The 115928-nt window shown below is 36.3% G+C and overlaps 3 protein-coding genes, 1 long non-coding RNA gene and 2 other non-coding genes across 7 annotated transcripts; 2 read left to right on the forward strand and 4 right to left on the reverse strand.

Annotated features, from left to right (window-relative positions):
* Positions 1–6308: 6308 nt before the first annotated feature.
* SRP54 (signal recognition particle 54) lies at positions 6309–46302 on the reverse strand. 2 transcript variants are annotated; one of them, XM_045568706.1, is made up of 16 exons: positions 46027–46302; positions 37479–37589; positions 34993–35084; positions 33641–33725; positions 29848–29952; positions 29010–29076; positions 28872–28929; positions 25644–25794; positions 23772–23920; positions 23351–23451; positions 22736–22822; positions 18544–18617; positions 18225–18333; positions 10992–11162; positions 7770–7865; positions 6309–6824 (listed from the first exon to the last, which is right to left on the reverse strand). In XM_045568706.1, exons 2-16 carry the CDS (start codon positions 37554–37556, stop codon positions 6733–6735), a joined length of 1515 nt encoding a protein of 504 aa, XP_045424662.1. In that variant the 5' UTR covers positions 37557–37589; positions 46027–46302; the 3' UTR covers positions 6309–6732. The 2 variants fall into 2 exon arrangements, with proteins under 2 accessions (XP_045424662.1, XP_045424671.1); XM_045568715.1 differs by lacking the exon at positions 46027–46302 and adding an exon at positions 41863–41959.
* LOC123631271 lies at positions 27797–27861 on the forward strand. Its single transcript, XR_006733113.1, has one exon. It is a non-coding gene; the product is annotated as a U7 small nuclear RNA (small nuclear RNA).
* A 262-nt stretch (positions 46303–46564) lies between the features above and the next one.
* On the forward strand, positions 46565–74024 carry LOC123650200. The gene is made up of 8 exons (XM_045568769.1): positions 46565–46821; positions 57365–57486; positions 59412–59550; positions 61891–62012; positions 63753–63863; positions 68032–68138; positions 72405–72495; positions 73907–74024. The coding sequence occupies exons 1-8, from the start codon at positions 46725–46727 to the stop codon at positions 74021–74023; spliced, it is 906 nt and encodes a 301-aa protein (XP_045424725.1). The 5' UTR covers positions 46565–46724; the 3' UTR covers position 74024.
* Positions 74025–75413: 1389 nt separating this feature from the next.
* Positions 75414–90141, reverse strand: LOC123640448. The gene is made up of 3 exons (XR_006735980.1): positions 90102–90141; positions 86290–86392; positions 75414–75445 (listed from the first exon to the last, which is right to left on the reverse strand). It is a non-coding gene; the product is annotated as an uncharacterized LOC123640448 (long non-coding RNA).
* Positions 78861–79049, reverse strand: LOC123631002. The gene has a single exon (XR_006732909.1). It is a non-coding gene; the product is annotated as a U2 spliceosomal RNA (small nuclear RNA).
* Positions 90142–103670: 13529 nt separating the features above from the next.
* Positions 103671–104194, reverse strand: LOC123640454 (mitochondrial import inner membrane translocase subunit Tim8 A-like). Its single transcript, XM_045555068.1, is given in 2 exon segments — positions 103671–104071; positions 104073–104194. Coding segments are annotated over 2 exon segments (282 nt in total). The 5' UTR covers positions 104111–104194; the 3' UTR covers positions 103671–103827.
* Between the last annotated feature and the right edge of the window lie 11734 nt (positions 104195–115928).

Below are 115928 nucleotides of genomic sequence, written 5' to 3' on the forward strand. Positions count from 1 at the left end.
AGTCCAAAACAGCAAAACCAAACTCTGTAATAAATTGAAAACAAAAATAAAGAGCCAATTGTTAAAGACTTCATGAATTGGCCTTCATAAACAAGAGTTCTACATTATATGTATTAAAAATGTCTTCCCTCTTACTGGCAAGAAAGGCGATCAACAATCTTTATTATTAAAAATTTGTGGAATGTTTATAAGTGCATGATTTCATTTTCCAAATTGGCAGTTAAACATAAAATTAAAATTTTCACTGCTGAAGCAGAATGTATTTTTATGGTTTACAAGTATATTTCTCAGTTTACTGAAAATTCAAACTGCAAGTTATATTCCAACATGAAATGGAAATATTTCCTAAAAAGATATTTTTAACACAAATATGCAATTGAAGAACAGTTTATTACAAATCAACAACTCAAAGCAACATAAAGGCACAGAAATACTAATGGTTTTATTTTGGGCATTTGCATTTTTGTCATTATTTCCAAACTGTTACAGCTCTACTAAAAGTAGGCAACAAAGCAACATGTCAAACTTTTCCTTTTTCACTTCTCTGACAAAAAGTAAATTCAAGTATTATTATAACTTATATTCTTGAAAACATAATTGTGGTCTAAATTCAATCACTTAATGGAGCATATAGGGCTAAAAAGGAAAATTTAGATCTACCCATTTCTGTGTAAGGCTGGGAAAATAAATCTGAATAAAATTTGATAACCAGGAATGTTCATCAAATAAACCAGACATGGCTATGGTTTTAACATAGCTCTGTGTGCGTGTTGTATAGATATACATAGAGAGAGGGAGAGAGAGAATATTTTTCAGGTTATCCTATCCCGCAAATAGAATACATTTTCATCAAAAATGATACACAAGAAAAAAGGTGATAAAAATAAAAATGTATTTAGGTTGATTCTAAGCATAAAGATTTTATATAAGAAATTATTAAATAACAATAGTGGCTTCACTTATGGAGCCTAATATGCCAGGTACTGTGCTAAGGGCTTTCCTCATATTAACTCTTCTTCCTCACAACAACTCAGAGGTACTACTATAGTTACTGACATTTTATAGATGAGGAAACAAAGGCTCAGCGAGATTAAATCATTTACTCGAGGGCATAGCTGGTAAGCAGCAGAATCAGGATTCAAACCCAGGCAGTCTGATTCCAGAACCTACACTCTTAGCCACTCTGCCCCTTTGAGGATGAAAATGTCAAAAACAGACCATTAAATCTTCAAAGGCAGGAAATTTCTAGACCAAAGGAGAGTGTGATATTTAGAAAGATCTAGATGGAAATGAGTAAAGTACGTTTATTTTCTGAAGTCGTTAGTAAGCTTGAAGGCCCTATATGTAAGAAGCCGATGAAAATACAAAGTAAACCTTTTAATTTGATGTTATGTAAACATACTTGGTTTGTTAATTGAAATTTGGTCAGGTATGGGTCGGGGGTGTGGTGAGAATACACTATTGATATTCAGCTACCAGAATTTTCTATATGGTATTGGTCATAAAATACTAGCTTTCTTTGCACACTCAGTAATCTCAATGTTGGAGAGTAGTGTAATCCTTTAAAAAATTATGTTATTAATCTTTAAGATCACAATTAAGATCATGCCTCTCAGGGAAAGATCTTTTTTTTTAATACAGTAAAAAGGAAATTGCAGAAAATCAAGGGACATGCATCACCTAAAGGGCTTCACACTCCTATTTCCTGTCAAATGGCCTGTTAAGAAACATGCAGCTATTTCTTGTACCATTTCTGCCAGAATTGAGATTATGAACCCCTTAATTGATTTCCCAAGGTCAGAAAGTATGGGCCAATGACCATATCCAATAACAATTCCTACCTTTTTGGGGGAGGGAGGTCACTAAGGAGCAAGTTTCTCTATTTATAAAAACATAAAAAGCAAGCAAACATGATTCCTGAAATATGCAAATATGCATACATTATATGTTCTCACCTGATGCAGATAAGGGACTTCTCTCCGGAAAGAGGCTCACAAAACTTTAGCATATTTTGCTTAAGAAAAATGGATCACAGTCACAGACCCTTCCCCTGAGTAGGAAAAGCTTATATGCAGCAGTGTCAGAGGAGCTTCAGGCCCAGGTAGGGCAATTTCTTAGTGTCAGGATCATCTGAATTATCCATCTTACAAGTAAGTACTACTGAGCAATTTCTTGGCTGTTTTTCCATTTATGATCCAACGTGGTACCAAGAAATGCATTGTTTTAGACTAATGAGAAAACCCTTTTAAGCCAAGTGAAGCTAAAAGGTATAACATGCTCTTCAAATGATGATTTCAAATGAAGAGAGAGAAAAGTAATAAGGGAACTGCAAAAAGTAGCATATGCATGCCAAACTCAAAAGAACTTGTGTGGCAGTCAGCACCACATTAATAAAAGAAGTGCCATAATTACCAGCTTACAAGGTATATTTTTACTTTAAAAGAATCAAAAAATTACCTTGTACTCAACATGCCCATATTACAGGTAAGAGGTTAATACAAGACCTTAAGAGCTTAACTACTCAACACTGAACACAAATAGTTACTTAGTGCTCCTGGCAAAGTGTGGGGAAAAACTATCATAGCAAATTTCACAACACGTCTATGAACTACTTTACAAAAATCACAAGCCACAGGCTACAAAACTGATCTATAGGTAAAGTTTAAATTAATCTCCTAGTATTTGATATGTAATTTCATCATTCTGGTAACTTAGGACTCAAAAGCAAAAAAGGCATTAGGTTCAAGCTGCATGCAAGACTAATGTTTAGAACATGGTCACTGGGATTTGGAGCAGAATTTTGAAGGTAGTGACTCAATTTCTAATCCAATGAATGCCAGTGATAAAGAGAATCTCCAGATTTGAGCTGTGATGATGGCTTTCTGGTTTTGGATATGATTATTTACTGGGTTCTACTAAAAACCATTTCTATGTTTTGAGGAAGATCAATAATTATTTATATTTAATTATTTAACCATGATTCTCACTGACATAGTCATTTTCATTAGAGCTCATTCAAATTCTTTGGTTGCTTTCTCTATTTAAATAGTAAAATACTTTGTTTTACTGTATACAAGCATCAAGTTGAAATTCCTTCACACTTTTAAATACTTTGTTCCATTTTTCACTAAAATATTTTCTTATATGCTTTTGTGTACTAGAGCTACCTGTAAAAGAAATTCATTCAAATTTATTTTATATTATGGTTTACTTTTTAGACCTCCTAAATTCACTGAAACATTAATATATTAATTTTACTTTTACATTAATATGCATGACACAACTTTAGCTCTAGTAAATTTCCTGGTTTTGTTGCCACTAGTTTGTCAGTACTCATGTATAACACTATATTTCTTTTTAGTTACGTGACACTATATTTCTATTCAAGGTTAGTACAATGTTACTGGATATCAGAACTGAGGACTTCCTTTCACACTGTAATATATTTATTTGAACAAAATAATAGTCTGTGTAACACATTTATTACATAGTAAAAAGCACTTTTTTCCCAAAAATTCCTCCATAAAACTGCAATGCATTATGCATATAAACAGCATTATATTTTGTATGCCAGCAAATATGGTACTTTGAGAACTTTGACATTGACCACATTTACATTGTTAATTTGCCCTTCCTTGGTTTTGTAGTTTGTTGATATTTAATTTCTACATTTGTTGTTTTATAATTATATAAGCACTGTAAGCTTAAAGAACCTATACTTAGTTTTATGTTTGTATATATTTAAGTAACAATAAAAGTCAGGAAAAATTTAATGTGGTATCACAGTGATATGATAGCTAGCTAGAAGGGTTGGGAAATCATCAGATATCAAAAAGCTAAGAAATCGACTTTTTATTTTTTTAAGACAGGGTCTTACTCTGCCTTCCAGGATAGAGTGCAGTGGCTTGATCATAGCTCACTGCAACCTCAAATTCCTGGGCTCAAGTGATCCTCCTGCCTCAGCCTCCCAAGTAGCTGGGACTACAGGTGCATGCCACCATGCCTGGCTTGGTGGGTCTTGCTCTTGCTCAGGCTAGTCTTAAAATCCTGGCCTCAAATGATCCTCCTGCGGCCTCCCAAAGTCCTGGGATTACAGGTGTGAGTCACCACACCCAGCCATGAAATCAGAATTTTTTTTTAATATGAAGGGGGGAAGTCAACAGGGGGTTCAATTTCCTTTTTGGTTTTTGGATTTTTTTTTTTTTTTTTGAGACAGAGTCTCACTCTGTCACCTTGGGTAGAGTGCAGTGGAGACATCATAGTTCACTGCAGTCTCAAATTCCTGGCCTCAAGTGATCCTCCTGCTTCAGCCTCCGGAGTAGCTGGGACTACAGGGCTGAGCCACCACACCCAGCTAATTTTTTCTATTTTTAGTTGCCTGGCTAATTTCTTTTTTCTATTTTTAGTAAAGATGGGGTCTCACTATTGCTCAGGCTGATCTTGAACTCCTGACCTCAAGTGATCCTCCCGCCTCGACCTCCCAGAGCGCTAGGATTACAGGCGTGAGCCACTACACCCGGCCAGACACAATAATATTTAACACTATGACTGAAGCCATAGGTTTATTATGGCCAAAGGTCTCATTTTCCTTTTTTGGTCAAAATGCAAAATTGATACCCCGAGAACAAAAATCACAAAAATGTGTACCCACAAAAGGTAGTATACATCAGTTTAATTACAAACTACTTTGGAGAACAATATTTTCTCTATCGTCAAATTTCTGTTGCTGGACCCTTGCTATAACATTTCCACAGAACACAAGATACATCATTTTTACATGGTATACAATGTTCTAGAGGGTTATTCTTGCCTTTAGCTGGTGAAAAAACTATTGGGATATAAAATCTTTGCCCAGGTAAACATGAAAATCAGTTACATTCTTTATGTAATTATTTTTTAAAGATACTTTGGCTTATAAGACCTTTTTTAAACACTTCAGTCATAAAAAATGAATACCATAAAAACTAGCCATTTTTTTCACTCTCTCCTACTACTACAAATCAATCCTTTGCTGAAGATCAGTTCATCCTAATTCAAAATATAGTTACACCATACCTATTATCTTCATGTCAAAAATGAATAGGAATAATAATTATTCTATAATAGTATTTTCAATTCCATAATTTATTTTTTTAATTTTTTTTCCTTATTATTTTTTTTTTGAGACAGAGTCTCACTCTATTGCCTGGGCTAGAGTGAGTGCCGTGGCGTCAGCCTAGCTCACAGCAACCTCAAACTCCTGGGCTCGAGCAATCCTCCTGCCTCAGCCTCCCGAGTAGCTAGGACTACAGGCATGTGCCACCATGCCCGGCTAATTTTTTCTATATGTATTTTTAGCTGTCCATATAATTTCTTTCTATTTTTAGTAGAGACAGGGTCTCACTCTTGCTCAGGCTGGTCTCGAACTCCTGAGCTCAAATGATTCGCCCACCTCGGCCTCCCAGAGTGCTAGGATTACAGGTGTGAGCCACCGCGCCTGGCCTCCATAATTTATTTAAAAGCAATTGTTGTAAATGAACTTTGCAGCAATCCAAGATAGCCAATAACCAGATAGGTCACTCTGTCACTCAGGCTATAGCACAGTGGTGCAATTACATAGTTCACTATAACCTCAAACTCCTGGGCTCAAGGAATCCTCCTGCCTCAGGCTCCAGAATAGCTAGGACTACAGGTGTATGCCACCATGCCAGAGTAATTTTTAAATTTTTCATAGAGATGGGGTCTCGCTATGTTGTCCAGGCTGGTCTTGAACTCCTGACCTCAAGCAATCCTCTCACCTCTGCCTCCCAAAGTACTGGGATTACAGGCAATGTGCCACCATGCCTGGTCATCTCATTATTTTTAATATATAATAGTGACAGCCTAATATATGCAATTAAATTTTCCCATTAGGAGATCTACACATTAGCTATTATCATCAAAGCATATCAATTTCTTCAAGCTGATTTTTGGTATGTAAGAAACATAACAAAAGTGACTTTAAAAATAACCAAAGATTGCCAATAAGGCTTCAAAATAGGTAAAAAATGCAAGTTATATACAAAACATTATATGCTGTGACTGTAACCAAATTCTGAATTTCGATTTAAATGGCAGAGCTAAGATTTTCTATGGCAAAATTTTGTTAATTATTCTAAGTTAAACAAAAGTTCCTAATACTCATGGTTAAGTTACTCTACCATATTTCCCACTAAAGGTATATTTCCAGGCATAGTTTTAAATTACATGTATCTATCTATTGGCTTTTCTGTTGATTTTTTTATATGATACACTGATCATTTTAAACCATAAAGAGAGTTAACAACCCCTTAACTTATAACCATTTTGAAGTTTATTTTACAGCAATTTTATTGAGACATCATGTAACTACTGACCAGGACTGTTTACAAATGTAATGCTTGGCCTTTGAGACAATTAAAAACTTTTCAGTACTAAAATTTTACATCATGATTTGTTTAACTTAAGAAGTGTTATGATGGTGAAAACAGAAGAAAATCTAAAGCAAAAATATAATGATTTCCACAAAAACCATATATTCCTCCCTTATATTAAAGGGAGGGCGGGAAGAAGGAAGGAAGAGAAAAGAAGGGGGAAAAGGGATGAGAAGAAAAAGAAGGGCAAGATAGGTGAGAAAAATACTTTTTTTTCCCCAATTTGCAAAAAAGGAGGGAAACTCTGAGGTCTCAGCAAATAATGTAATCAACTGAGTCAGTTTATATTAAGGCATCTTCTTTACATATTATTGAATCCCATCATGCCTTTCATATTGCCAGCAGCACCCTGTTGAAACTGCCTCATCATTGACTGAAGTCCTGCCATACCACCTAGAGTGAAAGTAGAGTTAAAAACAGATAATTATTATGCAGAATTTGAAAGACATTACTTTTGCCTAGTAAGTACTTTGACTTCGGAAAAATACTAGGTTACAATTTAGTCATCAGCCTTAAAGAACATACCAACTAAAAATTTGTATTATCATCAGTATCCTCATCTATAAAAGAGAATGAACCACCTACCTCATTGACTTATTGTAAGGAATAAATGAAAAAAAAAAGATACATGAAAAGATCTTAGAATAGGACCTGTCAAACACTCAATAAATTTAAACAAAAACTTTTTTTTTGGCAAGTCCAAAAGGGTCTTACTGTAACTAGTTAAGTTACATAAAAAGAAATCAATGGGGGGGGTGTATTACATCAGACTTATAGAAAGCAAAGAGTTTCCCATTTATTGAACATCTACTATATGCCCAGAATTTTACTAAATGCTTTCTATATATTAGCTCACTTAGCTGTGACAATTTCATGATAACATATTATCTGTGATTTTACAGAAGGGGAAAGTGAGGTTTAGAAAGTTTAAGGGACTTTTCCGAGGTTACATAGTAAAAGTGGAACTGAGGTTCAAAATCCTTACATAATTTCAAAATCCCATCAATTAAAAATATCCAGGTTCCAGAAATAGGGCAAAAGATCACTAGAACAAACATAAGCAAAAGATCATTAAATAGTTTACTCAAAAATCACACAGGTAAACCACTTCATCATTCTCGTGAACACACACACAAAATCACAGGTGACAGTAGAGGAGTGAATAAAATCTCAGCTACTATAATGCTATTACAACCATTAAACTTAGGATTCAGATGACCATTTCCCTCAAATCACACATCTTTATTTTCTTAATATCACAACAGAAGGCTCGTCATTGAAACTCAATCCTTACAGATTAAACTGTCTATTAGCAAATAGCAACAATTTGGTATTTACCCATGTGATGAAGAACTCTAGGATCCATCATTTTGGCCATTTGTTGATTCAGTTTTGCCATCTGTGACTGGCTCACATTCTTAGACATGTCACCACCTGAAAAAAAAAAAAGATTTAAAGTCCATATAGGAAGTAATATAATCCAGGTATAATAGAAAGTTTGATCAATTCAGTAACCACAAAGAAAAAAAAATCACATAATCTTACCACTCTAATACAATTATTTCTATTTCTACATATTCCCTTCTAATCTTTATCTCTATTACATATATTTTTTTGAAGAACAAGTGAAATTCTACGTAAAGGAACATTTAAAAAACTTTCTTGAGGCTACAATTTTTGCTAATACTTTTAGCTATACCTGTGAATAAGCCACCATTAGCAATATTAGCCTAGTGGTTCCTAATAGTAAGCTACAATGATTGCTTAATAGTGACATAGGGGAATGCTGAACAAAAAGCTGACTTTATAGATATGAGTTAGTTAGGAAAAAGATTGGATAGATTTTAAATGAATATGAAAAGAGAACCTGAAGACTTATATTTATCTAGGATGTTTTTAAAAAATAATGAAAAGCTTCAGAGAATAGAAAGACAAATAATGCAGCTTCATTTTTCAAGGAATTTCCACCCACTAATTCAAAACTCCACAGTAAAAAGAGCAGCCAATGAAAGAGAGCTGAACTCTGGACCAGAACAGGTAAAAGCATCCTTTAGAGAACAGCTGTATTCTTAAGAGACAAGAAACAAAAGAGATCATCACAGCAACAATGAATAAGTAGAATTGCTTCAACAAAACTATTTATTTCAAAGGAGCTTAAACTATGGTACTTCCCAGGAGCATTTAATAAAAATGAAAATCAAAGCTATTGTTGATTTTCTGATCACAGCTGGTTAATCTGAATAAATTATATGAAATAAGGATGAATCGAAGAGAAGATATGTTTTTATGATAAAATGTGATGAAGTCTGTGAAAAAATCATAATAAATCTGTGGAAGATAAAAATTCCATGTTCACTGGTGATCTATCCTAAGAGTTTGTTTTTCAGGACTTAAAATATTAAGGGTTTGGTGTGACAAAGATGCATGCATATCCACTGGTCACTTCATCTTAGTTGTTTGTTTACTAAAGAATGATTGCATAGATAATATCTAAATGATGGATCTGTTCTATCAAGAATAGTCAGGGTCACTTTGGAAAGATGCTAAACTGACATAATGTGTTTTTATCTGAATAGCATGGAATGTTGGGAATTACAGCCAAATTTAAACATGTTTATCTAACTTTTCTCCCTTGTCACAAAAGAGAAAACAGGACATAGCAAGCAGGGAAAATAAGGAAAGTTTTCAAAGACACAAGGTAATTAAAAACATCTATATAGGCCTGGCACAGTGGCTCACGCCTGTACTCCCAGCTACTCAGGAGGCTGAGGCAGTAGGATTGCTTGAGCCCAGGAGTTTTAAGTTGCTATGAGCTAGGCTGATGCCACGGCACTCTAGCCCAGGCGACAGAGTAAGACTCTGTCTCAAAAAAACAAATAACAAAAAAAAAAATCTGTCATCTGTATATACTCATTCTTTTCAGAGTTACTCATCTTTGGAGCTTGCCTAATCAATATTTTTTGAAATAATATATTCATTTTAATAGTTGTTTATAATATAGAACAAAATTAAAAAGAGGACTAGAACAGTTGATCAACTCTTTGGAAAATCCTATCTTTTTATCTTACAAAATACACAGCAAATTAAATTCTAGTTGGAATAAAGAATCAAATAAAAAATAAAACCAAAAATGAATAGAAAAAATAAGTACTGTGGTATCAACATGAGGAAGGCTTTCATGAGCATAAAAGAAATCAAAGGAAAAGACAGATAAGCTTAGCTACATTAAAAATGAAACTTCTGTTCATTATAAAATGTAAATAAATAACAAATGAAAAACTGGAGAAAAAATATTTGTAGACATAAACCAAGAATTTTAAAGAGTTATTACAAAGAAATAAGGGAAAACATGGAATGACCGGTCAAGGAACATGAAGAGGTAATTCAGAAAGGAAATTCAAACTAGTTAATGTACAAAGAAATGTTAAACTTAAGTAGAAATCTAAAAACACTGAAAAAATACTTAACCATTAAATTGGGAATATTTCAAAATTATTCATCATATGTTATATCTGTGATCAAAACAAAATTCCTGGTCTCATGGAACTGCACAGAAATTGCCAGAAATAGATGAAATCAGACTAAGTGTCTGATAAAGAGGCATTACAGCTGGGTACAGTGGCTCACACCTATAATTCTAACACTCTGGGAGGCCAAGGCTTGAGGTCAGGAGTTCAAGACCAGCCTGAGCAAGAGCAAGACCCTGTCTCTAAAAAATTATAAAAATAAAAATAGGCCGGGCGCGGTGGCTCACGCCTGTAATCCTAGCTCTGGGAGGCCGAGGCGGGTGGATCGCTCGAGGTCAGGAGTTCGAGACCAGCCTGAGCAAGAGTGAGACCCCGTCTCTACTAAAAATAGAAAGAAATTATCTGGCCAACTAAAAATATATATACAAAAAAATTAGCCGGGCATGGTGGCTCATGCCTGTAGTCCCAGCTACTCGGGAGGCTGAGGCAGTAGGATCGCTTAAGCCCAGGAGTCTGAGGTTGCTGTGAGCTAGGCTGATGCCACGGCACTCACTCTAGCCCGGGCAACAAAGTGAGACTCTGTCTCAAAAAAATAAAAAAAATAAAAAAAAAAATAAAAATAAAAAGAGGCATTACATTAAACAAAAATACATGCGTGGAACAGGTGGTTAGTGGTTAAAAATTATATTTTGAAGAATAATTGACAACATGGAAAAATATTCATGATGTGTCAGAAGAAAACAGTTATATCAACTGTTATTTGAAATGGGATCCACTGGATTCCCCAGAGAGTAAAGGTAATACGGTTTTTTCTTATATTCTCTAAATTTTCTGTAATATGTATTATATGTTCATAAAAATAAAATAATTAAATTTGCTTTTTAAAAATATTAATGTTTATTTCCTTGAATCTGAAGACAGATAAATCACAGATCACATTACAAATCCTAAAAGTACTTGAATATAATATGAAATTCAGTAGTGAATTTCAGTGGTGAAGTTAAGTACTGGCAGTACTCCCTGACCTTAATATTTAGTTTCTCAACTTCTTTCTTTTCAGTCTGTTAACTAATAATGAGCATATTTTTCTTACCTTTGAAAAGTCCTTTGATACCTCCCATCTTTTTTACCATCTGTGCAAACTTGGTATATTGTGTCAAAAGTTCTTGAACATCTCTCGTTGACACACCTGATCCTCTTGCTACTCTTTGGATTCTTCCTGGTTGCTTACTGAAAACCTTGGCACCATCCGTACTGTCCAGTTCTGCAGGCAAGGATCAATTACTTTCACTTACATATAATTATCATTCATCTTGAAAGCAGTAATGTGCAAATGGGCAATATATAACTTCACAGAGCTTAGCAGATAGGTTTCTTAAAGAGATAACTCATTTTTCTTTTTATATTATAAAATATCTTACATACAGAAAAACAAATATAATAAATGGTGAAACTATTAAATACCACCCAAATTTAACAAATGTTATCATTTTCCATGTTTGCCTTTGATTTTTAAAAATTAAACATAGGGGCCAGGCACAGTGGTTCATGCTTATAATCCTAGCACTTTGGGATGCTGAGGTGGGAGGATCACTTGAGCTCAGGAGTTCACGACCAGCCTGGGCAACATAGTGAGACCCTGTCTCTACAAAAAATAGAAAAATTAGCTGGGCATAGTGGCATGTGCATCTGTAGTCCTAGGGAGGGTGAGGTGGAAGGATTGCTCGAACCCAGGATTTTGAAGCTACAGTGAGCTATGGTTGCACCACTGCACTCCAGCAACCTGGGTGACAGAGTAAGACCCTGTCTCTAAATAAATAAATATTAAACATGGAATATATTCAAAAGAATACTTATAGTATTTATAAGCTATAAAAACAAACACATTTACTTTCCCTACAGTTTAAGTAAAATAAAATATTCTGAGAACCTTTGAAACCCCATGTCTACTATTCCCATATCCCATATGTCCACCCTTTCCATGACCTCCAAACACTAAAGATATATGGTATATTTCAAAAAACAACAAAAATGCTCACCTTAAACTCTACCCTAAATAACTATTAATCTTTAATTCACAAATATAGGTTATATAAACAAGCAGGAGGTAGATTCTATCTATAATCAACAGAACAATTATTATATTTCCTATAGTTAAGCAATTACTACTACTAGTATTTCAGTCCTCTCTGTAGCATATAAAGAACAAGTTCATTCCCTCCAGTGTTGTGATCACTCTTAGAATATGAGGTATATTTCTTCTGGCTTCAGTTGCATGCAATCTCAGGAATGGGATAGACTTTAGTCAAAGGTCTGTTATATCTGTATTCTCTCTATATCACCCAATAAATGGTTATCTAGCCTTAGACTTAATATCTCCAGGAAAGATGACCCACTATCTAAAATAAGGCAGTCTATGCCATTCTGTTATACCTGTAATTATGGAAAATCTTTTCACATATTAAATTGAAATATGTTTGCATGGAACTTCCATTCTTGTTCCATATTCCATTGTGTATACATCTTCTTGTCAGGCATAAAAAATAAGGCTTTCAAATACTTAAGAGCAACCATGTCTCTTGTGAATTTTCTCTAGGTGACAAATATCCAACTGTGTTCCTCTTATAACATGGTTTAGAACCCCATTGCCCCCTAATTTCCTAATACATCTTCTAATTTGTCTATACCCTCTAAGTATATTGTCCAGAAGTGAACTGAAATTCAGATGAAGTATGATTACCAATGTAATATAAAGATACGATCTCATAATAAACTTAGTCAGCTAAAACCTCTAAATCCATTTCATAGATGCAGCCTTTAAGCTATTATCTTCATTATAAAATATTTAGGAAGTATGTATCATATTACTTCCAAGAGCTCAAATTAAATGAGAGAAAGAAGGTAAACTAATAACAACACATCATGGCAAGGAATATGACAGATAGCAGAAAGGGACTTAATTTAAAGAAGAAAGGAAGTCAGGAAAGGCTCTTAGCTGGTGGTCTCCCTTTAACCGGGTAGTCCTGAACCCATAGTCCTTAACTATGAGTTAAGCAAAGACAAAGGAGCAAGAGACATTCTAGGAAACAAAACATGGATTCCTAGAATAAATAAAATAAGTTTTGTATAGAAGGAACTAAGCATAAATGAGAGCTAAGAGGCTACAAAGGGAGGTAAGGACAAGATCATGACAACTTATATGCCAGGCTTAGGAGTTTGGAATTCATCATGAAGACAATAAAAAGCCACTGAAAGATTCTGACCCCAGGATTATTATTCTGAGAAAGACCATTGTGGTGGCATTGAGGAAGACAGATCAAACAGAACAGGGAAGATATGAGAAATATTTAGGAAGTAGGACTCACTAAATCTAAGGTGAGGTTAAGGTTTCTACATTCCAGTTTAGCTGGTAAAATACTGACACATGTAGGCTGTGATAAATTAAGTATGTATGTATATTGTAATACCTAGAGTAACCACTAAGAAAACTATTAAAGAAGATATACACAAAAACACTATAGGTAAATTAAAATGGAAAACTAATAACGTTCAAGTAACTCACAGGAAAAGTGGAAAAGGAAACAAAAGAAAGATCAGCGAGAACAAACAGAAACAAATTTTTAACATGACAGAACTAAATCCTAACCTGTCAATAATGTACCAGTTAAAAGACAGATTATCAAAATGAATTTAAAAAAATAACCCAACTATATGCTGTCAACATGACAAAATCTTACTTGGGTTACTATGAAAGCCTGGAGGCTCAGGAAAGAGACAGAGAACTACAAAAAATAAACAATAAATCAGGTAGTAGATATACTACGTATATGGTTGAATTATTCAAAGAAAATGAACAGAATGATAAACACTGGCTGAGAACAGAACCCTGTAGCACATATTCTATTTAAGAGGTGGGCTGAGAAGCCAACCAGTGAAGGAGACTGAGCAGGAGTAAACAGAAAGGTAAGGTTAAAAGTAGGAAGATGGAATAATGGAAACCAAGAAAAAAGGTGATTGACAACATCAAATATTATAAAGATTAAGAAAAAGACTGGAGAGTATCAACTGGAGAAGATCAGTAGGAAGTTATTGAAGGCCTTTGTGTCATCTGCTTCAGAGTAATGTTGGGGACAGAGGTCAGATTTCAGTGGTTTGAGAAGAATATAAGTGGTTCTTTTAAGAAGCCTGACTAAAAAGAGATACAGAGTAAAAGCTAGAGAGAAAGGTAAGGACAAGAAAATGTAAACTTAAGAATGTTCATATGCTAATGAAGAAAAAAAATCAGTAGATAGAGACTGAAGCTACAGGAAAGAATTTTATTGATAGAGGTCCTTGAAAAAGTATGAAGAGGATACAAATGGTTTGTGCTTGTCACAATCTGACAGGTAAATTAGTCAAAGGTTGAGGGAATTCAACCCCAAATTTTCTTTGTAAATGAGGTCAGAGGTCAAGTTGGAAAAGTGGTAGAGTAGAATGTCTCAAAAAGGGCAATAAATGTTCAACATACCTACTGGGTGGAATGAGAAGGGGTGCTAAAAAACTAAGGGGAAAAAAAAAGGGAACATGGGACAAGAAATGCTAATAGGCTGAAAACCAGGTAAAAGACCTGAAATACACGACTTAGTAATAATACAGACATACCAAATTTCCTTGTGCATCACAGATACTGTGTTTTTTACAAATTGAAGGTTTGTGGCAAGCTTTTGTCATGCAAGTCTATCAGCATTAATTTTCTAACAGCATGTGCTCACTTTGTGTCTCTGTGTTACATTTCAGTAATTCTCATAGTTTTTCAAACTTTTCTGTGATTATTATATCTGTTATGGTGATCTGTGATTACTAACCTTTGATGTTACTACTGTAATTGTTTTGGGGCACCATGAACCCTGCCCATATAAGACAACAAATGTAGTTGATAAATGTGTTCTGACTGCTCCACCGACAAGCCGTTCCCCCTTCTTTCTCTCTCTTCCTCCCTTGATGGCCATTCCCCCTTCTCTTTCTCTCTTCCCCCCTTGGGTCTCCCTATTCCTTGAGCTATGACAATATTGACATTAGGCCAATTAATAACCCTACAATGGCCTCTAAGCGTTCAAGTGAAAGGAAGAGTCACACATCCCTCACTTTAAATCTTTCTATGAATGATTAAGCTTACTGAGGAAGGTATATCAAAAGCCAAGATAGGGAGAAAGCTAGGCCTCTTGCACCAGTTAGCCAAGTTATGAATGCATAGGAAAAGTTCTTGAAGGAAATTAAAAATGCCTCTCTAATGAACACACAAATGATAAGAAAATGAAACAACCTTATGGCTGGTATGGAGAAAGTTTTAGTGGTCTCGATAGGAGATCAAATCACCCACATTCCCTTAAGGCAAAGCATAATCCAGTGCAAGGTCTGAACTTTCTTCAATTCTATGAAGGCTGAGAGAGGTGAGGAAGCTGCAGAAGAAAAGTTAGAAGCTAGGAGAGGTTGGTTCATGAGGTTTAAGGAAAGATGCCATCTCCATGACATAAAAGTGCAAGGTGAAGCAGCAAGTGTGATGGAGAAGCTGCAGTATATTATCCAGAAGACCTAGCTAATACCATCGATGAAGGTGGCTATACTAAACAACAGATTTTCAATGGAGACAAAAGAGCTTTCTAGTGGAAGAACACGTCATCTTAGAGTTTCATAGTCACAGAGAAATCAATGCCTGGCTTCAAAGCTTCAAAGGACAGGCTGACTTTCTTGTCAGTGACCAATGCAGGTGGTCACTTTAGGTTGAAGCCAATGCTCACTTACCTTTCCAAAAATCCCACAGCCCTTAAGAATTATCCGAAATTTACTCTGCCCGTGCTCTATCAATAGAACAACAGACAGCACAGCTGTTTACAGCATGGTTTACTGAATATTTTAAGCCAACTGTTGAGATGTACACTCAGAAAAAGAGATCCCTTTCAAAATATTACTGCTCATTAACAATGCACCTCATCAACCAAGAGCTCTGATAGAGACATACAAGGAGATTAATGTTTTCATGCCTGCTAACACAACATCCATTCTGCAGCCCATTGATCAAGGAGTAATTTCAACTTTCAAGTCATCTTTATTTAAGAAATACAGTTTAGGCCAGGTGTGGTGGCTCACGCCTGTAAGCAATCCTAGCACTCTGGGAGGCCGAGGTGGAAGGATCGCTCAAGGTCAGGAGTTCAAGACCAGCCTGAGCAAGAGTGAGACCCCGTCTCTACTAAAAATAGAAAAAAAATTAGCCGTACAACTAAAAATATATAGTAAAAAAATTAGCCAGGCATGGTGGTGCATGCCTGTAGTCCTAGCTACTTGAGGGGCTGGGGCAGAAGGATCACTTGAGCCTGGGAGTTTGAGCTTGCTGTGAGCTAGGCTGATGCCACGGCACTCACTCTAGCCCAGGCAACAGAGCAAGACTCTGTCTCAAAAAAATAAAAAAAGAAAAAAGAAATACATTTTATAACATTATATCTGCCACAGACAGTGATTCCTCTGACGGATCTGGGCAAAATCCAATGAAAACCTTCCAGAGTCTATGGTCATACCACACTCAACGGGCCTGATCTCATCTGATCTCCAAAGCTAAGCAAGGTTGGGCCTAGTTGGTAATTGGATGGGAGACCCACCTGGGAATTCCAGGTGTTATAGGCTGAATAAAAATGTTTTTTAAGGCTGGGCGTGGTGGCTCACGCCTGTAATCCTAGCACTCTGGGAGGCCGAGGAGGGTGGATCGCTCGAGGTCAGGAGTTCGAGACCAGCCTGAGCAAGAGCGAGACCCCCGTCTCTACTAAAAATAGAAAAGAAATTATCTGGCCAACTAAAAATCTATATAGAAAAAATTAGCCGGGCATGGTAGTGCATGCCTGCAGTCCCAGCTACTGGGGAGGCTGAGGCAGGAGGATCGCTTAAGCCCAGGAGTTTGAGGTTGCTGTGAGCGAGGCTGACGCCACGGCACTCACTCTAGCCCGGGCAACACAGCAAGACACTGTCTCAAAAAAAAAAAAAAAAATGTTTTTAAAACCATCAGGAAAGGATTCACCATTCTAGGTGCCATTAAGAACATTTGTAATTTACAGGGGAAAGTCAAAATATCAACATTAACAGAAATTTGGAAGAGTTTATTCCAACCCTCATGGACGATCTGGAGGGGTTGAAGATTTCAGGGGAGGAAGTAACTGCAGATGTGGTGGAATCAGGAAGAGAACTAGAATTAGAAGTGGAGCCTGACTGCAGAAGAGTCCCTCAGAAGTGGAGCCTGAAGATGTGACTGAACCTCATGATAAAACCTGATGAGAAGTTGCTTCTTAAAGATGGACAAAGAAAATAGTTTCTGGAAATAGAATCTATTCCTGGTGAAGATATTGTGAAATTGCTGAACTGACAACAAAGGATTTAGCATATTACATAAACAATTGATAAAGCAGCAGTAGGATTTGAGAGAATTGACTCCAATTTTGAAAGAAGTTCTACCGTGGGTAAAATGCTATCAAACAGTGTCACATGCTCCAGAGAACTCTTTTGTGAAAGGAAGAGTCAATTGATGTTGCAAACTTCATTGCCTTACTTTAAGAAATTGCCACAGCCACCCTAACCTTCAGCAACCACCACCCTGAACAGTCAGTAGCCATCTACATCGAGGCAAGACCCTCCACCAGCAAAAAAGATTTGACTCACTGAAAGCTCAGATGTATTTTTAGCCATATTTTTTAATTAAGGTATGCACATTGTTTTTTTAAGCATAATGCTACTGCACACTTAACAAACTATAGGATATATATTGTAAATATATATTTCTAGTTTACATACAGTAGAAAATAAAAATTGTGTGACTCGCTTTATTATGATATTCCCTTTCTTGCAGTGGTCTGGAATAAAACCCACAATATCTTTGACATATGCTTGTATAGGATTACAGAGACAGGGCAGTAATCCAATGTATAATATGTTACAGTTTCCCAATGTATGTTAGCATATTAAAGCTCTGAAGACTTTCAATAAATAAACGTATTTAACTTTTTAAATCTGTGTATTCCCACAAATCTGACTACAGATTTCCCCTTTTATTTCTGTCCACATCATGAGTAGTGTTCTTCCCTTGTAAATCATTTAGAGAAACACTGTACTAGACATTTCTCTCAATGATGAAGTCAATCCAGTAATCATAACCCTTTGAATAAGTGCTTTCAAGCTGCTACACATTTACCTAAAAATAATTTTTCCATCTAAATTTTCCCCATCTTGTCCACAGAACAAAGTGAAACTCTCACCTTGCTGTTATTCAAAACATTGTCCCCTGACTTCAAATAATCTATCATCTTACCTTGATCATTCATACTATCCATTATTGTCATTAATTTCTTTAGCCTTGCCATTGACTCCTGTTCATTTCCTTTGCTCATAAAATCTGTTCCAAAACCAGGGATCATGCCCTAAAACAGATTTAAACATTAAGTCAATAATAGCTGAAGATTAATTGTTCAGAATGTTCCCATTTAGCTACCGGCTTTAATACTGACACTAAGTCTTAAAATATCTATTTTTGCCCAAATATTAAAAATAACTAAAACAAGTGTATACGTTCTTAGAAATTTTAATGAAAAACAAAAGAAGGTATAAAGAAACTTTTAAGGATAACTAACCAAGATCTGACTGAAGGGGCCCATTTTCATGATATTTTGAAATTGTTCATACATGTCTCGCAATGTAAACTGACCTGAAAAACAATTATAAATGATTCAAATATTTTAGAGAATGTACATTTCCATTCAATAAAATTAATCTTTTCCTTAATCATGAATTCATCTTGAAGCACACTTATAAAATATCCAATTAACCAATATTCACTACTAAGTGCAATGACAGAATGAGTGCTGTGAAGAATATCCAGACATGTAGACAGATCCTATTCTAGAGAAGTTTATATTCTATCAGAGAAGACAGACATATACAAATACACAAGAAACCTGAAAACAAAGCACACAAACTATACCCACTAGGATGACTAAAATTAAGAAGACTGACAATACCAAAAATTAAAGAGAATGTAGAGCAAGTAGAACTTCCATATATTGCTGGTAAGAATGTAAAACAGCAAAAACACTTTAGTAGATTTGGAGTTTTTTAAACAGCTTAGCTGTCCATGAACAGGAAAATGGATAGAATGTAGATAAAATACTACTCAACAATAAAAAGAACAAATGATAAATACATACAACTATATGAATCAATATCAAAAATACTATGCTTAGTCAAACAAACAGATTGAAAGAAAAAGGACATACTCTAAGATTTCTATGATATGAAGCATTACTAGAAAGGGGAATGAGCAAACTTTCTAGAGTAATGGAAATGTTCTGTTTCTTGATGGGATGGAACGGAGTCTGGGCAACACTGCTACAAAAATTTAAAAATTAACTGGGTATGGTGGCCCACACCTGTAGTTCCAACTACTCAGGAGGCTGAGGCAGGAAGATCACTAGAGCCTAGGAGCTTGAGGTTGCAGTGAGCTACCATGACGACAATGCCACTGCACTTCAGCCTGGGAGACAGAGTGAGACCCCGCCTCAAAAAAAATAAATAAATAAAAGATGGAATGGTATCTTCAGGATGCCAGTGCATTTCATTGTACATAAATTAACCTCATTTTAAAAAGGGGTGGGGAACAAAGCAAAGGGGAAAGAGAAAAAAGAAGAGGTATTTGGTTTCAGGTATTCTGACTTTGAAATGGCAGTAAAATATTTTAAAAGAATTGTTACAGCAAGCAACTAGAAATGCAGAATTAAACAGTGGAAGAGAAGGCTAAGGCTGAAATATATATTTGGCCATTTATACGGAAGTCATAATTAAAGCTGTGATAATATAAGAAATCCACTGTCATGGAACTCAAGTGAGCTTAAAAATAAAAAAGACAGGCCGGGCGCGGTGGCTCACGCCTGTAATCCTAGCCCTCTGGGAGGCCGAGGCGGGTGGATCTCTCGAGGTCAGGAGTTCGAGACCAGCCTGAGCAAGAGCGAGACCCCGTCTCTACTAAAAATAGAAAGAAATTATCTGGCCAACTAAAAATATATATAGCAAAAAATTAGCCGGGCATGGTGGCACATGCCTGTAGTCCCAGCTACTTGGGAGCCTGAGGCAGTAGGATCACTTAAGCCCAGGAGTTTGAGGTTGCTGTGAGCGAGGCTGACGCCACGGCACTCACTCTAGCCCGGGCAACAAAGTGAGACTCTGTCTCAAAAAAAAAAAAAAAAAAAAAAGACAGATAACATTGTCAAATATTAGGAACCAATGAAGATGAGAAAGCTTACTACCTCTGGAAATTAGGAGACCCTTGGTGACCTCAGAAATGAGTAGAATATTAAGAGCAGAAAGAAAAAAAAAGCAGAGACATAAGGAGAGGTGGGAGTCAGAAAGAAGACAGACTAAGAATATACTACCCAGCTTTGTAGTAGCAATAGAAACAGTGCTAGGGTTATTCAAGATAGAGAAAGGCAGATGGAAAGAATCAAGCAATGAAGGATAAAACTCATTCATTCAATAAATATTTACTAAAGACCTACTATGTGCCAGACAGTGTGCTAGGTACTATGAACACAAAAGATGAAGAGCACAGATATGAACCCTACTTTTACCTCCAAGCACGGAAGACAGACATCAAATAATTATGATGAATAATATAACAATTAATTGTAGGATGTCACAGAAACATGTATCAGAGGGTTCCAATTTAGTCTAGGGATCAGGTAAAATGTCCCTGAAAAAGGGCATTTAAGGAGAGATCTGAAGTGTAAGAAGGAGTTAGCTACCCTGGCCAAGGAAGAGGATGGTAGAAATAGGAGGATGAGAGGATGTATCTATCCGGTAGAAGGACCAAAAAGGCAACAGCCCAGAGGTGAGAGACAACAATGTACATTAAAGAAACAGGCTGGTGCAGTGGCTCATGCCTGTAATCCCAGCAGTTTGGGAGGCCAAGGCAGGAAGATCACTTGAGGCCAGGCATTGAAGGTTGCAGTGAGCTATGATGATGCCACTGCACTCTGGCCCGGGCAACACAGTGAGACCATATCTAAAAAAAAAAAAAAAAAATTAAATTAAAAAATTAAAAAAAAAAATTGTTCAGCATGGCCAGCACATAGAATGCTAAGGACAGCAGTGCCAAAATATGGTGTGGAAGATGTGGGCTAGATGATAAAATCACTTAAAATATTCTAAGGGCAATGGGAAGCTTCTGAAGACTTTTAAGAAGGGCAGTAATGGGATCAGATTTGCAACTTTGAAAGAACATTTTGAGGCCAGGCAGTGTGTAGCTCACGCCTGTAATCCCAGCACTCTGGGAGGCTAAGGCGGGAGGATCGTTTGAAGCTCAGGAGTTCGAGACCAACCTGAGCAAGAGTGAGGCCCTGTTTCTACTAAAAAAATAGAAATTAGCTGGATGACTAAAAATATATACAAAAAATTAGCCAGGCATGGTGGCGCATGCCTGTAGTCCCAGCTACTTGGGAGGCTAAGGTAGTAGGGTTGCTTGAGCCCAGAAGTTTGAGGTTGCTGTGAGCTAGGCTGATGCCATTGGCACTTTAGCCCGGACAACAGAGTGAGACTCTGTCTCAAAAAAAAAAGAGCGAGCATTCCGGTTACAATATTTAAAAAAAAAAAATATGAAAGGGAAAGAGTCCAGAAGCTGAAAGATCTGTTAAAAGATTTACAGTAAGCAATCTAAGTAAGCAAGAGGTATACTTGCATAGTTGCAGGGAAGCTGAAGAGAAGGGAATAAAATGGAGATATTTAGCAGGTAGAATCACTAGGACTAATTGACCGATGCGGAAAGGGGTGGGCAGAGTGAGGAAGAAATAAGAATCAATAATGACAACCAAGTTTCTGATTCCGGCAACAAAACAAATGGTGTTAATATTCATTGATAACAGTTGGGTGGAAGGTTGGGATGGGAAGATAAGGATATGTTTAATTTGAGGTATCCAAGGAACATCTCAGAATAGTCTAACAAACATGCAGATATGAATATGAGTTTGAAGTTCCAGACAAAGAAGATGGCTTAGGAGGATCCCTGAAAAACACCAACATTTAAGAGAAAGATAAAGACACAAGTATCTGATGAGATGAGTGAGAAGGAGCAAAGGGAGAATAGTTGCCATGGGAATTAACAGAAAAGATCATTTTGAGAAAAATTGAAATGGTCAATAATAACATATACTGAGGGCTTATGATGTGTTGGACACTTTACATGTATAAGCTAACGTAATTTTCATGACCATATGAAGCAGTTAGTATTACCTACCTTTTACAGATGTAGAAATTGAGGCTAAGTAATATGAAAAAGTTACACAGCTAAAAAACAGATCAGATATACAAATACAAGTATGTTATATTTAAGAACCTGAGCTCTTAATCACAGTGACACTCTCTTTAGGAGTGTTCTTTCATGAGGAATGAAAAAAATGTTTGTATTTTTAATCTCACCCTTTTAAATTTCTTTTTACATATTTTATAAAATATATAAAATTTATATGAAAGCAAATAGGTTAAAAGGATATGTTCTAACTTACTTTTAACCTATTTTACATCAAGGAACCCAATGAAAGTCTTGATTTTAATCTTAAGATAATTTGGTTACGAGGAAAAAAATAAAAACACTTGATTCTGTAACTGCTCAGATATCTGACATTTAAAATGATTTGCATATAAATCATCTGAAATAATAAACATTTGAAGAATTGATGCTAATAATAGATATTATTTCAAACAAATTAATAGTAGCTTTATCAAAAAGAAATCAAGGGAAGACATCTGAGATCAAATGCTTTTTTGCCACTCATATACCATGTTTCAACTTCTCTATAAGTGCTTCATTGTCATCCAACTTCAACTCGTTGACTTTATCTATCAATCCTTCAATGTCACCCATACCTGTAAGACCCCAAAAAGAAAAATTAACAACTAATACTATATTCTGCTTTACGTTATACAAAACACATTCATACACATAATAAACTTGTCAAGTAGGCAGGTTAAGTATTCTTACTGCACTTTACAGATTAAAAAAACTGAAGCTATGGAGGTTAACCAGCAGCAAAGAAGTGACAAAGTACAGGGACTCCAGCCCAGGGCTTAACTCTAAATTCCATGCTCTCTAACTATACCACCTTCAGTCACCAAAGTTTTATTGCCATTACAACTGCTGTTACTACAACTATATATTTTTGTATTGTTCTCTAAAACTTTTCCAAAGAACTTTCCATCAGATATCTCATTTTACCATTCTAACAACAGAAAACAAATAACCATCAACTCTATTTTAGAGGTGAGGAAGACACGTCATAGAAAGAAATGATCTTCCTAAATTAGTTAGGGACAGCAGGATTAAAATCCCAATCTGTCCTAAAGATCCATACTATTTCTCAGAGGTTTTTTCTGGATCCCCACCACCATACATACCGAGAAGTTTGCTGATGAAAGGCTGTGTTTTGAAAGGTTCAAAGTCATCTATATGTTCCCCTGTACCAATGAAAATGATTGGACTTTTTGTGGCAGCAACTCTGCAAAGAAAAAGAAGATATAAAATAACCTAAAAAAATCCCCCACAAATTTCCAGCAGATCTGGAATTCAAAGGGAATCTACCTTCAAACCTCATCAAACAAAGGTACAAAGCTCAAGTGTCTTTTCACTAGTTAAAAGAGAACTATATCAGGGAGGCTCCAAAATTCTGCTTCTATTTAAACTTCTTTTATAAACCATTATTAGGTCCACTATTGGAATATATTTTAAATAATAAGTAAGAAAACCATAAACACACACACACACACACACACACACTCCCCATATAACCCCAAGACATAGGACATTAACGGTACTTACGCACTGAGTGCACCACCTCCTTTTGCATGACCATCAAGTTTTGTCACTATTACTGAGGCTACATCTACTTTATCTTTAAAAGCCTTAGCCTGGGCTTCACAAGCCTGACCAATGGAAGCATCCATCACATAAACAATGTTATCAGGTTGCTAGAAAGTTTAAATAGAAAAGATACATATTTTTACTGGTCTTAAGTAAATGTTATCATTAGAAACTATAAAACAACATTTACTATAAATAATTAATCAATGAATATTTGTTGAAGGAGTACTATGTATTATTAGGTACCATCCGGGTCCTGAAGACAAAGAGGTAAATTAAGAAAATCCTTGTCCTCATGAAACTTCTAGTCAGAAGAGACAAATAATAGGTAAATAAACATTTCAGATGTATGACAAATAAAATGGGATACAGAATATCAGTTTTGAAGTGTGGGAGGCATCTTTTGATAAGGTAGCCAGAGAAGGTCTCTCTGGACCTAACATTTGAGCTGAGGCCTGAATGAAGAAAAAAAATTATACAAGGATCTGAAAGAATGGCATTCTATGCAAAGGAATAGCAAAAGCAAATTAGAAAAAATATAAAGTAGAAGAATGTATACTGAAACCAAAATGCATAAAATAGACTGAGACTATTTCCCTTATATCTGCTCAACCTGGTGAAAATAACAGCATAACTAAAAAGAAACTTACTAGCATTAACTACCAACCAAAGAATTACTGCCAACACCTGAATAACTAAATATGGTTTCCTAATATTTGCTGCAAATAAGCTATAAACTGCTTCTTCTCCCTCAAGTTATTTCCATCACAATTTTAAAGAGATGATGATTAATATTTTTAAGTGCTTCATTTTGAAAAACTTCCAAAATTCACCTAAAGTATAATAAATGCAGGTCGGGCACGGTGGCTCATGCCTATAATCCTAGCACTCTGGGAGCCCGAGGCGGGAGGATTGCTCGAGGTCAGGAGTTTGAGACCAGCCTGAGCAAGAGTGAGACCCCATCTCTACTAAAAACAGAAAGAAATCATTTGGACAGCTAAAAAATATATAGAGAGAAAAAATTAGCTGGGCATGGTGGCGCATGCCTGTAGTCCCAGCTACTCAGGAGGCTGAGGCAGAAGGATCGCTTGAGCCCAGGAGTTTGAGGTTGTTATGAACTAGGCTGATGCCACGGCACTCTAGCCCGGGCAACAGAGCGAGACTCTGTCTCAAAATAAATAAATGCTTCCAACTGAATTTAATTCACAGAAAGGAAATTCAATAAATACTAAGGGTGAATTTTTAATTTTTTATGTTTTTTTTTTTTTTTTTTTGGGACAGTGTCTTGCTCTGTTGCCCAGGCTAGAGTATACTAGTGTCACCTTAGCCCGGTACATCCTCAAACTCCTGTGCTCAAGTGATACTCCTGCCTCAGCCTCCTGAGTAGCTAGCTAGGAATACAGGCACATACCACCATGCCCTGCTAATTTTTCTATTTTTTGTAGAGATGGGATCTCCTTATGTTGCTCAGGTTGGTCTCAAACTCCTGGCCTCAAGTGATCCTCTTGCCTTGGCCCCTGAAAGTGGTAGGATTGCAGGCGTAAGCCACCACACCTGGCCTGTGTTTTTCTTACATATACTAATAAGATAATTAAGTGAGAAAGGAAATTATTTTTTTGATACTTACTCATGAAAATTTCATATTTAAGGGAGACCAGAAATGACAAGAATAAGTCTTTACTACACAGATACAGGTGTCCCAAACAGAAATAAATTACTTGGAATCTACCTTACAGGAAAGGAGTAATTTATACTGATCATATACACAATTAGGTTTTGTAATTAAATTAAGCAAAGTCTAAAAATGGTGTTACATTCAAAGCTACTCACTATAGCATTAGCAACTTGAAGCATTTCTTCAAACAAAGAGTCTTCTTGTTTGTGGCGGCCACTTGTATCAACAATAATAATTTCAAAATTTTCATTTTTGAATTTCTCCACTCCTTCAGAAGCAATGATAACAGGATCCATTTCTGTATAGCTATTTAACATGGACAAATGATTTAACAACAACCACAATAGCAAAACTTCCAAATACTCTTTATTTGGATATTGTTAGTCTACCTTTATTCTGAAAAAGCCAAAATTTCACTATTTCAATTCAGAAGAATAAAATTTAATAAGTATTAAATATAAAAATCTACTTCTAGAGCAACACGAAGCATTATCCAATTTTCTAATTACAAAACTCTGTATGCTGCATGGCTTTTCTGAATGAAGGTGCTTCCCTCAAATTTTTTTTACATCTTCTTTAATAATTTAATAATTGAATTCATGTTAAATAGTGTTTCATACTTGCTTTTCCACTTAACACCCTTATGTAAACATTCTATAAAACCATTAAATATTCTTATAAAATATAACTTTTAGGTCATACAGCATTCCATCACGTGGCTACGCTATCATTTATTAAATAAATGCTCTATTATTGGACATTTAAGGCTTTTCTAATTTCCTGGTATTAAAAATATAGCCAATATAAATAGTACATAAATGTTTCTTTGAAACTGTTATAAGACACTCTTACAAGCTAAATGTGGATCAAATGGTATGCCATTTAAGGCTTTTGGCTTTTAAAAGAAAAATGTCCTCCATGAAAGTTTAATCTCATTCCTATTTTACTACATTTTCACAATCTCTGACAAAAATCTTTGTCAATGTGAAAATCAAGAAATGAGATCACATTTTAATTTCCATCCTTCTGATTAGTGGCAATATTTTATATAGATCAATAGTCAATTGAAAAGATATATAATGTTAAAAAAAAAAACCCATTTTTCCCCTAAATTAAGAACCAAAAAATCACACACAAATACACTTAATAAGAATATGTATTCTACTTAAATGAAGAAAATTACTATTTTAAAGGATATAAAACATTTTTAACAAAAAAGACATAGGTTCCTAAATGAAGCTACACAAATATATACTGAAGATGGCAATTCTCCCCTAAATTAATTGGTTTCAATGTAATTTCAATTAAAACCTTAGAGTTTTTTCTTTGGAACTTGATAAAAAATTCTAAAATTTATTTAGAAAAATAAGCAGATAAGAATAGGCAAGCAAATGTTGAAAAATATGACAGATTAGCATTATCATTTCAAAATATGATAAATATGCAATTAAAGTAAAATTTACAAATGTACAAAAAAAAATGATCAAAGATGTTCATAAGAGGGGATTGGTTAATTATATACATGCATACAGTGGAATAAATGATGTCATAAAAAAGAATTGCCTTAAACACTTTATTATCCATTCCAGAATTATCATGATCCTGTTTTTAAATGAACTCTACAGTGGTATATTTACATATAACAAAATGTACCATTTTAAGTGTTTATTTTGATGAGTTTTCATAAATTTACAATAACCACCACTACAAGTAATCAAGGTATAAAGCCCTGAAACATCCCATTTTAATTTAAAATAATCTATCTCTATATATGATATGTATGTTTCTGAATGTCCATTCATTTGCATAGACATTGAAAAACGCATGAATGAACACGCTCAGAACAGGCAAGTGGGAAGTAGAAAGTGTTAATATTGGTGCTTTCACTTTTTCTTTAAAAAAAAATTTTTTTATAGGCACACACCAATACACCTAGCTCTTCAAAATTTTTTATTAGAACTATTTTCTTTAAGAAGGGACAGATGATACTGTAACAAACAGTACTGTACGTACTGTCTAAAAAATGCTAATTGTTGATGTTAATATATATTTCAGATTTATAATTTAAACATTAAACATATAGTTCAAGCCCTTCTCCAATCCTATTTCCTTCCTCCTTCCCAGAGGTTTTTTACATTTCCATGAGTAAAGGAGAGATTATTTAAATGGCATTGAGAATTCTGGTTAAAAAGTAATGCTCCAGATTTGGCCAGTAATTCAAGTAATTATCAACTAAATCATGTTATTTGCAAATTGTGATACCTAAAAACATAACTTTATTATCACCTGACATTAAAAACTATATTAGAAATATTATTGCTCTTCCAGAATTTGTCCAGCAGGTTTTCCGGTTTTTATCAGAAACCAACCCCTCCCCACAACACACACAAAACTATATTAGAAATGGTTCTTATCCTAAAAAAATTCTATCATTACTCTTTAATCTATCTTTCAGAAATTATCATTTAAAAAATGACTGCAAGGAAAAAATTTAAATTAAGAACATATCATAGCCAAAGTTCACTAGTTTTTTTGGCTAGCCAAAAAGTATAAGCCCTAAATAAGAAGTCTCTCAAACAAGTCCTTCTAAATTCAAGCTAGACTCTCTTCTTTAAATTAATCATTCTAACATGTATGGACTACATAACTGAACAACAATGTATCAAGTCAGAGACAGCAATAATCAATCTCTGAGATAACTAGAGATTTTAAGCCATTTTAGGATGATTTGATGCAAACGTTTTTAAATGATATAATAAAGAAGCAGTATGGAATTCACCAATGTTGTGTGTATTTAAGCGTGGAATGCTTTAGACAAGTCTTAAAAGAAACAATAGGAATAGAAAGGCAGAAGGAAGTAGGAAAGCATGCCAGGCAGGATGATAAATACAAGCAGAGTCATGAACTGAACAATAGCCACTCTGATCTATTAGGCTGGATCAGAAAGGTCATGTAATAGTAATAAAAGATAAGTTATTAATTATACCCCCACTTTGTTTCATATATTATGTTAAAATGTAAGAAGACAGCATAAAAAGACAAGGCCAGCCTCGGTGGCTCATGCCTGTAATCCCAGCACTTTGGGAGGCCAAGGTGAGAGGATCACTTGAGGTCAGGAATTCGAGACCAGCCTGAGGAAAAACAAAACCCCATCTCTACAAAAAATAGAAAAATCAGCCAGCCATGGTGTCACACACCCATAGTGCCAGCTACTCAAGAGGCTGAGGCAGGAAGATCGCTTGAGCCCAGGAGTTTGAGGTTACAGTGGGCTATGATCAAGCCACTGCACTCCAACCTGGGCAACAGAGCAAGATCCTGTCTCAAAAAAAAAAAAAAAAGTCAGATAAGGCATATGAGTATCAAAATAAAAAACAGTAACCTACCTTCCATAAAATGGAATTCTTGCTTTGGTAGCATTCTGTTTTAGTTGGTCAAAAGCCCCTAGGAGATAAAGAGTAAATGAATCCTCAAACTTGAAAATAAAAATTATGGAAAGCAATTTTCAAATTTTGACACATTACCTGCTCTGAATGTGTCTGCACATATCAAACAGGTCTTCCAACCTTTCCTCTGGTAATAATATGCTAACTGGAAAAGGAAGATTAAAAAAATGTAATATCATAAAATATAATAAATTATGATACATATAGTGTCTTCTGTTTATCTTTATTATTTACATAAGGAGTAAAGTAAATCTGCTCATAATTTTCCTGAAACTAATATTAAAGACTTGTAAATACAGCAAATTTCCTAAAGAGTTTAAATTCTAATTTTCATACAGTAGCACTCAAAGGATATAAAATGATAATAGTCAAAAATGTTAACCAGTATTAATGTTAACTGAAAACAAACAATACCAAAACCCTCTTTAAAAAATCCTCTTTTTTTTAACCCCTAACATAGGTGGGGCTTATGGAAAAAAATCTGGTAACAATGTTGAGGCACCCAATTCTGGAGGAAGGGGTGGTATAATGAATTGAAAATTTGCATAAGGATATGCAAAATGAAGATCTATATTATGCTGGGTGGGAACCTGAAAAAGGAGTCTTGAGTCATACATAGGAGGTAAACTCCATATTCTCTGCTCCAAAAATCATACCCTGACATTCCTGAAGGAGAGGAATGGTCTTCTTTTTATAAAAGAAATTGCATAGTTAATATAAAAGTCTACCATTCCTACAAAAAGCAATCACAAGAGACTGTGAGATTTTTTCTTCTTATCTTACAAAAAACATAATAAACATATTAAGTAACACAAAGTTGTAAAGCAACAATACCATAAAGCCTGGCTTTAAAATAAAACTTGATTTATACAAACATATCTTCTATGTGAGTTTTTAGAAATTAAATTTAATTTACCTTTGAACATGTTGTTGTTTTACCACTCCCTTGCAATCCAACAAACATGATCACATTTTGTTTTCCTTTAGTGGGTGTCCATGCTTTAACTCCAGGGTCTACAAGCTACATACCAAAAATAAAAATAAAATCAGGTTAACATATGCTTACATTTAAAGCCCTTTCCCTACAACTTTTAAATTATAAAAATAATCTAAGGACATTTTCATATAAAATGAAGCCACCATATACTACCATTTCAATGCAACTCTACTATTCCCCTTTGTACACACAAAATGAAATTTTAAAATGTAAAATAATAGGTCTTTCTAAGACCAGACTGGGGGAAAGAAAAGAATATAAAATAATGCGTTGTAAAGTCGTAATCAAGCCTATACTCCCAAACCAATTCAGAAATAAGAATCTCAAAACATTTTTTAGAACAAGCTGGAGTCTAAAATAAAACGTGAGACCAAAGTTTGAGCCACAGGAATAATCTACATCAGCAATGTAGAAATATAACACAAAAATATATGTGCAGACCACATATGAACTTGAAAATTTCTAATAGTGACATTTAAAAATAAAAACAAGTGATACTAATTTTAATATTTTATTTAACTCAAAATATTACCATTTCAACATGTAATCTATATGAAAAATTAATGAGATATTTTATATTCCTTTTCCCATACTAAGTTTGCAAATCTGGTGTGTATTTCACACATAAAGGACATCTCAGTTTGGACTAGCCACAATACAAGTGCTCAAAAACCACATGGTTAGCAGCTACCATATTGGAGAGTGCTTATGTCCACGTTCAATTTGACAAATGTTTATATATGAGCAAAGTTACAAATTACACATCAAAGACTTTCCAGGTCAAATGTTAAATTCTCCAATGTCAAAGATCTACTGTACAGTTATTACATTTAGAGGGCTAGTAAAAAATATTCACCAATTTGATAATGACAATCAGTGGAAAATTAAGGTTCATATAGGAACAGTCCCCAAATTAACAAGCATTAGGCATTTTAAAAGTTCATTTAAAATAACAATTATGAGTCAGCTGTTTGGAGTTTGAAACATGTATCCATATGATAATAAATCCGTAATAGTTGTTAATGTCCTAGACTAGGGATTAGCAAACTTTGTGTGAATAAAGTTTCAATGTTACATGCCACACCCATTCATTTTACTACTTTTGTACCTCAATAGCAGAGCTGAGCAGTTGCAACAGAAACTATGTGGCCAACAAAGCCTAAACCTATTAAGAGAAAGTTTGCCAAGCCCATCCTAGACAATACCATAAAGGTCACATAATCCATATTATACCTGAATTTTAAGGAAAGCCATGCAACAGAGAAGAAAGGAAAACATTTTCTTCTACCTTTCCCAGGCACAGGCCTACCCTTAGGCAAACTTCTGAAATAGGCAAAATTTACCTGAAACATAAACCCACTCCCCTTCTTCCTAGATCCTTTCAGTATACTGATGCTGCCCTACATTCACCTCCATCTCTACATCTCATGGCAGAATCTCTCCGCTCTCTATGGACTCATTATTTGGAATATACATGTTTTACTGAACTATTATTTTATAAATCTATCTTCTTTCCACCCTCTATAATAGCAGTTTTCAACTTTTTTGTCTCAGGACTCCTTTATAATCATGGTCATTTGTAAAGGTTAGCTGCAATGTAGAATCTGAAACCACATAAGCTTTCATACTGTTACATTAAAATCTGTGATCCTATCTTGTAGTTTGAAGGGATCTTACTTATACTGGAGCATGATCTTGCAATATTCATTAGTTATTTAAAAATAATGGTTCACTGAATTATGCAGATCTCCCATTATTGACACATTTCACTGTACAACATCAAAAAAACTTTATTCATTAATATCAACACTAACCCTCATCAGAAAGTTTATACTTGAAAGCTCAAATTTTATCACTGGCCACAATACTGTCAGTTATTTTCCTTAAAGTGATAGGCTCGTTTCACTTACTTTGGAAAAAAATGTCTGCCAAATGCTTAAGTCTGAATAATCACAGATTATAAGTCTGTGGTTCATTCGTGTAAAAGTGGTGCTTTATGAAAGCAGCAGCTAGCTCAGCTTGCAATCAATCACACACGAGCTTTTCTCAAGACAACCATGAAAACTCTTCTGCATACTTCTCATTTCATTACACAGAATCTTAAAAGATGTGTGTACTCAAACATCAGGATTTAATGTAATTAATAATTTCTACTGCTGCATCAAGGACATTCTTAAGTGAAACTGGCATTTTTTTTTTTTTTTTACTACAAGTGTGTAGTAGTAAAGAATACAGTGACTACTAATAGTTTGGTGCCACTGCCTTGATTCATGCATTCACTATTGATTCACTATTACATTTGCACTATTAGTACAAACATCAACACAGTAATAAAGGCAAATAGTGTCTTACTATTATTATGAAAATAATTTTGCCCTTGCTTTGTTCCACTGCTCTAGACCTTAAGCTTCTGAGTATAAGGGCCATTCTTACGTCTGCTTGAATTTCAAGGAAAGCCACATAGCAGAGCACAATCACAGCTTACTGTAGCCTTGAACTCCTGGGCTCAAGAGATCCTTCCACCTCAGCCTCCCAAGTATCTAGAACTATAGGTGTGCACCCACACCTAGCTAATTTTTTTTTATTGTTTGTGGAGACAGGGATCTCTCTATGGTGCCCAGAGTAGTCTTGAACTTCTGGCCTCAAGCGACCCTCCTGCCTCAGCTTCCCAAAGTGCTGGGATTACAGGCATGATCCACCTTGAGCAGCCAATAAATGCTTCTTAATGAAGCACTTGATGTTCCAGAATTGCCTAAAGATACCAACCCCTAACAATAAAAATATCCACTCATCCTGTGCTGACCTCAGGTGCTAGACAAAAAGCAATCTGGAAATAATCTGAGGAATCCTAAACAAGGAGTTTGGAGATCAGATCTCAGTCTAACACTAACTAGCTGTTTCACTTTTCTCAACTGCAAATTGAAAAGTATGAACTGGAAAAATGCTCCAATCTCTTTTATGTCTGAATTTCTTTTTTCAAAACAGTAAATGAAAATATTCATACAATGTGGGAAAAAATAATTGCAGACTACTAGCAGGTATCCATTACTCTCAAAAAAAATTTTTAACAGCTTTTTTTTATTCCTACCACTGGACCCATATATATTTTTTAAAGCTTTAAGATAGATTTTCACTACAATTTGCATGACCACATCAGTAGTAACAGTTCTAAGGTGAGGCAGGACAACAGGCTATATTTACCCCTTGAAAATAAAACTTCACTAATTCAAAACTGCTCATAATCTAGGCAAAAGTTGGAATATTTGGTCTTTTCAAAGGGAATTCTTTACACATTGGACAGTGTAGAAAAGAATAATTTTGTACGAGAAAGTCAAGTGTGACTTTCCTGAACAACAGTAGGACCATCATTTGGTATTAATACTTGGTATTAAAAGAAGAAAACCTCAGCGAGACCCCTGCATCAATTAATCTGTCTGTAGTGAAGTTTACCTCTATGCATCTTGGCTCTGGCACTTTTTGTAGGAATAGTACTAGCCTTCATATCTGTACTCAGAATTCTATACTCAGTAAATCTATAATAAAAATAGGCCACTTTAGAAAATTTAATAATCCTTTAATTAATGTTTTAATATAGTGATTATTCCATAAAAATACATTTTAAAGGATTCTGAAATAATATTTGTTTGTAGTACTAGCATATTTTTATCCATCGAATCTAAAGAATCACAGTACAATCCTGATATTCTTTTACCTTCACAAGTTCTTTAAATACAGCATGCTGAATCATTTTTCTTTTGTTAAGACCAGATGCCATCTCTTCAAGATCAATAGCAGACCTTCATGACGGTAGTGATTGGGGTAAGGAGGAGAAAGTTCAGTTAAGACATTCTAAAAAAGAAGTTTCTGCTCCAAAGAATGTAAGAATATGCTATCATTCATAAGTCTTCCAATTCTAACAAGCACATAATTATTATAGATTCATGAGACTATACCATAAAGAATTTTACCATTAAATACCAGATGCAAGACTGAATAGTTTTTCAAGGCTTTTATTTTGAAAGTATAAATATTAATTTGTCCTAATATCACTGCAAAGTACTAGTTTTATTTTTCTTTTTTTTGGAGACAGAGTCTCGCTCCATTGCCCAGGCTAGAGTGCCATGGCATCAGCCTAGCTCACAGCAACCTCAAACTCCTGGGCTCAAGCAATCCTTCTGCCTCAGCCTCCAAGTAGCTGGGACTACAGGCATGTACAACCATGCCCAGCTAATTTTTTCTATATATTTTTAGTTGTCCAGCTAATGTCTTTCTATTTTTAGTAGAGACAGGGGTCTCACTCTTGCTCAGGCTGGTCTCGAAATCCTGACCTTGAGCTACCCTCCCGCCTTGGCCTTCCAGAGTGCTAGGATTACAAGCGTGGGCCACTGCGCCCAGCCTTATTTATTTTTCTTGCAGCTTATACATTTTATACATCTTTACAACTAATAGAAAACAGGACTACTTTCTCTAGTCGTAAATGCTTAAATGCTAGTAGTCCTATACTTATTCCCAGTTTAACAGTACAAAAAGGAGAGATGTCTTGACCATGATAAGGGCTGGGATTCAACTGAAGTACCTGTATTGTTCTATGTGTCCTGCCCAGTCACTGTCTCTTCCAATGAATATAATAACTGACACCACACACATTACTTCTTCATTCAAATATGGACAGAGAAGGAGAATAAAAGAGAATACAATTCTCCAATAATGAGGAGGCTGATTAATATCATCTTAAGACTGAAGACAATAAAATGGCACTAATCTGAATTGTTAAAAGACTTTTATATTAAAATACTACACAGTATGTAACTGAATCCATCCAAATAAAGGACTAGTAAAATAGAAAAAAAATCCATAATTAAATGAAAGCCACATGTAGTTTATTCTTTGAACCATCATTATGGCAATATACTAAACACACAGTATTCCAACATATGAGTTCTATACTTTTCCAGTACTGTAGAGTAGAAATGATTCAGGATATAGCAAATTTTCTGGTTAGCTCCTCAACCCAGTAAATTAAGCTTAGTTTTGCATGTTTATTACCTGATTAATTTAACTTACTTAACATTTTCTCTTAGTTGCTTCACTAGTTTAATATTAACATCTGCTTCCAATAATGCTGTACATACTTCTTTTAGCATAGCATTTAATACCTGAAAATAAATCAACAAAAATTTAAAGCACCCAGTGTATCATTTCAATGACAGAAAAACAATGATTGATCAGTTATCGTATACTACCACAGATTAGTAAAGATAAAATAATACTACATTATTTGGGGGGCAGCTTTGCAGTTAGCTTTGGTGAGATAATCTTAGTAAGTGTCCAGTCATTTTGTCAAAATACGACATCCCACTTAATTTTATATAAACAAGTATTAATTACTATAATTTTATTTCTATATTAAAGTAATAATAAACACAATATTCAATCCAAAGAAAATTACTATACAATAGTTGTTGCCATTGATGTTTTCTATGTCACTGAAGAGCTCCTATTGCTGATATTAGTACACAATGGTATATAGTAACAATATTTGCTTTTCTTAACTGGACAACCATATAGGAAAATGCTGACAGAAGAAAATTACCCAGTCTTACCATTTCTACTCAGAGCAGAGGAATAAAATTGGAAAGGAAGCTATCCTCTACTAATAACTATTATTACATGTTTGTTGAAGTGCAAGGCACTATGGCTAAAAGTAATAGATTACAAAGTCCTACGAAAAGATGAGGCTTTAGCTACTCAAGTTTGTAAATGCTTACAAACTACAATGTAAGCTCCATGAGGGAAGGAATTTTGGTCTATTTTGTTCACTGTTATATTTCTTGTGCCAGCAAAAATGTCTTCAAAAATGTAGGACCTCAAATACTTCTTGAATGAATTCTCTCCTCCAGCTGACTTCATATGCCCAACAGAGGCTTATCGGTTTTCTCTATCCCTCATTAAAAGTGTCTTATAAAACTGGAACTGATCTTTCATTAGAGGGATTCCTTCTTGTTAATTCGCTAGCATTACAGTATCAAAAACAGAGAAGCAACAAATTCAAGCGTCAGAGGTTACTCTACTTCTCACCAAAGCACTTCTCCACTAGTTTCCTTTTTCTCGACTATAAACACAAAGAACATAAGGGCTACACAACAGGGAAAACTGTTTGGAAAGTTGTTTTATTTATTCTGAAATAAAAGAGTACACAACGGTTTAAGTTATGATTTATTATTTAGTAAGAATTATTAGAAAAAACACTGGGTGAGGAATTAGAAAAAAAGATTCTAATCCTGGTTCTTCCCATAAATAAACACATGAAATTGATTTTCTGTTTCCATTAAATAAGAGGCTAGACTAGGTGATCTCTAAGACGGTCTCAAAATTATTTAATTCTATCAGCTTATTAAAGTGTTGAGATCAGACTCTATATTATAATTTTTTTCCCACCTCTAAGTTAGAAAGTTCATTTGATCCTAAAACCATTTTGTAAGGCAAATGCTATTTTCCCATTTATACATTAATGAATCTGTGGTTGATTTGCCCAAATTTATATCACACAGCTACTAATTAGCTAAAGTGGGACTCTAAACAACATCTTCTAATACCAAATTCAGTACTTTTTCCATTATTAATACAAAACATAAAATATACTTGTGAACTATAATCTTTTTCAATTAACAAGCCATTAAGATAAATGTGTGGGGAAAAAATGGGAGAAAGAAATAGCTTAAACTTAAAACAATATAGCCAAGAAGAAGAGTATTTCAGATATGATATAAAGAGTCAGCTTACAAAAATCCCCAAAACTAAACAAGGATTTCAATGAAAATGAATCAAAGTAGCCAAGATAAAATGCTAGCCTTACAAGAAGAATGCTAAGTAAAAGTCACAGAGAAAAGGTCAGATAGGCACATGCCTAGTCAAGAAGAAAGAAGCGAGATACTCAAGTTTTAGGTCTATGTCAAGAGAAAAACAAAAGTACATTTCCAGATTTAAGCCATTTTCAAAAGTTAAAATATATGTATCTTTACATGTAAGCTCAGGTCATTTTTGTTTTTTGGGTTTTTTTGGAGAATTCTTCATAGAAAGTTGAAGTAATAGTATGATAGTTGAATTCTCAATAAAAAACACTACTTATTGTATATGGCTTTAGGTTTTTACCTACAAGTATTAAATCTACACCAAAATAAACACAGGGATTACTAATAATCCATCTCCCCAATGCTAGTGATGATACATAATCACACATATTGCACAAATTTTTTTTTGAGACAGGGTCTTGTTCTGTTGCCCAGGCTGGGGTCTAGTGCCATGATCATAGCTCAATGCTGCCTTGAATTACTGGGCTCAAGCGATCCCCCTGCTTCAGCCTCCCAAGCAACTGGGGCTGCAGAAGAGCGTCAACATGCTGGCTAATTTTTTAATTTTTTGTAGAAACGGAGTCTTGCCATATTGCTCAGGCTGGTCTCGAACTCTTGGCCTCAAGCAATCCTCCTGCCTTGGCCTCCCAAAATGCTGGGATTAGAGGCATAGCCAGCCTCACATAATATTTTACATACCTCTTCATTGATAATGGTGGCATTGCTCAATGAGCGTAATGCTGATGTTATTTTTCTTCCAAGGTCTGCTAGAACCATCTTGAAGGCTTTAAGATGTACTTATAAAGAACTCTAGAAAGGAAAAAAATTAAATGAAAATGTTTGAAAACAATCAATTTCATTTCCCATGACTAAAGACTTCTAAAGAAGAGTAAAATTAACGTACTCTAGTGTTTAGATACAGTAATATCAGCTTCTATTGCCTCAACCTGTGCTTCAATAGAGTCATATCCAAAAGATGAAACTGCCACTTGGTTATGATGCCTATGAGGTTTGAACACCTAATTGGAATCTTGTATATGAACCAGCAAAAATTAATATGTCAAATAATATCCTTTAAGGAAATAATGACATGATCTCAAATTAAATGTGTTCTCTTTTTGTTACACTACTTACGAATGTGAATAACAAATGATGTATCATGTACCTTTCAAATGAAAAGAAAGATTTTTAAAAAGGTGAAATCTCCGGGAATATTGCCTAATTTACCACATTAAAGGACTCTGCAAACTATTTTGATTTTTGCTCATAAGTAAAAAAGAAAAGGTTTTAATTAATAAATCACTTAACTTTTCTAGTACAAAGAAAAGCAACTGTTGAGCCATTAACTATATTAACTATATAACAGGCACTGTGCTAAGTGATTCCACATACATTACTTCATTTTATTTTTCTAACCACCAAGGAAAGAGGTATATTACTACTTTTCCCATTTTAAAGCTGTTCCTGATTCCTCAACTCTAAAGATAACCCTAAAAACGCTTTCCAGCTCTACACAGCATACAGATAAACATGTAAGGATATAAGGACTTGTGGATGGTAAACAAGCAAATACAATTTGTAGTCCCTGACCTCAAGATGCTTATCTATTAGCTGGTAAGACAAGGCACACGAATGAACGGCAAAATAAATACTAAGAAAGAATTCTTCCTGCCTGGCTGTCTAGGAACTGGGACATCAGCTTTTTCCTGTCTTCAAACTGAAACATTGGTTCTTTCTGGGTCTCAAGTCTGCTAGCCTTCACATGGGAACTATACCATTGAGTCTCCTAGTTCTCAGGCCTTTGGATCCCAGCAGGATCTACACCAATGCATCTCCAGCTTGCCAAGTCATCCTGCAGATTTGGGACTTGTGAGCCTCCATAACTGCCTGAGCCAATTCCTTGTAATAAATATCTCTCTCTCTCTCTCTCTCTCTCTCTCTCTCTCACACACACACACACACACACACACACTTATACACATACCCTATTGGTTCTGTTTCTCTGGAGAACCCACTAATAATGGTAAAGAGATACTTCAAAGTTAGCAATGGCAGGTTATGGTTAACTGCCAATGATTAATCTACAAAATACAAAGGAGAAAAGGTAGACAGAATAAACTATATTGGAATGATTGAATATGAATTTGGTCCTGAAATATGGGTAGAATTTGGAGAAAAGGACAAAAGGGAATTTGAGGAAGATGAAATGGCATAAGAAATGGCAACATGGAAAAGCCTGGGACATACTCACGCCTTCCATGTGCACTGTACTTACAGATTACTGAACACTATCTGAGGGACAGTAAATGAGACATTCTGATCAGGACAGAGGGCTACATAGTTAGAAGAAAATATAAGTTTCAAAGGGCTCGGAAAACTAGGTTTAAAGAAATACCAATTGCCCAATATAAGTAATACTGGCAGAAAAGTTAATTGTTCAAAACAACTTTTTTGGTAACCCTTCTAAGCTAATCTACCAATTCAGTCAACCAAAATTATCCAGACTAGATCCCATCAATAGAGTACACAGGAGATTAAAAATAAGGGGAAAAGGATACAAAATAACTGACTCATCCAACAGAGAAAGAGTAGAGAGGTGAGGGAGTCAAAAGAGTAAGGAAGGAAAAATGCATTCTAGGACTTACCACTGGCAAAGAGACATAACAGGTTGAGCTATACATTAAACACTACGCTTCCATTCAAGTAAAATTTGCAATTCAGAACTTAAAAAAAATTACTACAAACACTTGATAAAATAAAAAAACTGTGCTTACCATAAGGTTTTTTTACAATTACATGGTTACTTAACCTGAAAGAGCAATGACTTTGGAAAAGATCCTGGACTTACTATTTCTTATCCCATACCCATTATACTAAATAATTATTAATACTTAAGTTAATATTATTTATGTAAGACATGAGATTCAGATGTTTCAGTTCATCTCCTTTACCACTGTGATACCACGAGTGATACCCTATTTGTGACACCACAATTAACTTTTCTAGTGATCATGTCATAAACAGATCATAATTCATTTTAAAGAGCTATAAATAAATCTAACTTCCCAGGTTAACTGGTTCTTTTAAATAAATTAAATTAAAAAATAAACTTCTGTGAGGTTTTCCAATACACTTTTCCTTATATATGTACTTATTGGCAGTGTATTTTAAAATATTTTTGCCTTAAATAAAAACCTGGACTTTAGTAGAAGAACAAGAACACCTAATAATATCTTTTTAATTAATAGTGTTTCCTCTGAAATTTCCAAGGATGTGTTTCTGAAAACTGCTAGAATTCTGCTTAAAATTTCAATGACATCCTATTGCACACAGAGGTAAAGTCCTCAGAATGGACCGCAAGGCACCACCAAATACATAAACGTGTATGCACAAGCACAGGCGCACACACACACACACACACACACACACACACAGGCGCGCGCACGCGCGCTCACACACACACACACACACACACACACACCTGTGCTACTGACCTTGCTGTTGCTGCTACTCATCTCCAGCTCAGTACCTTAGTATTAGCCAGCATGCATTTCCCCCAGTTGACAACATAGCTCTCTCCCTAAACTCCTTCAGATCATTGTCCAGATGCCATTTCTCAAAGAGGCCTCATTTAAAAATGCAAACCCTCTCCCTTTTATTTTTTCAATTGTTCTATTATCAGTTGACACATGACATACTTATCTGTAATCTATAATCTCCCTATTGAAAAGTAAGCTGCATGAAGGCAGGGATTTTTGTCTCTTTTGCTCTCTCCTGTGTGCTCATTGCTTCATCTATCCTCAGTCTTACACAGTAAACCTTTAATAAAATTGAACTTTATGAGTGAATGAAATGTTATATTTAAGACCATAGGGAAAATGCAAGACCAGGTAACCAAAGTCATGAAAAGTCTTATAAATATCCATTAAAGGCCACTAAAATAAGCCAATGAAGATAATATGATGAACCAAAAGATAATCAATGACATGGGTAACTGATATTGTACATTTAATATATTCATTTGCCAATACTTATTATAGCTTTCCAGAATTTCCCTACCATACATTTCCAAGACTTAAAAATTAACCTCACCTTGTTATAATATGTACACTAAAATGCAAAACACTTTTTTTGTGTTAATAGCTAACCCCTAAATCTCAAATTAATCTACAATTCAAGCACATTCATTCAAAATTCTCTTGGCTAACTAAAAAGATTTACAGAAATAAATCTGTATATGCTAGAATTTCACACACAAAACATCTCTATTCATATGGGGTTTCCAGAAAGGTAAGGGATTATGCCATAGTACTTCCAATAGTTTAACATCTATTATCTCATTCCACCCTCACAACAATTTTATTATATAAGCAGGTTAAGGAACAGAACAGCCACTCTCTACCAAAAGAGCAAAATGACTTCCCACAGTCCTTTGGCTACCCAGCCTTAAGTCCTAGAGTATAAACGATGCTTTAAATGATAGGGTTGAATACGTCAGCTGGGACAAATTTTTTTTCTTTTTTTTGAGACAGGGTCCAACTCTATAGCCAAAACTGGAGTGCAGTGGCATGATCATAGCAAATTGTAACTTCCAACTCCTGGGCTCAAGCAATCCTCTGACCTCAGCCTTCCAAGTAGCTGGAATTACAGGTATGCACTATCATGGCCAGCTAATTTTTTAACTTTTTGTAGAGATGGGGTCTCACTGTGTTGCCCAGGATGATCTCCAACTCCTGGTCTCAAGTGATTCTCCCATCTCAGCCTCCCAAAATGCTAGGATTACAGGCATAAGTCAACGTGCCTGGCTCCAGGGACAAATTTTGCTGCTATACTATAATAGAAGAAATCATATTTTGAAAGCAAAGATGCACATTGCTCTCTGTGGAAAAGTAATTGCAATGACCAGAAAGAACTGATAAGTACCACTGCAGTACAGTACAGTACATACAAAGACTGATCTTGGCCCAAGTCATAGGTTCTTCTAACTGGAGTGTGACCAGGAGTTGAATAATGAGTAATGGAAACAGGTTCAAGCTGAGGGTGCCCTAAGTAAGGCAAGCACAGGGCCAAGTATCATACTTACCTGCTGCAGTGTGAAGTACTGGAAAGAGCATGGGCTTTGAAGTCTGACAGACTTGGATTCAAATCCCAGCTCTGTTACATAGTGGCTGTGTTACTTTGGGTAAGTTACTTAATCTCTCTGAGCCTCACTTTCCTCACCTGCAAAATGGAGATAATACCATTACCCTGAAGGGCTATTGTGAGGATTCAATGAGACAATATGTAAAAAACTGCCGGCAATTTCCTAGCATATTAACTATTAACTTCCTTTCTTTCTTGAATGATACGAACTAGCTCTCCCTATATTATCTAGAATGTAAGTAAGCTGGAAATTTTCTGAACAACCCTACTAAATGCCCATCCCATCATCCTGGAAACAGCCCTGGAATCTTTAACATTTAGTGCCAATTACCTGGTTTTTATTCAGTAGCAGCTGCAGCATCCAAAGAGCCACCCTTCTCTACATAAACAATTATAAGTATTCCTGCCAGAACTTTCCCTGATCTGAGATTATACAAACAAACTCTAATGATTAGAGATTTCAAATCCTATTACAACAAAATCCCTACAAAAAGTTCTTCTAAGTCCTTGTCAATGACTAACTTTTTTAATCAATTAGACCTAAGAACTAAATACACAAATATATTATTTTTAGCAAATATCCTTAGAAAAATCACTTCTACATAGTACAATTGGCCCTCTGTATCTGTGGGTTCCACAACTGTGGATTGAACCAATCACAGATCAAAATATTCTGGAAAAAAAAATTGCATCTGTATTGAACATGTGCAGACTTTTTCTTGTCATTATTTGCTAAACAATACAGTATAACAACTATTTACATAGTATATAGAGTATAACAATATAGTATAACAACTATTCACATATTGTATTAAGCACTGTAAATAATCAAGAGATGCTTTAAAGTATACAGGAGGATGTACATAGGTTATATGCAAGAAACACAGGGACTTGAGTATCCACAGATTTTGGTATTTATGACAGGTCTTCTAGAATCAGTATCCTCAGAGAATACTGAGGGACAACTGTATACCTTTTTAGATACTAGTCAAAAGCTCATAATCAATATTTGCTTCCCTGACTATAATACTAAATATATATATTTTAAAAATTCTGCATCATGTATGTGTTCAAAGTCTAGGGCCACATAAAAGTAAATTTAGTTAACAGAATGGCCTATAGATATTGTATCTGATAAAATTATTATACTTAAATGACTAAATTTATGATGTTAATTATGACTTTCACATTTAGGACTTGTTTTTCATCCTTAATCTACTTAGTCTCCCAAAGAAATAATTCACCTTTATGTTTCTTGATCACAAGAGGATACATGTTCATGGTAAAAATTGAAACATTATAGAAATATTTTAGGTTGAAAATATGATTCCCCTAATCCTACCCACTCCCATCCCCTGGTAGCAAGAAATAATAATTTGATCTATATTCCATATAGATTTTATTTTCAAGGTATATTAATTTACGCAAGTTTCCACAAAAATTATGGTTTTGGGGGAGAGTAAAGAGGGGAGCAGAAATTAGGAAAATTCTTTTGTGAAATATGCTTGCTAATGCTAAAACAGGCTAAATGCAAAAGATTACAAAACTGCATATATTATCTAATCCATATTTTGTTAAACACAGTCTAAAAACAAATATCAAAAAAATAACATTAGAAATCAGAGAATTATAAATCAAAACCATAATGAGATATCACCTTATACCCACTAGGATACCTATAATCAAAAAGACAATAATAAATGTTGGCGAGGATGTAGAGAAATCAGAACCCTCATACGCCACTGGTGGGAATGTAAACGGTGCAGCCCTTTGGAAAACAAGTTTGGCAAATCCACAAAAAGTTAAACACAGAGTTACTATATGACCCAGCAATTCCACTTCTAGGTGTATAGCCAATAGAAAGGAAGGCATACATCCAAACAAAAACTTGTACATGACTGGGCATGGCTAACAACTGTAATCCTAGCACTCTGGGAGGCTGAAGTGGGAGGATCACTTGAGCTCAGGAGTTCAAGACTAGTCTGATAAAGAGGGAGATCCCATCTCTACTAAAAATAGAAAAAATTTGCCGGGCATGGTGGTACACGCCTGTAGTCCCAGCTACTCAGGAGGCTGCGATAGGACGATTGCTTGAGCCAGTAGTTTGAGGTTGCAGTGAGCTATGATGACGCCACTGCACTGTAGTCAGGGCAACAGAGCGAGACTTTGTCTCAAAAAAAAAAAAAAAAAAAAGTATACATGAATGGTCACAGCAGCATTATTCATAATAGCCAGAGTAGAAACAACCCAAATACCCCTCACTGACAAATGAATAAGTAAAATGTGGTATATCCATACAATGGGATAGCACTAGGCAAGAAAAAGAAATGAAGTACTGAACATATGCTACAACAGGGATGAATCTTGAAAGCATTATGCTAACTGTGGTCACAAAAGACCACATATTATGATTCTATTTATATGAAATTTTCAGACTAGGCAAATCTATAAAGACATAAAAGTGGATTAATAGTTGCTTAGGGCTCAGGAGATGGAGTAAAATGGGGAGTGATTATTAATGGGCATGGGGTTTCTTCATAGGGTAATCAAAATGTTCTAAAATTGATGATGGTGATAGTTGTACAACTCTGTAAATACACTAAAAACCTTTAATTTGTATACTTTAGGTAAACTATAATAATTATATTTTAATACATCCATTAATAATATATTAAAAATAACATTTGTAATCACTGGATGATAAATAACTAGTTAAACTTTTATTTTCTTATTTATACCTTTTTGTAATTTCCAAGTTTTTGGTAATGACTAAAAGTATTATTTTTTAAGTCAAGGGTAAAATTATTTTCCAAAGTGCTTCTTGGGAAAATTAGAGCACTATTAATCAACAGACTAGAGATTAAGATAGAGTTGCCACTTATATTCATTTAGTTATTCATTCATTAAACACCTACTATGTGCTCCAAAAATTGTCCCAGCATAAGAAAAATTCTAACTCCAAATCAATCAATTACACCACAGTTTAACACAGACAAGGCTCCCTTCTTAACTCCAGAATATAAATTATGCATCATACCATCAGACTCCTCTGCATTAATTTTGCACAGAAGGTTATGTTCAATTATATCAAACAGCAAGATGGGGGTCAGAGGAGCAAGCGGTTTGGAAGGAGGACTTGAGATGATTTTGCATAGTACTCTATATTAAGCTACAAAATATTAATTGACCATATCAAAAAATTGAGGGAAAGGGCTTTGAGGGAAATGTTTCCCTCCCCTTTGGCACCACCATTGCTACGTTCTGGGCTCTGTACCAAACATGTTACCCAATCTCCTTTCATCTTCATAATAAGCCTATCAGGTAGATGAGGAAACTGAGGCTAGATTGGAGCAGCAATTTCCTCAGGGTCACAAATCTCCTAAGGAGCACATTAACGCTTATCTGTGTTCCCATAGCTCTCTATGGCTCTTTATCCCTAACTAATGTTTCTCATTACTCATCCTGGTATAATGTATATTTATGTGTATTTCTCTCACTGTATTGTTAGTTTCTCAATGGCAAGATTAATGTCCTTCATTTCTGTACCTCCTACAGCCAAGAACGATTAAATATTTTGTTGAATTAAGCATAGTAAAGAATCAGGTGAGGATAGTTATCAAGAAAGCCAATAGCGGACAGTTTCAAAAAACGGGTTGTCAGTAGTGTCAAATGGTACAGAGTCATCAGTATATTTTAAATCATCACTGACATTGAACTGATGTTCCTTATTCATTTATTGAATACTACACGCAGGACATGTGTTAAGCACTATGAACACATAGAGGAAAAAATCTGGTATACGCCAAAAGGTTTTCGGGAAGTTCTTGTTCAGGAAAGCAAAACAAAGTGTCAGGCCTGCAACTGCCTACATCTTATTTGGCTCCGGTAAACGTGAAGACAACTTAAAAGGGTCACATCGCATCTTTTAACAAAACTTCTGATGGAAGACACGAGATAAAAGAGGGCCAAAGCACCTGAGTCCCGGTGACGATGGCCAGGGAAGTGAAGTGGCCAGGGAAGCCGGCTCTCTCTAGAGTCTCTCGCCCCCTAAGTAGAGCTGGGGCTGCCTCTCCATAATCTGGGGCGGGAAAAAGAAGACACTTACCGCAAAAGGCACCGCTAACACCGTGGCCCTAAAAGGGCCGGGGATTCCTTGACGAGGCCTCACGCCGTGGGAGGAAATCCAAGAAAGCTGGGAGCAGCTGACAGGTACGACCCCACAACCCGGCTTCCCGAACTATATAAACTAGGGTCCCAGCGTCCAGCACCGCCACGCCAACTCCCACCAGCTGGAAGACCGACGACTGCCACCGAACCTTCCACCCAATGAGGAAACGTCACCACTCAGTGTAGTCCAGCCTTTCATGAAGGGGATGCACTTCCGCTTCCGGGGCACACTGCTGCGTTCCGTCAGTGCTTCTCGTGTAAGGGTTTGGGGAGGAATTTGCTTGCTTCCACTGGCTTTGACTTTAATTTTCTACTGCTGAATAACTGCAGCGGCAAAGTTAGTGGTAAAATAGGAGGCTCTATAGCGCTGTGACCTTGGGAAAGAAGTCAGGCCTCTAGGAGCCACCTTAGGAAAATGTGACTACACTGAGCACTGCCAGCTAAAAGTGGAATGATGGGGGGGGGGTGGGATTGAAGGTAGGGATTCCCGGGCGCACGTGAGGCCTCCATGATGGGGCGGGACTTGGGGCTTTCGCAGCGAGAGGCGGTTCCGCCGAGGGTGGGGTTGCTGTTCGGGCCCGCCTCTGCTTGCGCGTGCGCAGTGCGAACCAGCCCGGCGCCGCTTGCTGTGGAAACATGGAATTTCGTTCCGCGCAGCAAGCAATACTACAACTTCTCGATAATGTAGCTCCGGCAGACTGCTCGGCGCTGCTCCAGTGGATGCGAACTACCCGTAAGCGACTAGAGGCAGGCGGTTGGGGCAAGGATATGCTGTGTGGGCGCTGGCCTGGGAACTTGGGCGGGGTGAGGCCAAAAGCCTTCCACGGGGTCGCTGTGCTGGTTTCTGCTCTCCAGTGGGGTGGATTGAGCGAGGCACGCCTCAGACCTCGGGCCTGAGTGCCGCTTGCGAGTGGGTGCGGGAAGAACGGGCCCCAGGTGGTTTAGGATTTTGTTGCAGACTTAAGTGGGACGACCCTGTAGTGCCTCCTTGTGCTTAACCCTTTTTCTGAAAGGGTTTTCTCCCCATTACTCCCACAAACTTGTACAGATCGATAGAATACTACCTGAAAAAGCACTTTGCAAGAGAGGTTTGAGGCTGTGAAATTGGAAGCTTTTACCATGCAGATAAAATCACCTGTAGCTAGTGCATTTATTTTCTTGATTGTAAAATGGACCATTTAATGACAGTATTTTTTGGGCGGGGGAGAAGGCGGGGGAAGACTTTGATTTTAAACTTAACGTAATTAATAATAGTAATAATAAAAAGCACAAGTTAGAATTGAGGAAGTGTGGTAATTAGAGCTAGTTACTGAAAAATGAGATAGATCTATTCTGGCAAAGTGAAGCCTGGTGAAAACACAAGAAAATAGGATATTCCTTGTTTGGTAGCTATACTAAACAATACTATGCCTCTATATCGCTAAATGTTGATTCTTACAGTTGTTTTCATCCAGACTCTCATGACCTGAAAGATCCTTGTTTGCTAATGACTCCCAGTTTTAGATTTTTAACCTTGACCTATTCCCAAAACTCTCTTTGTGATGTTGGAGTCAATTGGTAGATTTAGGTATTATAATAATAATTATTACACATTTTAGGAGTTGTTTTAGATAAAATGCTAAACTAAAATTAACTTGAACATCTGATACGTTTATCCTGGAAAGTATAGAAAATGAGGCATATAGCGTCATGTTTATGCACATATACAAGATTATTTCAAGATAGGAATTTACAAAATGTGCTGAGTCTCCTCTCACTTCATTTAAACCCTGTATTGCCTGTTTCATTCATCGTATTCTGTTTATATAAAACTACGAGTTTTCATTTTTTTCTCAATGTGAGAGCATTTATTCCGAAAGCACTGAATGCCTACAAAAGTGACACATACTGACTAGCTCTGGCAATTGTACAATTACCAAAACATCCTTGCCTTCAAGAAGATTTAAGTCTCGTGGAGCCATTTGCAATGTAAATCTCAAATTTTAGAGGCATCAATTAAGATTCCATTATTCAAAATCAGAAAGACTTGAAAGCATGTTTTGGATGAAAATTTTGTAAACAAGAAGAACCAATATCACTGGCTAAAGAATAGATTTTGACTTTTTGTTAAAGGTACAGAAGTGCCTCTCTAACTGACCCTGTAGTCAGGAAACTCAACCAATTTGTTAAACAACTTAGAAAACAACTTGAGTTTCTGAAGAATGCATATTAACATGAATATTTTAAGACGTGAGAGTGTCAGCTTAAAATGGAGTGTCTTTTTTTATGATCCTAAAAAAGTAGTGTATTAGTATACTTTTTTATTGTGGTAAAATATACAGAAAATAAAATTTACCATTTTAACCATATTTTAGTGTACAATTCAGTGGTATTAGTATTAAGTACATTCATTTTGTTGTATAACCATCACTGCCATCCATCTCCAGAACCTTTTCATCTTCCCAAACTGAAACTCTTAGTGTGCCTTTTTATGAAGTGGTCTAACAACGCAACAAAAGATTCCCCCAAACAACTGTTTTTCATTTTCCTAATTAGATTTCCTTTTTCGAGTGGGGGGAAAATTTTTTTTTTTTTTTTCATTTTAGGATTAAGTCCTTTAAAGAAAGAATACCTTACTTACTTGGGCGGGGTATGGTGGCTCATGCCTCTGTAATCCCAGCACTTTGGGAGGATAAGGCAGGACAATCACTTGAGACCAGTTTGAGCAACACAAGTGAGACACATCACTACAAAAAATTTAAAAGATTAGCCGTATGTGAGGGTGCACTCCACTATTCCTAGCTATTCAGGAGGCTAAGGCAGGAAGATTGCTTGAGCCCAGGAGTTTGAGGTTGCAGTGAATTATGATGATGCCACTGCACTCTATCCTAGGCAATAGAGCAAAACGCTGTCTAAAATAAATAAGTAGATTTCTTGTGTGACATTTGCTTAGAACTTTAATAATTATAACTTCTTGAATCTTTATACCATTTAATGGAATAGCAAGGACAACAATACATGTTCACTATGAGTTTGGTTTTGAATTTCATCGAGTTTATTAAAACTAGAAAACATCTAAATATTGTTAACAGGTAAAAATCACAGTAATTTTAAATAAAAGGAAGAATAAAATTCTTGGTCTCAAAGGGGTAGTGGGCTTATTACACCAATATTTGGGATCATTTAGGATCATGCTGGTGGAACCAAAAGCTTGGACCACGGCAGAGCCAAGCACATGTCAATGTCTATTACAAACTAAAGATGTAGAAGATACAAAGGTAGGAGCTTATATTTTTACCTTGGTACAGCTTAGGCCAAATGTCTAGGAAAGAGTAAGCACTAATATGGGAAGTCTGAGGAGCAAAGCAGGCAAAGATAAGCTCCCCTCCCCTGCAAAAGTAAAAAGCAGTTTAAAATACAGCAATAGCTCAGCTCATTTTTTCTGATCCTTTGGCAGATGATCTGTTCCCTGCTATTTCTGGATGTGTATAAAGTGGGTTTTGAGCTGGGCTCAGTAGCTTATGGGCTGGGGGATAGGGAGGGTTGCTTGAGGCCAGGAGTTCCAGAACAGCCTAGGCAACATACAAAGACCTGGCTCTGTAGTGTGTGCCTGTAATCCTAGTCAGGAGACTGAGGCAGGAGGATCGCTTGAGTCCAGGCATTTGAAGCTGCAGTGAGCTATGATCCTGCCTAGGCAACAGAGAGAGACCCTATCTCTAAAAAGATAAATAAAGTGGGCTTTTGATCTAGATTTTAAAGTGTGGGAATGTGGTTCCCAGCCCCCACGCCAGGTACCAGTCCGTGGCTTGCTAGGAACCAGGCCAGTATCAGCGCCCCCTGCCCACCCCGCCACCCCGAAAAATTGTCTTCCATGAAACCGATCTCTGGTGCCAGAAAGGTTGAGGACTGCTGGTGTAGGAGACTGACTGCAGTCCTTTAAGTGAAGGAAGCTGAGAGGCAGAACTACAACTGGGGTTGCCAATAGGCATATAAAAAAATATATTGGAGTAACAATCTATTAAAAACGTTATTCTGAAACTTTTCAATTTTTCCTGGATATGCCAATATAAATTAAGAAGTCAAACTAATAGCCCATAACATTTTCAATTAAGGATCAAGTTCCAAGGGAGAGAAAATTAGGGTTTGCTATAAGGAAATTAACAAAATCATCAAGAAAATATTTAAATGCTTAAAATAACAGTAGGTGACTAGAAACATGTAGAAGTTTCTCTTTATCCTTTATTTTAAATGTATCTTCATTGAGCAGAATTGAACATGTCACTGAGCAGCAACTACAGAGCCATTAGAAGTTCTTTGAAATTCTCACAAATGTAAAAAGGAGTCTTGGATCTAGTTATATTTGTCAGACAGCATACTGCTCCAATTCTATGTTGTATTAATATTAAGTAAGCATCCATGTAACTTAAAGATTTTATGATCTTTATTGAAACTATATGAATTTGTGAAAGTTATCAAGTATATGAAATATTAAAAATAGATTGTTTTTTCAAAAACAAAAAAGTATTATTTGTTAAAAATAAAATTTAAAAAAAATAGGGCTAGGCACAGTGGCTCACCCCTGTAATCTAAGCACTTTGGGAGGCAGAGGTGAGATCACTTGAGACCAGGAGTTGGAGACCAGCCTGAGCAACATAGCAAAACCCCATTTCTACGAAAAAAATTTTAAATTAGCTGGGCATGGTGGCACAAACTGGTAATCTCAGCTACTTGGGAGGCTGAGGTGGGAGGATTGCTTCAGCGTAGGAATTCGAGGTTACAATGAACTGTGATCACACCACTGCACTCCAGCCTGGGTAACAGAGCAAAACCCTGTCTCAAAAAAAAAAAAAAAAAGAGGAAGAAGAAAGAAAATAGGATGGTTAGACTCTGGTGATATGAAGGATTCACTGAAAAGTAAAAAAATAAAAAAACATTAAAAAATTGTAAGGAGGGGGAATAAAATGAAAATGTAGTTTAAGCAAGTTTAGTTTAAATAGGTGTGCAAGATATTTTATAGTGGGGAGAAGCTGATAATCAGGGAGCTAGTTAAGAGTTTGTAATGCCATTTGAAGCGTGAGGTGATGACTGGCTGTGAAGTAATTGAAGTGGGAATGAAGAGGAAATAGGATTCAAAAGAAAGAAAAAGAGGTGTGACTTAGTAACTGACTAGATATAAAAAGTGAAGTTTGACTCATAGACATCAGTTTTGGTGACTTTTCATTCCCCATATATTTAATTAAATATAAGTGGGAAATTTTAAAGTATTAGTTTTGCCCTTCAGAGAAGCTCTACTTTCTCCATTCCCTTTCCACCTACATATGTAATTTGAAACTATATGAATTTGTGAAAGTTATCAAGTATATGATATATTAAAAGTAGACTGTTTTTTCAAAAACAAAAAGTATTTGCTAATTAAAAATAAAATTAAATAGGGCTAGGCGCAGTGGCTCATGCCTGTAATCCAAGCACTTTAGAGAAGCTCTTCTTTCTCCATTCCCTTCCCACCTACCTATGTAATTTGAAAAAAATTTTACTGTCCTAAGGCAGCTGATTAGCACCTTCCTTTAATCCTTTTCCAAGCAACATACTGTTACCACACATTCTGAAATAGCTATTACACGAGTTAAAAGATATTCCGCCTTACTAGTAAATAAATAAATGCGAATTGTTAATAAAACAACCAAATTTGTCTTTGTGGTAATATTTAATGCTGTGAGGGCTTGATGAAACACATTCATTTCTGTTAGAGTAAACTGATGTAATCTTTGAGGAAAGAAATTTGCAAATATGTAGCAAAAACCTTTAAAATATTTAAGTACTTCCATTTGTAAGAATTCATAGTAAGGAAATAGAGATGCAAAGAAATGATGCATGCCAAAATGTTAGTTGCATTATTCCCAGTTTTCTAGTTTTTCATAGTTACAACTATATCTAACTCTCCAGGGATAGAAGTGAATGGTTAAATAGAGACTATATGCATGATGGGATATTACACAGCCTTAAAAAATAATAATGTTTTAATTTTAGTGACATAGAGTAAATGCTTATGAGAGACAGTTGGCCTTCCATATCCACAGGTTCCACATCGAAGAATTCAACCAACCGAGGATCAAAGTATTAGGGGAAAAAAATAAAGAATAATACAAATTTTTAAAAAACAATACAGCTTAACAACTACTTATGTAGCACTGACATTGTATTAGATATCACAAGTAATCTTGAGATGATTTAAAGTATCAGGAGGATATGTGTAGGTTATACGGAAATACTGTGCCGTTTTACATAAAGGACTTGAGCATCCACATATTTTGGTATCCATGGGTAGTCCTGGAACCAGTTCCCCCACAGATACCCAAAGACAACTATAACGTTAAAGTGAATTCCAGTTTTATACACTTGAGTAATATCCTATCATATGCCTTTCTGACCTGTTTTTATAACCATTATTGGGGAAAAAGTCTTGCTATTCTTTTCAGAAGTTAATTGCCTACCACACTACAGATAATAAAACTAATTTTAACCTTCTCAAGCTAAAAATTTCCCTCTTAAAGTCTGAAAATACCCATTAACAATTATGAATCAATGACATTTGAATAAGAAGACACTTAGAATAAAAACATTTAGGAAAACATGTAGATGGGTTTTTATATCTTACCAAAATGATTAAATTGGACATATTTTCTTACTGATTCATGAAATTGCCAACATTTTTAAAATGCAGCTTTGGAAAATGAGTTCATCAAACTTAACCTCACTGATCCTCAAATAGTAATTAACATTTATTGAAATGCTTGTTATGGCTGATAACGGTTTTAAGGCAACCTTCTAAATGTGATGTATAATAACTCATTTAATCATCAAAACAATCCTTTGAAAAGGGTTGTTATTTCCACTTTAGATGAGGCAACTGAGGCTCAGAAAGTTAGGTGACTCACCTAAATAAGTGGTAGGCCTAGGATTCTAATTCAGGCAGTCTGGCTCCAAAGTCCTCTCTTTCACTGCTATTAAGTTTGTTCTAGAGATAGAATTCCAAGGGACAAGGTCAAACCCAGCTAAATAAGTAAAGATAGTTTTAACTAAGAGTCAAGAATTAGAACCCGAGCCCAACTAAGAGAAATTATTTTAGGTGAGTGATTCTTAACCTTCATCTTATCAGTCTTAAGTAGGTTTGATAACATGAACTCTGGAGCCAGAAATGGGGAAATGTACTATTTTCTAGAGATGTTTTGGGGATCAAACGTGAATACATGTAGAGCATGTTGAACAGTGCCTTACATACAGTTAATAGATTAAAGATCTATTAACATTCTTCCTGGAAACTATATATATATATATATATATATATATATATATATATATATGTGTGTGTATATACCTGAACACACAAATTTAGGCCCTTTGTTGACCATATAAAGCCCATGTTTGGATCCTCTTAACTAGGATCAGAGTGAAGAATCCGTGTTGTAAATAAATCTTTTTTTACCCTTGAATATGTTTGAATCAGGGTTTGTTTTCCAGGGTAAGGGATGCCAATCTCATTTTTACCTGGTATTGAAGTAAAACAAATGCAGTCTTCGTTTATTAATGCTTTTTTTGATAATGGAGTAATTTAATACACAATTTCATAGTGTCTCTCATCTTGACCGGTGATACATTAATTGGGGGATTGACTGCTAAATAAACACATTTAATTAGGGGAGCAGGTGGAAATCCATTGTGATTGTTCAGAATTTGCAGTGTTTCCTGACTTTTATTTCTCCAGCTTCCTAGATCTTGACATGTGATTGTTTAAGACATTTAGGCCTCTATTACTACCACCACCCCTTCCAACTAGATTGATAACCAGTAGCAGTGGCAATTGGAGCCCTGGAATGCTGCAAAATGAAAACAGAAGAAAATAAGCTAAGGTAATCATGGATTAGAGAACTAGATTGCCAAACTGTGTTCAGTTCCAAAGCCACATTTAAAGGGGCTATTGAGCAAATCCAGGAGATAGCAACCAGATGGCAAAGGATATGGCTACCATATCATATGAAGAACCACAGTCAGAGCTAGGGAGAAGGGACTACTAAGGTAGTGATAAAAGAACTGTCACTAGCTGCCGCCTTTGCACTTTAGAGAGGCTGCCTGGCATAATAATTCAGAATTCAGATTTAGACAAGCTTTCAAGTCCCAACTCTTAACACTTTCTGGCTGGAATGACCTGAGGCAAGTAATTTAATCTTCTGAGCCCGGAGTCTTTGTTATAAAATAGAGATGATAATAGTGCCACCTATAGGGCTCTTAAAGTTAATGACAATGTAAAAAGCACTGCATAAGTCTAGCATGCCTTAAATGTTCACTCAGAAAATGTACAGCAATAAACATGATACCTCTCAGGCTGAAATTTTAAAAATGAGTTAATATTAGAGGGAGGCAGATTCTGGCTCAGTCTGAGGAAGAAACGCTGTCCCTGGATGTGTTAAAGTAAAAACTGAACAACTCTATATCATATATCAAAGATTTATACATAGTGTTCTGCCATTTGGTAAGAGGTCATTGTCTAAGTTCCCTTTCCACTCTAAGACTCTGGTTTTATAAGCCAAACTCATATGAAACCATGTTTTTTTATAACATGGTTGTTTATATTACAGAATTAATTCCAAGGAAGTTGGATCATAAAATATTTTAGTTCCATATAATGAGATTTTTTTATTGGATTCTTTAGTTATACCATTTACAAATTGAGAGAAGCACCGGTGTGAGTGATATGAGAATTAAATTTGAGTCATAGAAAGTTCCATACAGTGTTCTATCTATGGAGGGAAACTAAGCAGATTTAGGTATTAATTAGCACCTAGGAAAAATTATTAGATTTTAGGAATACAATGAAAAAGGCAGCCGGGCCAGTGGCTCACGCCTGTAATCCTAGCACTCTTGGAGGCCGAGGCGGGTGCATCGCTCGAGGTCAGGAGTTCGAGACCAGCCTGAGCAAGAACGAGACCCCGTCTCTACTAAAAACAGAAAGAAATTAGCTGGCCAACTAAAATATACATAGAAAAAATTAGCCAGGCATGGTGGCACATGCCTGTAGTCCCAGCTACTCGGGAGGCTGAGGCAGGAGGATCGCTTAAGCCCAGGAGTTTGAGGTTGCTGTGAGCTAGGCTGACGCCACGGCACTCACTCTAGCCTGGGCAACAAAGTGACACTGTCTCAAAAAAAAAAAAAGAAAAAGAAAAGAAAAAGGCCAGTTTAGGGGGTGAAATGGATAAAAAAATGCTATTTAAATTCTGCCTAAAATAATTTGGAGTGTATTGCTATAGTATTTTTGTTTCTCTGTAATTTATATTCTGCCTCCTAGGAATAATTTGAAGCAATAGCTTAGAGCATTATACTAGATATGTGAGGAAAGAAAAAAGAGCTAAAAAGCATTTGGACATCAAGTCAGAGAGGCAAATACAGGTATTAACTACTATGGCTCAAGGGAAAGTTATGCTGTAGGGACTCAGAGTGGTATTGTTGGGGTGGGGGAAGAGTACGTTGTTTATGGGCAGCAAACAGGTTTATGTCCTTGGGCAGCTGTTAGCCTGCTTTGCAACTTTTGGTAATTCATTTAACCTTAGAACACTCAGTTTCCTAATCAAGTAAATCTGAATCTGAAATGTAATCTTGCTTTGCTTCCTCACATGGATGTTGTAATAGTTAATTGACTTAGTTTCTACATGAAAGAACTTTGTAAGCTATAAAACATCATCCAAATTTTATTATATGAAAATAGCATTCTGAATAAACACAAAATTATTTTATGTTTAAGAAGGACATGATGAGTTGACCTTAAAACATCCAAAGATTTGGGGGACAGAGAATGTGGAGATGGATGACATTTTCTTTAGGATATCCTTGTTTTCCTTTTATGGCTATTTTTAAATTGTAAGAAAGACAATTTCCTTGGAGTCTTTTTACTCTAGCTAGAATTCAATGTAAAGTCTTTTAAGAGGAAGATAAAATATTTTTCCTACCCTACTATTCTTTTAGTAATCCTTGCCAGTCTACATCCTAGACAATAGCAGACTTCAAAAGTATTTTACTTCCAGATAAGTCACTTTCTATTTTAAATTGTATATGTATTGCTTAGAGATTATTATTATTATTATTATTTTTTTTTTTTGAGACAGGATCTTGCTCTGTTGCCCAGGCTAAAGTGCAGTGGTATCGTCACAGTTCACTACATCCTCCAATTCCTTGGCTGGAGCGATCCTCCTATTTCAGCCTCCCAAGTAGCTGGGACTATAGGCACATGCCACCACACCCAGCTAATTTTTCTATATTTTGAGACAGAGTCTCACTATGTGAGACTGGTCGCAAACTACTGGACTCAAGATCCCCCCCACCCCCACTTTGGCCTGCTAGGATTACAGGTGTGAGCCACCGCACCTGGCCAGAAATATTTTTTTAGAGCCCATTACCCACAGAAAATTTGAAACAACAGAACAATGAACACAACAACTTTTATACCCTCATCTAGATTCACCTACAATCTCTTACCATACCTTTTCTACCTTTATTGCAACACACACACACTTCTCTTTTGCCAGACCATCCAAAAGTAGGCCACAGCCATCGGAAATGTGCTATTTTAATTATTATTTTATCTGCTGCTCTAGTACAGCAGAACAACATGATTATTGTAGTTTATTGTATAATTGGTGCCAGATGTTAGGATGTTAGTGTTTATTATCTGAAGTCTTGGGTACATTTTACTGGAGTCAGGGACACCCAGATTAGGGTTATCTTTTTAATAATCCCTGAGTGATACCTCCTAAATTTTTAAGATCTGTGTGATCACAGAAGAAATATTTGACTAATTATTAGTTTAAAACCCTAAAAATCAATAGCAGTATTATTCTTGAATAAAAATAAAGTAGTTAAACACTACATAGTTTTAAACATATCTTTGCTTTTATATGATAAGCAGTTTGCAAAAAGGAAAAACTCAATTTTTTTTGGTGTGTACCTCTGTAATATTCTGAAATATTATTGCTTTTGTACAGTTTTTGAGTCAAAGTTATAAGTGTGCCCTTCACCCAGATAGTGTGCATTGTACCTGTTAGGTGTGAATTTACCCATCCTCTCTTCCCTGCTCCCAAAGAACTCAATATTTTAAGTAGAACTTGTATTAGGACTGGAATCTGTTATTGGTTAGGTTTATTACTTATTGTTATCATACAAATTGATGGTATCTGATGGAAAATATATCCATTGTATGGATACCATCAGTCTAGGTATGACTACAACTATAAGAGCTTTTTTTTTTCCAGGAGATTTTGATGAATTCACTCAAGATAATTATGACGTTATGTTGAAAAGCATAGCAGAAGACCTTCGGAATTGCTTACCTCTAGAAACCATGCTTTCTTCAGAACATCTAGCCCTTCAAAAAGTAAATACATTAAATTAATTTACTCTTAGTGCTACCTAAGGATTCTCTTATTCTTTTATTACCACACAGCCTTTCTAGTCTAATTAACCCTAACTTCAGTTTTAAATAGTTTTTCATTTACTGCTTCAACTATGTCCCCAATTCTTTTGAGTCCTTAACCCTTTGGCTACCTACTGCTATTCATTCAACACATATTTTTTGAAAGCATCCTGTTTGCCAGGCTCTCAAAAATAAAAAATGATCAATGCCCGACGGGGGCCAACGATACGATACGGTCCTGCCTACATCATTGTCCTGGTTTTCTCTTCCCTGTTCCACTTCCCTCACTCTTTTCAAGGAAGAAGCTCACCTTTTTGTTTCCTTCTCCTATATTTACATTGCACATTTTTTGCTTATTCTTCTATTCCTTTACTTTTAGAATTAGTTCTCGTTTTTCTTCTCCATACAACCCCCTCATTCAAGTTCCTTCAAATCCCAGTCCTTATGGGAGACGTATGCTATGAATATTGTTTTGTAAAGCAAAGCTAATAATAATCTGTTCTTTACCCACTAATCTGAAAACAGCGATCTTCCATGTGGTTTTCAGCCTATAAATACCTGCACAGAGAAATGAAATCCTGCACATTCTTTTTTCCCCCTATAGCTCCTTAGGCATAATCTGCACATTCTTAATAGTATTACTAGTGCTGTGCACATTGTGAACACCTAGCAAATCTTAGTAAACATCCAGCCATTCAGAGTAGATTCTCAATGGAAGAAAATGGTGAATAGTGTAGAAAGTGAAAGAAATATTTATAATATAGTTTGGAGGGGGGTTTTTCGTGGGTTTTTTTTTTTTTTTTTTTCTTTTTTTCTTTTTTGAGACAGGATCTTGCTCTCTCAGGCTGGGCTCAAGTGATTGTCCCACCTCAGCCTCCCAAGTACCTGGTACTATAGGCATGTGCCACCAAGCCCAGCTAATTTTTTGTTTGTTTGGAGAAGGGGTTTCACCATGTTGCCCAGGCTGGTCTCGAACACCTGGGTTCAAGCAAACCTCCTGCCGTGGCCTCCCAAAGTGTTGGGATTATAGGCATGAGCCACCACATCCTGCCTGGATATTATTAATAAAGCAGTCTTTATTGGTATATGATATACCACAATATATAAAATGAGGGAAAAAAGTATTCAGTTTCTGTATAATGGAACCACAATCTTTTAACAATTAAACTGTTTTTATCTTCTTCGGTTTCTTTCTGATCCTTGTAGATATCCATACCTGATTTTTACATACTTACAATATAGGTTTCTTTGTGTAAATGGATATATAATTTTTAGGTATCCAAATAGGATTCTTTATTATAGTTAAATAGAAAGAATCAGACACTTTTTTTTGTAGCCACTTGTTATTATATCTTGTACCACAAATTTTTTGTGGTACAAGATATACTATTTGTAAGCACTAAGTTTTAATAACTTTTATTATTTGAAAACTTCACTTTCTGGGCAAAGATTACTGGTTAAATATTTTGCTGGTAAGTCAGTGACATGTAAGACTCAGAAGACTTGGTATTACTTTCATCTTTTCCCTCTATTGTTAACTAGTGTAATTCTCTGAAGAAATCTCTCTGGGTATTAATTTCTTTGTCTGTAAAATATACTACTTAGGATGGACAAGATGATCTCTAATATTCCTTTCAACTAAAATATTACGTATTTCTCATAGCCACATTTTATATCGTTCCAGGTCAAATTAAAAGTTGCTAGTGTCTCAGAAATAAAATGAAAAAAGAACAGTTACTGACTTGAATATGTAAAACTTATCTTTCTGTGCCTTATTTTTGCTCTCAGAATTTTAGCATATGAACCACTGATGTTTTCCCTTATTTAGCCATAAAAAGAGACTTCTTTGTACTTTGTTTCTTTTGATGTTTTTCTCTCTCTACCAGATACAGCAGCAGCCAAATCCCACAGTTCACGTTGATGCATTCCTTTATGATGAGGACTTTATTGATACATTATGTGAGGAAGGAAAAATGAGCAGAAACTACTGTATGGTGTGTGGCTCACACCAGACAGCACCTTTAGGTAGGCACTCAAGCGAGCCAATCTGATGACTTATATGTGTACTTTTTCCTTACATGATTATGCGAATTTTCAACCAAGCCATTCGACGTTTTTTGAAACATCTGCAGCATGGCCTTTACCAAATATTGCAGTTAAGGAGACTAAGTAGAAATATTATCTAGAGAAGCTAGGCTACTTATTGTCCCCCAGGGGCACATCTACAAACTATTTTTCACATCCAAAAACTGTTTAATCAGAGGTAACTCTTCAGGTCCAGAAACTAATCAGAAGTGACTGAATACTTGACAAACAATTCATACTCTACATACTCAGCAGAGATTGATAATATTAACCCTACACTGATTTATTTACAATGAAAAATATAACTTCCAAAGGGGCTGAAATGTTCTTCCTATAAAAATATCTACTTGTGAAGTCATATAGTAATCAGATATTATTGGGTGGGCTTGCACTCAGAAGACAGAGATAGATAATCTTGAGAAAGAGTTTATTCAGGACATAATTTGACCCAGTGAAGCATCCTGATCCGTAACAGAGAACAACTCTAGTGACAGAATGTCTCCTGCATATCTGCCTCTCAGCTGCAGCACCTGTGTCCCAAACAGGAAACGAGACTGACTCCATTCTGCTAATATGTTAAGTCTTCTGTTAATACATTCTTTGTTCAAACTGGCTATGATTGTCTAGTCTGTTGCTTAAGGCATGCTTCTCCCTTGCTCACTTAGATTTAGAGTTACTGCATAGGGTGGGCTACCCATCCTGGTAAACAATAGAAGAAAAACTAAAAATGTGAATTATAACTCTAACTCTGTATGAAATAGATCTGATTTATAGAGATTCATAGAAGAGCTATATTTAACAAATAATAGTTAGAAGATTAGGATGCATCTGCCCATAAAAATCAGTGTTTTGGCCGGGTGCAGTGGCTCACGCCTATAATCCTAGCACTCTGGGAGGCCGAGGCGGGTGGATTGTTTGAGCTCAGGAGGTCAAGACCAGCCTGAGCAAGAGTGAGACCCCGTCTCTACTAAAAATAGAAAAAGAAATTATATGGACAGCTAAAAACATATGTATGTGTATATATATATATGTGTATATATATATATATATATATAGAAAAAATTAGCCGGGCATGGTGGTACATGCCTGTAGTCCCAGCCACTTGGGAGGCTGAGGCAGGAGGATTGCTCGAGCCCAGGAGTTTGAGGTTGCTGTGAGCTAGGCTGACACCACAGCACTCTAGCCCGGGCAACAGAGTGAGACTCTGTCTCAAAAAAAAAAAAAAATCAGTGTTTTAATGACTGGGCACCCAGGGCAGCCCAGATAACTACAGTGAATCTGAAACAACTATCACTGTGTGGGACTCTTCCTCCCACATGACATGGGGCATGTCTAGCTAAAAGACATTAATAGTGATTCTGTAGCCCAGAGAAGAAGCACTGGTATGGCAAAGAGAGTGGTGAGGATGAGGATCCTAGGAAGATAAGGATTACACTGGTCAAAGCCCACCTACCCCCAAAGAGTTACCTTTGAGACCTAATTACATCCTTTGTTCTCTTCCAAAGGATTGTCCTGCCTGCTTCCATTTCCTTGTCACCATCCATTGGTTGTGACCAAGGTTTCCCCTTCCTGCCCATTATATTATATAGAACATAATATAGTCTTTGGGTTACCTCCATATCAGGCGAAAACCGGACTCAGGCTATCCCAGATATTTCATGACAGAAACTGGGGTGAGAAGATAGACTAACAGGCTAGAAATGGTGGCAGTTAAGCTAAACAGAATACGAACAATTTATGAAGTTATGTTAATCTCCTTCCATACCACTCCTCTCTTGCACTCCAGACACATTCTAGGTTGGTCAGGGCAGTCATATCACACAACTCCAGAGACAGTCATTCGTTTGGTAGTCTACCATCAATGTAGCAGTATATGGTAGTTCTGAGGTTGATTCTGGGGTTAGGTGAGAAAGTCAGGAGATATGGAGGTTAGGAAGTCATCCCAGGCAGCAACAGGTAATATGGAGAAGAGCAAGGGAAAAACCCGGGACATCCCAAGCAAAAGCAAAAACAAATGAAGGCCTCAGGGATAGGGACAGTCATCTAAGTAGCTATTCCCTATAGGTCTTTTATATGGCAGAGACTTAATATTTGTTCTTTAATGCAGCTTGGAGTAGATGAATATAAAATTATTATACTAATTTTTTTAAATAACTTTCAGCTTTCATTGATTAGGAAAAAAACCATGAAATATACTTTATAGGTGAAAAAATTAGAAGTACAGAATATAATTGTTTATGCCCAAGGAAATTTGATGTTCACTGTGTTCTAATTTTCTAGCATTTATTTCACATTCCTTCTCCCTCATGGAATTGAAGTTCATTTATCATCATGTACTCCCTGATCTGTCCGGAAAGGTCTTGGTTGATGTTGGCTCCAGGCTCGGCACAGTCCTTTATGGGGTAAAGTTCAGCTTGTGGACATTCTCAACATTTGGAAAATACTTTCTTCTCCTGCTAGCAACAGCTTTGCCTGTCACCATGCAAGATTACAGCATAGCTTTATTTATTAAAGTAACAGAATAATAAGGCTAAAATAGTATAACATAGGCAGGCACCTAAGTTCCATTTGATGGTAATAACTGAATTTGGAATTTCAAAGACAAGCTGTCTGATTTATATTTTATTTTTATCTATACTAATTTGTCTCTGCAAGAAAAATGAAGGAATATCAACAAAACAGAAGCCTGTGACCTCTCATGACACTTCTGCTATTTGTGAGTCACTATTGCCTTCTAAGCCCTTCTGTTTTTGGTACCATACAAAATGGTATGCTGAGCTTTGATAAGAACTCTTATAAAACTGAGAAATTAACTTGACCTAGGAAATTGCTTCATGGCCATAAGCAAGTCACTTAACACCTCTGGGCCTCTAGTGCCTCATCTGTAAATGAACAAACTGATATCCAAGGACACATCTTGCTCCAATCATCTGTAATACAAAGTTTGAATGTTTGTTTCTAAAACATCACTTCAATGTGGCTTTTTTAAAAAAAATTCAAATTATGAGAATTTCTTATGTTCTTAAACAGTTTTATCCAAAAACTGAAATGTGGTTTCTGGTTGTCATTAGTAGACTTTTTAAAACATGTGGCCAACAGCAGTAGAGGCTCATGCCAGAAACAGGCACTATCAGTTCCCAGCGTCATTGTCTGCTTTAAACAGAAAAAGTTAACCCTTTAGTGCTTCATTTATTTTTCAGTGTTCAGACTTTTATTCTGTAATTAGGAAAGATAGCCATAATAGAAAATATACAATTTGTCAGATGGTTTTTATTTGGAGAACATTAGAGATTATGATCATTTACCATACCTTTGCCTACCCTAGTCAATTTTCTGATTTGTTTGAAAAGTATAAGACTGAAGTATTTGTGACTATGCAGATACGGTTGTCAGCATTGATAAATTTTAAAATATTGTCATTTTTCTCCATATTAGTCACTGATTCAGTCAATAAAATTTTTTTGAATGCCTACATATACGCTGTTGAACATATTCTAAAAATCCATGATGAGCTTTAGATATAAATTTGGTTTTCACATAAGTTGATATTAAATGATCTTCAGAAAATGACTTGATCTTTCCCTCCAAATTATTTTTTTGTTATTGTAAACAAAAATAGAAATATAACAATATGTAGTCAATTTTTGATTATCATTATTAACTAATTGGTTGATTGTCTTTGGCAGATTGCCACACACCAGGGTGACTTCCCTAACCCAAACCTCAGGCCATCTTCCCCTACTGTTAGACTGTGTATGATTTTCCATTACATTCCCCACAGGCTAACTCCTTTCTTGCCTTCCCCTGATGTAACTTCTCAAGAAATTACAGAAGTTGGATATTAAACAGAGAATCTCTATGTGATCACTTTTCTCATTTCCAACTTTGTTAAATGCCCAGTTTATCAGGAAAAATTTCTCTTTAAAAATATAACTGTTTTAAATAATGGGAATTAAACTACAATCAAGGCCTTGATCACTAAGAGTCTTTTAAGTTCTGGAAGTTGCAAGTTTTACATAAACTACAAGATGTTATTTGTCTTTTATTTTTACTTTATTGAATTATATTTTTTTAAGTTTGGCATTTTAAATTTCAAGTAGAAGTAAAAGTTAATTCATTTGTATCATATCTTCCTATTTTAGGGTTATTTTTACAGTTCAGCAATGCAGCTCTATGGAGTAGAATTGAATGGAGATTTTTGCCAGTTGCAGGAAATGATCATTAAAAAATACCAGTTCACTGACAGAATAAAGGTACCCTTTAAAATGTATTTTCTTGTTACTCATTATGTAACTTAACTTAACCAAATCTTTTACAGTGTTTTGAAATCTATTCCTGGTTGCCATTGTGTATAAACAGATTGAGTTGACTTAATATTTCAAAACATTAATAGAGATGAACTATTATAATTGTATCCTACTCATATTTGTCTTCTTCCCTAATTTTATTAGAAAGTAAATTGTTTTTAATTTTCTTCATATCAGCTATAGTTTTGATAGCAGCAGTTTTGAATTTCTAGAGGTTGGTTAGAAATGCATTTAAACTCTGAGTTTTGAAAGTAAGCACAAGGGCTAAGTAATGCTCACAGTTCTTTATCTTCCTTTTTCTAAGCTTTCAGGAGGTATTGTGGATGCATGCCACAGAATAGCAGTTCATAGGGAAATGATACCTTGGGTTAGGCTATGACAAAAGTTTTCTCTTTTTCCTAAATTTAAGGTAAAAAGTAACAAAAAAGGGGGAAAGAAATTTTTTTGGTTAATGCAGTAATCTTTATTATTTCACTAATGATCCTATACTTTTGAGGGCAATGCAGAGAAATACTGAGTATCTCTTGTGTTAAGGGCAATCTAATGTTGAAAGACATACCTCAGTAAGTTTAAGGATATAGTCTTTCCCTTTTTTATAGAAGGAAATTATTTCATTCTTTCCTCCTCCTCTCCTCCCTCTCTTGTTTCTTCTCTCTCTCTCTCTCATATTACAGAGGCAAATGATCACAGTAAATTCATTGTCCAATAATAAGTTCATGAGTTTTTCTCATTATACCATATGTAATGAATAATAACACACTGCTCTTACATATTAAGAATCACATAACAGGAATATCAATTTAATTGAAAATAGAGATTTTTAAATTATGAACTCTTAAGAATCATAGCTTATAAATGGATAACCAAATAATAATTTATTATTTTTTTTAAGAAGATGATGATAAAGGTATACAAAAATAAAGGTATACAAAATACATATTTATTTACATGTTTAAAGATTTTTACCCCTGGTATTTCAAAGGGAAATATACAGATACACACCCACCTACATACTTTCCTGGCTTATGGCTTCTGTGGCCATCAGCAACTCTGTGTTAAACAGATTTGTTTATACCATCTTGACTATTGGAAACCTTAACCGTTTCCTTCCTTGAAGCTATAAACAAATGGATTCGAAGGGCCCTAAAATCAACAGAAAGGGATTCTAGGATTATTTTTTATAGTACCGGTTGAAATCTGACTAGCCTCCAAGGCTCAATCTTTGCTTTTTTGTTTGTTTTTGTTGTTGTTTGGTCTTTTTAAACAAGGCTTTCCTCGGGAAGTCTGGAAATCCTTGGTTGCCTGCTCATACTTGAGAGTGAGAAGCAAAAAAGCTGATTGAAGTTCTGACCACCTGAGTGGGGACTGTTAACTGTGGACTTCACTATTGAGTGATCTTGTTGGGTAGTTAATTAGTTGGGAAATATGTAGTGCGGTATCTTAAGATCTTTCCTATTGGGCTGGTCTTATTGCCTGAGAAGACCTTTCCAATCACCTAGCTCAATGGCAGGCAACATCCTGGAAACTGAGTGGTAGAGGAAAGGGGTTGGGAAGGTGGGGGTTCTCAGCATCCTCTTTGCATGTTCCCTTAATTTCCTTGTTTTCAGAACATTACTCTTTCCTTCAACTAGGCATGGTATTCTCTGGTCCTCCTTTTTAACCCTCTCCAGAGAATATACCTCCGTTGTTTTGGTGGGGTTAGAGGAAAGTATATAAGGATCTAGGCTGCTTCCTAAACTAACTTTCAATGAAATCCCCTTATTTTTAGTATTTCTCCTACTCCTTCTGCTGGTACCACCAATTATGAGCCTTTTGGAGATTCTGTAGCATAAATCAGGTTTGAGTCTTAGCTTTCAATACTTCTAGCTTAGAAATCAATTTTCTCAGGTCTCCTAACTTCCTTATTACTTCCCCTTTTTTCCTAACTTACACATATTTATGTCTGTTGTTTCCTTTCCCATTCTCCCCATGCTTGTGTGTTTATACCTTCTTTTTTAAAAACCCTATACTGTCATAATAATGAGGTTTCGGTAATATACAAAAGTACATATATGTGTTTTATCCACTATCTTTATATGCAAGCAAGGTCCATACATTTAAATTCTTCTTTCTTCCCTTTCTTCTAGGGTAGAAGTTAATTTTCCCTTGTTTGTATCCCTGGTGTTGGCTTATTCTTTTGATGGCATTTATGTAATGTTAATTACCCTAGCTAATTCATCCCATTACTGGAATATAACATATTTGAGAGCAGGTATTATGTCTCAGTTCATCATCGTATATACCCCTGCACAGTATCTTGCACATAGGTGGTACCATTAAATATGGCTAAAGTGATTTTGGTTGTCTTGTGGCCTCTGCATTGTCAGCCTTCCATAGTTTTCTCAGAGCCATTCCTTAGGGTTTTTCTGGCACCTCCAGAGCACCTCTGTTGGCTGCTGTAATTCATTGATCCACCTGATTGTTTTTTACACTGTGTGGTGGTAAGGCATAGGGAGAAAAGAGTAAACAGAGATGGGAAAGAAAGAGGGAGAACTATGTGAGAGCCATGATGTATCAGTAGATTAATTTACATATCTATTTCATATCTAAGCTACATGTTTAGAAAGCTTAAAGTGACTGACTTTTTTCTTTATATTGAAAAATATGTCAAGGTTATATTTAGAGGCTCCAGGCCAACTTAATTTAAATTATTTTAGCATTTTAATTTTAAACAAAGAAAATCTTTTTTTAAAAATCAGATCTCACAACATTCTGAATATTATATATTTATAAGACCCAATGCTTATTTGAAAGAAATTATATGATACAAGGTGAACCTTTTTCTCCTCTTTTTAAAATAAAATTTGTTTTACTCTTGAGCAAATGTTTCTTCTTGGTGTCCTGCCTATTGTCTGCAGTATAAGTTAATTTTTTGAGGTATATGGTTTTTTGTTTTATTTTTTTGAGACAGAGTCTTGCTCTGTTGCCCAGGCTAAAGTGTAGTGGCATTATCATAGCTCACTGCAACCTCAAATTCCTCGGTTCAAGTGATGCTCCTGCATCAGCCTCCCTAGTAGCTGGGACTGTAGGCATGTGCCACCATGCCCAGCTAATTTCTTTTACTATTTTTTGTAGAGATGAGGTCTCACTATGTTGCTCAAGCTGGTCTCGAACTCTTGGCCTCAAGTAACCCTCCCACTGTGCTAAGATTACAGGCATAAGCCACTGCACATGGCTTTATATAGTTTTGTTTTCGTTTTTTTTTTTTTGAGACAGTCTCATTCTATTGCCCAGGCTAGAGTGCCGTGGTATCAGCCTAGCTCACAGCAACCTCAAACTCCTGGGCTCAAGCAATCCTCCTGCCTCAGCCTCCCAAGTAGCTGGGACTACAGGCATGCACCACCATGCCCAGCTAATTTTTTCTATATATATTTTTAGTTGTCCATATAATTTCTTTCAATTTTTAGTAGAGATGGGGTCTTGCTCTTGCTCAGGCTGGTCTCGAACTCCTGAGCTCAAACGATCCACCCACCTTGGCCTCCCAGAGTGCTAGGATTATAGGCATGAGCCACCGCACCCAGCCTATATAGTTTTTAAATAAATTGTTTTGTTTACTTTTTTGGATAGGTAATACATTCAAACTAAGTTTAGATGAAGACTTGGACAAGGCTGTTAACATATTATCATCTTATAATTTATAGCCTACTTTTATAATTATTATCTGGTCCCATTTGATTCTATGAATCAGGACAGATACTGTTCCGTTTTATTTATGAAGAAACTGACTACCTGAGAGTACAGACCTAGTGAGTGATAGAGCCAGAATTTGAACATAGGTCCTCTGACTCTTCCAACTAGTGTTATAGTGGAAAAAACTCTAAACTGAAAGTCAAAAGAACATAATTATGACTGGGTAAATAATTCGATCTAAAACAAGTGAATTTTCACAAGTTCATGGTTTTTACTAGATATTAAGTATCTCCTATAAGCAGTAGTATTATACTGTTCTTTCTCCCATTGTAAGAAGTATTAACTTTTCATATTGCTTCACAACATCAGTGAACCAATAGTTATTTCATATGTGTTTATATAATGTAGTATCCTTATTCTCTTATCTGAACTCATTTTTCTTCAGGTGCTTCATGAAGACATCTGTACCCAGGGTTTACTTCTGCAAAATGCTGATGTTGTTATCATGAATAATGTCTTTGAGTATTTTCTTAATGAGGCAGAACAGGCCAGGTATGTTATTTATTCAAGCAAAAAATGTATTATTAAAATATATCCAACAAGGTTTGAAAAGAAATTAGTAAACCAGAAATGTTTTCATATTAAACTTTTTAAGAACAACCTCAGCTGTGAGGAGATTATATTAATAAGGAAATGTGTTATACATAAAACAAAAATAAAAACAAACTTTCATTGCCTAACTTTGTAAAATGTTATATCTAATTTATGACAGATATGAAATTATTTAAGGACCCAAATATTTGCTTAGTAGTGAGGGATACAATAATATATCAATTCCCAGTAGGCCTTTATACTTATTCTTTTTTGCCTTAGTTTTCTTTTCTATCAAATAACAAAATACCATATTGCTATCCCATCACAAAATAATGGGAATTGACTAAAGCTTATAAACAAATATAAAACAAGATATAAGAATATTAACCTGGAACACAGTGATTAATTTCAAACTTTAAAAATGTTCTTAAGGTAGTAATAATAGGTTCCCAGATAGGTTGCTCTGATTAAAAAATTCCTATAGTCTGTAGTTTGAGGCGCTGATTTTTCTGGTCAGTTAGGCTTGCTGGTATCTTTGTTTTCATAATGGCATATATGTACTCAAAATGTAGGAAAGCTCCTTTCCATATGTATGAAAAGGAGTTACACTAATATGTTTGGATTAGTGCATCAGTAAGGTTTCCACTACAGAGAAATAAACATGCATATAATTATAGACCATAAGTAGTTAATACTGAGTGGAATCCTGAATGGCTAAACATCTTTATTCTGCCACCACTTTACTTTCTCTACTCTCTCTCTCTTTCACTCTCTCTCTCTCTCCCTCCCTTTCTTTCTCTCTCTTTCACAAATATACACACACACACACACACACACACACACACACATCCCCCCCTAATACTAATTACCACTAGGTTAAGGTCACTATAAAATTAACAATTTAAATAATTTAAAAAGAAGCTAGTTTAACAGAAAGTTAATCATGTAAGCAAAGCTCAGTGAGAATGGATGACGATTTTTGGTCATAGGCTAAAGACTAGCAGCACAACATGAGCAGAGTTGTTTCAATCATAGTGCCCTTTTTAAGCATAATTTCCAGTGGACAAAGTATGATTAGCTTTTTGCCTTTCTAAAATGACAAGTAGCCAAAACATTATGTAATTATTGGAGAATGAAATATTACTAGGTTTATGTTTTATATAAAGCTGAAAGAAAAAACCTCTTTAGAGATTCATTATATTAACAGAAAGATTTTGAATGCTGAACAATGATGACAGCTATTGGGAAACTTGATATGGGAAATACTACTTATTTGGGTTTTTTAAAAAACTTTCTTGGTACATTTATTCACAAACTCTACATGATTCACTGAATATAGGTATTAGCCATATGGTTTAATTCAATCACTTCTCCTAAATTAGTCTAGTACAATGAATTCTAAATATAGATAGGTTATAGCCTCTTGTGATTATCTTCATTGTGAATGATGGTATACAAAAGTAAATTTAGAAGATGTATTAATAGTAAAGCATTCTGATGTTGGAATCATTCTGACAAAACTGACCGTTTATCTATATTCGATTTTGTAGTAAGTGAAAGAGAATAGATGGTATAGCTATTTAACCTCCAAAATCTTATAGTCTTAATCAGAATCTGAAAACAAGTGGAATGATACTACTGTAGGAATTGGTGTATAAGAAAAAACTGAAATACATCACAATAGTAGAAAATGTGTACTCAGAAGGGCTCAGGCTTCAGAATTAAGTTAGATCTCATTAAAGGGTAGCACCCCAGAATTGTAAGTTTTAGTTTAAAAGGTACCTCTATATACTGTTTCAGTAGGTGAAACAGATACAACTACTACAGTGACGGTTTATCAGAAATAGCAAGTCTATATTGAACCATGCCAATATACTGGGCTTCTTCATTCTTATTAAATAAACTTAGAAAATATATCATTTTTAGGAACCACATCAAAATAACAGAACAGCCCTAGCCCAAACACAATGACATTTATTATTGAATGCTGCTACATGATTTTATATCTAGACCAAGAAAAAGAACATTTGGATCATTTTACCTAATAAGCTCCAGAACTTACTAGACCTAATAGCCATTGCTGTAACCAAAATAAATGGAAACTATATTACTGCCTGCCTGCCCCACCGCAAAGGTGCACATCCCGGTATTGCTTGATCATTGCTACCCTATGGTGTGGTGTACTATCAAGACTCATGCAAACTGTAGAAATCCAGTTCATGTCTACACAAAAGGTTAAACAGAACTGGTCAACAAACACTGCCCTCTGACACACACACGCACACAGCATTCCATCATGCTTTAAAGCTGACTAATCCCTTTAAACTTCTGAAGTGCCATGTTGTCCCGGAAGTCCTTCCATTGAATATTACTAACAGCCAAATTAAGTATGATTTCACTCTCAATATTATTTCAAAAGACCTAGTCTACTTATTACACTCTCTTATTGTTAGTGATTGTTTGGTTTCTGGCTTCCATGGACTTTGTTTCTCCATTACTCTTCCCACCCTTACTCCCAACTATCTCAGCCTTGTTCCAGTCTGTAGAACCAATTCTGACATACTTCATAAAGAATTTAAGGGGCTTTAACTGCTGATCCAGTTTTGTGTATCAGTTCTGAAAACTGAGTTTGGCCCTCTTCATAATACCTTGTAGTAACCTGAATCCCCATCTCGTTAATCCCCTTTGTACTATAACCTTACAATTTTGCCAATACCCCTCAGAAACTAGAGAATTTACCAATTTCCAGTAGGCTGTTGCAGTCCTATTTCCTACAGGCAAACATTTTTGCCCATCTGGATTTCTAGATATCACCTGTGCTACCTTTCTTTTGTTATCCTCATTTTTTACGAAACCTCATTTACCACATGTCTGGTAAAACCTAACATATAAGTATCACACATAAAATTTTCACTGCCCTAAAAATCTTCAGTGCTCTGCCTATTTATCCCTGCCTCTCCGTTCACCACTGGTCTTTTTTTTTTTTTTTTTTTATGAGACAGAGTGTCACTTTGTTGCCCTGGCTAGAATGAGTGCCGTGGCGGCAGCCTAGCTCACAGCAACCTCAAACTCCTGGGCTTAAGCGATCCTACTGCCTCAGCCTCCCCAGTAGCTGGGACTACAGGCATGCGCCACCATGCCCGGCTAATTTTTTCTATATATATTTTAGTTGGCCAGCTAATTTCTTTCTATTTTTAGTAGAGACAGGGTCTCGCTCTTGCTCAGGCTGGTCTCGAACTCCTGACCTCAAGTGATCCACCCGCCTCGGCCTCCCAGAGTGCTAGGATTACAGGCGTGAGCCACCGCGCCCGGCCACCACTGATCTTTTTAATGTCTCCATAGTTTTGCCTTTTCCAGAATGTCATATAGTTGGAAGCATACAATATACAGCCTTTTCAGATTGGCTTCTTTCACTTGGTAATAATATACATTTAAGTTTCCTCCATGTCTTTTCATGGCTTGATAGCTTATTTCTTTTTAGTGCTGATACTATTCCATTGTGTGGATATGTTACAGTTTATTTGTCCATTCCCCTATGTCTTGGTTGCTTCCACGTTTTGACAGTTATTAATAAAGCTGCTGGGCAGGGCGCAGTGGCTCACGCCTGTAATCCTAGCATTTGGGAGGCCGAGGCGGGTGGATTGTTTGAGTTCAGGGGTTTGAGACCAGCCTGAGCAAGAGCGAGACCCCGTCTCTACTAAAAATAGAAAGAAATTATCTGGACAACTAAAAATATATATAGAAAAAATTAGCCGGGCTGGGTGGTGCATGCCTGTAGTCCCAGCTACTCGGGAGGCTGAGGCAGGAGGATTGCTCGAGCCCAGGAGTTTGAGGTTGCTGTAAGCTAGGGTGATGCCACGGCACTCTAGCCAGGGCAAAAGAGCGAGACTCTGTCTCAAAAATAAATAAATAAATAAAGCTGCTGTAAACATCCATGTGTAGATGTTTGTGTGGACATGAATTTTCAGTAATTGAGTAAATACAAAGGAGTGCAATTGCTAGATTATATCATAAGAGTATGTTTAATTTTATAAGAAACCTCCAAACTGTTTGCCAAAGTGGCTGTACCATTTTGAATTCCCACTAGCAATTAATAAAAGTTCTTGTTGCTCCACATCCTTCCAAGCATTTGGTGTTGTCAGTGTACTATGTTTTGGCCATTCTAATAGGTGTGTAGTAATATCTCATTGTTGTTTTAATGTATCATTTTTTAATGTGTTGTAGAGCCTGGGAATACATTAGCCATAATGTAAGGAAGCAAGGTTCGTTGCTAGTGACAGTACCAAGTCTTAAAGATTCTCTCGCAGGGCTTCAGGTATGTGAGCCTCCTTTTCAACATTTTTATTGTCAAAACTTTCCCCCTGCTTTTTTCTGATAGCTATTATAATATTCTATAAATGTTCTATCTAAAAATAGTGACAGATGATAGGAAAAATAGCAGGACTTTATGCCTTAAGCACTGGTTTGTGATTTATTCGCTGGCCTCAAGAGCGCTAAGATTATAATCTTATCTTGATAAAGATTACTTTGCTTTTCCACCCAGTTTTTTCTAACTGTAAGGTTATAGTTTTAGGTTAACAAACACTATTGAAGGTTTCCAAGAGACTTAGAACACCTACATCATAACTTTGTCCCTCAGAACAAAAGGAACAGCTGTTCAAGGCTTCTAGAATCAAATGAGTAGACTGGAACCCGCATAGTATGTGCACTTTGGCTTCTAGGTCCATTTGAAATTTTGCACAGGCCACTTCTTTGTTCTCTAGATTCTCCATATAAAATTAGGCCAATATTTAATAATAAAAGTCAACCCAATAAATTGACTCTTATATGCAAGTTAATTAGTATTTGAAAAGCTCTGTGAGATCCCTATATGAAAGGTACTATTATATTTCTTAAACAGAATATTATCATTTTCTCTAGTCATGCTTTTCTTGCATATAAGCACTGCCAAATTTAACTACCAGTTTAGTTTCTCCCTTCAAAAAATTAAGCAATGATGCCAGGCATGGTGGCTCACACCTATAATCCCAGCACTTTGGGAGGCCTAGGCAAGAGAATTGCTTGAGGCCGGGAGTTGACCATACTGGGTGGTGATGTACACCTGTAGTCCCAGCTACTAAGGAGACTGAGGCAGGAGGATCACTTGAGCCTAGGATTTTGAGGTTGCAGTGAGCTATGATCGGGCTACTGCACTCCAGCATGGGTGACAGAGTGAGATCCTGTCTCTTAAAAAAAAAAACTAAACAATCATCAGTAAAACCTTTTTTAAAAAATTTTATTAACATCTAAATTATAAAAATAATTTATGCTTGTTACAACAAGGGAAATGATCCTGAGATATGTAAAGAAAAGGTGCTAATCTCCCCAGTTTCCCCCCTTCATTCCCTCTCTTTGAGATTTCTACCCCATGAGTAGTGTGACCCCACCATACTTTTCCATACTTGTGAAAACATATCTTTTAATATACATGGTCTCCAATTTGTATTATAACTTCTATATTCTTTCAAGTTCTAAAATCAGAGTACAGTAAGTTCCTAAATCCACGGATCTGTCATTTAGCATAACAAAAGAAGTAGTCATGTGGCACCGTATAGACTTCACCCTGTCCATTGTAATACATATCTGTTGTGTTCAATTATTATATCTTAGCCATGATTTCTTGAAATTCCAGAGAACAGAATCGTTCTACAATTTTCATCTGTGTTTATAATCTTTTTTTTTCCTAGACTAATATACAGTTATCCCCGTGGGTTGAAGAAGTACCACTGAACTACGATGTATATCCAGAAAAGGATATTGACAGAGAAGCTCTTGAACAAATTCATTTATATAAGATTCTCTAGCCTAAAATAGTCCTATCTCATCATAATGTTTTGTTGAGTGTATTATAAAATAATAAAAAAGAAATATAACCCCAATATCTGAATACATATTTTTCTGGATAGTCCCTTCTAGTCTTTATACATATGATTACATATTTGTAAACAGTTGTATATGTATATATACAACTTTGTTGTGCTTTGTGTGATAAAGTAATTAAAATATTTACCTGAAAATTTTTGGTTTTCCCCAGTTTCAATTATTCTGTTAAAAATATAAATGTGTCTATCTTTACTCACTAATATTCTGTATGACAGTCCAGATAGGACAAAATAAGGACTAGAAGTAGCTTCTATCATGACAGAAGGGTGGAGGGGAAGGGTAGATTACATTGTATCCCACTTATTATATCTCTATTCTGTAAAATTCTTTGTATTCGGCTTTATCTGAAGAGGCTAGCATAGGACTAAAATAAAAAATAATGCAGTTTCTACGAAAAGATAAAACTACAAAGATAGCCTTCAAAATATATAGAGAGATTATATCTAGATGGAGCAATTACTGATTATTTCTTTTTCTTTAATGTGCTTTTCTACATTTTCCACTTTTAAAAATAATAACTGTATTTCTTTTGAAACCAGGAAAAGCAGCTGGGCATGGTGGCTCACACCTGTAATCCCAGCACTCTGGGAGGCCAAGCCAGGAGGATCGCTTGAGGCCAGGAGTTCGAGATCAGCCTGGGCAGCATAATGAGATACCGTCTCTACAAAAAAAAATATTTTTTTTAAATTAGCCAGGTTTGGTAGCATGTACCTGTAGTCCCAGCTACTCAGGAGGCTGAGGCAGGAGGATTACTTCATCAGGCTGCCTCCAGCCTGGGCAATAGAGCAAGACCCTGCCTGTAAAAGGAAAAGCAAAACTTTTTTTTTAAAGAATGAAATGGAACATCAAAACTTGAACACTAAACTAGTTCAGTCATCTCATATTTAGTATTATATTTAAATTTTTTTAAAAAACTAAACTAACCCACATTTTGGAATTATAGTAACTTTTGGAGATCTATCTTTTGAAAGAGATTTATGTAATATACTTTCCATCATCACATGCTTATGAAAAAGAATTTTCAGTGGCAGTCAATTCTATCCTTTAAAAGGAAGTTATTGGTAAGTAGCTAAACAAAATGCTAAAAATAAAAAGTTTAGAACTCTATATTTACTATTGGTACTACTAAGTTTAATATTTAGGTTCTGCTATAATATTGAATATCAGAACAAATGCTGGAATTCCAATAATTTCTTGTTCACATACACATATTTATTCCTGCTAAAACATTCTTTGCTACTCACCCAAAAAGAAGACAAGCAGAGTTAAGAAGTCACTATCACTACTGTTGATAGTGACTTAGTAACAATTGTTGGATGTTTCCAGGAGGCTGTGCAGATTTTCTGAGATTTTGTAAAAGGATTAATAGAAAAGAGAAAAATATGTTAAAAATATTTTTAAATAGCTTGTTGCTGGTATTAATATGGTAATTTTATGCATAATTAAAGGTATTTAATGACTTAATATAATAATATTTAGGTACTTAATTTTCAAACACAATACTACCTGTAGGATATATTGAGAACATTGTATAAGATAAAGATAGTAATCATTCTTGAAAAAATGGGTTTATCAGCAATATGGTACATAAGTACTAATATATAGCACTCAGTGCTATGCCTATTCGTAGGAAGCAGTATATACCCTAAACTCTGAATCTCAATTGCCCTAGTGTTTATCTGACTGCCCCTAAAAAGCATGAACCTGGGGAGATGAATACCTTTTCTTGACGTATCTCTGGATCATTTCCCTTGTTATAACAAGCATAAATTACTTTTATAATTTAGATGATAAAAATTTCGTAAAAGGTGTTATTGATGATTGTTTCATTTTTTTTTTTTTTACTTCCCTAGACTTCTCCAGATGCTTTTAGCAATGCAGCCACTTTAGGCTGCAATCTATCCACTTGTAAAATAAATTAAATAATGTTTTCTGACCATGAGTTTCACAGGAATATTATGTACAAAAACTAATGATAGATAAAACACTCCTTGAAATACATGTATGGGCTGGACGCAGTGGCTCATGCCTAATCCCAGCATTTTGGGAGGCCAAAGTGGGAGGAGCACTTGAGCCCAAGAGATCTAGACCAGCCTGGGCAACATTGAGAGACCCTGTCTGTACAAAAAACAACAAAAAAAATTAGTCGGGGCCGGGCGCGGTGGCTCACGCCTGTAATCCTAGCCCTCTGGGAGGCCAAGGGGGGTGGATCGCTCGAGGTCAGGAGTTCGAGACCAGCCTGAGCGAGACCCCATCTCTACTAAAAATAGAAATAAATTATCTGGCCAACTAAAAATATATATATATAAAATTAGCCGGGCATGGTGGCCCATGCCTGTAGTCCCAGCTACCCGGGAGGCTGAGGCAGGAGGATCGCTTAAGCCCAGGAGTTTGAGGTTGCTGTGAGCTAGGCTGACGCCATAGCACTCACTCTAGCCCGGGCAACAAAGCGAGACTCTGTCTCAAAAAAAAAAAAAAATTAGTTGGGCATGCTGGTGTGTACCTGTAATCCCAGCTACTCGGGAGGCTGAGGTGGGAGGATCATTTGGGCCCAGGAGTTCAAGGCTACAGTGAGCTGTGATGACACCACTGTACTCTACCCCAGGGCAAAAAAAGAAATAGGATTTAATCCTGGCTCTGCCATTTACTAGCTGTACAACTTTTGGAAAATTTCTTACCTTCACTGAAACTCAGTTTACTCGTGTTAAACGGGGTTAATATCTCCTACATCATTGGGTTGTAGCAAAGAGGAAAAATGATAACGAGGTTATAGTTCAAATATTCTCACTTTTGAGTAAAAGAGAGATACAATATAGCTTTACTATTTTAATTGGTACTGCCCAATACTATGACTCTAATAAGCTAGGTGGAAGTTATGGATGTGATTTTTTTTTTTTACATTTTAAGTTACCTATACATATAGTTACCTCCTTTTTTAAAATTTACTAAATTGTTCATACATTGTAAAATAATACCCAAACTTTTCCGCCCTATTAATATCTGGTTGGAACACAAACTATTTCCAGCCCTTTGTAGCTCCAAGTTTTGTTCTGCTTGCTCTTTTCCAGTGATTCTTTCTCCAGCCTTGGTAGTTTTTCTCATGTGTATTTATTAATTATTATTCAACTGAAGACTCAAGGAGAACCCATTCAGAGCTCTTCTTTTGTTCAGCTTTCTCCTCTGATTTTTACCTTGCAAATTCTGATGGCTTTACCTCCCAGATCTTCATGCTGTTTCCTCAACTCAAAGAGATGGCCAAGCTCTGTATGGGTTCCTCTTCCAAGCTGTGCTGCAGCCTGGAAAATCTCCTACAGCCAGGGGCAATCATAGGACTCCCTTATTCGTTTCTTTGAGAAATCACTGTCCTGTACTGCCTACTATCTGATCTATGAAAACAATTATCTTACTTATTTTGTCCAGTTGTCTAATTAGCTTAGGTGGGAGGTTAATTCTGCTCCCTGTTATACCATTCCAAGTGGTAGTAGAATTCATACCATAAATTTTTTATTTCCTAATATTTTCTTAGTTAAATGGATAATCCAAAAATGTTGCATAAGTACATATTTTGCATTTAAATTTTTTGAATCATTTCACAAGGTAGGAGAAGCTTAAAAAGGAAAAAGGTCTAAAAGGAACTGAGAACTGAGAAAAGCAATCATGATACTTTGCCAAGACGTTGTACTAACTAATAATTAAGCAACTTAGGTAATACCTCAAAGGCTTTTAGAAAACGTGCAAAAAATTATTTTAATTGCTTATTATATCTCTGCTGTACAGCTTCAAGTCTTAAACAGACTCTAGGACTAGCAACATTTTGAAAACCCACGCTTCCACTGTAATTTTGCTCTTAAGCAAAATTTAAGAAATTTGCTTATAAGTGTGGGAGACATTGAGCATAAAGCTCAATTTTTAAGTGGCCAGTTGTTACTCTAATGAAGCCAAAAATAAGTAACATCATTTTCCAGCAGAAGTTGCAGAATGACAGAACAGAGAAGGAAACTCAGAAGAAATTATTTTTAAAGGAAAACTTTCAAAGTAAAAAAGTATATATATCTTCCCCAGGGAGTATTAAAAAAGAAAATCATCTCAGATGAGTTATCTCACATTTTCCAAACAGAAGAATAATTACCTTTGGGCCAACAGAAGGTGTGGAAAGTTTCAAACACAGTTCTCATAAAGAAGATACAACTGAAAAGGAGTTGTAACACAACAACGTCTGTGATAGGCTTATTAGACCCTGATCACCTAAGAGGTACTTACCAGCACTCCTGTCAAATAGATGAAATGAGCCCAGAAGGCTACCTCTGATCAAAAGAAAGGCGCGGCAGAAATCTATGTAAGGGTGCCAATGAGTGAGGATATGGTTATCATCCTCCACCAATCGCCTAACAACAAAGCATCTTCTGCTCCTTTTTGAGGCTAAGTGGGATGGTTAGCAAACAGAAAGGATGTGGTTTCCTAACACAGCGTAATAGTTTTTCCAAAATATTTTAACCCCATTAAATTTAAAAACATATACAAAAATCCCAACAATTATAATTTATCTGATCTTTAAAGGGGCTCTTGAGAACAGCAGATTTATCCCAATGTGGTATATTAAGAATAATCAAATATAGATGTTTCAATTAACAGTTTCTCTAAACTTTTGCATATTCCAAATTACTGTCTGAAATATCTGTAGCTACTATAACTTCTAAAAGTCACTGTGCTCTTAAAATTAAGCCAGTTATCTCAGATGCCAGAAAACTTTTGTGTGTATGTGTGTTTATAGTTCCTGGAGTTACTGCAGTACCAGGTTGATGCATGAAATGGACAGAACAGGCTCCTATTCTACCTCCCTGCTCCACACATCCACTTAATATATTGTCCTCCATTAGAAAACATATCATATTTAACTGATGAGAACAGATACTACATTTGATCTTAGTCAAAAGGCCAAGAAGCAAAGCTAAAATGTGTTTTGAACTTCACTCTCTTTACCTAGCCCACTTTGTGTTCTTTTATGAGTACTGGAGCTCAGGGAACCAGGAAAAGAAAAATGATGATAGATTTTCTGGCTCCTACTTTTGCTGTAAGTAATAAATTATCCTTTGTCTTGGACCAAGGAATCTCCTCTCTTCTGGCATCCATAAAACTGTGGCAGGCTAACCTACTAGTTTATATGTAGGGTAAAATCTTAAATCCTTTATAGTTCTTGACAGAAACCATTGTTAAAAATTGAGTGTATATTAGACTTTTATAACATGTCTAATGACCCCAGAGAAAAATATGCTATAAAAGTTGTCATTGACCCTTCTTATATTAAACAATTCTCTCTTAGAAAACCTTTTTTAATATATGCTATATACAGAAATATAGTCTTTTTGCAGATCTCTCATTTGAGGGCACAGACATCTATTAATACTTCCATCTTCTATATAACTATTCATAAAGATGATTACTGGAACAATTTTTACCTTCCTCAGATTAAGTAAGCTTTGTGCCTTCAGGCTTTCTATATAAATTCTATTTTCTAAGTTTTAATCCTGTGGTTAATTACTCCTCTGAATTTTTTCCTATTTCTTTCATTTCTTGAATTTAGAGCCCAGAATCTGATTCACTACTCTAATAAAGGATTGATTCCTATTTCATGGATTTTCAAGACATGCCACAGACTAATTAAGAGCAAATACTATGTCTTATTCTTCTCCAATGTCAGTAAGTTTCTAGAACATAGTAGGTACTCGATAAATTCTTATCAATTGGTATATCCCAGAATTGTTTTTGAACTGTAATTCACAGTACCAATTTGCTGATTCATGTTTAGTTTTTGCTTCACTATAAAACCTGTTTACAGAGTCAAAAACAGCCAGAAACTCTACAGTGAACAGCTATAAACCATGGAATGCTCTTTGTTTTTGTGGAAAGTATTTTTATTTCAATTAGCAGTCTTTCCATTCCTGACCACACATGCAGAAGGTAATCGCCATCAATAATGCCATATCTGCACACAAGTTATTCCCTTATAATGACTCTTTAGCTGAGTTAGCATTTTTACTTCTTGTTTTTCCTTCTTTCAAGAGTTACTGTGGTGGCTGCTTCTAAAATGGCTCCCAATAGCCGCACCTAGTTTTCACATCTTACGTAATTTCCTCCCCTTGTGCATGGGCTGGACCTAGTGACTTGTTTCTAATGAACAGAATATGGCAAAGTGATAGAATGTCATATCTGAAATTAGGTTACAAAAAACCGTGACTTCTATCTACCTCTCACTCTCTCTTACCCTTTCAGTTGCTAATTCTGATGAAGAAAACTGCCATGTTGTGAACTGCCCAATGGATAAGCCATGTGGCAAAAACCAGAAGGTAGCCTCTAGTCAACAGCCAGTGAGGAACTAAGCCAGTGAGGGGTGCCAGCATCCACCAGCACCTTCAATACAGCCTTGTGAGAAACACAGAGCCAAAAGATCCAACTAAGCTTTCCTAGTTTCCTTACTCATAGACTCTACAAGATTATAATTATTTGTTGCTTTAAGTCACTAAGTTTTGGGGTAATTTATTACACAGCAGTAGATAACTAATACAGATTGTTTGATAAATATTAACTTATACCTAACTCAAATTTTACTCAATGAAAGAAATTAATATGCATGTGTTTGAAAAGGCATATTTTTTACCAGCCAAAGTAGTTATTGCCCAGGAAAAAGTTGGGTACTTGCCAAGTGATTGTATCATAATTTCACTACTGAGTTTAGAAATTAATCTTAAAGAATTGTAGTTTCCAGTTACACATTTCCATTTAAAAACCATAAGATTCTATTTTTACAAGTCATAGGAACCTGTAGTAATAGAACAAATTATCAGAGCCTCAGGATTTGAATACATCTATCTGTTTAATTAAGCAGCCAGCATTTGTGAAAGATCAACAGACTATCAAGCTGACAAATCTCGTAAGTAGTTAATTTAAGAAATTATTCTTTTTATTTTTCTTAATTTTTTTTCTTATTTTTTCTGTACTTGACTATGGCTATTTAGCAATAAGAAATTATTGTTAAGTTGGTAAGTATTTAGATGTTTCTTTAGTTTTTTAAAATAATATATATGTTTTATATGGGTCTTTGATAGGTATGATACATTTCATAATAAAAACAAGGTGTAAAAATACCAGACAAGCTTTCTGCCTTGTTCTGATATTTTATACTTCGGTAAAAAGTTCAAATTTAGGCCGGGCGCAATGGCCACGCCTGTAATCCTAGCACTCTGAGAGGCCAAGGCGGGAGGATCGTTTGTGCTCAGGAGTCTGAGACCAGCCTGAGCAAGAGCAAGACCCTGTCTCTACTATAAATAGAAAGATATTAGCCAAACAACTAAAAATAGAAAAAATTAGCCGGGCATGGTGGCACGTTCCTGTAGTCCCAGCTACCCAGGAGGCTGAGGCAGGAGGATTGCTTGAGCCCAGGAGTTTGAGGTTGCTGTGAGCTAGGCTGATGCCACGGCACTCTAGCCTGGGCAACAGAGTAAGACTCTATCTCAAAAAAAAAAAAAAAAAAAGTTCAAGTTTAAAAGAACATATATGGCAGTCATCTGAAAAAAAGAGTACTTAGTAAGCTTCCATTAAACCTATCATACATGTTAATTAATTCCCCTAAAATTGTGTAGGTTACCTATTTACCAAAGATCAGTTTCTCAGGTCCTCCAGAGTTAATTAATCCCTTAGTTTTGGATGATAAAGGGTGAAAAACAAAAGTTAAAGAGAAGTCCACAAAACCAGAAAAAGAAAAGTCACCCCTGCAGTTGCCTCCTTTTTCATCCTGTGTAGACTTAAACACCTGCCCACTGAGTTGATGCCCTTTTTCAAATGTTTAATCAGACCCCAAGGGCAATCTTTAACCCTGGTATTACAAATTGCACTCTGCCCTAATTCGACTACCAGCATCATCCACTCACCTGGGCTGGCAATGTCTCACATTCCGCCCAGCAGCTGGTGTTTTTTGCCTGCCACTTGGTTTGACAAGCTAGATCCCATGTTTTCTGTGCTCCTTCTACTTATCCAAAGGAACACAGGCTCCTAGCTCCCCAGGTGTCCCTAATCTTGCCCGTGTGTCAGTTTTTCTGGCCAGTGAGGGAAAGGCCCAAAGAAAGCTTACTCTGTACTGAGTAGCTTTCATGACCAATATTCCTGACAAAACCTGAAAAACTCTCAGTGTAGCCTTGACAATGGGCTGGTTATCCATACATTTTAGTTGAATATTTTGCAAACCACACTCACAATGTCACATAACTATCCTGACGACTCTGACCTAAACTTAATGCTGTTCACGGAAAGCCTTTTCCTCACCTTACCTACCCATCCTGAGACACCACCGTCTGTCCCAATGTACACGTTCAATAGAAAACACCCATCCTGACTGAAGAGGGGTGAACACTGGCCCTTGGTTGGGTCGAGTTCATTGCTGGTCTGGTTTTGGTCTTCCCAGTATAGTCTCATAGAACATGTGGGGAAAGTCTCCACTGGCTTTTCCGTCTCCCTTCAGAAAAACAAACAAATTCCACTCTGCCTTTATTACTCATCTCTGAGGTTTAGCTATTATTATCTAATTATATCAGTTAATGAACTAGTAATACATGCTATCATTTTAAAGTTTGGAATTAAATTTGCACCTCTATTGACAAATCTGGTTTATTTTAGAACTGGATGTCTTCTAGAACTTTTGTTTATTGTGTTTTTGTAAATTCGAAGCCATTTTTTTACCTTTTTAAATTACCTGTTTTTTATTCATTCAGCAAGTATTTTTATACTTTTTACTAAATATTCAGAAATGTTCAGGACAGGAATGCAACAGTGAACAGGATAGACAAGCTCATAGTCTTCATGGAGTATACATTCTACGTGGGGGAGGAATGGGGAGTGGAGAGTGCTAGACAAGTAAAATTATCAACTGTACTTTTGTTTGACATAATATTTTTCAATAACACATGACCTATTATTATCAAGGGATTACTGTATGTGTCTATATATTACTATATATCTTCTAATATAGGTTCATAATAAAGTGACAATATACTCATGTTCTCTTTTCCAAGCATGTCTTAACAGGTTAAACCACACAACTATGGTATCCATAAATTACACAATTAACATCTTAAATAACAGCTTTGAAATTTCTCAGTGATAGACTTCACTGCACTAAAAATAGAGACATACATACTTAGTACCATGAGCATTAAAACCGGAAAGTTTTGGCGAGGCTTGGTGGCTCATACCTGTAATCCTAGCACTCTGGGAGGTGGAGGTAGGAGGACTGCTTGAACTCAGGAGTTCAAGACCAGCCTGAGTAAGTATAAGACTAAAAACAGAACAATTACGCAGGCGTCATGGTGTGTGCCTGCCTGTAGTTCCAGCTACTCGGGAGGCTGAGGCAAGAGGATCGCTTGAGCCCAGGAGTTTGAGATTGCAGTAAGCTATATGATGACATCACTGCACTCTACCCAGGGCGAAAGAACAAGATTCTGTCTCAAAAAGAAAGGAAAAAATAAATGTTTAAATACTTTGACTAAGCAGTTCAACTTCTAGAACTTAAGAAAATAACCTGATATTTGCAAAATGATTTAAATTCATGAGTGTGGTTTATTGGAAACCACCTAAAGGTCCAACAGCAGGAAATTGATTAAATATAGAGCATCCATATTCTGGAATTGACAATCAGGTATAGAAAAATATTTCAAGATGTGAGCAAATATTCACAATATATTGCTAGGTTAAAAAGTGATGTTACAAACTGTTACATACAATAAGTTCCCAATTATATATATGTATAAGTGTATATGGAAATGGAAATGTTAGCAAACGTTAGAAGGACATGCCACAATGTTAGCAATGATTGTCTCAGAGTAGATTTTTTTTCCTTCATTCTTTCTGCTTTTTGGTGTTTTTCAAACTTTTAAGAATAAAAGCTGATAAATCTCTTTGTCATCAAAGAAAAGAACAGTAATTTTTTTAAAAAGTCTTATTTTGCTAAAATCCCACCAATCCCATTTGGAATTAGACTCTACTGTCATTACTTTTTTTAAATTTTTAAATGTTAAAGTTTTTTCCGCTTCAGTAAGCTCGTCTATTCTGTCATTACTGTCTATTTATTGTTTATAACTTCTGATATATCAATCGTAAATGTCTGATGTTAATCATAGTTTCACAGTTATAGGATTATGAGCTTCCATTCATCTCAGTGTATCTCTCTATTTAACATGTCTTTACTGAATTAAATTGAATACATTTTTCCTTCTATTAGCCTCTCTGACAGAGTTGCAAGATGGAATTATGTGTAATGGGGACTTCAGGGGTATAGATTAATATTATGTAAATATTAATACAAAGCCACAGCCATGATACAATTCATTGCAAACCAACACCATGAAGATACAGTGCTGCAGGCCAGGAAGAGGTAGGGTAGAAAATGTTTCAGAAAGGAGTGGGGGCCAGACACCATGGCTCACACCTGTAATCCTAACACTCTGGAAGGCCAAAGCGGGAGGATTGCTTGAGGCCAGGAGTTCAAAACCAGCCTGAGCAAGAACGAGACCCTGTCTCTACAAAAAATAGAAAAAATTAGCCAGGCGTGGTGGCATGCACCTGTAGTCCCAATTACTCAGGAGGCTGAAGCAGGAGGATCGCTTGAGCCCAGGAGTTTGAGGTTGGAGGGAGCTGTGGTGACGCCACTGCACTCTAGCCTGGGCGACAGAGCAAGACTCTGTCTCAAAAAAAAAACCAAAAACCAAAAACCAAAAAACAAAACAAAAACAAAGAAGGGAGTGGGGACATTGGGAAGCTAACTGAACATGAAATTGGTAGAACTGATGATGCTGTACACTGACTCTAGAAGAAACATACTTGAGACAAGGGTCAAAGAAGCTCTTCCTACCTTATTTCCAAAAAAAAAAAAAAAAAAAATCCCAAGGCTCTGGGAAGCCTTTATTTCTTTTTCTTTCTTTTTTCCTTCCATTCTTTTTTCCTCCCTCCTCCTTCCTTTTTTTCTTCTTTTCTTATTTTTAAGTTTTCTTTTGATTGATTAATGGATTTGGGAGCAACTGTATAGTTAGAAAATTTTTTTCTTTCCCCCTAGGCCAAAGGTTTTGAGGTCTCAATCATAAGAATGATTGGGTACCTGCTCTCTGGGGGAGTGCAGCTCCAGAAAATCAAGGCCAAGGACAATGGCATATTCACCTGAGGTGGTGGTAAAGCTGGGATCCTACTACTGGAAAATAAAATATTAAAATGCCTTCATATGGAAGGAATTACTAAAAAGATAAGATACCCTGCCGGCTTAGGGAAGAACAAGAGTAGTGAGAATTACATGCACACAGAACACAGGGCTATGTTATCATCCACAGCCCCAGCAGAAAGAGCTGGTACACAACCAATAGTGTCAGACAACTCTGATAAAAAATGTAGACAGCTACAACTCTGGGTAGCCAGTGGGCTGGCAGTGATAGGGCCAGCTACTTCAGTTAAGGGAACATAAAACTGAAAGCTGTAAATTACATTTTTTCTATTCTGTGCTGTGCTTTCCAGCAAGTCACATGTTCATCAGATTCCTTTTTATTTAAAATCTGAATACTTTTTTCCCACCATACAGGTGCCTTTCAAAACATAGTTAACACTGTGCTGTGCTTTGGCTACTTTGGTTAAGAAGAATCCCAAATCAGCATTTTTAATCAACTGTAAGGACCAGATTGAGAAAGGTAGACTAATGTGTTCCAGTTGTCTTGCTCTTCGTTATGACCAAGCAGGAAGTTTTTGAGAAAACCTCCATCCACCTCTCAGGAAGTTTACGTCAAACTTAGTATTTACATCCTGTTGCATTTAGTCTTAATTTTTTTCTCAATTCTAGATACTATTTGAATTAACATGTTTGAGTAATCTGTTCTGAAATTATTTGTTTTTAATCTCAAAAGACTATGTATATCTATTTTAAGCGACAAGTGGAATATCTCCATGACGAATAATGATAAAAGTTAAAGATTTTTTTAGTATTAAATGCCTATAATTATAACTCTATTTATATCCCTATACACCATCCCTTATTCATTTGATCTCTCAAGTAGGTCCTTGTTAATTAATGTTGTGATTCATTAATTATGCAACTGGTATACTATAAACAAGCAAATAAAACCCTCAGTGGAGCATCCCGATGCTTCTCTCCAGGACTTACCATGTAATATTGAAGTGAAGGAGGTGACATGGTGCTGGTTCTGATTCTTCTAGCAACTGGCCGTATAACTTTGGCTAAGTCCCTTAACCTGAAGTTGTCTCACCTGAAAATGAGAGGAATGAATTAAATGATCTTTAGTGTATGCTGTGTGGTTGTACTATGGAGGAGTACCAACCTTTATCTTAGATACTATCAAGTCATACTTCTTAAAAAAAAAAAAAGTCGTATTCTAAGTATAAGCCACAGGAAAAATATGGTCTGTCTTCCTAGATGTATTGGTTAGGATTTCTTATGGTTGCATGTAATAGAAATCCAAATGGATCTGGCTTAGATAACAAGGTGAATTTATTATAAAGGTACAGAGGTGTCTCACAGAACTCAAGGACAGAAATTAAACTAGACTGAAGGAGCCAGGAAGGTGAATGTCAAAAGGATTCTCCCTCTCCCCTCTCTCCCTCCCTTTGTGCGCTTGCTTCATTCCACCTTCTCTTTGTTAATCAGGTTCTTCTGCTTCCTCTAACCACGTGATGAAAAATAGTATACTCTGACAGCTCTTGAGTTTGCAAATTATAGTCCAGACACATGAAGAGAGATAGTTATTTCTCAGTCCAAATGCCATTTCCCAGGAAAAGGCTCCAACTGGCCCGCCTCTGAACTAATCAACTGTCATCTAGATTTGGGACAACTTAGATTGAAAATGACAGCTTTAACTGCAATCCTGAGGAGGGGGAGGGGGAGGGAAATTTCTAGAAAGGAAATATAAGTAGACAATCCAATAGATTTCACACACTAAAATATCATTGTTACTCAATATTATTGTTTTATTTTGAAATAATTATAGATTCACAGGCAGTTGAAAAATTAGTACAGAGAAGTTCCATGTAACCTTCCTCCAATGGTAGTGTCTTACATATTACATATTGCATAACTATAGGGCAGTATTACTTATAAATTGATATTAGTACAATTCAGACATTATTCAGATTTTTTTTTTCTTTTTTTTTTTTTTGAGACAGAGTCTCTCTCTATTGCCCAGGCTAGAGTGCCGTGATGTCAGCCTAGCTCACAGCAACCTCAAACTCCTGGGCTCAAGCAACCCTACTCCCTCAGCCTCCCAAGTAGCTGGGACTACAGGCATGCGCCACCATGCCCGGCTAATTTTTTCTATATATTTTTAGTTGTCCAGCTAATTTCTTTCTATTTTCAGTAGAGATGAGATCTTGCTCTTGCTCAGGCTGGTCTTGAACTCCTGAGCTCAAACGATCCACTCGCCTCGGCTTCCCAGAGTGCTAGGATTACAGGGGTGAGCCACCGCACCCAGCCGGCTCTATCTATTCTTGCTGGTTAGACCATATCAAAGAAACATTAATAAAACAAAGATGTATATACAAAGCCAACCAGGATAATAGGAATTTGGTACTATGTCCTATGAAATTGCTGAATAGTTTTATCCGCATAAGAAAAGCCAGGGGAGATGTGGTCAATATATCTTCAAATGTCTGAAGGAGAGTTATGTGGCAGGTATTAAATTAACTATTTGTGATTTCAGATGACAAAACTTCTGGATCTATGTTCAGAAATTATGTGTAGGCAAGATTTAGCTCAGTATAAGAATTTTCTCGTCATTAGGATTGTGGGCTGCTTTGAGGGATGTGATAGACAGACTAATAGCCCCCCAAAGATGTCCACACCTTAATTCCTGGAACCTCTAAATGTATTACCTTACATAGCAAAAGGGATTTTGCAGATGTGATGATTTAAGAACTTTAAAGTAGGAGACTATCCCGGATTATCCAGATGGCCCTAATGTAATCACCAGGGTCCTTAAAAGACAGAAGAAGGAGGCAGAAGAATCAGAGGAGACGTCATGCTGGAAACAGGTCAGAGTCACAGAGAGATGTACAGATGCTATCTCAGTCCCTTTTGTGCTGCCATAAAAAAATACCACAGACTGGGTAATTTATAAAGAACAGAAATGTATTTCTTCATAATTCTGAAGGCTGGGAAGTCCAAGATAGAAGGGCCAGCATCTTATGAGGGACTTCTTACTGCATCATCCCATGGTGGAAGGGTGGAAGGGCAAAGACAGTGGCAAGAGAGAGACAAAAGGGGGCCAAATTCATTCTTTTATAAAGAACCCACTTCTGCAATAAAGGCATTAATCCATTCATCAGAGCAGAGCCTAATAACTGCTAAAGGTCTCATCTCTTAATACTGTTACAATGGCAATTAAATTTCAACATGAGTTGGAGAAGTGACAAACATTTAAACTATAGCATATGCTATTCTGCTGGCTTGGAAAGTAAGGTATGCAGGCAGCCTCTAGAAACTAGGAGAGGCAAAGAAATGAATTCTACCCCAGAGCCTCTGGGGGAAATATAGTCCTGCCAGCACCTTGATTTTGGCCCATTGAAACCCATTTTGAACCTCTGACCTCCAGAACTATAAGATTATAATTTGGTATTGTTAAAGTCACTAAATTTGTGGTAATCTGTTACAGTCAATGGGAAACTAGTGGAGGGGTAATGAGTTCCCATAGGTATGGTAATAGAGACTGGTTGATTTTATTCTGGGAAGCTGAGCTGTGTGTAAAAGATTGGACAAGGGTGTTCTATAAAGTCTTTTCTGCCTGGACGGAGCTCTCTTTTTTCATTTTTTTTTTTTTTGAATATTTTTCTCTGGAGATCTTAGGTGTTTCCCATAATTTCAACTCTAGCTTCTTTATGAATCATAGCCCAGATCATATCCCTACTCCTAATCTCTCTCGAGTTCTAATCCCACATATCTAATTGTCTGACATTTTCATTTGGACATCCTGCTACCAGGGAGAAAATATGCAGGGATTGAGAGTTTAGAATGCTAACAGGTAATGTGGTCTTTCCTTGAAAGAGGAGAAAAACAAAGCCAACTTCTTTTCTGTAAGTAAACTTCCAAAATTGAGCAAAACTGGCCATGAAGAATTCTGATGACAAAATCACAAGTGCTTTTGTGTGGCAAACTATGTAGAGCCTTTTTAACTCCAAAAAGGATAAAGTTAAAGATCTTTTTCCTGAAGTTGTACTTGAAAATTTCCTTAAATATTATGTTCTTAACAAGAAAAAGTAGACTAAATAATATCTGGACATGATATGCATGTCTACAGCCATTTCTCTCAAGAGCAGACTGAGCCCAGTGAAATGATAAACATGAATTGAGACTAAAAAGAGCAGACACCAGGGATGCCCTTACACAGGGAAAAGATCATGTGAAGACACAGCAACAGAGATGGCCATCTGCAAGCCAAGGAGAGAGGACTTAGGAGAGGCCAAACCTGCTGAAACCACCTTGATCTCTGACTTCCAACCTCCAGACTATGAGAAATAAATTTGTTGTTTAAGGCAAACAAACAAATTCCAGGGAGCCATGTACCATAGTGGTTTAGAGCGCAAGCTCTGGAGCCAGGCAGCATAGATTGGAGTTATAACTCTAATATTTATTGGAAGAGTAACCTTGTACAAGCTGGTTAACCTCCTTTGCCTCAGTTTCTTCATCTATAAAATGCAGATAAATAAATTACCTACCTTATGGGGTTGTTGTAAAGATTAAAACATAATACAAGTTCTTAGAATGGTGATGACACATAGAAAGTACTCAATAAATATCAGATTTAGGCTGGGCACAGTGGCTCATACCTGTAATCCCAGCACTTTGGGAGGCTGAGGCGGGAGGATTGCTTGAGACCAGGAATTTGAGACTAGCCTGGGCAACACAGCAAGATGCTGTCTCTAAATAAATAAATAAACAAGCAAGCCAGTGTGGTGGTACACACTTACAGTCCCAGCTACTCGGGAGGCTGATGTGGGAGGATCACTTGAGACCAGGAGTCCAAGGTGGCAATGAGCCATGATCATGCCCATGCACTCCTCTAAAAAAAAAAAATCAGATTAAAAAGAAAGACAACAACTATGGAAAGCTCTTAACCATTAACCCAAAGGGAGACTTTAGTTTCCAGGAAGCATTTGTTTGTACACAAGATTTAACCCCAAGGATACATTGTTTTTTTCCCATGGTGGCTTGACTCATCTTGCCCCTAATTTTTGACCTGATAAGGCATCTTGTTTGGTTTCTTAATTCCTGGCTCATTTTGATCCTGACTTATTGCCAGTATTCTTCTCCCTGACATCCCACTGATTCTCAGCACATCACAACTCCTTTCTGGTTCCTACCCTATGTTCTCTATATTGGCAACTTGATCTACCTGTTCTTCAGGGCTTTCAGGAATGCACCCTCAGTAGCTGTCTACTGCCTTCACCTTTCACTCATTCTAATAGGTACAATGTTCCAGTTCTGATGTAAGCTCCAAAAGAACCATTGTGGTTCCAACAGGTTGTTAGCAAAAGGCGAGGTGACTCATGCCTGTAATCCTAGCACTTTGGGAGGCTGAGGCAGGAGGATCGCTTGAGGCCAGGAGTTCAGCCTGAGCAACACAGCAAGACTTCATCTGTACAAAAAAATTAAAAAATTTGCCGGGCGTGGTGGCTCACACCTGTAGTCTTAGCTTCTTGGGAGGCTGAGGGAGCAGGATAGCTTGAGCTTGGGAGTTTGGGTTTGCAAGTGACCTATGATGACGCCACTGCACTCTAGCACTGGCAACAGAGTGTAACTCGGTCTCAAAAAAAATGGAATTGAAATTGAGTGTTAGAGGTACTTTAATAAGTATCTGTGTCTCTCTAAATTTTATTGAATATGTCTAACTTATGCCATTAGTAATTAGATAGGTCATACTTTAGGACTTATTCTTTTAAATAAATAGATGCAATATTAAAAAATTGACTAGGTTATGGATGAATTTATATTCTCTTACCCAAATCAGAGGATAGACTAGACAGTAAGCCCACACAACCATAAACCAGGCACTACCATTCACTTGGTGCCAGTACCTGAATTGTAAATACAATGGCTCACAGAAAATAATATTTTCAGGGTCGGGTACCTGTAATCCTAGCACTTTAGGAGACCAAGGCAGGAGGATTGCTTGAGCTCAAGAGTTCAAGACCAGCCTGAGCAAGAGTGAGATCCCGTCTCTGCTAAAAATAGAAAAAAATTATGGGGCGCTGTGGCAGGTGCCTGTAGTCCCAGCTACTAGGGAGGCTGAGGCAGGAGGATTGCTTGAGCCCAGGAGTTTGAGGTTGCTGTGAGCTGATGCCACGGCACTCTAGCCCAGGGAACAGAGTGAGATAAAGGCTGGCCTCACCAAAATTAAATCTGTGACATGACAACAAACAGCCATTTTAAAGTGGTGTCCAGTAACCAATACAATGATGTAAATAAAAGAAAGAGTATCAATGTTGGCTGGGTGCGGTGGCTCACGCCTGTAATCCTAGCACTCTGGGAGGCTGAGGTAGGCGGATCGTTTGAGCTCAGGAGTTGGAAACCAACCTGAGCAAGAGTGAGACCCCCGTCTCTACTAAAAAAAACAAAAAATAGAAAGAAATTAGTCGGACAACTAAAAATATATAGAAAAAGTTAGCCAGGCATGGTGGCACATGCCTGTAGTCCCAGCTAGTTAGGAGGCTGAGGCAGGAGGATTACTTGAGCCCAGGAGTTTGAGGTTGCTGTGAGCTAGGCTGACACCACAGCACTCACTCTAGCCGGGGCAACAAAGTGAGACTCCATCTCAAAAAAAAAAAAAAAAGTGTCAATGTTGATTATAAAGATAAAAAATAGAAATAAGTGGTTATAGGAATAAATGACCATAGAAGGGATGACCTGTTGTTGGAAAATTAATATTTATATAGCACTTCACAATATATTTTTCATATACACTACGTCATTTGTTCCTTGCAACATTATTATATTGATACTATTATTCCTATTTTAAAGATGAGTAAATTAAGAATGGGAAAGATTAGGTAACTTGCCTATGTTCACCCATTTAAAAAGAGGCAGAACCAGGGCACAATTACACTTCCTGATTCCAAGTCCTGGACTTTCCGCATAATATCATGCTACCTCTCTAGGACATGGGCTACGTTTAAACGTGTAGAAGAACTTAACTATCTAGGTAGGCTTGTAGAATCTTCATCCTTAGGAATCTTCAAGAAGAGTATATGTCTTAAATAATTTTAACCGGTCTGAAAGCAGACTTTTAGGCATAATAATCTTTTGAGGTTCTTTTCTGCTTTCTCGTTTTCAATTACTATCAGCCTCCTTCTCAGTTAACTTTATGACTTACTATCTCTGCCCTGCCTGTACATGTTGACTGAGGTGGCCTGAGCGTCTGCCTGAAACCTGACCACTCAGTCACAAGCCAGGGTTGCGCAAATGACCGGGAAGGCGGGTAATTGTCTCACTAGGTCACAGCTGTCTGACCAGGTCAGGACTCCGAAGCCCTCCGGAGGCTGCGTTTGTAAACAATCCCGGCCCCTCCCGTTGCCGCCGCTCAAACCCGGCGAGTGCTCCCTCCTGCCACCCCAGCCGCTCTGCTCGTCCCACGTTGTGCCCCTCAGAATTTATGTGGTGGGAATGGCAGCCTTAGGTCTCTGTCTCTCCAGAAGTATTTTGTTTCGTTTTGTTTTGTTAGCGAGAGCCACTCGCAACGTTTTCCGCAGAGACCCTGCCCTGAAATAGGCACGGTGCTGTGAAGGGATCCGAAATCCGCAGGCGCGCGGCCACCTCCGGGCCGGGGCGCGGGCCCGGGGCTCACCTGGGTGTTCTGGGCGGAGCGCCGGCTTCCGTGAGGAGCGGACGCAGCCGGGACCACCGGGAGGATGGCGAGGCCGAGAGTCCCTGGACTCGAGAGGAGCGCGGGGCTCTGCGGAGGGCGGGGAGGACCGCGAGTAGGAGCGGCGGCCGGGAGGAAGCGAGGCCCACGGCCAGGGCGACCGTGACGCGAGGGGTGCGCGCGGGCCCAGCAGGACACGGCCACGCCGCTCACCCTGGTGAGTAGTCAGCGTCCTGGGGTTAGTACTGGGCAGAAAACAAAAACGATCTGCCCTAAACCACCAAGAAATGACTTTATTCCACAGAAGCATTAGAAGACCCTTTTAGATTCAATTTCCGATCATAAAATTCTTCGAGGTTTCACCCAGGGCAGGGGTATTGACACTAGTTATTTCCCAAACCCACTACTTAAGTACCAGCACTTATCTCTAAAGCTGGCTACTTTTCCTAACGACCTTTAAAACACACACACACACCCCCTCTTGTCCAGTTCTCTTTTCCATAGGCCCCTAAGACGCTGTGGTGTGATGTATACTTAGCCTATACGATACAATCAACCAAAAAAAAAAAAAAATGCCTTGAATTAAAACTACTTTTTTAGTGTCCACAGTGTAGTCATTACCAATATAATGTACATAATAATTTTAAAAGAAAATATAGGGTCTAGCTATGACAATCTTAAATTTAGAAATGAGAAAAATATATATAACCAAAAAGCATAGGAATAGTAACATATGAAAGAATGAAGTGGGGCCTTTAACTTACACCATATATAAAAATTAACTCAAATGGATCAAAGTCCTAAATATAAGAGCTAAAACCATAAAATGCTTAGTTAGAAGAAAATATAGGGGGAAATCTTTATAATACCGAATATGGTGAGAATGTCTTGGATATGACACCCAAAAGCACAGGCAACAAAAGAAAAAAATAAATAAAGTAGGACTTCATCAAAATTAAAACGTTTTGTGCATCAAGGGAAACTATCGAGAGAGTGAAAAGACAGCCAAAAGAATGGAAGAAAATATTTGTGAATCATATATCTGATAAAGGATTAATATTCAGAATATATAAAGAATTCTACAACTCAACAACAAAAAACCCCCAAACAATGAAGTTCAAAAAACAGCTAAGATCCTCAATAGACATTTCTTCAAAGAAAATATACACATGGCTAATATGCACATGAAAAGATGCTCACCATCACTAGTCATTAGGGAAATGCAAATCAAAACCACAATGAGATATCACTTCACACCCATTAAGATGGCTGTTATAAAAACAACAACAACAACAACCACCACCAGTCCAAAATAGGAAGTGTTGGCAAGGATATGAAGAAATCGGAAATCCTTGGGCATGGCTGATTGGAATGTAAAATGGTGCAGCTGCTGTGGAAAACAGGACAGTGGTTCCTCAAAATATTAAACAAAATTACTACGTGATCCAGCAGTTCCCCTTCTGGGTATGTACACAAAAAATTGAAAACAGGAACTCAGATACTTGTATACCAATGTTGGTTGCAGCATTATGCACGATAGCCAAAAGGTGAAAATAACTCAAATGTCCACTGACAGATGAATGGATAAACAAAATGTGGTACATATACATACCATAGAATATTATTCAGTCTTAAAAAAGAATAGAATTTTGATATATACTACAACATGGATGAAAACATTGAATGAAACCTTGAAAACATTATGATAAGTGAAATATGCCAGATATAAATATACAAGTATTGTATGATTCCACTTATATGAAGTATCTAGAATAGGCAAATCCACAGAGATAGAAAGTAGAGTAGAGGTTACCAAGGGCTATGGAGAGAGGGGAAAGAGGAGTTAATGTTTAATGGGTACAGAGTTTCTATTTGGGATGATGAAAACATTCTGGAAATGAATAGTGGTGACGGTGGCACAGCATTGTGAATGTACTTAATGCCACTGAATTTTATACTTAAAATGGTCAGAATGGTAGATTTTAATGTTATGTATATTTTACCACAATTTAAAAAATAATTTTAAAAACATAGGAAATATTATTGAAAGCCTCTGTGATCTCCATGTTTCTGCTGCAGAGTGAACGGGTAAGCCACCACAGCATGGGAACTCCAGATACAAATGTGAATTTAGTTAAGGAATTTTCTGTTTGTGTGTGTAGACAATGGATGTTTTGTCTACATTAGATATGATTCTTCTTCTGACTGATTTACCAGAAATATCGGGCCTCTTTTGCTTCCTTTCTTCCATATCCTGTGCCCTGGTTATTGCAGGTAGATGTGGAAAAGAAGTTGCTAGTGATGTAAATAATTTCCTTCACCTTCTAACTTGGAGACTGGCTGAAGGAAGAAGAAAGGTGACTGACAGAGTCCCTGCTGGCTATGCCTCTCAATCACATGACTACTGAGCCACTTAATTCCTCCCCAGGGTCAGAAATGCCAGTGCCAGATTGTTTATGGATACCCTAATCACATTTTCACACTTCTTGAGGTTTAGCTTTAAATGTGTTAAGAATTAGCAAACCAAGTATTTGTTCCTGGTGAGTATTGGCAAATACTGAGGATTATTGTAGAATGTTGACCTTGAACAGAAATTCTACACAAAACTATTAACACCTTGGCAAAAGGAAATTTGTTTAGTAAAGCACTAAATAAGGTGGTAAAGATATATTAAAACTAGTTCCCTTTCTGTGATTAAACTGTATCATCACTATCATTATTTTAGAAAGTTGGGAAGTATTAGTTTGTAATTCTTTAATATCATTATAATCATTTATAAATCATGGTCATTTTTCCCTCGTTAAATGTTCAATTTATATTTTTTAAAAAGAGGTTTATTGAGACCCTTTTTCTAGCAAACAACGTAAAAAACATGTTTAGTAGTTTTACTAGGAGACCTTTATCAAAATTCTCACTAGCCTTATAATGAATAGAAAATATATGGTAGGAAGTGTCAAAAGATATTTGAAGTTTAAAAACAACTCACCTACCAACAAATTATAATATGATCTTGAGCAAGTCACTAATCACTCTTTAACCATTGCTTCTTCACCTACAACCTGGAGGTAATAATGCATCTCCAACCTAGCTAAGATGGAAGTTTACATACAATAAAATAATAGATGGGTAAGCACTTTGGAAAGTATAGCATGCTGTACTTGTAATTATTGTGATAAAGATAGTTTAAACAAAAACCCTTGTGAGGAGAGGGAGAAAAACATATATATATATATATATATACATATATATATATGGCAAACACAAGATGGAGGCATGAGAAATTATAAAATAATCAAGGAATTTTAATCTTATTCTATTAGAATAATTATCCTATTTATTCTTTTAACATTTAAAGGAGTATTTTTTGTGTGCCTTAGTCCTATTCAGACATTAGTGGAAAGAAGTTTAGTAGTTGACACATATAGTCTAACCCACAGTTTCACTGAACTGATAAGAAATTATTGTCAGTTCATCTTCAGAATCCTGGGTTGTTTCAGAGATGCAGAGTAGGATTAGGATGGATCTAAGGGGCTCAACTCAAGGGAGTGAGAGTGGGGGTTCCTTATGACCAAAAAAGCAGAGACATTATAGAATCTTCTAGTTTTGACAAGTTTCAAAAAGTATGTGCTACCGAGGAATTCCAGTTAGCATAAGCATAAGGAATAACAGGACTAAACTGGGTTCTTTGGGATCACCAGAATTATGCTGTGCTGGGGAATTTCTAGAATTTAAGAACAACTCCAATGATACATTAAAGTGGAAATTGATCACATTAGATGCCCCAAACTTCCCAAATTCAGGGACTAGAGATTGAGTTACTGGTTTTCCTAATAGTATAAATTTGTGGTTTTGTACTGTGGTATCATACTAGTATGAGGTTCAGATATGTACTCTTTTTTTTCTATCTTAAGCGTTTTATACTTATTTATTGTTAAACATTAACATTTGAGGAAATTAAGGGTTAAATAAAGTAATTTACATAGTCACACAGACCTGAGATTTGAACCCAAGCAGCCTGGCTTCAGTGTTCATACTCTTAACCATTGTATTATACTGTTGTTTATGCTACTGTGATCGCTTTGCTTTTAAATTAACTCTCACTTGGCCCTAAGACTATAAGAAAATTAAGTGGTGTTTCTAAATAGGTTGGTTAGATTCAGGGCCTGCATGTGTGCACATCCATCCACACACAATTAGTGGACAAATAATTTTGTATGTTTTCAGGAAAAATGTATATGAAAGCTGCAAAAGTATTATAGATTATAAATTTTTATTTTCATAAAACACTAAAAGAAGAATAAGTAAAGATCTGTGGCTTAGATAGATTGAAAGGTAGAAGACAGAAGCATTGTGGCCATTTCTGGACATTTGAGAAATGTATAAATATTTATAAAAGTGTGTTTTCCTGAATGACTTCAGTAGCCATATGGATAATTCGTCCAAATGCTGGCCATATCTTGTATCTTATTATCATTTAGAAATGCTTCACTTCTAAAATAAAAGGTTTAGCTAGTCTAATCTATGACCACAGTCTCCAGTCTTTTAATCTCTCATCAGAGAGAGAGAGAGATTCCCACTATTCCTCATCTCTAGCTGACATCCCTCTCTTAGTGTTCATTTCCTTCCTTCTTCATGATCCATAACTTCAACCACTCTTTTGAGAATATACCTAACTCCTTGACTTTAACGTTCTTGTCCTTCCTAAGTCCTTGACTCTCACCTGAAAAAGTCTCAAATCTATTTGAGTCCATTTGTTTCCTTCTCTGATCCTGCACCTGGGCTGCTGAGTATTGCTGGAGAAAACAACATAACTGTAGAAATTTATTTCACTGCAAGTTCTTGGTCACCAGTCTTCTCCTGGGGCAGGGCCCTCAATGTTGACTACTAACCTTACTGTATTTCGCTATTTCTAATCTCTCTTAGGTTTTCATCAGACATTTTCTACTCTTCCCGTACTTCTGACCCTTCTGCCTATACTTCCTTATTTTTCAGCAGCTGACCTGAATATGTATTACTCAAAGAAAATAGAAGTCCTTAGATAAAAATTGTCTTAACTTCTTCAACTTCAACAACTTCAATATACATAATTTCACTTCCCCCAGTCAGCATCTTTCCTTCTATTTAATATTAATAGTTATCTATGTTCTTGAATTCATTCTACCCCTTTGTGCTCTCTTAATCATCTTATTATTTGTCATCCACCTCCCCAATATATTTAGTTACTTCCTCTCAACTGGATCTTTCCATTAGCATTTTAACCTACTCAGGCTTCTCCCATCATAAAAACCAAAAACAAAACGAAAATATTCTTTGTCCTTTCATCTCTGTCAGCCAGTGCCCTGTTCTTCCTGTTTTCACCTAACCTTGAAAGAGTTGTATATACTCACTACCTACATTTCTTCACGTCCCACTCATTCTTAGGTCCATTATAATCTGTCTTTGACCACCAACATTCCCTAAAACTACTTTTACCAAGGCCACCAATGACATCCCAGTCCCAAAATTCCAATAAAAATTTTTAAAAATTGAGATGTAATTCACATATCATAAAATTCACCTTTCAAACTATACAATTCAGATATTTTTAGTATATTCATAAATTTATGCAACTGTCACCACTAATTCCAGAACATTCTCATCATTCCTGTACCCATTAGAGATAATACAAAGCATACCCATAGACAAGTAGTTGGTGTCAGTATGCCTTAATGGAATAAGCACTGGCACAGGAATTATGACCAGTGTTCATATGCTATTTTCTGTGAACAGTTTGGTCATATACTTTTTTGGGGGGAGGGGGTTAGGAGTATTTTTTTTATTCTTCTGTAGGAACTCTTTAATATTGTAAAAACGAATTCTTTTCTGCACTGAATTTTTTAGTTAAAAGAATTAATTTTGTCTAAGGTATGACTGAGACATGTTTTTCCCCAGTTTATTCCTTGTTTTGTGACTTTTCTTTTGGCTGTTGGCTTTGTGTTGTGTTTTGAAAGGGTTTCCCCTTTCAGACATACCAGAACAGCAACAACAACAGAAAAAACCCTTCCATGGTTTTTTCTAATATTTTCACATTATTTTACATGTAAATCCTTGATTCATATGGAATTTATCCTAGGGTAAGCTGTGAAATATGGATCTTACTTTTTATTTCTGGATAATTATTTTTTCTTTTGTTTCAATTCAGTTAATTGAATAATCACCCTGCTATTTAAATAGCTACTTTTATCATATTCTAAATTCACTTGTTTTAAAATGTATTTCTCTACTTACTATTCAATTTAATGAATCTACTTATAAGCCAATCCCACACTGTGAAATTATTATTGCTTTATAACATGTTTTAATATCTTCTTGTTTCAGAATTAGCTTATATGATAGACTTTAAATGTCCCTATTAAGGAATAAATTTCATCTTGTTTATTTCAGCCTTTGAAAAGATTTATCTTAATTCTAAGATAAAACCACTATCTCTATTTTTTATAATCATATCTTCATAACCATATCCATAGATCTTAATCTAATATAAAATTTTGAATGAAAAAGGGCCAGAAAAAGAGTCTTGTAGCATTATCCCAGAGCCCTATTACTCTAAGTGTGGTCTGTGGACCAATCTCCCAATATTACTTGGTTATTATAAATTTTGAACCTTGGGTCCGAACTCAGATTTACTAATTCAAATCCTGCATTTTAACAAGATGTCTCCCAAGTGATTTGTATGCACATTAAAGTTTGAAAGAAGTGTAAAATACAGACTTCTCTCTATGATGATAATCTACAACCGTCACTGCACATTAAATTCACCTGGGGAGTTTTAAAAAATACTGAGGACTGGGCTGCACCCCCAGAGATTGATTTAATTGGCCTGTGGTTGGAACTCTGGGCATTGGTATTTTTAAAAACCCCTAATTGCAGCCAGGGTTGAGGAACAGTGCTCTAGAATTACAGCTTGCCATTGTTAGGGTACCAGTTACTTAAAAACCAGGCATGGTGTCTTTATCATCTGATGGGGTATCATTAGAAAACAACAATGATCTGAAAGCATTATCCATCCAACTTGCATCTCCAGAACTTTTTAGCTGTTGGACCTGTCTGGCTTGGTTTTTTTATCTCACCATATCTTTGGTTTCCTTGATAAACAACTCTTGCTTCCTGATACCTTAACCACCTCTTCATCATTGTTGTTCTGACACCCAATAAACTTGCCTACTCACTTTAATAAGGAGCCACAGACTTGTACCTGTGTTTCTGCCCTTCTATTTTACATATTCTTGTTCATGAACCTGGTATAATTTGATCTCTCCCTACCAGTTCCAGCTTTGGTGGTGTGAGAGATTTTAGTTCTTTTGTACTGTTAAAATTCCATACTCATAAATACTTCCTATCACAGCAGTCAGCTCATCTCACTGTCCAGCCATGGTGATTAGTGATGGCAGGCTATGGAATTCCCAATCCAGTAAACTTAGCAAAAAATATCTTTTACCATTTGATCATTTCATCAAAATTATATGGGATTCATTTTGAATGACATTTTTGAAACATTTTTTTTTTATTTCTACTTATTATGGGGGTACAAAAGTTCAGGTTATATATATTGCCCATGCCCCCCCATACCCCCGAGTCTGAGCTTCAAGTGTGTCCATTCCCCAGACAGTGCACATCGCACTCATCATGTAGGTATACACCCATCCCCTTCCCCCAAACATTTTGGCTTCTAATGATCACTATGTATTTCCACAAATGCCCATAAGCCAGTGTTTAATAAACTGCTGTATAGAATGTTGCAGGGTGTCAGAATCAGGCTTTCTACCATGTAATTATTGGAATATTATATTATTGAAAATTTGGAAAGTTGTCACAGTTTTCCGGAAACCTGCTCACCTCTACTTCCTTTTTTCTTGAGCTGAGGTCTTGCTCTATTGCTAGGGCGAGAGTGCAAGGGCATCATTATAGCTCACTCCAACCTCAACTTCTGAGCTCAAGTGATCCTCTTGCCTTGGCCTCCAGAGTGGCTGGGACTATAGGTGCATGCCAAAATGCCTGGCTAAGTTTTGTATTTTTTGTAGAGACAGGATCTTGCTATGTTGCTCAGTCTGGTCTCCAACTCCTGGGCTCAGGCAAGCCTCCCTCGTGGCCTCCCAAAATGCTGGTATTACAGGCATTAGCTACTGCGTCCAGCCCCTACCTCCTTTATAACATAATTTCTCAGAGATTACTATAATATAATAACACTGATTCTGAAATCAATGGGCAGAGTCTTTCAGTATCTAGGTATAATTCTTTGGAGTCCTGGTGTCTTCTTGAACTCTGTTGAAGTGAATGGACGATCCTTTGTTATTCCTTTATATATTGTGAGCTTCTAGTCTGCCTTCAGTTGTTCATTAACATACGTGAATGAAGCATCATGATATGCTGAACTTGGACAAAGTTGAATAACCAAGGAGTTTCCTTCTCCATTCATTTGGAGGTAGAAATACGTCCCCAACCAATACATACTCCATCTAGTGTGAATGAAATGGATTGAATGGGGTAAGGTTCTGTGTGTGAAAGTAGCTGGTCTTAAAGTTCCAGATTTCTAATACTGTACTGGTATTACAGATTTGCAAATTTTAACACCTGTCCTAGGGGTGTGGATAATGTTTAGAGTTTTATCTGTGGGGCCTAGAGAGCAGTTTCCGAGTAGTATTTTGATTTCTTTTTTCCAGCTTGAAAATATTTCTTATTGCTCAGGAGATGGAAACAATATAGTAATCAAGTAGTCCAACTCTTTTTAGCTAAAAAAACCACACCATTTTCTTCAAGCAGTAAGTTTATTTCTTTTTTGAATTATTTCTTCTCTCCAACGTCTGAAGAGTCTGCAGATAGAAGATAAAGACAATTTATATCAAAGTTGAGATACCTTATATCAAGATGGAGATTTTAAAATTTTGGTATTATGATGTAAATTTCACTTTTTGGATATACAGTCAGTACTAAAGGCAGATTTGACTTAACAAATATTTACCAAGTCACTTGTAATATATTTTATGATCTGCCTCAAAATCTGCCTTTTCCAACTTTAGAACAGTGATGGGGAGGAGAATTAATAACAATGACTATATAGCTAAAATTTACTCCATGCCAGTCACCTATTTTTTTGATCCTTACAACAATCCTCTGAGGTAGGCACTATTATTAACTCCATTTAATGATCAGGAAATAAGCACAGAGAATTAACTAATTTACACACATTGTTTAGTTGTAGCTAAACAGAGGTAGGATTCAAATCCAAGTCTACCTTGACTGACTTCAGGGAATATGTGAGTAACCACAACACAAACTGCTTCTTTCTGTTGTGGTTCTTTGCTACACTGTTAGGTAAAGCTTGCCTTTCTGCCCTCCTTCAACTTGTCAGCAGGATATTGGGATATTGAAGATTCAGACTTGAAATGATGCTTGGAAGTCTGAAAACTAAGCAATTGTATCCCACGTGTGTGTGACAGGCAGTGAGGGGGTGGTTACTAAAACTGCCTGTTTTCCATCTGTGACATATGAAAACAAAAAAAAAAAAAAAGGGAGGGAACTTTTTGAGCCCTTCTGCTCTGGTCTTTGAGGAGTTCATGGACTCAGTGGCGCCCACAGGAACTACTTTAATATATGCTTTCTTTTCTATCTCTGGCATTCCTGCACATATCTGAAACAGGCAGAAATATGGACATGTACCCTCCCCCAAGTACTCTTATGTTACATTTTCCGGTTTTGAACTCAACATCTGATTATAGCCTATTTATCAGAATTATGTACAGCAAATAACAGAAAGGAGAATATGTTTTTCTCTAATAACTTATTTAAACATTCAGTAATCTCATCTTCTTATTCTAATTAAAGAGATTAAAAACATAGACCTCTACTTCACTATAAATTACAGTAAGTGACCTTAGCACTTCAGTATTGGCTCAGCTACTTTTTTTTTTTAATCTTGTATAAGTTTTTATTTCATTGATCAACAGAATGCAGTAAATGGAATCTACACTAATTTAACATTAGGGATGCGCCTCTACCTGAAACTGCTGTTAGTTTTTGACTGGCCTAAATCTTTATAACTTATTTAGGCACATCTTTAAAGTTTTTGTACCCTGATATACAAGGTAAGTTAACTTCTTCCTTGTAGCAGTCTAGTAATGAGAATTATGTTCACTGGCTAGATTCCTTTATAACTAAAGGCCTCTAGACTCTCAGACTGCCTATAATAACTTGAGACCATAATTTAATATAGATATTTCAGCAAATCACAGTACAGGGGAGGGAAATAATCTACAAAGCTAAAATGCACGGTATGAACACTCCATAGATCTTTTTTTCCCCAACATTGACAGTCAAACACTAGATAAGGAGGCCCACAGTTAAATACCAAATTATCTTTCCCCCACTGCTATCCTTTCTGAAAGACACAATGATCTCCCCAGAAATCTGAAATGAATCCACACAAATGAGAGATTTTACCTATGTGGTCCCACTATCAAATTATAGAAAGCAGTTCCACTATCAAAATTACAGGAAGCAGTTAATGGGCCTTTGAGAAAAGCATAGTCCCCCACACAGTAATACACATCTAATAGAGTTTCCCATCCATCTGTCAATTATTTTCACAAGATTAGCATTAAAACACAACCAAATACACATATAACCCTCAAGCCCCCCCCCAACACACAAATTGGTCTTTGTTATTTCTCAGATGACATGATGTCCCAAGAGTGACAAAAGATGGGAGCCAATTCCCCCACAGCCATTCCTTCAATCATCCCATCAACAGCTCTTCATTTCTTGAACTACCTTCTTTTTCCAAAAAGATAATGCTGAGATCAGTCAGAAAGGCTTCCTGGGAAGACTGGCTTGGATTTCTGGGTCTGTTCCAGTCGATTCAAGATGAATTGGCTTGTATCAATGAAGCGCTCAACGCAGTTCACAAAACAGGCCTCAGCCCGGCCGTCCAACTTTGGCCCAGGCTTGTCCATGCACTTCTCCCAACAGAGTTCGGTCATCTGGTGCACGAGCTGCTGGAAGTGCTGCTTCTGAGTCTCCACCTCGATGAAATGCTGCAACTGCGCCCAAACCCGCCACGGAGGAGGACGAAGAGGAATCCATCCCAGCGCGACCGCGCGTGCCGAGACGAGCTCCGCACCAACTCACCGACCTTCACGTGTCTCCGCGACAGAACCGGAACCACAGCCCGCCGCCTCAGCTACTGATTATGATCAACTTTAAGAGAATGTTCAGATTATACTACTGTTTCCCTGTAGTTTTTAACTGCTAGAAGGAAAAAAACAGTAGAATAATTAGAACACATTCACAGCAATATGAAATTCAGCCTATAACTTTCCAACACCAAAAAAAGGTAATTATTTAAGTATTTCTCAGCTATTTACAGGTTTTGCTTATCTGTACTGCATTTATTATTTGAGGTCTGACTATCTCACTTGCATACTGCTTGGAATCAAGCATATAAATTAAATACTCCAGATCACTTGAAAAAAATTGTGAAATAGGTGAAGGTTTTCTCCATGAATCCTTTATCTCTTTTCTGGGGCATCTTTCTGTATTCTCCATTCTTCCAGGCACTTGCATTCTTTCACTACTCCCCAAACTGGCCATTGCTCTCCGCTGCAGACTGAGCACACTGCCTAGCCTCACAATTGCCATTTCTTTCCCTCTGCCCACTGAGCTCCCAGGTCCTATTTCCTACAAGTCTTACACAAGTTGGTAACCGATTCAGATGTGCGTGTTAATGACTGACAGCTGCCTGGGGAATTTGGGGAGGAGAATTTGGGGAAGGCCTTTCCCTGCAATTTGAAACCCCACCTGGGCAATAGCTTAATTAGCTTATTTCCAAGAGTGTTTCTAATCAAATTAATTGACAAGTATTGTACATTGGGAAAGACTATATTACTTTATTTATTTATTTTACATAATCCTAAATCTTTCGCAAAGAATATATGGTTTAAATACAAAATAGTTCCATTTCCTCAGTTCTCATGGGGAAAAAAGTAAACTTTTTAAAAAAATTTTAAATAAATAAATGTAAAATAGTTCTTTATTTAGGGGGCTATTGTTTAGATTTAATTGTGTCTCCCATGTGGGAATTTTTTTTTTAATCCAGAGTTGAAGTGAGCATTAGGAGAATAATTCCAAAATCACAGATCAGAAACTCATCTTTTTTCCTAGCTTTGTTGCTACTGGATAACCTATATACATTCTTATATTAATCATTTATGTCATAAATGATTAATGATCATTTATAATATAATTATCAAATGATATGTGATATAAATGATCAAATATGATCATAAAGTGTGATATTTCATAAGAATGTTATGAAAATTGGTGATTATTCATTACATTAAAAATATAAAATAAATAATGGTAATAATTAAAACCATAATCTTGTGGTTTTCTACTGTATTACCATTTATAAAATTACAAAGGTAAATACAGTGTGATAAATTTACAATTTATGGGCCAGGCGCGGTGGCTCACGCCTGTAATCCTAGCACTCTGGGAGGCTGAGGCAGGTGGATCGTTTGAGCTCAGGAGTTCGAGACCAGCCTGAACAAGAGTGAGACCCTGTCCCTACTAAAAATAGAAAGAAATTATCTGGCCAACTAAAAATATATATAGAAAAAATTAGCTGGGCATGGTGGCACATGCCTGTAGTCTCAGCTACTTGGGAGGCTGAGGCAGGAAGATTGCTTGAGCCCAGGAGTTTGAGGTTGCTGTGAGCTAGGCTGATGCCATGGCACTCTAGCCCAGGCAACAGAGTGAGACTCTGTCTCAAAAAAAAAAAAAAAAAATTTACAATTTATGAAGTATGTGAAAATTTCAACTTCATATAAATATTAAATCAAAATGCATAAGATTTTTGGAAGTGTTAAATACTAAGAATGAATTTACTATAGAATTTAACTTTTTTGTGTTTGAAATTTTTTCCTAATTAGCAAGTCACAATAAAATAAGAAAACTATTGGCATCTTATATCAATGTTAATTATAGGCTCTAAATCAATACTGCTGATTGATAGAAACTGAATTATAATTTTTAACTTCATACAGGTATATCCCAAGTATGATTTTAGTTGTAGACCTCGTGATCCTATTTTTAAACTATAGTAACTAATTTTGGTTTCTCCCTGAGGTTTTAGAACTAGTATAAAAATTGAGCATAGCTTTGAAAGCAGAAATGTTTTCAGTAATTTTGTTGAAAACTTGTGTATGTTTACCATCATCCAGAGAATTTGATTAATTTTCAATACTTTTGCAGACAACTTAAATAGTATGTATTTTTCAATTAAATAAAATTTTCACATGAATATGAATAAGTATTGTGCATCAGGCTGGGCGCGGTGGCTCACGCCTGTAATCCTAGCACTCCCGGAGGCTGAGGCGGGAGGATTGATCAAGAGTTCAAGACCAGCCTGAGCAAGAGTGAGACCCTGTCTCTACTAAAAAATAGAAAGAAATGATTTGGACAGCTAAAAATACATATAGAAAACAATGAGCCGGGCATGGTGGCACATGCCTGTAGTCCCAGCTACTCAGGAGGCTGAGGCAGAAGGATTGCTTAAGCCCAGGAGTTTGAGGTTGCTGTGAGCTGGGCTGACGCCGCAGCACTCTAGCCCAGGGCAAAAGAAGGAGACCCTGTCTCAAAAAAAAAAAAAAATTGTACATCAAACATATTTGCTCATTTATTTTGCTTGTGTAAATGGTGAATCAGAAGTTTTTGATTAATCACTAACTATAATTTAGGGGTACAATTATGTTCCATTTTCATTATTGAATCAAATTGTAAAAATTGAACCTATATTTCTAGAATTTAATAAATCAAAGATAAAACTCAAGTAATTTGGCAAACTCTGCTTATTGTTTCTGATCCATACAAAGTAAATGTTTCTATTTATCTATGAATTCTTCATGCATTTGTTTGTGTTGTATGATATTCATTCAGTTATTTATCAAGAATTTATTAGGTATCTTTTATAGGCTTAGCACTTGGCTAAATGATATTTGAGTATGAAATCTTGTATTCCAAACCAAAAAAATAGGACACATGTTCTGACACATATATCTCTGGTGACAGTGTTTTGTTTTTTTTTTGGTTTTTTTTTGTTTGTTTGTTTTTCTTTTTCTTTTCTTTTTTTTTTTTTCTATTTCTTTTTCACTCCCTCAAAGAGCGGAGACAGTGTTTTTGAATCATAGAAATGGACTATCCTGGAACATCTAAAACACAATGTTGCCAAATATATGAATTACTGAAAAAATAAAATCATCATATAAAACAATAATAAAAAGTGATGTATTCAATATCTACTATGTTTAAGCACTTTATATATATTATACCTAATTTTCATAGCAACTCTGCAAGATAGGTTCTATTATTTCCATTTTATAGGTGTAGAACCTGAGGTTTAAGGGTGGGCATGAGAGGGTTAGGGAACTTGTCTGAGATCAAATGGCTGCTCTGTGTCAGAGCTGGGTCTTATATTCAAAGCTGGGCTAATGTCAAAGCCTGTGCTCCTTCCACAAAAGCGTGTTATCTCAAAGAACTTGTGATGTTCTGGCGTCTCTTAGCATACAGATTATTTGTGGTTAAGAAAGGATGGGGAGGGGAATCAGGAGTGAGACCTGGGTTGAATATGGGCTATCTTTTAATAGTTTGTATGACTTTGGGCAAGTCAACTTAACTTCTGTAAGCATTAATTTTCTCCTAAGTAAAATGAACTTAATAATATCTACCTCAAAGAGTATGGAGAGGATTAAATGAGGTAATGGATGTTTTGTACTTAACACAGTGCCTGGCACATAATAAGCATTCGATAAATGCCACCTGCTATTTTTGTTGTGGTTTCATAGTAGCAGTTCAAAGGAGAAATGACAGTGATAATATGCTAGTAAAAATGTTATTGCTAGTGAAAAATTTTGTGACATAAATCTGATTTCATGTAATTCTCCATTATCATATTTAATAATTTAATAAAAATAATTTCTGACTCGGCAGGGTGGCATGTGCCTGTGGCCCCAGCTCGGAAGGCTGAGGAAGGAGGATTGCTTGAGCCCAGGAGTTCAAGACAAGCCTGATAGAACAAGACCTTGTCTCAAAACAATTTGTAAATAATGATTTCATTGTTAATAATTCTGCTTTTCAATTCCCTCTTTTAAATCTTTATTACATTAGTACCTATGGCAAATCTGGGTGAAGTATTAATAGAACAGAATTAACAAATATTTATTTATTCTGTACTGTGTCAGGCAGTGTTCTAGGAGCTGAGAATGTAATGGTAAGAAAAAATAGACAGTCTCTGTCTTCATGAAGTATACAGTCTAGTGAGAGATGCAGGGTAATAAAATAATTACACAAATAAATGTAAAGCTGTATTTGTGGTAAGTGCTATGAAAGAGAGGTGCATGATACTATGAGAGAACAGAAAATAGAGATTTATTTAACTTAGTCACAGAAATTAAGATCAATTTCCATGAGGAAAAAACAGATATGATATGAAATATGAACATGAGTAGCCAAAGACAGTGAGAATATTCCTGACAAAGAAAACAGCACCAGCAAATATCAGGAATACTAGATATTAAAGTGTGGCTAGAGAAAAAAGCCAATAGAGTATATTATAACAGGAAGTTGAGTAGGTGAGGGACCAGGATGGCCAGGGTTTTGAAGGCTGTGCTAAGGAGTTTTGGCTTTAAGAACAATGGAAAGAGGCCAGGCGTGGTGGCTCACGGCCCTAATCCTAGCACTCTGGCAGGCCAAGGTTGGTGGATCGCTTGAGGCCAGGAGTTGCAAGAGCTAGGACCCATCTCTAGCAAAAATAGAAAAATTAACTGGGCATGGTGACTCGAGCCTGTAGTCCCAGCTACTTGGGAGGCTGAGGCAGGAGGATCACTTGAGCTCAGAAGTTTGAGGTTGTAGTGAGCTATGATGACGCCACTGAAGTTTAGCCAGGACAACACAGTGAGACCCTGTCTCAAAAAAAAAAAAAAACAACCAAAAAAACCAGTAGAAAGATATTGACAGAATTAAATTCAAAGTGACATGATTAGATCTTTTTTTTTTTTTTTTTTTTGAGACAGAATCTCACTCTGTTGCCCGGGCTAGAGTGCTGTGGCATCAGCCTCGCTCACAGCAACCTCCAACTCCTGGGCTCAAGCAATCCTCCTGTCTCAGCCTCCCGAGAAGCTGGGACTACAGGCATGTGCCACCATGCCCGGCTAATTTTTTCCATATATATTTTAGCTGTCCATATAATTTCTTTCTATTTTTAGTAGAGACGGGGTCTTGCTCTTGCTCAGGCTGGTCTTGAACTCCTGAGCTCAAACAATCCGCCCGCCTCCGCCTCCCAGAGTGCTAGGATTACAGGCATGAGCCACCACGCCCGGCCCTTTTTAAAAAAAAAAAAACAACTGTAGTATGGAGAGCTGCTTGAGAGGGGGAAGAGTAAATAAAGATAGATGAAGAAGTACTGTTTCAGGCAAGAATTGATTGGCTTGGATTAGAATAGTGATAATAGGAAAATTAAACTCATTTAAGAGATAGTTAAAAGAAAAAAACCAAGAGTTTTTATAGATTGGATAATGGGAATTAATGGAGAATGTGGTTTTACCATGAAATACAGTCGTGCTTTAGAGACAAAATAATTTGGGAGCTAATTGATTAACAACCACCAAACTATAAAATAAAACAAAAATCCCCCTAAAATGTGGTTGAAGATTAAATTCTATTAACAAAGATAATATATTTTAACCCGAAGTAATCAACTATAAAAAGCATTAGTAACAACCTAAATTATTTCTAATTTTGGTATTAGCTACGATATGGCATGTTAGCATGTCTTCTCACAAAAGTGAAGTGGTATTTTAGATGTATTTTTAAATTTGCAGATTGTGGCTGCAGTGTTCATAATGACTCATTACTTGTGAATGTCTTTCATCCCAGCATGGTAAAAGCCTTTATGGATATTAAAGTTCACAACATCTCTGACAAACAGTTTATAGGTAATTAAATTTTGTGATCTACCCACTTGACACATGAATCAGTTCTTAGTTAATACACTCTCTTACATATTTAAAATGAAATAAAAAATTTAAACAACAATAATGGCACCAGTCAGAGAGAAATACAAAGGAGTTTAAAATAACCATGAAAAAACTCCTAAATTAAAAAATAAAGCTTCTTTAGAAATATGTGAAATTTTATGCTTGAATGAGTTCAAGGTGGACTTAGAATATTAAACATTTATTACTCAAAAAATATATTTGGTCTGTAGTCCCAGCTACTCAGGAGGCTAAGGCAGAAGGATCACTTGAGCCTAGGCATTGGAGGCCAGCCTGGGTGACATAGTGAGACCCTGTCTCTAAAAAAAGTGTGTATGTGTGTGTGTGTGTGTGTGTGTGTGTGTGTGTACAGGAGGCCCACTGTGTGTCAGACACTGTGCTAGAGGTTACTATACAATGATGTATAAGAATTGGCAGCACCAGCACCTGTCCTTGAGTATCTAGCTATCTAATGTCTAATGAAAGAGAAACCATCAAGGAAACAAATAATTATAATCCAAAGTGACAAGTGCTACAACCAAGATGTTTACAAAGTACAATTCCATTGATGCACAAGGGCAGTGGCTTGTAAAAAGGCAAAAGATCTTACTATAATTAATAACAAACACTCCAAAGACTGTGTTAATAATACTGATTTTTCAAAAGCACAAAGATACATTTCTGTGTTATGAAATAATGACAAGCTTCACAAAATCTTTGAGTAAGCAGGCTCTCTGGTAAGCATCTAATTTAAACTTCTTGTTTTATATTAATAGATATGTTAACCCTACCACTGAGAAAATTGAGTTCCCTCATAAGTTTAGTGAACATAGTTGATAGCAGAGACTAAATCTTCTGGCTTCTATTGGCATCCTACTTTTAACTGGTATTTATTTCAGCCTTGTTCATGATTCAAGAAAGGAGAAACCCAATTTCAAATTTCTATAAATTCTTATAATCCAGATGTAAAAAATACAATGCACATTCTTCAAAGCATTCATTCATTCAGAATATATAAATAAGGAACTACAACGTGTCAGGTATTGTTTTAGAGGAGCACCATCCCTGTCCACCCCAATCCCAGGATTATTGACATATAAACAAATTGGCACAATGTGTTATAGGAGCTGTGCAGGAGAATAAGTGCAACAAGAAAGAAGCTTTCAGTATTACTGGTGTTTGAGGGCAGGGAGTACCGGAGGAGTTTCCTATAGAAGATAATAGATGCTTAATCTATAAGTTGTACCTTTTCATGTTGGAAGGCCGCATTAATTTATTTAGCTGCAATCAACTAAGGCTGCATTCAAGAAGCTTCAATTAGGCCGGGCATGGTGCCTCATGCCTGTAATCCTAGCACTCTGGGAGGCCGAGGTGGAAGGATCTCTTGAGGTCAGAATTTCGAGACCAGCCTGAGCAAAAGCAAGACCCCCATCTCTACTAAAAAATAGAAAGAAATTATATGGACAGCTAAAAATGCATATATAAAAAATTAGCCAGGCATGGTGGCACAGCTACTTGGGAGGCTAAGGCAGGAGGATTGCTTGAACCCAGGAGTTTGAGGTTGCTGTGAGCTAGGCTGACGCCATGGCACTCTAGCCCGGGGAACAGAGTGAGACTCTGTCTCAAAAAAAAAAAAAAAAAAAGCTTCAATTAGATATACTTAAAAATGCACATTTATTTTGTAAAAATCTAACTACTATGTACTTAATAATTTCAAAAAATGAAAACTATGTGTTAATTTTAAAATTAACTAACCTTTTAATGACTTCGTTGTGTCTGCTTTCTGTTGGAAAGCATTTGAATATTTGGTTGCATCTCAGAGGCCTGCAGTTTCAGTTAATCCTCTAGATGGGCATCAGTCATTTGTGACCTTAAGGGCGTTTTGATTTGGGTAGGTAGAAGAATGTAGATTTGCAGCAATAAGTGGTTGAAAAGCCAGAAAGCATTTTTGGGGCATGTTGCCGAAGGTGTGGGTATTCTACTGCATTTTTCCATATTTCAATTGGATCTTTCTTAGCATCAAACAATGACTTTAAAATGTCATCTACTAGGCCAGCGAGGTGGCTCATGCCTGTAATCCTAGCACTCTGGGAGGCTGAGGCAGGCAGATCATTTGAGCTCAGGAGTTTGAGACCAGCCTGAGCAAGAGTGAGACCCTGTCTCAACTAAAAAAATAGAAAGAAATTATCTGGCCAACTAAAAATATATATAGAAAAAATTAGCCGGGCATGGTGGCGCATGCCTGTAGTCCCAGCTACTCGGGAGGCTGAGGCAGTAGGATCGCTTGAGCCCAGGAGTTTGAGGTTGCTGTGAGCTAGGCTGATGCCACAGCACTCTAGCCCAGACAACAAAGTGAGACTCTGTCTCAAAAAAAAAAAAAAAAGAAAAAAGAAAAGAAAATGTCATCTAATGAGAGCTCAATCAATTTCATCTGTAGTTCTTTAGGTGGCTTGGTGATATCAACTAGGTAAGGCTGAAATGCTAATTTGAGTGCAATGTCATGACTCTCAGAGTGAACCTTTCATTGTATTCTCTGATTAATAGGTCTATAATAGCTGTATATTCTTCAAATGATTCACATGTATCATCCTACTCATCAGTGACCTTTACTAATTGGGGAAAATCTTCATCTGAAATTTCCTTTTGCAGAAGAAGTGTTTTGAAAAAAGATGGTTGGATTTTTTGCCATATACCTTATATAGATTTAGTTTTACCTTGCAAAGAAATATTCAAGTCATTTTGATTTGACGTGATATCATACAGAAATCCTGCATTCCTATAAAAATCTTCTTGCAATAATTCACATTGCAGATTTTTTTTTTTTTTTTTTTTGAGACTGAGTGTCGCTTTGTTGCCCTGGCTAGAGTGAGTGCCGTGGCATCAGCCTAGCTCACAGCAACCTCAAACTCCTGGGCTTAAGCAATCCTACTGCCTCAGCCTCCCAAGTAGCTGGGACTACAGGCATGCGCCACCATGCCCGGCTAATTTTTTCTATATGTATTTTAGTTGGCCAGATAATTTCTTTCTATTTTTAGTAGAGACAGGGTCTCGCTCTTGCTCAGGCTGGTCTTGAACTCCTGACTTCAAGCGATAGAGTGATCCACCCGCCTCGGCCTCCCAGAGTGCTAGGATTGCAGGCGTGAGCCACTGCGCCTGGCCTCACATTGCAGATTCTGTTCTTCATAAAATTTAACTGTTCTTGAAGAGATAAAATTTTGGCTAACATTTGTCCCTCCAATGGCCAGAGCACTTTAGAATGATACAACAAATCCACACTGAATACCTCATCCTTCAACTTTAGCATGTTACTGAAAATGCAGCTTTGCATTTGCATGAATATGCTTAACAATTCTTATCACTTGTTGCAAAATGTCACTTAAAATAGTAGCTTTTAGCACAGAGATTTTGCTAATGCAAAATACAATGAAAAGAAATGAGAGCATCTGGATCTGTTAATATTTTTTAATCTGTACAATAAACCCTTCATGTTTTCCTGTCATGGAAGGTGCACCGTCTGTACATACACTCACTAAATTTACCAAATTCAGTCCAATTTCATGAAATTTATCTTGAAAATTGTTGAAGGTATCTATTCCCTGTGTTCTGTTTGCAAGGGTGCCCAAAGTCAGTACTTCTTTGTAGCAAAGGAAATCTTCCGTTATGACCCAAATGAAGTATAAAACCTGAGACAAGTCAGTAGTATCAGTTGATTCATCCAACGCGATTGAATAATATATATTTTCCTTTTGAAGTATTGCATGAAATTATTCTGTTAAGTTGAAGGCTAATTCATGCGGCTGATCAGTTTTGGTTCTCCTTGAAAGAGGCAGTTGTTTGTTATCCGGGTCTAAGCATCCTACAACTTCAGCAATGTATTCTTTCACAATTTCTATGTCACTGAATGGTTTCCCTTTTTTCCAAAGTATATAAGCTACTTTATAAGTTGGTTCAGTGGCATTACTTTGAGGTCTTACTGCTGCTTGAAAGAATTGTCTTTTTTTTTTTTTTGTATTTTTTTTTAAGACTAGTCAAGTGCAGTAGTGAGGAGGGGGAAAGTAGTAGAACAAGGAGTTCAATCTGTAACTGACTGTGAACAATCAACTGAAATAACTCACTACCTTCAGACCAGCCAGAAAGAATTGTCTTTGCATTTGCTTTTCATCTTTTATTTTCTGCAGTATAACCTTTCACACCTCTCCCTCTAATTTAAAATATTTGTGGTCCTTATGAATGTTATAATGCTGATGAGCATTGAATTTCTTTAGTGTTCATATTGCAGTATTACAAAGCAAGCAAATCATCTTTTAGCAGAAACAAGATAATATTGCAATTCCCAATCCTCATGAAAAAAATCTATTTTCTTCCTTCAGCGTTCTCTTGGCCTTCTTTGACATGATGGGCTGTTGAGTAGACAATTAAAGACTACTGTCGAGCTGTGCAACTATTCACAAATTCTACTTCAAACAGAAATACAATGCACCGCTATCAAAAGCTGATAACAGGCCAGGCGTAGTGGCTCATGCCTATAATCTTAGCACTCTGGGAGGCTGAGGCTGGAGGATAGGTTGAGTTCAGGAGTTCGAGACCAGCCTGAGCAAGAGCCAGATCCCGTCTCTACTAAAAATAGGAAAAGTTAGCCGGGCATGGTGGTGCATGCCTGTAATCCCAGGTACTCAGGAGGCAGAGGCAGGAGGATTGTTTGAGCCCAGGAGTTGGAGGTTGTTGTGAGCTATGCTGATGCCACGGAACTTGTCCAGGCAACGGAGTGAGACTGTGTCTTAAAAAAGAAAAAAAAAAAAAAATATTAACAGACTGGCATACTTGACCACCATAAACTCTCACTGGCCAGCCTCATAGTGGCAAGAGTCAGGCAGGGGAAGTTAGAACTAAATCAATTTAGCCCTTATGATTTACTAATGTTCTAATTGTACTGGTCAATCTGGGAGATTACTTCATTGAAACTTATTTTATTCTTTGGTATTTTAAATACATTCATTTTAAAAATAAAAATATAAAAGATGAACAAAAATGTATTAATAAAAGGATTTGTTCTGTAAAATTTGGATTCAGTCAAAAGGCCACACTTAAGGACCTAGAAGGCCACAGTTTCCCCACCCCTGATCTTGCATGTATTTTTAATCTGTACTTGCAAAAAACTATGATACCTAATGTAATGATATCTCACTTGTACAAAATATAATTTGGGGGCAATAGTAGTTTTTATTCTGGCCAATTAAAGTTATATAAGAACTTTGGAACCTCTTAAGTTTTTCCTACTTACTTTGGAAATTTTAGCTCTACTTATTGCAATATATGTTTCTCTGTATGTTGAAACACACTTACGAGCTTTGTGGTTGCACAGACTGGTTGCAACAGCTTTGGAATGTGTCTGTATAATTGAGAGACAAACAAAAACTTAAAATGCTACAGTTCAAAATTGGCTTTTTATTAGATCTGCTACTTTGCTTGAAACTTTGAACTGTATCCAGATAATGCAAGAAACAGATAAGTGCAAGTTGAAGAGAACCTTCTGTGTAGATTGCCTCTTGAGAATTTCAACATTTGAATATACTTTTCAAGGTCCAAGCATGAAATGGGCGTGGACTTCAGAAGATACAGGGACCTACCTAACCGTAAACCCATTATTACGAAGAACAAAATTACAGCTAAATTAAATTTTAGGCTATCTTGAGGATATGCATTGAAAGTTATGCGTTAAGAAATAGTTTGTAAGCCCGAAGCCGTTCAAAAGCCAGAGAAGCAATATTTAGGCTAAAATAAAACTTGCTACTTTGTTAGAACAAAGTGAATACACTTTTTGTTGGGAAGCTAGATCCAAGGAAAGACAGAGAATAAATACTCAATAGATAGCA

The sequence above is a fragment of the Lemur catta genome, chromosome 1 (genome assembly GCF_020740605.2).
Source record: "Lemur catta isolate mLemCat1 chromosome 1, mLemCat1.pri, whole genome shotgun sequence".
NCBI classification, from domain to species: domain Eukaryota; kingdom Metazoa; phylum Chordata; class Mammalia; order Primates; family Lemuridae; genus Lemur; species Lemur catta.

Coding starts and splice junctions, on each gene's coding strand:
- SRP54 (XM_045568706.1), bottom strand. CDS start 37,556: ATGGTTCTAGCAGACCTTGGAAGAAAAATAACATCAGCATTACGCTCA. Junction 23,452..23,771: donor GGAGGTGGTGCACTCAGTGC/GTAAGTACCGTT, acceptor TTTTCTTTGCAG/AGTTGCTGCCACAAAAAGTC. Junction 11,163..18,224: donor GGATAGTATGAATGATCAAG/GTAAGATGATAG, acceptor CCTTGCCTGCAG/AACTGGACAGTACGGATGGT.
- LOC123650200 (XM_045568769.1), top strand. CDS start 46,725: ATGGAATTTCGTTCCGCGCAGCAAGCAATACTACAACTTCTCGATAAT. Junction 62,013..63,752: donor TCGGCACAGTCCTTTATGGG/GTAAAGTTCAGC, acceptor TTCCTATTTTAG/GGTTATTTTTACAGTTCAGC. Junction 63,864..68,031: donor AGTTCACTGACAGAATAAAG/GTACCCTTTAAA, acceptor ATTTTTCTTCAG/GTGCTTCATGAAGACATCTG.